General features: G+C 41.7%; 2 protein-coding genes across 13 annotated transcripts; both read left to right on the forward strand.

The window, feature by feature from the left end:
* On the forward strand, window positions 17699-66155 carry CD84 (CD84 molecule). Of its 11 annotated transcripts, none has more exons than XM_001928464.6 (8): window positions 17733-18179; window positions 33088-33429; window positions 40877-41128; window positions 41532-41651; window positions 42586-42618; window positions 43948-44045; window positions 44961-45023; window positions 47439-55346. In XM_001928464.6, the coding sequence occupies exons 1-8, from the start codon at window positions 18134-18136 to the stop codon at window positions 47499-47501; spliced, it is 1017 nt and encodes a 338-aa protein (XP_001928499.4). In that variant the 5' UTR covers window positions 17733-18133; the 3' UTR covers window positions 47502-55346. The 11 variants fall into 11 exon arrangements, 9 of the variants coding, with proteins under 9 accessions (XP_013852322.1, XP_001928499.4, XP_020945229.1 ...); XM_021089566.1 differs by lacking the exon at window positions 47439-55346 and adding an exon at window positions 56815-58640 and having other exon boundaries at window positions 17800-18179; XM_013996867.2 differs by lacking the exon at window positions 47439-55346 and adding an exon at window positions 64451-65963 and having other exon boundaries at window positions 17802-18179.
* Window positions 66271-89901, forward strand: SLAMF6 (SLAM family member 6). Of its 2 annotated transcripts, none has more exons than XM_021089571.1 (8): window positions 66271-66583; window positions 78279-78608; window positions 81893-82156; window positions 82630-82843; window positions 83350-83391; window positions 84696-84775; window positions 86919-86993; window positions 87339-88423. In XM_021089571.1, the coding sequence occupies exons 1-7, from the start codon at window positions 66535-66537 to the stop codon at window positions 86948-86950; spliced, it is 1011 nt and encodes a 336-aa protein (XP_020945230.1). In that variant the 5' UTR covers window positions 66271-66534; the 3' UTR covers window positions 86951-86993; window positions 87339-88423. The 2 variants fall into 2 exon arrangements, with proteins under 2 accessions (XP_020945230.1, XP_001928602.1); XM_001928567.4 differs by having other exon boundaries at window positions 66291-66583; window positions 82630-82743; window positions 87339-89901.

Consider the following 137284-nt stretch of genomic DNA (forward strand, 5'->3'; position numbering starts at 1 on the left):
TTTATACTCCTACTGACAGTACACTAGAGTTCCTCGTTTCCCCCTTCTTCAATAACACTTGATATCATCTAAGTTTTTTTCAATCAAGTATGTGATATAGTAGTTTTAATTTTCACTTCTCTCACACTTAATGAGGGATACTGCAACCCTTCACATGCTTGTTTGCTGTTCTACTTTCCATTTTTATGAATTGCCTATGCATATTATTGACTAATTTTCCCACTAGATATTCTATTCTATTCTGGATAATATGCAGGGTTTTCCTATGTATTTGGGACATTAGGTTTTAGTTGGTTACATACACCTCCTTTTAATAGTGTGTATTGATTGTATATTTCACTAAATATAAAACTTAATTTGATGTAGTCATAAATTTTTCACTCTATTACTTATATTTTTTATGCCTTGGTTTAAAAAGTTTCCTCACTCTTAAGGTTATAGATATATTCTTCTGTATCATCATCTAATAGGTTTAGTATGTCCAATTCATTTTTTCATAGATTCAGGTTCTCTGAATGAGAAAGCAAGAAATGAGAAATGAAATTATCTTTTCATCTACTGTGAAATCCTTTCCTCTATTTTCTTCAGAATATTAATAACAGTTATTTCAAAATCTTTAATCTGTATCTATAGATCTGCTTCTAATGTCTATTTTCTCTCTTGATTATCAATCATCTTTTTGTCTGCCTGGCATTTTTTAAATGTAATACTATAAATTATAAGTAAAAGAAATAAAGAAGCTTTAAATTATGGTATCTTTCATCAGAAATGGTTCCCTTTTCTTCTGTTAGACAAATAGGGTAAGAGGCTGATCACCTCAGTAAAATCCTAGAATTAGCTTGGTTGGGCTGGGTTTCAATTTTAACAAGATTTAATCTATTTCTGCTTTACCCTGTTCTTTGCTGTGGTTCTCATGGGTCTTTTCTTAAGGGACTGTCAGGTATCTATCACCTCAGATATGAAAGACAGTAGTAGATCTTGCTCTTCAAACTCCAACCCACACTGCTTCAAAATCTTGGCAGGACCATGAAGTATTTCACTCTCCTTTTAGAAGATGTCAGTCTAGCTCCCCACTGTCCTATGTACTCCTAAACCAAACAAATGTCTGATGAGAAAATCAGCCACATGTTAGAGCCTGCCTTAGGTATCCAATTTTCCCTCTAGACTTGCACAGTCCTTGATGTCCCTCCCTCCTCCAACCTAAACTAAGCTCAATATTTAGTTCATGAATAGAGTAAGCCAATCTTTATTTTAAAGTCCACTTTGTCTGATATGAGTACTGCTATTCCAACTTTCTTTTGATTTCCATTTCCATTGAATATCTTCTTCCATCCCCGCATCTTCAGTCTGTACGTGTCCCTCGATCTGAAGTAGGTATCTTGTAAACAGCATATATATATGGATCTTATTTTCATATCCACCCAGCCAGTCTATGTGTTTTGGTTGGAGCATTTCATCCATGTATACTCCAAGTAATTATTGATATATGTGTACTTATTGTCATTTTCTTAATTGTTTTGGATTTGTTGATGTTGGACTTTTTTCTTCCCTTTTTTTTTTCTCTTCTTTTATGATTTTATGATTTGTTGTAAAGGTGGTTTGGTGGTACTGAGTTCTTTTAGCTTTTGCTTATTTGCAAAGATTCTGATTTCTCCATTGTACCTGAATGAGAGCTTTGCTGACTAGAATATTCCTGGTTCTAAGTTACTCCCCTTCATCACCTTAAATATATCTTGCCACTCCTTCTAGCTTGTAGGGTTTTTGCTGAAGAATAAGCTATTATCCTTATGGGGGTCCCATTGTATATTATTTGTTGCTTTTCTCTTCTGGCTTTTTTTTTTTTTTTGTCTTTTCTAGGGCCACACCCATGACATATGGAGGTTCCCAGGCTAGGGGTTGAATTGGAGCTGTAGCCACCAGCCTACACCAGAGCCACAGCAATGGGGGATCCAAGCCACATCTGCAACCTACACCACAGCTCATAGCAACGCTGGATCCTTAACCCACTGAGTGAGGCCAGGGATTGAACCTGCAACCTCATGGTTCCCAGTTGGATTCGTTAACCACTGAGCCATGATGGGAACTCCTCTTTTGGCTTTTAATATTTTTATTTTTATTTAATTTTTGTCAGTTTGATTAGTATGAATCTCACTGTGTTTCTCCTTGGGTTTATCCTATATGAGATTCTCTATGCTTCCTCAACATGAGTCAGTGTTTCTTTTCCCATATTAGGACAATTTTCAGCTATAATGTCTTCAAATATTTTCTCTGGCACTTTCTCTATCTCTCTCTTTGCCTTTCTTGAACCCCTGTGATGCGAAAGTTGGTAATTTTAATGTTGTTCCAGAGGTCTCTTAGGTGCTCTTCAATTCTTTTCATTCTTTTTTTCTTTATTATTTTCTGTGGCAGTGATTTCCAACACTCTGTCTTCTACCTCACTTCCTTGTTCTTCTGCCTCTTTTATCTTGTTACTGATTCATTCTAGCATATTTGTCATTTCAGATATTATGCTATTCCTCTTAGTTTGCTTGTTCTTTAAATCTTCTTTTTGTTAAATATTTCTTATAACTTCTTTATATGTAACTCCATTCTTTTTCCAATATATTGCATTATCTTTACTATCATCACCCTGAATACATTTTCAGATAGATTCCCTATCTCTTCTTCTTTTAGTTGTTTTTGTGTGTTTTTATCTTGTCCTTTGTCTGAAAGCTATTTCTTTGTCATTCCATATTGTCTAACTGTTTATGTTCGTGGTCCCCTTGATAGCAGGTGTGTAGATGCAGCAGCTGATGCCAAGTCCTAGAGTTCTTGGGAGTGATGGAGGCTCACATGTACTCAGTACATGATGGGAACAGCAGTATCACACTACCTCTCCTGGAGCCAGGTGGTTGCTAAGGATGGGGTCCATGAGGGACGTGGCAGTGGTTCATGGTTTATGGGTCTGTTCTTGAAGCAGGGGGGTGGAAGCAACTACCACAGCCCTTCCTGTTACCAGGAAGCTCTCAGGACCATTCTGTGTAGCTAACAACATCAGCAGCTTCTCCCTTAGTCCCTCACTTTGCTAGGCAGCTCACTGGAGTTCTCCCTGTAAATAACATTGGTTTTATTGTTTTAAGCTAATCCTCTTACCTTCTCTTAAAATATTTTTTTTTAATTTCTAGGGCCACACCTGTGGCATATGGAAGTTTCCCAGCTAGGAGTCAAATTGGAGCTACAGCTGCTGACCCATGCCACAGGCACAGCAGTGTGGGACCTGAGCTGCATCTGCAACCTACACCATAGCTCACAGTAATGCCAGATCCTTAACTCACTGATCAAGGCCAGAGATCAAACCTGCATGCTCATGGATACTAATCAGTCTCATTACCATTGAGCCACAATGGGAACTCCCTCTTGAAATATTTTTTGAAAAAAATAGAGGAGATAAAGAATAAGAGAAGAGAGAAGAAAAAAATGAGTTTTATTTAAAAATTAAACCTCTCCCTATGCACTAAAGATATGGATTAGATGCTAATAATGGACTCTGAGCATTTGGGTAGAGGGGGACTTACTGCTCTCCTTATGTTTTTTTTCTCCAAATAACCGGAGATAGTGCTAGTAAGCTTTAGCTGTTTCAGGCTCTCTCTGACTAGCTGTTAAACACGAGCATTTTGCATTTCATTACCCCAATGTACATTTCCATATCTTTATATAAAAAGTGATTATTTCTCCAGTTTCAGCTTGCATGCTGAGAATATCAAAATTGGTGCAGAATTTATCACTCCCCTCCACTGATATTTATCCTGTTAGGTTACCCACAAGCTGTTGATATGTTTTTAAGCCAGTCAGAAAAACAATATCTATTAGATAAACAACCTCTGGGTACATGGCCCGACATACTAGAGAGCTGGGAGGATTTCATAAGAATGAAACACAGAATTTTAAAAATTTTTCTTGGAGACATTCAAGATTCAATTACAAAATGACACATTTCCACAGTAACATCTGCTTACCACAGCTTGATCCAGTCTTGGCTCAAATGCTTCTGTCTGTTGCAGGGTAATTATACTTGCTAAGAGGAGAATCCTTATGTTGAACTGAAGTCAACGGTCCTAGAACAAGATCCTTGGTGACTAGTCTTGCCTTATGAAGATGCCTTGGCACCATCATCCAAAAAACAGTGTTCCAAATATCTGGCCATGGTTACTACACTCTTTCACTTGCTGCCTTAACTCCATCCCCCTCACCATATTTTCTCTTTTCCAGGCTAGTCAACTCCAGTTCCTTCAACGATTTCTCATATAGAGGTGTTTGACATAGTCCCAGAAAAACACTCAGCACTCAATAAATGATAAATATGTCTTTTTTTTTTTTTTTACTGTTATCAGTGCCAGATATTTTACTATCAGTTGCTCTCTGGTGGACAGTTTCCTGATAACTAATGTTGTTCAAATGATATGCTATTTATTGTTCATTTCTTCATGATGACAATATTAAGAACTAACATTCATTGAAAGGTTAAAATGTGCCAAGTACTTGTTACGTGTTCACAGCATTCTCATTGAATTCTCAAAACAAACTTAAAGTACTATCATGGCTTGTCCTTATTTTACAAGTGAGCTACTGAAGGCTAATAAAAGACTCTTGGATATTAAAGCATATTACCAATGTTTAAAATTCAAGCAAAAACCTGAAGAGTATGGACATGGCTGAAAGCCATGTTTGGAAGACATTCCATAAGATGTCTATAAGGAATTCTTTCAGAGTATAACAAAAAGACAAAGAGATATTAATTCATCTAGGTGGAGGATAGCTTCAGGTATTTTAATAGGAATTTCAGGAATAAAAAGTAGAGAGAACAGAAAAGAAGTAATAATCAAGGAAACAGAAGAAAATTTCCTTTTGCTGAAGACTTGAAACATCAGATTGAAAATACAACCAGATGCTGGACAGGACTATATAAATAAAACACACCTGGACACCTCCTGATAAAATCTAGAAATTCAAAAATAAAGACAAAATCATAAATATTTCCAGACAGAGAAATTAAAGAATAAGAATAAAAATAGCACACTTTTCTTGTACACAAGTCTAAATGCTTAAAAACAAAACAAAACAAAACAAAACAAAACAAACAAACAAACAAAAACAGAGCCCATAGCCAGCTAAGTTATTCACACAGGAGAGCAAATGAAGACATCCATAAATATTTATGGACACAAAATATATACTTCTTGAGTACACTTTTTAAAATTTACTCAAGGGCAAAAACTTTTAAAAACAGATTAAAATAACAAAGATAGATTCAAATTAAAAAATAGGAAAATAGAATGTTTATATATATGTGTAACTGGGTCCCCATGCTATGCAGCAGGAAAAAAATTGTATTGGGGAAATAAAAATTTTTTTTAATTTTTAATTTTTAAAAAAAGAAAATGAAAAATAGGTTAAATAATAAACAGATCTGATTTTTAAAATGGCAGAAAAGATGAAGAGACATTTTTCCAAAGAAGATATACAGATAGCCGACAGGCATATAAAAAAATGCTCATCTCGCTGATTATCTGAGAAATGCAAATGAAACCACAATGAGATAGCACTTCATCCCCGTCAGAATGGCTGTCATCAAAAAAATCTACAAATTACTAATGCTGATAAGGATGTGAAGGAAAGGGAATGTTAATATACTGCTGGTGGGACAATAAATCAGTGTAGCTACTATGGAAAACAATATGGAGCTTCCTCAAAAAATTAAAAACAGGAGTTCCCGTCATGGCGCAGTGGTTAACGAATCCGACTAGGAACCATGAGGTTGAGGGTTCGATCCCTGCCCTTGCTCAGTGGGTTAACGATCCGGCGTTGCCGTGAGCTGTGGTATAGGTCGCAGATGCGGCTTGGATCCCGTGTTGCTGTGGCTCTGGCGTAGGCTGGCAGCTACAGCTCCAATTCGACTCCTAGCCTGGGAACCTCCATATGCCAAGGGAGCGGCCCAAGAAATGGCAAAAAGACAAAAAAAAAAAAATTAAAAACAGAACTACCATATTACCCAGGGATTTCACTCCTGGGTATATATCCAAAGAAAACAAAGACACTAATTTGAAAAGTTCCTTATTGTAAATAGTTCTATTATGAACATTGACTTCAAAGTTCATAATAGAACTATTTACAATAGCCAAGATACAGAAGTAATCTAAGTGTCCATCAACAGAAGAATGAATAAAGAGGATGTGGTACATATATACAATGGATTACTACTCAGTTGTAAAAAAAAATGAAAATTTGCTAATACAACAAGATGGGTGACCCTGGGGGGTATTATGCTAGTAAAATAAGCTAAAGAAAGAGAAATATTGAATGTTATCATTTGTATGTAGAATCTAAAAATTAAAATGAATGAATGAATATAGCAAAACAGAAACACACTCACAAGCATAGAGAACAGACTGGTAGATACCACAGGGAAGAGGGAAGTGGGAAGTGGTGGGATGCTAGTAGGGGATTGAGAGGTACAAATGTGGACAGACTACAGGGATATATTGTATAGCACAAGGATATACAACCATTATTTTAGGTGACTTTAAAAGGAGTATAATCTAGGAGTTCCTGTCATGGCTCAGCGGTAACAAAACCTGACTGGGATCCATGAGGATGCAGGTTTGATCCCTGGCCTCAGTCAATGGGTTAAGGATCTGGCATTGCTGTGAGCTATGGTGTAGGTTTCAGACGCGTCTCGGATCCTGTGTTGCTGTGGCTCTGGCATAGGCCGGTGGCTACAGCTCCAGTTCGACCCCTAGACTGAGAACATCCACGTGCCATGGGTGTGGCCCTAAAAAGACCAAAAAAAAAAAAAAAAGGAGTGTAATCCATAAAAACATTGAATCACTGTGTCTACACCTGAAACTAGTATGAAGGGTAGGTGTGTGTGTGAGTGTGTGTGAGAGTTAGGAGTTGAATCAGAGCTGCAGCTGCCAGCTTACACCACAGCCATAGCAACACCAGATCCAAGCCGCATCTGTGACCTACACTGCAGCTCATGGAAACACCAGATCCTTAACCCACTGAGCAGGGCCAGGCTGGAATCCACATCCTCATGGATAATAGTTGGGTTCCTTACTGTGAGCCCCAACAGGAACTCCTAGTGTGGTGTTTTAAATCACCTATATTTCAATTTAAAAATAGATTAATGATTTCCAAAAAGGGGATGAAATTATGGAACTCAAGACATACAGATGAACAAAGAAAACAATAATAGTAAATATCAATAACTGTTGACAATAAAATTGTTTATATACGTATTGCTAGGAGAGGAGTCTTAAACAGGAAACTATTTTTTTAAGTAATAAAGAAATAAAACTCTAGTTTATTTCACAAAATGAAGAGATTGAGAGAAATAAATGCTAACATTTCATCTTGCTGGGAGGTAGCTTTATCAACACTAATTAATTATCAACACTAATTAATTCTTATTAGTGATAGAAGACTATAAATTTGTATGTTTCTTAAAATGTTATGTGTATCAATAATAGAACAGACTAGTTTCAAGATTTAACCCAGTCTGTTAAGGCATTATCACTTATTGGTGGAAGAGAGAACTTGGCAGTGGAAAAACTGATTTGTGGTTAACCAATTTGTGGGTATATTGCTAGGTAGTACCACCAGATAGAAATTAGAAGAAAACACTGCAGTGAGTGAGACAAGAAACACCATCATTAGAATGTTAACTGGACAAGTTAATTGGGATGAAAAGAAACATAAGCATCTTCCAGACAAGTTATAATCATATTTCAAGAAATTTTGGATTTATGAATGTAAATGCTATGTTATTAGGTGCCTAAAGTTTTACAATCACTATATTTTAGGTAGATTGCATATGCATTTTATCATTATGCATTTTCTCATTCAAAGCACACACTGCAATGTGTTTATTGTACAAAGCTCACACCGAAAATGAAATTTAGGAATTATGCTGGAGGTTTGGTGACACCCACTGTCTTGACAATTTATGTTCGAGAACTTGGAATTAAATGATGCAATATTTACCTTTTCCCAAGGAGAGGTGAAACCAATCACTTAGAAAATCTAACAGCAATATTCAGAGCATGACATGTGGGGATATTCAGTCAAATCTGTATATTTAGGAGTTCCCATTGCAGCTTGGTGGTAACAAACCTGACAATATCCATGAGGATTCAGGTTTGACCCCTGGTCTCACCCACTGGGTTAAGGATCTGGCGCAAATGCCATGAGGTGTAGGTTGCCGACACAGATCAGATCCTGCGTGGTTGTGGCTGTGGTGTAGACTGGCAACTGCCACTCGGATTCGATCCCTAGCCTGAGAACTTCCATATGCCACAGGTGTGGCCCTGAAAAGCAAACAAACAAACAAACAAAACCCTGCACACTTAAACCAAAAATTAAAAATAATCTGAATTGAGTTTCAGATACTCAAATGACTCTATACTCAAGGGAACAGTTTGTAGGAGACTCCAAAACTTCTTTGCTTAAATATGTGAATATATGTTTTATCACATATGTATACATCATGAACCAATCACTACGCTCAGGATAATGAGCCGATCTATCACTGCCAAAAGATTTTTTGTGCCCTTTGTGATCCCACTCACCTGTCCTACACCCATCCCCACAAGCAGGTCCACTGATCTGCTTTCTATCCCTATAGATAAGTTTGCATTGGAGTTCCCGTCGTGGCGCAGTGGTTAACGAATCCGACTAGGAACCATGATACTGCGGGTTCGATCCTTGGCCTTGATCAGTGGGTTAAGGATCTGGCGTTGCCGTGAGCTGTGGTGTAGGTTGCAGACGTGGCTCTGGCGTAGGCTGGTGGCTACAGCTCCGATTCAACTCCTAGCCTGGGAACCTCCGTATGCCAAGAGAAGCGGCCCTAGAGAAAAAAAAAAAAAAATGCCCTGCTCTTGTTGCTGAAACTTGGCCTCTATCCACAGGTGCCAAATAGAAATGCGGAGGCAGAGTTTTGGGTGGAGGAGAATAAAAAGGTTTGCATTTTCTAAAAAATTTTATAACTGAAACAGAATATTTTGTATCTGACTTCCTTCACTTGGCATAATTATGCTAAGATTCATCTATGTAGTCATATTTCATTTGTACAAATGGTTGATTTCTTTTTACTGCTGAGTAGTATTCTATTCCGACTATAAACAAGTTGTTTATTCATTCACCTATTGATAGACATTTGGGTTGTTTCCAGTTTTGGGCTATTACAGATAAAATTGTAATGAACATTCATGTACAAGTCTTTGTACAGACATATATTTTCATTTTCTTTAGTAAATACCTAGAGGTGAAATAGCTGAGTTTTATGGTAGATGTAGTGTAACTTTTTAAGAACTGGTCACTGTTCTTTTCATTTTACCATTGTCTTAAGTCTATTCAGGCTGTTATAACAAAATACCATAAACAAAGTCACTTATAAACAATAGAAATTTATATCTCACAGTTTTGGAAGCTGGGAAGTCCAAGATCAAGGAGCCAACAGATATGGCGTCTGGTGAGGGCAAGATTACTGTGTCATAAATGGCTGTCTTTTTGCCATGTTCTCACATAAAAGAGAGGTGGAGGAAGACCTCTCTGACCTCTTTTATAAGGGCACTAATCCCTTTCATGAGGGCTCTAGCCTCAGAATCAAATCACTTTATTTATTTATTTATTTATTTATTTTTGTCTTTTTGCCTTTTCTAGGACTGCTCCCGAGGCATATGGAGGTTCCCAGGCTAGGGGTCGAATCGGAGCTGTAGCCACCGGCCTACGCCAGGGCCACAGCAACATGGGATCCGAGCCATGTTTGCAACCTACACCACAGCTCACAGCAATGCCGGATCCTTAAGCCACTGAGCAAGGCCAGGGATCAAACCTGTAACCTCATGGTTCCTAGTCGGATTCGTTAACCACTGCGCCACCAAGGGAACTCCTCAAATCACTTTCTATAGTTTCCACCTTCTAATAGCATCACACTGGGGGTTAAGTTTCAACATATGAATTTTAGGGGACACGAGCACTCAATTTATAGCCATCATTTTACATCCACACACACCAGCTGTGTATAAAAGTTCTTGTTCCTCCATATCCTTGCCAACATTTGGTACCGTGAGTGTATTCGTCAAGATTCTCCAGAGAAAGGGAATCAATGGATACATATCTATACAACTAGAATGAGGTTTAGATTTAGATTTATAGGAAATTGACTCAGATGAGTATGGAAACTGAAAAGTCCCATAGTCTGTTGTCTGCAAGCTGGAGAACCAGGAAAGTTGCTGATGTAAATTCCAGTCCGAGTCTAAAGGCCTAAGAACCCAGAACACTGATGGTGTAAATCCTAGTCCAGGGGCAGACCAGTCTCAGCTCAAGCAGTCTCTGCTGAGAGATCCACCCTGCCTCTGCCTTTTTGTTCCATTTAGGCCCTCAAAAGATTGGGTGATACCCACCCACACTGGGGAGAGCAATCTCCTTTACTCAGCCTACCAATTCATTTTATTATTAATATTATTATTATTATTATTATTATTACTACTACTACTATTATTTTGCTTTTTAGGGCTGCAATCATGGCATATGGAAGTTCCCAGGCTAGGCGTCGAATTGGAGCTGTAGCTGTCCACAGCCACAGCAACATGGGGTCTGAGCCATGTCTGCGAACTATACCACAGCTCACAGCGATGCCAGATCACCAACCCACTGAGCAAAGCTAGAGATCAAACCCACATATTCATGGGTACTAGTTGGATTTGTTTCTGCAGTGCCACAATGGGAACTCCCTAGCCTACCAATTCAAGTGCTAATCTCTTCTGGAAACATCCTCACAATACACGGAAATGATGTGCAACCAAATATCTGTGCATCCTGTGGCCCAGTCAAGTTGATAAAGTAACTTAAAATAACATGAAATTAACCATCACAGTGAGTCTTTTTAATCTTAGCCATCTTAAAGTATGTGTAAAGTCATCTCATTGCAGTTTTAATTTGATTTCCTGAATTATCAATGATATTGAGCATCTTTTCATTTGCCTAGTTGGCCAATTTATATCTTCTTTGGTGAAATGTCTGCTTAAACCCTTTGTCCATTTGTTTATTGGACTGTTTGTTTTCTTATTATTGAGTTTTGAAAGCTCTCTGTATATTCTGGATGTTAGTCCTCTATCAGTTATAAAATTTGCAAAAATTTTCTCCCAATTTGTGGCTTTTCTTTTCATTCTCCTAACAGCGTCTTTTGAAAAGCAGATGTACTTAATTTTTGTGAGGCCTAATTTGTCTATTTATTCTTGTATGGATTATGATTTTGATGGTGGGTCTAAAAAAACCTTCATCTACCACAAAATTACAAACATTTGACAAATATTTTCTCTCATGTATTCTTCTAGTTGTTTTATAATTTTAGGTTTTACCTTTATGTCATGGTCCATTTTGCATGGGTTTTTTAAAAAAATTGTATAAGACATGAATTAGAGCTCTTTTTCTCTTTTCTTATCTTTTTGGGGATTTTTGTTCTTTTTTCTCTTTCTTTTCTTTCTTTTGTCTCAAGCAATTTCATCACAAGCAGTTTCACTGCCAACTAATTGGCAGTAAGGCAATTTTGCCATAAAAGAAAATAACAAAAATAAAATAAAATAAGAAGCAGACATTAAAAGAGACATAATGAATCATGAAAATTACTAACAAAAATTTTAAAGATTTGATTGTGAAAAATAAAAATAAAAATATTTGAAAATATTTTAAATGTGTGTAGTAGCTATATTTGGGCATGTCTTAAGAGAAGGCAATGGTACTTCCTGTCTCAAAGTCAATCATTAAGAAGTCTGGATCCATCACAACATTGTACATGACTATACTTCAATAAAAATAAAAAATAAAAAAATAAAAAATTTTAAATTTCTAAAAATTAAAAAAGGAAACATGCTTAAAATGAAGTTAATGTGGCCTGAGCCAACATTAAACATTTTTTAAAAAGATATGTGCATCCAATGTGCATAGCAGCACTATCTATGTCAGCCAAGACATGGAAGCAACATTAATGTTCATTGACAGAGGAATGGATAAAGAAGATGTGATACACACACACACACACACACACACACAACATGGAATATTACTCAGCCTTTAAAAAGAATGAAATAATGCTATTTGCAGCAACATGGATGGGCCTAGAGATTCTTAGACTAAATGAAGTAAGTCAGAGAAAAAAAATCATATATCACTTATATGTGGAATCTAAAAAATGATACAAATGAACTTATTTATAAGACAGAATTTATTTATAAAACAGAAGCAGGGAGTTTCCATTATGGGGCAGTGGAAATGAATCCAACTAGTAACCATGAGGTTGCAGGTTCGATCCCTGGCCTCGCTCAGTGGGCTAAGGCTCTGGCATTGCTGTGAGCTGTGATGTAGATCACAGACACGGCTCCGATCTGATGTTGCTGTGGCTGTGGTGTAGGCTGGAGGCTACAGCTTTGATTAGACCCCCAGCCTGGGAACTTCCATATGCTGCAGGTGTGGCCCTAAAAGGCAAAAATTAAAATAAAATAAAATAAAACAGAAACAGACTCAGTCTTCAAAAACAAACTTATGGTTACCAAAGGGGAGAGGTCTTGTCGGGGGTCGGGGGGGAATAAATTAGGAGTTTTGGATTAATATATACACAGTACTATATATAAAATATATAATCAACAAGAACCTACTGTATAGCACAGGGAACTCTACTCAATACTCTATAATAATCTAAATGGGAAAAGAATCTGAAAAAGAATGGATATGTGTCTATGTATAACTGATCCAGTTTGCTGTACACCTGAAACTAACACATTATAAATCCACTATATTCCAATACAAAACAAAAATTTTTTTAAAAATTAATTCAATATCTAATGTTGGTTGTATGTTTTGTTTTTGTTTTTGTTTTTGTTTTTGTTTTGCTTTTGCTTTTGCTTTTTAGGACCACACTCACATATGGCACATGGAGTTTCCAAGGCTAGGGCTTGAATAGGAGCTACAGCTGCCAGCCTACACCACAGCCACAGCAACGCAGGATCCAAACCATGTCTGCGATCTACACCACAGCTCACGGCAACACCAGATCTTTAACCCACTGCACAAGACCAGGGATCAAACCCGCAACCTCATAGTTCCTAGTCAGATTCTTTTACCGCTGCACCACGATGGGAACTCCTGTATGTTCTTTATGATGTGAAAAAAAAAAAAAATCTATGAAACTCTTCAGATTTCCCTGGGAGTAAAACAAACAGAGGAGAGATGCTGTTGTTTCTTATTGATAGGGATAGAGCAGGATAATTAAACAGTTAGTTTAAAAACCCACTAGGGGATTAAAGACAGAAAAGAAATTTGAGGGAGTCTGAGACTGTCATTAAGACTTTGCAAGAAAAGAATCCAGTAACCTAGCAACAATCTACACTACCTTGAAAGAAGACCAGGTGCATCTAAGTGCCAGACACACTGAAGCCACAAACCCTGATCGTTAGAACATAAGACAATAGATACGGGATCTGAAAATTGTTATACGAAGTCAGGGGGTTAACAGTCCTTGAAGAACAGCATTTCTGCATGTAGCCCAGACAGAATTATAGGTGTAATGGGGAGGAAACTAGGTAAAAGAAACCTGAGATGAATTAGCGTATTTGAGTATAATTTACCACCCCTTTGCTAGTATACATATGATTTAAATAGCATGGAGGGTCCAAGGAGGAACTAATGTTATAAGCCTTGACATTTATCCCAAAATGAGGAGAAGGTGGACTTCTCCCCTTCCCGCCTTTTCTTTGATTATAAAAGGGTAGCACTCCTTGTTCTCTGGGCTGCTACATTCCTTTGCCAGCCTGCTTGTATCTCTCACAACATTATTATAGTATACTAATAAACTCACTTTCTGCCTGCCACTTTGCCTCCTGCTGAATTCGTTCTGCTAGGAGACAAAAGAAACTGAGCTTCAGTAAAGCTTGATATCAGTGAGCAGTTTTAATTAAAAGACAGTGGGTTTCAGTCCCCCCCTAAGTCAGGGATCGTGGGTTCAAGTCCCAGTCTGAGGTGCAGGTGGGTTCAAGTCCCAACTCATGCGTTCGAGTCCCAATCTGAGTTTTGGCTGAGCTCAAGTCCCACCAGAGAAGGAATGCTGTGTCTTTATCAATACATGGAAAGAACAAGTAGGACACATCTGGACCACGTTTAAAACTTGCATCGCATGCCCAGTCCTCAACTTTTATCAAATCATCTAAGCCAGATTCTGTGCCAAAGGACAAAATTCTACACGTTCTCCACTATCAAATAGAAAAATAATGTTCACCATTTTCAAGAAACTTACACCCATCAGTAATCACATTATTTAGTGGGGATAGGAGGAGCTTGAAACTTCTTTTGCCTCCAACTTCTAATATTGCATGATATATTTGGTAAAGATAGCACTAGAGAATGAGCTGCTTTATCTGAATTAGCAGAAGCATTGATAATTGCTACTCTCAAAATTACTAAGCACCCCTTTTATATTCGCCATAGCTCAGTAAACTCTTGAATTTGATTGGGGGAGGGATGGCTGTGCTCACTGAAGGACTGTTCAACTTTAGTTTTTGCCACCGGTTTTCTTGGATTGTATGGTAGTCATCAGAGTGATTACGAAGAACCAGGCTATAGCAGAGTCTACATGTCTGTAATTCTTATTTGCTAATATAATTATGGGATTTTTTATTACATGTACATGGAGAAACCTGTATACTAAATAAAACAAGTGACTTGTAATGTTAAAAAAAAAAAAAAAGCCTGCTGGTATTTGAGTGGGATTGGGTTGAATTTATAGATCAACCTGGAGAGAACTGATATTTTAACAATATTGAATCTTCCAACACAACACTAGGTATTCCTTTCCATTTATTTCTAGTTTCGAAGGTCTTTTCGTCAGATCCATAAAGATTTCATATTTTTGATCTTTCTGCTTCAGTTTGAATAGCTTTTGTCATCTTGAGAATTGGCCTGCTTTATATTATGCCATAGCTCTTTTGTATTGCTTTCATGGTTTTGTTTTGTTTTGTTTTGTTTTATTTGTCTTTTTGCCTCTTCTAGGGCCACTTCCTCGGCATATGGAGATTCCCAGCTAGGGGTCGAATCGGAGCTGTAGCTGCCAGCCCACGCCAGAGCCACAGCAACGTGGGATCCGAGCCGCGTCTGCAACCTACACCACAGCTCACAGCAATGCCGGATCCTTAACCCACTGAGCAAGGCCAGGGATCGAACCTGCAACCTCTGGTTCCTAGTTGGATTCATTAACCACTGTGCCACGACGGAACTCCTCTAGTTTCTTTCTAAAGTAATCTGCATTACTGTTCATACTGCTCTTACTTCCTTCAAAATTTTCATTACCTCCTTTTTGAGCTTGGAGTCTGTTAGACTGCAAAAGTATGTTTCATTGTTTGCTCCTTCAGGGGAATTCTCCTGTTTTTTTCATCGGGAATGGTTCTTGTGCTTCTTCATTTTGCTTACATTTATGTGTCTGTGTGTGTGTGTGTGTGTATTTTTTTTATTTGCCACCCCAAGGCATATAGAATTCCAGGCCAGGGATCAGATTCAAGCCACAGTCACAACCCAAGCCTCAACTGTGGCAACACCAGATCCTTAACCAACTGTTAATGCCGGGGATTGAACCTGCATCCCCAGTGCTCCCAAGGGTGCGCCCATCCAGTTGAGCAAGAACTCCTGCTTATATTTTTCTTATTTTCTGAAGCCTGAGTCTCAGCACCCAGTCCCCACTCAGGATGTGGTGTCCCAGACAGTGGTACTGACGGTCTCTGCGGCTCTCTCTCTATTTTGCCCTCCTCAGTCCAGCTGCTAGGCTTTTCTCGGAGGCTCTGAGGTTCCCCCTCCCTCCAGGCTGATCTGCTCAGTTAGGTGGTCTCCCAGGGTGCAGATTCCTTTCCTCTTTTACACTTCCCTTTCAGGAGTGCTCGTTCTATTCTAATTCCTTTTCTCTCTCTCTCTCTTCTCTCTCTTGTTTTTTCCTTTTGTTCTATCCAGTTATGCAGAGGGTTTCTTGCACTTTTTAGAGGTCTAAGATCTTCTGCCAGTGTTCAGTAGATGTTCCGTGTGAATGATTCTACATATAGATGGTTTTGTGTTTTTTTATGATTTTTATTTTTTTCTGATTTTGTGTTTTTTTATGATTTTTATTTTTTTCTGTTATAGTTTTTTCTGTTTTTTCTGTATATATAAATATACAGAATATATATTCTATATATAAATATAAAGAATATATATTCTGTATATATAAGTATACAGAATATATATATATATATATATATATATATTCTTTTCCTCACATTATCCTCCATCGCTTTCCATCACAAGTGACTAGATATAGTTCCCAGTCTATACAGGATCTCATTGCTTATCCACTCCAAATGCAATTGTGGGAGAAGGTGAGCCCCATGTCTTACTCCTCTGCCATCTTGATCATGCTCAGTCTTGTAAGAGTTTTAAATGCAAGAGAAGAAGGTATATTCCTTCTCCTACAGAGAATGAAGAAGAGAAAGAGAAGAACAAAGTCAGGTTTTCAGCAGCTCTTTCTTTCTTCTTTCTTCCTTCTCTGTACTACTAAGACAAGACAAATGTGTGGTTTGGGAGATGTATTAAGTACATAGTTCAGAAAGATATGCTTGTAAAAAATGTGAAAATATCATTTAATCTTGTGAAAAGAAATCATTACTTTGGAAATTTTTATTTTTATTTTAATCCTCCTTTGGTCTCAGCTTCCAGGTTCACTGTATCTACATAAAGGCACTCAAATCTTCAACACTGAATAAGCATATATAGAAAATAATGAGCAGGATTGTTCACTGAATGACTCCAGAAATCCAGGCTGCCAAGAAATGAACTAGTTGGCTGAGTACGCCTCTCAGTGGGAAAGGCTACACACAGTCCTGCTTCCCCAGGTCCCAGGGCCTATGTCCTCACCTTTCCCAGCACTCGCCCAAACAGCTGGTACAAGTTCTAACAGCTTAGCATCTGGGCCCAAATATTTATTCCCATTACCATTCCCCAACACTGCACACAAAGCCCTCACTATTCTTCTAAGAAGGATTGTGGGGGGGGGGGTGAGTTCTAATTGTGACTCAGCATTAACAAACCCGGCCTGTATCCATGAGGTTGCAGGTTCAATCACTGGCCTTGCTCAGTGGGTTAAGGATCTGGCATTACCGTGAGCTGAAGCATAGGTTCCATATGTGTCTTGGATCTGGCATTGCTGTGGCTGTGGCATAGGCAACAGCTGCAGCTCCGATTCGACCCCTAGGCTGGGAACCTCCATATGCCACAGGTACAGCCCTAAAAAGAAAAAAAAAAGGGATTGGGGGGGCCTCTATTATAGAACAGTTCTGTGTTACATCTAGCTCAAACATAATATAATTATATTAATTATATTATATACATAATTTATATAAATATACATAAATAACCATATATTATCTGATCATATGCATCATGTTACTATACATAATATGAATAATTACACAACTATATATAATTATGTAATAAAATTATATGTAATTATTATTACATATGACTATGCTTATTGAATATTAGTTACTACCACTTATTAAGCTTCTATAGTGTTAACACATTATTCCTATTCCCTAGTCTCTACCACGTTTCTCCTTATAAGGCAGACCTACACTTCAGACTGGCTCAGTTCTGTTGTCATTTCTTTCAGAAAGCCTCCCCACATCATCCTAGCCTGGGTTAGATGTCCACACTGCCCTCCCAGTTCCCCTTACTTTCTCTTTTGCAACACCCATCACACCCATTACCTGGAACTGCTGATCTCCCCAACAAGAATATGAGTTCCATGAAAGGAGGGAGATCAATTGCTTTGTCACTCTTGATAACGCCTGTGCCCAGAAGAGTGCCTGGCACCGAGTAGGCTTTCAATAAATATTTGTTGAATAATTAATTAATGCTGGGCACTTTATGCAATAGGGAAGAATAAGTTAACGCACCCTTCACCAGTTAAGTCATACTTCCTTTCTTCGTCGTGGGTTTAAAACCCACAAGAAAATTGAAGTGAAACAGACGTTTTCTGCTGGAAGAGTGCTATACTTATCTTCAGCAGCTTATACCCTGGAAGAAGATGGCTCATCACCACACATGGATCTTGCTTCTTTGCCTTCAAACCCGTGAGTTCTGACCCTTGCTGGTCCCCTCTTAATTTTCTGTGAAGTTTTAGAAATTGTTGTTAAGGAAGACATTGAAATGCCCTTTTGATGGCTTAACAGAAACACCCTGGGTCTCAAAAGGAATTCAGCTGACTGGGAAGACTTATGGTTCAAACCTATGTCTCAGGCTTTAGAGTTTATATTTCTGAATTTTGACTGGACTCGGTCTCTAAAGGTCTGAGGTAAACACTACTGCTCAGAAGAGTCGGCACACAGTAGACCTGCCCAGAAAACCAACAAATAAATAGGTAATCCAAAACCTTGAAAAACTTAAAAGCAGTTTCTTTTTGGCATTAGAATGTGTTCTATACATTTTAACAGATACACCCTTCTCAATTATATTTCATTACTCCAGCAGATTAGAGTGATGCATGACTATAATTGTCATCGTAAAACTTCACTTCCATAAGTTCCTTTTATTTTCAAAGCACATTCAGAGCTGTTTCTGTTTCTGTCCTCCAAAGGCTCTAAAACAAATGGAAGAGGTTATTATTCCTGTTTTACAGATAAGTTAGTCCTCAAAAAAGAAACGGGGAAATAGAACTAAGAATTCTGTTTTTCTTACAGCTTCCCAGCAAAGTATATTCAAACAAATATTGGTGTTTGTTAGTACAGAGAAAACTGCAACATTAACACAGCTCAGGAAGTGTTTTGTCACTGCATGTGTTATTTCAATGAATCCAAACAAATGTCTTATTTATGTAAAAATTGTTTGGCATTTCTAAATCTACTTACATTGTCTCTTACCAGCTCTGGAAATGCACTAGCAAATTCCTAGTATGAATTAGAAGACAGATAATCTAGTGGGTTGGGATTTCCTGAAAAGATAGTACCCCGGGGCTATAGTCTCTCTGGTTCCCTTGACCGTTTAAAGCTATGGCTCCTTTAATGTAAGTTTCATAGAGATTGTAACCACTAGGCAGGTCAAGTTTTTGGGGCCTATGATAGTCATCCTGATAGTCTACATTTTACAAGTAGAAAATGCAAGTAGATGGGGGAAGAAGAACCTGATTGGAAATCTAGGGATGTTCTCAATCTTCCCAAAAAAGGCTAGGCAGGGTAGCATTTGATACCATTTTATTTGCAAAGCATTCTTCAATTTATATGCCTACATTCTTATGTGATACATATTAGTATTTTTAAGATTTTTATCTTTTTCTATTATAGATTTACAATGTTCTGATTCTGATTTACAATGTTCTATTAATTTATGATACATATTAGAATCATTGAAATAAGCAAGATAGATAATACTAATCCCATTGCATACAAGGAAAGTATAATATTAGATTAAGGCTAAACAATTCACCTGAAATTTCACAACCTGAAATTGGCAGAGCTAGAAACAGACATGTATTCTTCTAACTCCAAGGCTATATTTTTTTGTGTCCATACTTTTCTGACCTCTTCACTCATTTAATTTTCAAATCCTTAATGCTCTTCAAAGAGCCAACACATGCTACAACAAAAGGCAGCTCTTAGATACACCTGCCTCCTCTACTGAAACTGAAATCAAAATTGTCAAGTCAATTAGTGAATCACTCATCTATTAACTTTAGGATATTGGGAAAGTTATATAAACTCCACCTGTTGTCAGGAAGGGAGAAATTTCCCCCTTTTTTTCCCTCTTGAATTCTTGAGATTGGACTAATAATAAATTTTAATAATAAAATTGACACAAAGCAGATTACAGGAGAGAAGAAACAAATTTTAATTTGTGTACACATGAAATGGGACCGAAGAAGTGGCCAAAGCAAGGGTCTTTTATACTTTTTTTAGACAGAGAAACAATACATCTGTGAAGAATCAAAAGGACAAAGAAACTTAGGCTTTGGGTGCTCAATTAGTGAGAATCTAAATAGAGTTGAGCTTGGAGTAGCAAACTAAATTAACAAGGTTTGTTTATATAAGCTTCTTGCCTCCAATTCTATCGCCCTCTAGTGATAAGGGTGTCCTCATACCTCCAAAGGCAGGAAATGTTCCTTTCATGTGAGAGGTTTATTTTCTGCTTTCAGGGGGACAAAGAAGAGTCAGAGTTTTCCTCTTGCTTTGGTTGCTTCTCAAGCAACTTCAAAATCGTCAATATGCTATTGTGGCATATTTTGAGGTGGCCCCAGCACTGTTATTTAGACTTCAAAATGGGGAAACTATTAGTACAATAGGATTGTTTTGAGAATCCAAGTGGTAAATCATGTACAGCTCTTGGCATGGTACCTGAATACAGTAAGTGATTAGCGAATATTAGCTAATGCTGTTGATTTTCACCCTTGCTTTTCATGTGGTATAGGAAGAGCCAGGGCTCCCTTGCAGCAAGATCTTGGGCAAGACTCCTCTGTTTAGGATGACCCAAGCTACATGAGCAGGAGAAAAGATGGTGGGGGTTTGAACTTAGATGTGTGATTTGGGGATTCTGAAAGAGGAAACCAAGGATGAAATATTCATTTTGTCCAGGACCCATAAATGAGGGGTAAGGACTTGTTTTTATAGCAGTAAACCCAGAAGTACTCCCATATGCCTTTTGCCTTTGCCGAATGGATCTGTTTGCCTCCTAAAGATTATTGCACAAGCATTTCCTGGGTGCAAAAATGTACCCTAAATCCCTCTTGCCATTATTCCTGGCAAAGGTGGTCCCTGATATTTAACCCTGGGCTTAGATGTTCACACTGAATTTACACACTTCCCTGGAATTCAGAGCAGTTGAAGCAGCTGAGATGCAGTAGGAAAAGGAAGTTGGAAATCCACATTTTTTTCCCATTGAAATCACTGAAATAAGAGGAATCTGAGTTGCAGGCTCATGACCATTCCACATTGGAAAAGTTTTCTCTAAGAATCGAGACTCACAGTCTTATGTTCTGATCTCATTTGTCTCATAATGAGCAAGGAACACTGTGACTCTGACTGGCCCTCCAAATGTTCTACTAGCTGCCTATGCTTTGGGGGAGAACTACTTTTGCTCTATGTCAAACATCTACAAAACCAACCTCTACCCCAACTACGTGAAAACCACCGTATCCTGCGCCTTCACCCTCAGCCTGATCCCCTTATTAATATTTATTCACACAGGCCAAGAAATAATTATTTCAAACTGACACTGAATAACCCTACAAACCGTAGAACTTTCCCTTAGCTTCAAAATAGACTATTTCTCAGTAATATTTACTCCCGTAGCACTATTCGTCACATGATCAATTATAGAATTCTCCATATGATACATACACTCAGACCCCTTCATCAATCGATTCTTTAAATACCTATTACTATTCTTAATTACTATAATAATCCTCGTAACTGGTAACAATCTCTTTCAACTCTTCATCGGATGGGAAGGCGTAGGAATCATGTCGTTCTTGCTAACTCATTTCCCTCTACACGTTCTCTCTCACACTCTGATTCTTCCTTTTCTCCACCCCTTTCTTGCTTCACTTTCTTCAGCCCCTCACCTTGCTCCCTTCTCCTCTCTCCCATTAATAATTATCATAACTAACCATTTATGGAGCAATCACTGCATGTCTGGCTTTTCTCTAAGTAGTCTACATTTGCTGGCTTATTTAATCCTCACAACATCCTATGGGATGGGTACTATTAATATCTCAATTTTATATATGAAAGCATTGAAACACAGAAAAGTAGAGACCGTTTAGCCAGAAGGTGGAAGAAGTACGATTTGAACTCCAATATCTTTAGACTTAACCACTAAGCAGTGCTGGTTTTGTCCACTTTGATGCTGAAGTGGAATAAAATATTGTCCCTACTATTGATATTATCACATGCTTGGATTTATCATTAAAGATGTGGAGACCCACAAAGCTGCCAGAGTGCCTTCACAACAGGAGCCCAAAGGTCAGCACTAGGCCACTTGGACTACTCAAGTAGTTCCTAAATCAACCCTTTCTCCTCTTGAGCCTTAGAGAAGGACAGATGCATAGGTTTGGGTATAGCTAGACTCATCAATGTGGAAAGTGGAAAAGAAAGAGGCATGAGCATTCATTTGGCGGATCGATATTCGTGAAGCTATGTACTTGCATTTCCTTTGTTATACTCAATTCTTGACTCTACACTTATAGAGCAGAGTAGTGATAATTAAAAAAAAAAAAGGATGGTCAGTATCCTATCTCTGTTTTGAGAATTTGTGTATTCATGTGCGTTTTTGTTTTGCAGAAGTGAATTCAAGTCAACTCAAATCTCAATAAAGATGACATAAAGTAAAAAAAAAAAAAAAATGCCACTGAAAATAGCGTACTATTGTATGGGGGTGGTAGTTTTCTTTTTTAAAAACCTCATGACCAAGGACTTTCCATCCTCATGGATAATAATACAAAACTTCTGGCTGCCTACCTTTTGCTTCCTCTTTGTCTGCTACTTCCCTCCACTCAGAATAACTGGTTACAACCATGTCTCCTCTGGATGCCACAGGGTACAGCTACCTCTAGTTACCCTTCAGGTCTGCAATATTATGGAAGTCAGTGAGTGGAAGGAGAGGAAGAGGAGGCTAGCTAGTGCAAAAAAAAAAAACGGGGGTGGGGGGGACAAAAAAAACGAAGTTCCCACTGTGGCGCAGAGGAAACAAATCCAACTAGTATCTATGAGAATGCAGGTTCCATCCCTGGCCTCAATTAGTGGGTTAAGGATCCAGTGTTGCTGTGAGCTGTGGTGTAGGTGGCAGACACGGCTTGGATCTGGCCTTGCTGTGGCTGTAGCATAGGTCAGCAGCCATAGCTCTAAATTGATCCCTAGCCTGGGAACCTCTGTATGCGTTGGGTGCCACCCTAAAAAGCAAAAAAAAAGAAAAAAGAAAAAAGAAAAAAGAAAAAAAGTGCTCACTTGGAGTATTATAAAGAAGTGAGGGGATTTAAGTAGCTGTTATTTCCAATCCATGAATAGTTTCATTGTTGGCCTTCTCTAGCATGGCCCCAATATTCTTCTCTTCTCCCACGAAATGTCTGGATATTACTTCAGTTTCTGTGACAATGCTTTCTTGTTCTACATAACAAACACATATGGTGCCTAGTATATGCCAGGTACTTTTTTCTAAAAGATTTACAAATATTAACTCATTTAACTCTCATAACACTTATATGAAGCAAGTGCTACTATAATCCTATTAGCTTCAAGTTGAAGCTGATAAAACCAAGGCACAGAGAGGTGATTAACTCTCCCAAGGTCTTATGGCTAGAACCCTGCAGAGTCTGTCGGGGTCTTCATCACTAAGTCAGAGTGCCTGATATGGGGGTATACAGAGGATGCTCCTCATGGCAGGATTCCCGTTAGGGGCTCTAGGTTCTTCCCTGTTGCTATACACACTTGAGAGCACTCCCATATCATTTAATCCTCATAATTCCTCAAAGGGGTAGAAGAATTTGATTTAATTTACCAATGAGGAGTTCCCGTTGTGGCGCAGTGGTTAACGAATCCAACTAGGAACCATGAGGTTGCGGGTTCGGTCCCTGCCCTTGCTCAGTGGGTTAACGATCCAGCGTTGCTGTGAGCTGTGGTGTAGGTTGCAGACGCAGCTCGGATCCCGCGTTGCTGTGGCTCTGGCGTAGGCCGGTGGCTACAGCTCCGATTCGACCCCTAGCCTGGGAACCTCCATATGTTGCGGGAGCGGCCTAAGAAATAGCAAAAAGACAAAAAAAAAAAAAAAAAAGTCTAATTTACCAATGAGAATCCTGAGGTTTAGCAGATAAGTGACTTAGTCAAGATTATTTAGCCAGTTGGCAATAGAGATCCTTTACTAGACCATGTCTCTTGACCCCTAGTTCAGGACATTTTTACTAACCATGCTATGAATCTCCCCGCTGTGGACCTAGGCAAAATTTGCTCTTGTTGTTAACAACATGAAGTTAAAGTTAGCCAACTGCTCCTTCTTTTTAATCAGTTTATACCATGGATGCTCCATACCAAGTCCCAGAGACCAGTAGAGTTCCCTCTGTCCTCTTTCTCTTGCTCTGAGTTTTCTACCTTGCTTTTTTTTTTTTTTTTTTTTTTTTTTTTTTTTTTTTCCCACCTCTTTTTATGGCTGCACCTGTAGCATACGGAAGTTCTGAGAATGGCAGCTGAGGTCTACACCACAGCCACAGCAATAGCAGGTCTGAGCCGCATCTGTGACCCACACTGCAGCTTGCAGCAACCCTGGATACTTAACCCACTGAGTGAGGCCAGGGATCAAAAGCACATCCTCATGGACACCACATCGGGTTCTTAGGCTACTGAGAAACAGGAACTCCTGTACCTTGCTTTTTATTGCTAGAAAAGGGGTCATTGGGTCAGTAGCCAAAAAAATTTTTATTCTTTCAACAAATAATTGTTATGGAAATAGTAATGACCAAAACAAAGACTCTATTTGTGGGGGTGCAAGGCAGCGAAGGTAATAAGTACGTATGCACATACAATTCTTTAGTAAGCCTAATGCTATGAAGAAAAATAAAGGCAAAACAATAGGGAGTGATGGGGCGGAGATTGCTACTCACTCATGGTGATTAGGACAGCTCTCTGATGAGATGACATTGCAGCAGAATTCTGCAGAGAGGGGAATGTTAGAAATTGTGTTTCAAGAAAGGGGGAGAGCAAGTACAAAGTCTCTAAGGCAATAGCAAGTGTCTGGTTTGAAGAATGAGGAAGCCAGTGTGGTTGGGGTGAGTGGAGGAGAGAAGGGTAAATGCGAGAAGCAAGGGGAGAGCCAAATGGACAGGGTCCAATAGATAATGGCAAAGAATACATAAAGAGACTGGAGAGCCCCTCAAAACCCAAATATATGTTGCTTTTGTTTTTAATAGGAAAGCTAAGGTGAGCTATGAGGTTTCAGTCTTAATACCCTCTCTGTTGTCATCAATATTTAATATTTCAGAGTCTCTTTGGATTCCACCCCACACTCCTTTAGTAAGTGTCCCTCACTCAGCTCTGAAGAATTTCCCTCTATCCAGTTAAAGTCCTCTGACCCCATCAATATTTCTAACCCAGATGAAGTTTCTGACTCTTTTTTTTCTCCCAAATACATTTCTTATTCTCATGTTCCCTATTGCCCTCTTTCAGTTAGTGGGTTTTGGCAGCTACCTTATCATGAAATATACATTTGCAAACTCCACCCAAACACATGGGTTTATCTATGGTAACAGGAGTTATCACCTAATACATGGAAAAATATACTAGGCTGGAGAAGGGATCCAGCTGCCCTTCCAGGAGAAGAAACCCAGCTCCCATGACTAGTCTGTCCACTGTGCACTCTGTCCAGTCTGGTGTCACCTGCCCCTCAGATTCCCTCTTCACCAAAACTACCTATTTTTTTTTTTTCCATTCAGGACCACACCGCAGGGTTCCAGCCTTTTTTGCTTTGCTTCTCTTCCAGTATTGCCTTTCTCCTACCCTTCCCCCCTGTGGTCTGGCTATGAATCACACTCATGGGAAGATGCTATAAATGTGGAACATCATTTCTTCTCTGGACTCCCAAGGCTGCTCGGCAATTCCTTCATCCCCTAAACCAATCTCTTGTTAACTCCCCAGGGAGTTCCCTAGAGTAGTATTTCCTCAAAATGTTTACAGTCACCAAAGTAATAATAGCAATGACCATTTTTATGTGCCAGGCATTGTGCTAAGTGCTCTATCTTCATTAATTATCCACATTTTAGAAGTGAGGAACCTGAAAATCAGATAATTTCAATATTTTTTTCAAGATAATATATCCAGTTCAAATATACCAAGATTCAAAACCTGGGCCGCTAAACTTTATACATCCTAACTGGTCCCACACTTGCCTCATCTCACCTCCTACATTATGAGAAATGAAAGCCATCAAGCATGACTGTCTACTATTTTATCCTCTCTACTGCAAAATGTCCACTATGTGTTAAGCACCTTCCATGTGCCCTTACAACAATTTTATGAGGATAGCATTATTATATCCTATCCTATATTAAAGTAAGATGAGAACCTTGGTAAACATTAAGAATTAAACTTAAATACAAGCCTGCTTGGCTCAAACCTGTGTTTCTTCCACCTGACCAAGAGCAGTCTCTCTTCTCTCCCCACCCCCAACAATACTTCAAAATACCCTTATCCTTTCACTCATCCTTTCCTATTTACCTTCCACTTCAGATGAAGGCATGACTTTCCTTTGATAGAAAACTTGTACCATTCACTGCCCACCATTTCCCTTCCATCTTTTGTTCCACACAAGCACTAGTCACCTCTGTATCTCTCACGGTGATGGTGCTAGGGATTTGAGGGCAAGGTCCCTGGGTTAAAGTGATTCACAGGTTCCAGAACCAGGCACATAGATTCTTGACTACCAGCCAGGGTCAGCAAGTACTATGAGAGAGAAAGACAGAAGTCTGTGAGTAGGAGCACCTAATTTAAGGCAGGCATGACCATGGAACTCCCTATCTTCTCTCCCTTCCTACCACCCTTCCCCAACAGTATCTGCTATTTTAAAACAAAATCAAATAAGTTAGTTTACTTGACCTTCTAGCTGTGGTTCTATTTTACAGCCTTTCTTTCACTGTCAAGGTTCTTCACTTCCTTACCACCTATTCTATCTTTAATCCTCTACATTCTGGCCTCTATTTAAATCATTTTATCTTGCACGACATTCTCAAAGGCTATCAATAACTTCCCAGTGGTCAAATCTAGGGGCCACTTTTGATGTTTATCTCAAGTGAAGATGCTGAATCATTAGACATCAGTGACAGCCCCTTCTTAAGATTCTTTCTCCTTTTGGGTTCCGTGATATGTCCACGCTTGGTGCCTCTCCTGCCACTCTGGCCACTTGGTCTATTCAGTTTCTTCTGATGGTGCCTTTTCTAGACCTATGAGCATAGTTCATAAGGCTCAGCCTTGGACTTCAGCCAATTCCTTCTCTTCTTCAATCACCTCCTCATCATAGATGATTCCTAAGCCACTTGGATTTCAGTTTGATGGCAACTTAGAGACTCAAAAATAAGGGTGGCTTAAAGAAGTTTATTTCCTGCTCGTGTAAAATGACCTGTGTTGGTAGTTCCATTGGTAGAATAGTCCACAGGGTCATCAGGGATCCACATTTTTTCAATCTTCCTACTCCAAAATTCTCAGTATTTGGCTTCCTCTTCTTGATTTAAAATGTCTGAGACCCAGCTGTCATGGTATTCCAGCCTGTAAAAAGCAAGGGAAAGATGTAGAAAGTAAATTACCCTGTTTTTAAAGATATAAAAGTCAATAAAACACTTCCACCTTTATCCCATTGACCTGAACTTAGTCACATGACCAAGCTGAGATGACAGAAGGCTGGGCAGTATAGTCTTTATTCTGGCCATATGCCCTGCCAAAAATTACAGATTCTGTTACTAAGAATGGAGGAGATAGCAAATATTGGAAAACAACTAGCAGATTCTGCCAAAGCCCCCCAAACAATGCTTCAAACCCATTATCTTTCCTTACTTTTGATCTTTCCACTGCTTACTCAGATGGTCCACCATCATCTCACATTCAACATTTCTAACTCTAAATCTATCTTCTCTTTTTGACCTCTTTCCAGCAAAAACTTTGTTTTCCAGTAGCTATTAGTTTTCTCATTGACATGAAATTGGTGCTCAGAATATATTGTTGAATGGTTGAATTTTATTAGATGCCTCTTTATTCCTCATCTTTCTTTGTGCTATCTCTCAAATTCAGCCCTTCCTTTCCATCTCATTATCATCCGCTGGCTTATGTTCAGATGGTTATAATAGCCTCCAAAATGGTCTCTCAAGCCCAGCTCCTTGTTCCTCTCGTTCTTCCTACATTTCATTATCATATTATTTGACCTTAAAATATCATTTTAATCTTTTTTGGGTGGTGCCACACCCATGGCATATGGAAGTTCTCAGGCTAGGGGTCCAATTGGAGCTGTAGCTGCCAACCTACACCACAGCCACAGCAACGTGGGATCCACGTCTATACCACAGTTCATAGCAACATCAGGAAGGCCAGGAATTGAACCCAAGTCCTCATGGATATTAGTCAGGTTCATTACCACTGAACCATGACAGGAACTTCCATTTTAATCTTCAGTCTCGAAAACTGTTAATAGCTCCCCTCTGCCTGTGGTTTAGATTTCAAGCATAAGGCTGTCTCAAATATAAATCTAATTTATATCTCCAGCCTTATCTCTCTCTACTCTGTTATGCAAGTGTATTCTTATTCAACCTATGTCCCACATTCTCCTGCTTCTAAACTTTTATTCAGACCTAAGGACCCAAGACACCCATCCTTTCCCTTTCTATCCAGTAAAATTCTGCTCACTCTTCAAGGTCCTTCTCAAATTCTGTTTTCTCTAGGAAGATTTCTCTAACCACTGAAGCTCAAAGTGGACTCTCCCTTCTTTGCATTCCTACTGAACTTTACTCTACCTACCATTCACTTGAATATATATCCTTTACCATCTCATATTGCAAAGGAAAGTTATATGTGTCTTATTTCCCTAAGCTCATAAAGAGGAGTCCTAGTACCTATGTCTTCAGCCCAAAATTTCTGAAAAAGACAGGGAATTTGTCTTGGTCATAGACTTGCGTAGTGCTTTTCATAGTAAGTCCTTAAGACATTTTTGTACCACAAGTTCTCTCTGAAATTGGGTTTTCTTAAGGTCTCCTTCAACAATAGCATAATGTTTGTGTCCTCTCAGCACCTAGAAAAATATAGGAGTTGGTTGATATGGAGATTCTTTAAAAAAAATTAAAAGAAAAAAAAAAGAAAAAAAAACCCTGAAGTTAAAAGAAGAATAAAGTCCACCAAGTAAAATGACATCAAAAACTATCTGGAAGAGTTCCCATCATGGCGCAGTGGAAACGAAGGCGATTTGGAACCATGAGGTTGCTGGTTCGATCCCTGGTCTCACTCAGTGGGTTAAGGATCCGGTTTTTCCATGAGCTGTGGAGGAGGTCGCAGACGCGGCTCAGATCTGATGTTGCTGTGGCTGTGGTATAGGCCAGCGGCTACAGCTCAGATTCGATCCCTAGCCTGGGACCCTCCATATGCCTCAAGTGTAGCCCTAAAAAGATAAAAAGACAAAAACAAACAAACAATCTCTGGGATTTAATTGAATTAGCCCTTAATAGTGGCTCCTTACATATTCTTCAGTATGGCCCTGGTATCACCAAAGTCATGATAGAGGTGGACTAGAGAAGCCCTAAAAGGCATGTATTAATTATTAAGATGAGGAGGAGGAGGAGTTCCCATTGTGGCTTAGAGGTTATGAACCTGACTAGTATCCATGAGGATGCAGATTCGATCCCTGGCCTTGCTCAGAGGGTTAAGGACACATGCGTTGCCATGATGGTGCGGGCAGCGGCAGCTCGGATTTGACCCCCTAGCCTGGGAACTTCCATATGACACAAAAAAGGATGAGGAGGGGGAGGAGAATCATTGCCATTAATAACTTCAGAAATAACTAACATTTATTTTGCCTTGATGATTAACAAAGCATTTCCACTCATATTATACCCAATTTTCTAATCACTAATTAGGGAAATTTCATAGTTATTATTTCCATTCTATGATGAAGGTACTGAGACTTAGAAAAGTCTTGTGCCTTTATTAAGGTTCCCCAGCTCATAAGGAGGAGTCCTAGTACCTGTGTCTTCAACCACCTTATCTTTCCGCTACACACTATGGTTTTGCAGCTCTCTCTCTCTCAGACCTCAGTTGGAGTGTTCAAAGGTGCATATTACGCCTGTGCAAGCCCTCTGTCTCTTCTCAGCACACCCAGAATTCTCACCAACACCACAGCACAAAATAGCAGCAGGGCTTCCCCTAGTTTTGCCTATCTGCCACCAGCACTGCCTCACCCTTTGATACCCCAGCAACACTTCCTGAATGACTTGCTACAAGGAAAAAAGACTTACTTGAAAAACAGCACTGCACACCAACCATTTTGTTACTGCCCTCCTATTAAGGTCTCTGCCTTAGCGAGCAGCCCACCACTTCCTGGGATTTGATGAGAGAAACCACCAGAGTTATGAGTCTATGGAACCCACACCCTTTCCATCTTCCCACACTGACTCCAAAGAACAGAATGGAAATTAGGCATGAGGGTCTGACGTTAAAAAAAAAAAAAAAAAAAAAAAAAAAAAGCCTCATGAGACACGGAAGATCTGGCATCCTTTGCAGAACCCAGTACAACATGAAAATATGAGAGCCCTTGTTCAAATAACATTAAGAAATTCAAAGTGACTCCTCAGCGTTAAATCAAGTTCAGGTCCTTCTGAGCTCAAGGCTCTGTACCATGGTGCAAGTCACATGTCCAGTCTGGGACATCCAAGGATCCAGGCTTGGACAATCCAAGTGCCCCTCTACCAGACCTCATCAGCCCGGTGGAAGAGTTTATCTGGGGAGAATTAATGTTCCAGGAATTTCTGATTCCTGCCACCAAAGTCAAGCTTAGTCTCTCCTTCCATTCCCCCAGTGCTTTGTTCCTTTTGCTTTTACCATTTAGCACCTGTCACATTGCGTTGTTGTTTACTGTATAAAAGTGTCTTATTCTCTGGACTATGAGCTCCTCAGGGCTGCCACCATGTCCTATTCATCCCAGAGTTCCTAACACAGCATCTGGCACTTAGTATTTATTGAACTTTTGTAAATAAGGGTCCTTAGGCTCCCCTTCCCTAGGCCTCTTACTTACTGTATTTAGCTCACCCCAACTAAATCGCCAGTCCTTGCCTGAGATATTCCTCCAAAGGGAAAATCTTGAATATTTTAAAAGAAAGAGGTGTGTATTAATAGTCCCTGGTCATCCAGGAGTTACTGGGCTGGAGGGCAAGAGTGGCCATAGTGAGACGGCACCATCAGGTAAGAAATCCCTTTGCTTTTCTGACACTTCGAAATGACCTTTATTCTTGCCCTGCCAAGCCCTGGATAAACTTTAGGGTCAACCAAAACCCACTTATGTGCTTTGAGGGGCTTACATGCAGCCTGGTCCCATTATTATTTACAGCTGAAGCCCTTACTGATTGGTCAGTGTCCGTGACTCTTGTTTCTTAAATATTTTGACTATCATACATGCTGGCTCAAAACACTATTTCACACTAAATAGGGCTCAGTGAGAATAACAGAGTAATGAAAGAAGAGGATGAAGAGATGCTAACACCTTATATTTGCATCGCCTCTCATTTTACACCTTGTGTATTAAATCAATTTACCTTTGTAAGATGATAGAAGAAAATAAACCTTTCATTTTTTTCCCCATGTTAGATTTTAAAAGCACAGCCTTCAGCTTTTGCCAAAAAAAATTCCTGAATTCCCAGAACAAATCAAATTCCCTTCCAAAATTTTCTCTCAAAGTGCCACAATACTTATACAATTCATAGTTATCTAATCAACATTGTTCTCTTCCTTTAACTGCTTTGTCCTAGAGAGCAGGAACTATCTCTGATTTTACTCACCATTGTACCCCAGCTCCTTACATCATGCTTAACAGAGTGGATGCTCAAAAACCATTTGTATTATAATTAAACTAATAGATACCTGCCATGGTATCTGGAACAAAGCTGACCTTGAATAAATACATCCACTTATTCATAAATGTTCAAATTAAGAAATAAACTTGGGGAGTTCCCGTGGTGGCGCAGTGGTTAACGAATCCGACTAGGAACCATGAGGTTGCGGGTTTGGTCCCTGCCCTTGCTCAGTGGGTTAACGATCCGGCGTTGCCATGAGCTGTGGTGTAGGCTGCAGACGCGGCTCAGATTCCGCGTAGCTGTGGCTCTGGCTCCGATTAGACCCCTAGCCTGGGAACCTCCATATGCTGCAAGAAATAGCAACAAGACAAAAAAAAAAAAAAAGAAAGAAATAAACTTGGCTTGGAGTTCCCCGTGTGGTGCAGTGGTTAATGAATTCAACTGGGAACCGTGAGGTTTCGGGTTCGATCCCTGGCCTTGCTCAGTGGGTTAAGGATCTGGTGCTGCCTTGAGCTGTGGTGTGGGTCACAGACGCGGCTCGGATCCCGCATTGCTGTGGCTGTGGTGTAGGCCGGTGGCTACAGCTCCGATTTGACCCCTAGCCTGGGAACCTCCATATGCTGTGGGAGTGGCTCAAGAAAAGGCAAAAAAAGACAAAAAAAAAAAAAAAAAAAAAAAAAAGAACAGGCATAAAAATAAACTTGGCTTACTTCAGAAGCTGCTCCAAGAGATCCTAGGCAACACATAAGTGAATTCCATTTATTAATTCTTCCCACGAACATTTATTTAGCACCCATTGTGTGTCAAGCACTTGTCTAAAGATTGGGGATATAGCAGTGAACAAAAAAGACTCCCCCAAATCACCAGTTCAGGGAGATTTTTTTCATTTTTTCAAGTTTTATTGAAGAGTAATTGATATGCATTGTTGTGATAATTTCTGCCATACGAAAAAGTGATATAGTTATACACATACACACACCCATTCTTTTAACTTAGAGGACATTTATTCCAGAACCTCTAGAGTGTTCTCTGCCTATACCTTCTAGGAATAGAGGCATAAACGTACCTTTCTTTTTGCAAAGATCGCAGTAGCCATCAGAGGCGCTCGTCTCAGCTCATCCACCACTTGGCAATTGATCTTGGGAAAGAAAGAATATTTAATATCTCAGACCTTGTGGAGATTTTTGGCCTTCATCTCTCAAATTCCATTAGGCCCTCAGTCTATACATCAAGATAAATATGTTTTAATGGAATGGATCGCTTAAAATTCACTGGGAAACTTAGTTTTTGAATGAGAATCTTTTAGAAAATTTAGCCACCAGAACATATTAAATCTATCTAGAGCAAAATGCTTAAAAAAAAGAGAGAGCTCCCCAAGAAATTGGATGAGCTCCTCCTTGGATAAACTCAGGCCTGGGGAAACAGGGAAGTCAAAAAATGCAACAGGTTATGATTTTCTATTTATGTCCTAGGTCTGGGAGCAGTTGGAAGCAACACAGACATCACTATGGTAAATGGGATTCTGGGGGAGTCAGTGACTTTCTCCTTAAGTATCCTCAAATCAGAAGAAGTTAAAAGTATTTCCTGGAATTCCAAAACATCTGTCGCTGTTGTAGTACCAGGAAACTCAGGAACAACGATTACTGTAACCCACCAAAATTACTATGACCGACTAAATGTCTCAGGTCTGAACTACAACCTGGAGCTCAGAAATCTGAGGATGGAAGATTCAGGGATCTACAAAGCTGACATTACTGTAAAGAGCCTTGAAAAAGTCACCACCATCACTAAGTGCTACGACCTTCAAGTCTATCGTAAGTTGTGGGAAGACAGAGGGCTCTTTTTATTTTTTTACTCTGTGATTTGCTATCTAAAGAACACCACTCTTTCTGACAACTGGGTTCCCTAATCTTTGTGTACTCATAAATACTTACATGAATATATCAATACTTATAAAGAGAATGTGGCTTTGCTTGCTTTCAGCTATATACGTTTCTCGTGGGCCTTGTTTTTCTTTCCCATAAAATGTGAATAATCATACTATTTACTTCCCATAGTAATTGCGAGGCTCAAGTAAGACTGTGTGTTAAAACCCTTTTAATTTTGATATAATTATAGATGCATAGAAAGATTTAAAGAAATGTATAGAGAGGGGCTGTGTGCATTTCACCCAGCCTCTCCCGATGGTAGCATCTTACATAACTATAGCACGATATCAAAAGCAGGAAGTCAGCATTGGTACAATGTATAGAACTTAGATTTCACCGGTTATATAGGCGCTCATTTATATGTATGCGTGTAGCTCCGTACAACTTATTCACATACATAGCTTCACGTAACCACTGCCATAAGCAAGATACTTAACTATATCTTAATCTCACGAGATTCCTTCATCCTTTCACAGTCACTCATTACCACCGCCTTTCCCCCCCCCCCAAACTCCTGGAAGACAGTCATCCATTCTTCATATCTAAAATTACATTATTTCACCTATATCACATACATAGATAGCCTCATGCAGTATGCATGCTCTAGAGATTGGCTTTTTTCAACAGCATCATTTTTTTGTTCTCAAAATTATTAAAACATCAATAGGTTATATATTTTTATTGCTAGATAGTATTTCATGGTATGGATGAACTCCTTTGTTTAACCATTCACTTACTGAGGGAGATTTTAGTTGTTTCTAGTTCGGGGGCTATTACAAATAAACTGCTCTGAACATTTGTGTATAAGTTTCTGCATGAAATAAGCTTTTGTTTCTTTAAGATAAATGCCCAAGAATGAAATCATTTGGTAAGTCCATTTTTCTTTTTTTAAAATTTTTGTGCTGATAAAATATACATAACAAACCATTAGCACGTTAATCATCTTGAAGTATAAAGTTCAGCGACATTAAGTACATTCACATTGTTGTGCGATTATCACCACTCCTCAACTTCAGAACTTTTTTTTCCCTTTTAAGTAGATTCTATTTTTTAGAGCAGCTCAAGGTTTATAAAAAAAACAGAGTAGAAAATACGGGAGTTCCCACATGTGCCCTGCCCCCACAACATGCACAAACTCCTCCATCATCTACATCCCCCACCAGAAGGATACATTTATTACAATTGGTAAGGTACACTGGTACCTCATTATCATCCAATGTCCATCGTGGGCATTAGGGTTCGTTCCTGGTGTTTTATATTCTACGGGTAATGACAAATATATGATGACATTTATCCACTATTATAGTATCATTCAGAAGAGTTTCACTGCCCTAAAAATCCCCTGTGTTCTGCTTTTTCATCTGCTGCCCCTCCTCCCACCCCAACTGCTGGCAATCTTTTTATTGCCTCCATAGTTTTGTCTTTTTCATAATGTCCTGTAGCTGGAATCACACAGTATGTAACTGTTTCAGGTTGGCTTCCTCCACTTGGTAATATGCATTTAAGTTCCCTTCATGTCTTTTCATGGCTTGAGAGCTCTCTCCAGGACCTTTAAAAGTCATGTTTAGCTTTAAGAGTATTATGTTTACATTCCCACTAAAAAAAAAAAAAAAAAAAAAAAAAAAAAAAGTATGAATAATCCGGTATCTCCATATCCTCACCAGCATTTGATGTTATCACTATTCTTTTGGCCATTCCGAGAAAGTGCAGTAATATTTCATTTTGTTTTTAATTTTAATTTCTCCAGTATCTAATGCAAAATATTTTTAAGAGTTAAAATATTAGTACTATTATCATCATTAAAACCGCCACAGTTCACTGGGAGATGTGCATTGTGTGTTATGCAGGGATCTTCAAAATGTGGTCTGTGCACTGGCAACATCGGCAGCACCTGGGAATTTATTGGAAATGCTTATTCTCAGGCCCCCATCCTTACCTTTGGTGGGGAAGCCCAGGGATCTGTGTTCTAACATTCTCTCTGAACCATTCCTATGTATTCTTAAGTTTGAGAAGTGCTAATCTAGAACTGCCCAGTCCAATATGGTAGGCACTAGCCATGTGTAGCGCTTAAATATTTGAAATATGGTGAGTACAAATTGAGATGTGCTATGGGTGTAAAATATAGGTTATATTTCAAAGTCTCAGCACCAAAAAAGTAACCCATTAATTATTTTTATATTGGTTACAGGTTAAGGTAACATTTTAGATATACTGAGTTAAATAAAATACTTTATTACATCACCTGTTTATTTCCACTTTTTTTTTCTTTCTTTCTTTCTTTTTTTTGTCTTTTTCGAGCTGTACCTGTGGCATATGGAAGTTCCCAGGCTAGGGGTTGAATCGGAGCTACAGCTGCTGGCCTACACCACAGCCACAACAACACAGGATCCGAGCTGCATCTGTGACCTACACCACAGCTCACAGCAACACCAGATCCTTAATCCACTGGGCACACATCCTCATGATACTAGTCGGGTTGGTTTTCACTGAACCACAGTGGGAACCCCCTATTTTTACTATTTTTAACGTGGCTATTAGAAAATTAAAATCACATAAGTGATTCACGTTTTATTCTGGCAATGATTTCTAGCATGGAGAATATTTGAGCTATGTCTCAAGGTTTTGACCATCCATCTGCCCCACAGCGGAAAAACAGAAAAATGTGACTGTTAGATACAATTCAGATATACAGCTAATCTACTCAAATTCAAGCTCCATAAATGTAGAGACTTGTATATGGAATTTGTCACTATAGACTCAACACGCACCTTTGCAAGTACCTCAGCAAACACCTTTGCAGCACCCACTTTGCCAGGCACATAGTAGGAGCTGCAAGGGTATTTGTTGAATAAAAGAATGAATTGATCATAATCTCAGGGGCCTAATACAGTGCCTAAAAATTGTAAATGCTCAATGAATATAGCATAAATGAATCAGGCTGTATCTGGCTGGAAGGCATACCAAAAGAGCATTAATGTTGGAATTAGAACTCTTGCCAGCTGTGTGACCTTGGACAAGTCATTTACCTTCTCTGGCCCTAAATTTCCTTATCTATAAAATGTAAATTGTTATAGGTGGGGTTAAATGAGGTAGTGTTAGTTGAGCTCCTAGTACAGTGCATGTCTTAAAGTAGATGCTCAATAACTAGCAGTCATTATTTTTTTAACCCTTAGGCCCCTTGTAAATTCTAGTTATGAAAGATTACCTAGATGAAGAAGGCTCTTAATTGGGCATAAGTGACAGAGTCAAAGAACCATAGCCAAGTGTAAACAGTTCAGAAAATATCTGACTCATTCAAGCACTTTGAGAAATTAAAGAGGGCATTCAATTTTACGATGTTTGTTTTCATTCCTTTATATGTTTAGTTGTACCCATTCAATCTTTAAGAGGTGTTATTCCATCTGTAATTACAGCAGAACTACTGTAAAATCTTAGAGAAAGCCCACACAACAAAATCTGTACTTTGGGGATATTTACCTGAGAAAAGAGAAAGAAGCTGATATTTATAGAACACTACCTATGTATCTAGCATTCTACCACCTAATTTTCTTAAATATATAAAGGTTATGCACATTTAGGCAATATGCACAAACAAAGCAACACATAATACAATGAAATACAATGCTCCCTTCTCAGAGGCAACCACTATTGCCAGTTTATTCTGTCTCTTCAATAGGAAAATAAAGTATATATTAGCATAGATAGATAGACTGATGATTATGATTGATGATAGATAGATAGATAGATAGATAGATAGATAGATAGATAGATAATAGATAGATAGAGGAGTGGTCCTTATATATACCAGCTCATTTAATCCTCACAACCATCTTAGCTGGAGAAATTGTTGTCCTCATGTCATGACTGAGGGAACTAAAGCTACATGAAGCTGTGTACCTTTTGCACCTTTCCATAGTTACAGTACAGTGGAGCCTGGATTCTGACTGGGTCTCCAATGGCCTCCACACTCTTGGGAAGGTGAAGGCCTGTCAGCCCAACTCTGACCTCTACCCCTCAGCTTTGCATGGGTAACATCTCTGTTGCTGCTGAGAAAAATGAAATGGGAGCCTTCCCTTTATCATTATCCCCCACCATGACACCCACAAAAAAAAAAAAGTCTTTTTAAAAATAAATGAACAACAAACTGAGACTTAAATATTCTTATAAATCAAGTGTCTGAAGAAACACAATTTGGTTCGCTTTTCGCTATACATGTCTGAATCTATCACTGTCTGTATCTGTCACTGTCACAGCTAATCAAGGTCTTCACCCCAAACACATCTAGAAATTAGTTTGCCAAGTCATCACTAATTCTGACCTGGAATGTTTCTGTGTAAGAGACTCTTAGGACCCAAATTTCTCATTAGGTTCGAAAATTTTAGAGCCCTTGCTTCCCACGTTCTACTCCCTCGCAGGTACAGACAAAGGGGATAGAGATAGAGATAGAGATATATTGTCTTGGGTGGCATATGGAAGTTCCCAGGCTAGGGGTTGAATCAGAGCTGCAGCTGCTGGCCTACACCACAGCCACAGAAACACAGGATCCCAGATGCATCTGAGACCTACACCGCAGCTCATGGCAATGCTGGATCCTTTAACCCACTGAGTAGGGACAGGGATCAAACCTGCATCCTCATGGACTCTAGTCAGGTTTGTTACCACTGGGAACTCCAAGGGTTCCTATATTTACACTGCTGAATTCATCGCCTTTAGAGACCCTGCATTAATTAGAAAGTTAGGTTCCTTCCTTTGATCCCTCCCTCACAGAGCAATAGTGGGAGGAACAAACCATGTCACAGCAGCTTTGCCAAGAGTGAACTAAACTTAACTCGGAAGGTGGTTCTTTTCCTATCTCCTGGTAAAAATCTTTCCTTCTCCAGCTTCAGATCTAGCTATTCCCTCAACTTATATATAATTGTTTTTTGGTAAATTTTACTACCTACAACTTCTATAGTTTACATTTTGATTGCTTTAGTAAAAATATTTTTTAAAGTAAACCTTTAGGGAGTTCCCGTCATGGCGCAGAGGAAACAAATCGGACTAGGAACCATGAGGTTGCAGGTTCCATCCCTGGCTGCGCTCAGTTGATTAAGGATCTGGTGTTGCTGTGAGCTGTGGTGTAGGTCACAGACGCAGCTCAGATCTGGCATTGCTGTGGCTCTGGTGTAGGCTGGCAGCTATAGCTCTGGTTTGACCCCTAGCCTGGGAACCTCCATATGCCTCAAGTGCGGCCCTAAAAAAAATTTTTTAATTTTTTTTAATTTAAAAAAATAAACTTTTAAAGAGGTTTTAACTTTTCACCTTGAGCACGTTAACACAAAACAAGCCAGAAAACTTAAAGAAAAGACACATTCACTAGAAAACAGAGCCCCTCAAAAAGGTTTAAAGATTGTTCATTGCAGTAATATGCTGATAAATGTTCAACTGTTCAACTGGTTTTTTGGGGGTTTTTTGTTTTGTTTTGTTTAACTTTATGGCTGCACCCAAAGCACATGGAAGTTCCCGAGTCAGGCACTGAATCCGAGTCACAGTCACCTACGCCATAGCTGCAGCAACTCTGGATCCTTTAACCCACTGCACTGGGCTGGGGTTCAGACCCTCACCTCCACCTCGACGCAGGCTGCTGCAGTCGGATTCTTAACCCACTGTACCACAGCAGGAACTCCTCAACTAGTTCTTAATGATGTGTGTGCGCATGTGTACACATTATAAATTTTATTGACATAAAGATGATGTGGCACACAATTGCACAAGTGATAATAAACAATAGTCTTTATTGTAAATTCCATTTGTTCTCACAGAATGAGCCAACTGTTCTGACTGAATGCTTTCACTGGTTTTTGCTGAGCATTTATGTCCCTAGCCAGTGTATGGTTACGACTGATGAATGAACCAACATAAGGAATGGATAAATGCAACCAATGTGAATATTGATTAACATTTTCATTTAAGTTCACTAATTAGAAAAAAGTGATTCAATGAAGATATGTATATTGGAATTTCATTTCTTCATCCATGATGTGAGCAACTCCTTTGCTGAACTGGATAATGATTTTCAAACACTGGAAGAATATTTCTGATTTTTCTGTGTGCTAGTCCCAATGTAATGGCTACAGACAGGATGCACTGTTTAGTTTAATCTGCTTTAGTACCCTTTCCTCCACTGTTTTCTTTTTTGTTGTTGTTGGTGGTGGTGGTGGTGGTGTTTTCTGGGTTTATTCCTCCTTGTTCCTTGTTCCAAGTAAACGTAGGCCTATTTCACTCCACATCCATGGCCTGCACACTTTCTTCCACCAGCTCCAGGGTCAGCGGCATCACTGTCTGGGACAGGACAGCTGTGGTCCCAGGGGCAAAGCGATACTGGCTGGATCTGTTGTTCTCTCCTCCCTTAGCTCCAAATGGTCCTCTCTGAGTTTTGACCTCTCCATGCAGTCCAAGCTTTGGCATTGACAGTGGTCTGTTGGAATTGCACTTCTCCACCCTCACCCCACTGGCTCCTCCTTCTGCACTCAGTCATCACCTCCAAAATGCTTTTCCTGACCTCCTGATTAGGCCAGGGTATCTCTGCGTTTCCTCAGCTCTCCAGCTTCCCACCAATGCACTGCGGAGTGGGGGACAGGTGTCGCTCACCGTCATGTTCGGCTGGAACCAATCTAGCACTGCCAGGGCGCATCTTGGCCCGAGCCTAGGGCCATGAAGGGCAGACAGCTGTAGGACCCATGGGGGTGCACGCTGTAGAGCTGCGGTCCTGTGAAGTCTACACCGCCCACGATCAGCGACCCGCCCACCATCAGCGACCCGCCCACCATCAGCGACGCGACGCGCCCACGTGGCCGTGGTGCCATTTCCGCAAGTGGGCGCAGTCAGCCAAACAAACCAGGACCCAAGTCCTTCCCCTCCACGTCACGGTCCCTGCACCCGAGCCCCACCCCTTCTCGTGGTCAAGAGCCCCGTGACTGACCTCCTCCACTGTTTTCTTAAGTCTGGAGCAGAAACTAAGCAGTAAATCATGCCCTAGTTTGTTGCATTTGCCAATTTCTCTGGTGTAAATACTCCCACCCTGGCCGATTTTAAGACCCACAGTGTTGGAAAGACTTTGTACATCATTACAAAGGATGTACACAGTAGACAGAAATAACCTCTAGAGCACAGACAATAGTAAAGTGTCCCCCCAAATTAGAAAATGATTAGTTTTGAGTCTCTATTGCCATTGTGTTTTAATATACTTTATTTCATTGTAAGTTTTTCACAACATCATGAAAATTTTCCACACGTGGTTACAGGCCAGCTCCAGCTTTAGCTTACCCCTTGTCCATGTATGTTCCCCTCACAGGTCGGCTTGGGAAGCCAAAAATTACTCGGAGTTTAATGACATCTATGAATGGCACCTGTAATGTCACACTGACATGCTCTGTGGAGAAAGAAGAAAAGAATGTGACATACAGTTGGAGTCACCTGGGCAGAGAGGGCAATGTCCTTCAAATCTTCCAGACCCCTGACAACCAACACCTGACTTACACATGTACAGCCTGGAACCCTGTCAGCAACAATTCTGACTCCATCTCTGCCCAGCAGCTCTGTGCAGGTAACCAGCTGTGTCCATCTCTCCCAGAGCCTCAGAAATCACCCTGACCCACTGCAAGGCTTGAATCTGGGCCTTGTTCTCCAGAGGAAGGTGTCTCCCTTATGCCAGGCTTGAACCCGGGGTGGGGGTGGGAGGGCTTCTCCTCCTGAAAGCTCTGGAAAAGAGTTCAAAGCCTTCTGGGTAATGCCAGGCATTCCAGGGTGTTCTAAGGCAGCCCCCTGCTCGACTCCCTGATTCGGTTTCTGATCTTATTTTTAAGAGCAGAAAGCACAATTTCCTCGGTGTATTGGCACACCCCTGGAGGGCACCCAGTATGGATAGTGACCCTGAGTGTGGACAAGCTTGCCCAGCCTCATGGGCCTCTTCCCTGTGAGTCACATTTCATTGCATCTTCTATTTCCAGACATCGCAGTGGGCCTCCAGACTCGCCACCCTGGGCTGCTGAGTGGGCTGGCTGTGCTCTCTGTGTTTATAATCATCATACCTTCAGTGATTTTGTGTCTTATGTACAAGAGAGGACAAGGTAGGATCTTCTCAGAAGGTAAAAAGTGGAAAGGCACCTTCCTTCTTCCTGGGACTGAAGTCATTTATCCAAGGTGGGTGGGCTGGAAATGTCCTTTGTTTCAGGGAATCAGCCTTCCTAACAGTCCCCACCGCACCACCTCACCATCTCCCAGAGAGATGGCCCTGGGGTCTGTATAATGTTACACTGAATGGTCTTCAAAATCTATTGCTGGGGGATTTCCTCCTGTGGCTCAGCAGGTTAAAGACCTGACGTGTTCTCCCAGATGATGCAGGTTTGATCCCTGGCCCTGTTCAGTGGGTTAAGGATCCAGCGTTGCCCCAAGCTGCGGCATAGGTGGCAGATATGGCTCAAATCCAGTGTTGGCGTGGCTGTGGAATAGGCCTCAGCTGCAGCTCCAATTTGATTCCTACCCTGGCACCTTTCATATGCCGCAGATGCGGCCATACAAAGGAAAAAGGAGGGAAAAAAACAGTGAAATTTGTTACTGGGATCACCAGCATATGGTGGGTCCAGAACTAGGGTTGAAGTTTAGCCCTAACAAGATGTGCTTCATTGGGCATGCGTGTTTACCTCTCTGACTCAGTGTTCTCACATGGGAAATGAGGTTTGGACTGGAAGGTCTCCAGGGTCACTTACAATTCCATTGCATGTTGACCTATGGAATGTCATTAAGGGAGATACACGAAATTTGTATTCCATGGTTTTTATTAGATCTCTCTGTATCCCTCTGGATCCTCCTGCAATTGGAACCATTCTCAATTCAGAAAACCTGATCCTGGGCCCCAGAGGATCATTATACTCTCCTCTCCATCCTCACCCTGTATCCACCCAAAGTCTTCCTTTCCCACCAGTTATGATAACAAGCCTGGGTGGAGAAAGGCTCTCCCTCTGATTCCATGTTTCTGACTCTCCTTTGGGTCTGATTCCTCAGGTTCCTACTTGAAGACCTTCAGTAAGAACCCTGGTAAGTTCTCAGCCACGTGTTTCCCTGGATGACAGTTGGAAGTGATGTGTTCACAGCAGAGTGGTTAAGCCTAAGCTTGTACTTAGCAGACAGTCTGGGGTGAATGTCCCAGCTTGACCACTTATCAATTACCAGTTATTTTATAACTGTAAGTGTCCATTTTCTCAGTTGTAGAATATGTATAAAAATAGGGTGTGCTGCAGGTGCTTCTTAAATGGATTCAGTGGAATTAAAGATATAAAATATTTGGCCCACTGCCTAGTATGTTGTAAGTACTCAGTAAATGTTAGATGCTATGCTTATAATCGATGGACCTGGGCTGGGCACAGAGGAGGCATTCTGGGGAAAGGGAAGTAGCCAGAAGCATAGCTCAAGTGGCCTCCTGATGGGGAGAGGTCACATAGCCTGCTCAGGCCATGGGTGACCTGCCAGACTCCTAAAAGAGGCATCTGTCTCCAATCCCTCACAGCCTCTTGGGAAGCAAGAGGGGCTAAGTTTTCATCTGCCAATGAGATGAGAGAGAGCACAGGGTCCAGCTCACTCACCCAATCTGAGGCAGGGGCTGGGACAGGACTAAAGTCTGAAACATGGGACCGGTGTAATATCACACAGCTCAGACCTGTTATCTGTGCCTATGTCAGTGCCCTGGAATATGAAGGCCCTGAATTCTGGCTCTTTTCAAGCTGACCCTGAAATGTTCTATGTTAAGAGCAAAGAAAAGCAGTACACTGGGAGCAGTGCCTCTACCAGGCCACGAATTCTTAAAAGTAGAGATTTACCTCTTTTGCCAGCTTCTCTGGGACCTCACACGGAGCCTGGCACCTATAGAGAGCTTAACCAATGTTTGACTGTGTGACTCAATCAAGCAACAGCTGTTTGTGGAGCATCTATGACATGTCTAACATTGAAGTGGTAAAAGAAATGCATGCACCAGAGGAAACCAACACAGTGTATAACTATGGAGAATCAATCTAGTTGATAAACTAGACAACTAGCCATGTAAGGCCTAAGCGATGCTAAGGGCCAGAGACTCCAAGTAAGACCCTGGGTGGAAGAGCTACACTGTGTGTCCACACAGGGATTGGGGAGAACTTCTTGACCCTAATGTGGACTCTGGAGCAGAAGAGAATCCCCAGCGAGCTCGGATGAGGCCAGAGCCATCCATCCCTAGAAAAGAGACAGTCAAGGATCCAAGCATCCAGCTCAAGAGAATGAGAGTCATTTAACCTTCGAGGGTTTGATTTCTTCATCTGAAAAAGGGAACATTAGCTCTTCACTAAAAATTCGGCCAACTTTCCCATACTGTGGTTCTGTTTGTTTGTGACACAGATGCTGACTCAAAGAAAACAATATACACATACATTACAGCTGCGAAAGATGCCCAGACAGCAGAGTACAGAATCTACGATGAAATCCCCCAGTCCAAGGTGAGATGACCTTTCCCCTCTCCCAGGTCTTGGGCAGCAGGCCTCTGCCCACTGTTGCTTAGACAGCAGCCACAGCCAGAGCCTGGAGGGGCCAGACCAGGAAATGCCATGTCAGAGACATGATGCCATGAGCCTTCTATAAGGACAGAAATGTGTCATCCATGGCAGCCTTTCGAGGCTGAGGCCCTAAGCTTCCTCACAGGGGCCTGGCTCCGGGTTAGATGATAATCATGACTAAGCATAAAACACCCTCTGTGGGGGTCCTGCAACAAAGGAACCCCTAATGTGAGGTGTGGGTAGTTATGTGGCCACTGACATGTGAACATGTTGCTGGGGGGGTTCCAAAGGCACAGAATGGAGAGAGGTCCCCTTGCACTTGACCTCTTGATCTGGCTGCAGCAGCAGTTTGCTTTCCTTAGACTGATTCACTCTCTCCTATAGCCTCCCCTCCTGCCTGCCTTTTACCTGCCTGCCCCCCACCCCTAGCCCATCTCCACCCTGAATCAGGCTGCCCCATGGGTATCACCTCCCTCTGTGCCTCCACCAGGCTGCTCTCCGGAAGTCTCCAAGGAGTGAAGGGGAAACTAAGGTCTGCCTGGTCAATCTCACCCTATGCTTGGACTGATGGTCAGCTGGGTCTGTAGAGCCCATGGAAAACTAAAATTCTGACCAAGCGAGACTCAGTCTGAACCACACAGACCCCTCCTCTTGGCTCCTGAGGTTTTTGCCCAACTGCTACCCACCTGACCCCAATCCTCTCCCAAGCTGGATGGAACCAGGGCTGAGGCTGGGAGAGGAAGCCACCTCATGAACCTGGGACCAGGGAAGGGTGATGGGCAGGGGCAGAAGTAGGGAGAGGGGCTCTCAAGACTTTGCCTGGGCTTCCTCGCTAAGGGGAACATGGGTGTTTTACAGGTGCCCCCCACCAAGGAGGAGCCAGTGAACACGATTTATTCCATAGTGCAGTATTCTGATAAGGTAAAGCCTTCTGACTTTTTACCCCTGTTGTCCTATCTGTTCCAGCCCTTCTGCTGTACCTTGTCATTCCAACCAGGAGCCAGCTGGTTCCCTTGGGATTCTCTGTTTCTTGGAATTCGTTGCTGGGGGCCTTAGTCTACTTCCACACAGGCACAGAGCCCTGCTCCCAGGTCCATGGCCATCCACAAACTGGTCTTCTTGATGCTGATTCCATCCTTAATATGCAAGAGTCCCAGTGTGGAAACTCCAGCCTCTCTAACATCCAGGGCCATTGCTAGCACTCACGGTTTGGAAATTGGAAGGCAGACGCCCCCCACCCCTCACCCTGCACAGACACAGGCTCATACCAGGTACACAGATTGGCAAGTAGAACACAGGCTTTTTTTTTTTTTTTTTTTTTTTTGCTTTTTAGAGCCACACTTGTAGCATATGGAGCTTCCTGGCCTACACCACAGCTGCAGCAACACAGGATCTGAGCCAAGTCTGCAAACTACACCACAGCTCACGGCAATGCCGGATCTTTAGCCCACGGAGTAAGCTCAGAGGTCAAACTGAAATCATGGATACTACTCAGGCTTTTTACTGCTGAGCCACAAGGGGAACTTCCACAGGCTGAATTTCATTTCCCATTTGTTCCCTCACGGTAGGCGCCCTGCAGAAGCATCTGCAGTGCTCCAGTGACACAGTTCCCTGTGCCTTTTGTTCTTCTCTCACATATGCAGAGAGGGAAGGGAAATACTGACCTTTGACAGGAATTTCAGTTTGGGGAATCTGATGAGGGGTTGTCACTGCCTGAGGGTCCTCGTTTCTGCTACCGTCAGGACAGGTGAACCCAACACTTTGTAAGTCAGTGTTCCAGTTTAATCATTGAGCTGATAGGCAAGAAGCTAATCATGAAAGATAGATTTGAACCCAGAAGCCTCGGGGAAAGAAACAAAAATGATAACAAACAAATAATGGGAGTAAATGGGATATTGAAATGCAAAGGAATCCATGGATATCAATGAACAGTCGATTGTTTTTGGAGGGGTTTTTTTTGTTTTTGTTTTTGTTTTTCTTTTAGGGTGGCACCCACAGCATATGGAGGTTCCCAGGCAAGGGGTCTAATCAGAGCTAGAGCTGCCGGCCTACCCCACAGCCACAGCAACATGGGATCTGAGCCGGGTCTGTGACCTACACCACAGCTCACTGCAACGCCAGATCCTTAACCCACTGAGCAAGGGCAGGGATTGAACCGGCAACCTCATGGTTCCTGGTCAGATTCGTCTCCACTGCTCCACAACGGGAACTCTATGAAGAGCCAATTCTGTGAGGCATCTACAAGTTGGAGGAGTAGGAAGGTTGTAAAGGAACACAATGCACAGGTCAGTTTAAATGTAAAGCTAAGCCAAGTGTCCTGGAGAACAAGAGAGAAGGACCTTGTCTTCCTCAGTGATCAGGAGATGGAAGGAGGGAGGAGGAAAAGAAGGAGGCAAGTGAGGAAAGAAGGGGAGGAAAGCGGAAGAAGCAGCAGGAAGTGAGGAGCCAGGATATGAAGGAGAGCAGGAGGTAACAGAAAAGGAGATACAACTGCAAAGGACTGGATTTGAAGGTTGAGTCAGGGAGTCCTGGATGGGGACATCTCAGAGCAGATCCTCTGGACAAGTTGAGTCACAGTTTTTAATTTGGTTAGTATATGATTTAAAACCTAAGACTCCAAGTTCCTGTTGTGGCGCAGTGGAAATGAATCCAACTAGTAACCATGAGGTCCCAGTAGGTTCGATCCCTGGCCTCACTCAGTGGGTTAAGGATCTGGCGTTGCCATGAGCTATGGTGTAGGTTGCAGATGCAGCTAGGATCCTGTGTGGCTGTGGCTGTGGCGTAGGCTGCTCGCTGTAGCTCTGATTCGACCCCTAGCCTGGGAACCTCCATATGCCATGGGTGCGGCTCTAAAAAGCAAAGCATAAATAAATAAATAAATAAAACCTAAGACCCCTCCAGCCAGTGGGAGGGCTGTCTGCAGTACTCTAAGTAACCAAAGCACATGACACTAGTGAGGTGACTCACCACTATGTATGGGCCACAGAGCTGTTACTAGGGTACCAAAGGAACAGAGACTCAGCTGGGATCAAAGAAGGCGGGTGGCGTGAGCCTGGATGTTGCCTCCAGCCTATAGTCAAAATCAGTGCAAAGACCCCATTCCCTCCTGTTGCTTTCTCCTGGGCTAAGAGGTTGATCGCCCAAGGGCTTCCAAATGGAACGGAGGTGAGGGAGTCAGCAAAGGGCAAGACCCCGCTGCCCTAGATTACCCAGCACCAGGAAGATCTGAGGCATCCCCTTGTGTCATTAGCATAACTCTCCTGGGTGCCTCGTGGGCCTGGAATTCCCTGGTAGCACCTTTCATTTTAACATGGCCTCCTTCTCCCTTTTGTGCAGACAGAGAAAAGCACACAGGACAGCAAACCTTCTGGGACTTCAAGCTACGAAATTGTGATCTAGGCTTCCAGGCAGCATTCTCCCCTTGGAAACTAAGCTATGATCAGAGGTACCGGTAGATGGCCCAGACCCAGAGGTTCTCTGCCCACATCTTCCCTGGAGATCGCAAATCACCAGATCTCAACACATAAGCAAAGAAGGAGACACTGTGTGGTTGGGCCTAGCTTGTGCCTAGATAGAAAAATGAACATGTGCTCTTTCTGAAATGACTCTTTTCCAGATGAACGACAAGGCAGGTCCCTTGGCATTTCCTAATCTTCTTCAAATCACAGCACATGGAGAAAAAATAGTAGTATTTTTCTGGCACTATTGGGTATATAATCAAGGCGGCTCATATCTGGAGACTGTGTATGGCTGGAGTCTGCATATGACTGGAAGTGATGACTCTTCCCAGCAAACCCGTGTATGGAAGACCAAGGCTTTGCACGCCTTATTATGCCATGGATCCTCTGCTCACACTCAATATATGTGAGGAGCCCTGGTGCATGTCCTCCCCCAGTCTACACAGCACCTCAGGCAAATGCAGCCCCTAACCCAAGCACCTGGCTTGGTATGTAGAGTGTGGACTGCATTTCAGCCTCTATTTGTTCCTTTGCCTGGAAACTTTTGTGCAGAGTACAACTGGCCAAACCAGCCCAAACACACATGATCATGTGGCGTGGCAGGCCATCACGTTGTGGCTCTCAGCAGTGTAGACATACTCTCCAAAGGGATGTTAGAAAATGCTCTTTCTATAGGGACTAGACCACTGGGGCATTTTCTCCAGGCTGCACTTCAGAAACCTCGTAAGATTTTTTTTTCTGGCCAAGATTTCCTTCTATATCCTTCTGCATTGATTAATTTTATATGTCACCTTAAATATGCCATGGGGTCCCTGGGTATTTGGTTAAATGTTATTCGTGTGAGTGTGAGGGTGCTTCTGGATGAGATTAATATTTAAAATTGGTAGACTGAGGAAAGCAGATTAATCCTCCCCTCCAATGTGGGTGGGCATCATCATATCAATTGAAAACCCAAATGGAACAAAAAGGCAGAGTGAGGAAGAATTCACTCTGTCTGCTTGACTGTCTTTGAGCTGGGACATCAGTCTTCTATTGCCTTTGGACTTGGACTTGGACTTGGACTGGAAAGTACCATCAGCTCTCCTGGTTCTCAGGCCTTTGGACTCAGGCCAGAACTACATTATCACCTCTCCAGCTTGCTGACTACCAATCTTGAGATTTCTCAATCTCCATAACCACATGAATCAGTGGTTTTATAGCTATATCCTCTTGGCTCCCGTTTCTAGCAGAATGAGGCTAATGCACATTCTAAACAGCCTTATCAAGAAGAAGAAGCCAGGATTGCCCTTTGTGGCCCAGTGGAAAGGAATCTGACTAGTATCCATGAGGATGTGGGTTCAATCCCTGGCCTCAATCAGTGGGTTAAGGATCCAGCGTTGTCGTGAGCTGTGGTGTCAGTTGCAGACACAGCTTAGATCCCACATTGCTATGGCTGTGTGCTGTGGCCCGCAGCTGTAGCTCTGGTTTGACCCCTAGGCTGGGAACTTCCATATGCCTCGAATGTGGCCCTAAAAAGCAAAAAAAAAAGGAAGAAGAAGAAGCAGTCATACCCCCAATCTCCAAAAAGAATTGCTCAGCTACATTTCTGGCACTTTTGGGGAACCCAACTATCAAAATAAGAGACCTTGAAGGAAGCAGTCATTCTCCAGAGGTAATCTGAGAGATGATGGAATAGAGATAAACCTGGGTTCCCCCCAGTTCCTAAACTTCAGACCAGAGAGTCATGAAGTTTAAGCTAAGGTTAGTGACCTCCACTCCTCCTGCCAGCACTATGGCCCCCACTTCTCCTGCCAGCACTATGATCTCCTGTGACTGAGCGGAATATTCAAGTAAGCCTTTGAAAAACCATTTCCCTTATGTGTTGGCAAACATAACCAGCTAAATCCTAAACCCCATGAACAATCCCAGGCTAGACAGCAGAAATAAACTGCATTTAGGAAGAAAGAAAATGTTAGTAGCAGTCAATGGGTCCATAGAACCGTTTAGCCCCAATTATCATTAGCACTGTTTTGGAGGTTGCAAGGTCTCCAAACTATAAGATAATCATGTCTGCCCTGGTCTAACTACAGCATAGACACTACAGCTAAATCCTAAACTACAGGCTGCAAGGAGTGGCATGAGCTAGCATAGCCAGAGAACACCTTATGAAGGCAGTGTAGCTGAAGCTGGCCCTTAAAGGGTGGGTGGGATTCAGCAGAGAATGAAGACAGAGGGCATCCAAGTGAGGAAAGCATGAAAGAAAGGACTGGATCTGTGTGGTGTATTTTGGGCATCTCCCCCAGACACACCGTGCATGTTCAATCTCACTTGCCTATGCGTGGCATAGTCCTCAGCTAGAATGTGTGCCCCTATCCCCTGTCCATTTACACATCCTTCAATAGCCAGCTCAAACATCACCTCCTATATGAAGCTTTCCTTGTTATCACTAGTCAAATTAATTGTGTCTCTTTTTGCACTCCTTATCCCACCCCTTTGGTCCTTCTATCACTAAAATGTATTTCATTCTTCCTTATGGAATACAGTAGATATAGTAACAATAATTATTTGTTTCCCTCTATGTTGTCCCAAGGTCCATGACATCATGATCATTAAAAAGTGATCATGAGAGGTTATATAGTTTTAATGCATCTCCACATCTACCACCAGCCCACATAGTGCCTTGTATCCTGCTTGTAAGCTATGACTGCTATTGAATAGAGTTGAAAATGACCAGCCAACTCAAAAGGAAAGTACATATTGCACAAATTGATGGATAGAAGCCAATCGATAAGCATAGTGGAAGCAAATTTTGGTAGGCTTTAAATATCAGGATGCAAACATCAGAAGACTCTGTTGTCTGTTCCCAGTACAAATGCATCTTGGAGGGAGAAGACTTTCAGAGTCAGAAAGACCAACTACTATGTCAACTGACGCAATGATCCAAGTGTGGGGAGGTGAAAGGCAGTCACCCTACGGAAGAACATGAAGGAAGAAATAAATAGACTTGGTCCTAAAGGACAAAAATATTCCAAAGTCACACGGAATAGGCTGAGCTTCTCCTGAAATAAAAGTACTCCTCATCTTTACATGAGTTAAGGAAATCACTCCTGAACATTTTCATTCTGTAAACTACTGCCCCTGACTCTCCCTCATGTACTTACTCAGTCTAGTTCTTAGTATCCTAATGCCCCAGTGGATAGTGGGAGAAGGGAAAGGAGAAAGGAAGGAAGGGAGGGAGGGAGGGACCAAAGGCTAGAGTTCCTTAGGTCTTCCAGGAGAACAAACCAGGGATGGAATTCCAGGAATTCTTTAGGTGGCCTTGGGGACTCGGGAGCACCGTGCTTGATTCTTTCCTATGACTGTTCTAATTTATGAAGACATTAAGCTACTCGCCCCATTCCAAAGGACTCAGTTCTCAGATTCTCCTTCTGTAAAATGAGTGTGATCTTATTTCCCCCTTCCCACCTTTCCAGAAAAACTAGATTATGACCAATAGATCTATAAAACAAAGTATTCTTTCAATGGAACAGGATCTTTTATCAGACCAAGATGTGCCAGATTTATTTTTAATGTGCACTGAAATTGAAATCTCAGGGGCAGGGCCCTCTAGCGGAAAGCAGCAGTAAGACAGGACATTCCCTCTGCAAGTCAGTGTGGGCTTTCCCAGGGAGCTGAGAAAATAAGGAACATTGCAGTTAACGCCTCTCAGAAAAAGAAAGTGAAGCTGATTTAAAATGAGATAATTCTTACAGCTGTATAACTCTGAACTGCACAGCCCATGAGAGAAGAGCTTGGCTTGGCCACGTCTGAAAAGTGGGCACAGGAAGGAGCTTGGCTGGTCCAGGCTATGTCACAGAGAGCACTTCTCACATTCCGCCTGAAATTGGCCAGACTGTATTTTCTTCAAGATCCATGACTTTCCTTCTGTTTGACTTTTCCCTGAATTCCTCTTGATTTGTAAAATTTTCTTGTGTGTAATTAGTGACAGTCCCTACTGGCTATAAAATGAAGCTTGAAGGACACAATAAGAAGTGGCCACAAATGTGGGCTCTAATGATAGAATACCTGGGTCTGAATCCTGGTTTCTTAATTAAGTGACCTCAGGAAAGTTGTTTTAACTTCTTTGTGCCTCAGTTTTCCTGTCTATAAAATGGGGATAATACTGGCTTTTACCTCCCAGGGTTGAATGGGAATTCAACGAGGTGTTCTGTGCCTGCACAGAGTAAAGCCCTGGATCATTGTATTAGCTGTATTAGCCTTATAAGATGATAAACTAAAATTATGAAATAAGGGGAGTTCCCATCGTGGCTCAGTGGAAATGAATCTGACTAGCATCCATGAGGACGCAGGTTCAATTCCTGGCCTCACTCCAGGGGTTAAGCATCTGGCGTTGCCATGAGCTATCCTGTAGGTCACAGACATGGCTCAGATCTGACGTTGCTGTGGCTGTGGCATTGGTCAGCAGCTGTAGCTCCAGTTTGACCCCTAGCCTGGGAACCTCCATATGCCGTGGGTGCAACCTCCCCAAAAGACCCCAAAAAATTATGAAATAGGGTTTTGCAAGAGAAATATATCTAATACTGTGCTAAATAAATGTCTGTCAAACTTTTAACTCTCAATCCTCCTTAGTCAATGTCTGTCTCTACTATTTCACTTACCATACAACACCCTAATTACCTGTCTCCTCAACTAATAAGACCACAGGGGCTATGTCTGAATAATAATAATGGAAATAAAGAGCTACTTGAGGGCAGGGAGCTTTTAATAGTTCATCGAGGGCTTCCTGTGTATACCAACTGCTACACGAGATGTATCGAGTATGCTATTCTTCCAGTTTACATTAAGGCTGAAGGAATAAATACCTTAGCAAAATCAGGAAGCTTGGGAAGACAAGATATGAACTCGGGACTTCTTGTAATCAAGGACCATATGTTTGTACACTTCCAGGCTGTCTCCCTTTACCTGCTCTGGATTCCCAACACCTGGCACTTTGCTCCAGATATAGCACACACCTTTGCTTGGCACATGATGGGTAGCCCACAAATACTCGTTGAATGAATATGTACCTATAATAATATTTTAAAGACACTAAGAGAGCTCCAAGTCAACATATTCGTATATTAATTCCATTGTTCTCTGGATAACCACTCACCTTTCCTATTGGAAATATCCATGAAAGAAGCTTGGATAGAGCTCTCTGTCTGCATTTGGGGCAGAGCTGCTTTCCTAGAAAACTAGGGATCCAGGTCTTAAGCATTTCTGGTGAGTTGCTACGAAATGAGAGAAACGCAGTATCAATTTCCATATTGCTATCACAAGAATAACAGGAGCAGAAGAGGTGAGAAGTGGGGAGCTGTGCTGTGCTAGTTCATGGGTAAGAAACAGTTGCACCCTTTTAGATTTTAATGATCGCCTTTCCAACTGTTGAGAGCCCTTGATGGTGGTTCCGGTTATATTAAAGTGTTAATAGGTTTTGACAAAGGACCATTTTAGTAAAAGTCCTGAGGTTCTGACTTGAGAAAACAACGACTAGTACATTCTCTAGAGACTAGCAGGCTTTGACAAATTTATTTGGAGAACAGATGAAGGAACTATCCCCTCTTTGGAAGATAATTATTAACTCTTGCTGGTTGATTGCTCAGGCAGTTTTGAATAGCCCTACACAGATCTCTGGGTTTAGGTTCATCAACTCTGGGACCCAAAAGTGGCCATCTCCTTTGCAAGTGAGAAATAGAGATTTTTCATATGAGGTCTTATTGTAGGTAAATAATTACATAAATTATCTGTCAGAGAATTTTTTAAAATACCCATAATCTCAATCATTTCATTTGTACCCTATATGTCCAACTGTTTATGGGATCATTTCTGCATAGATGTCAGACGTCACCTTAAATTCGGCGTGCCCAAATTTGAACTCACAAGTCTTTCCTTGACCTCCCTGACTTGCTTTTCTGTCTGTGTCCGCTGTGCTAGTTAAAGACCCACCATGATCTTCTTTGTTTGTTTGTTCATATAATGATTTTTATTTTCTTCCATTATAGCTGGTTTACAGTGTTCTATTTTCCACTGTATAGCATGGTGGCCCAGTTACACATACATGTATACATTCTTTTTTCTCACATTATTATGCTCCATCATAAGTGACCAGACATAGTTCCCAGTGCTACACAGCAGGATCTCATTGCTAATCCATTCCAAAGGCAATAGCCTGCATCTATCAACCCCAAGCACCCCATCCACCCCACTCTCTCCCACTCCCATTTGGCAACCACAAGTCTATTCTCCAAGTACATGATTTTCTTTTCTGGACCCACCATAATCATAATAGCCAATCCTTATTGACTGCTTCCTATGTGCCATTCCTTTACCTGACATTTTCTATGTACTCATTCATTTTAAAAAGCCCATAATGGGGTTCCTGTTGTGGTTCAGCAGTAATGAACCCAACTAGTATCCATGAGGAGATGGTTCAATGCCTGGCCCCGCTCATTGGGTTAAGGATCCGGTGTTGCCATGAAGTGCGGTGTAGGTCACAGACGTGGCTCAGATCTGGCGTTGCCCTGGCTGTGGTGTAGGACGGCAGCTGCAGGTCTGATTCAACTCCTAGACTGGGGACCTCCATATGCTATGGGTGCGGCCCTAAAAAAGAAAACAAAAAATTTTTTAATAAGTAAATAAAAAATAGAAAAAGAAACTGAGTCACAGAATGACTAAATAACTCATACAAATAAATATTTAAAATAGGAATCAATTCCTAACCTTCCAACTCCAGGGGCTGTATCCTGAACTGCTATTCTTCACCACTTCACCAATCAGCAGTTACCCAAAGCAGAGAACTCTTTTATCCTTGAGTCTTCTTTCTTTTTTCCCATCACCTCAACCCCCTGCTGCATCTAGTCAGTTATTAGGCCCTGTCAATTCCAACTCTTCTACATGGCTCCTCTCAACCACATCCTCTCAATCTGTCTAATTCTCAAACACACACTCCCTCTCCACGCCCACTATCCCAGTTCATTCCTTTATCATTTATTCCCTTGGCTGCTGTCACATAAACAGCAGTCTTTCTAAAACATGGAACTTAACACTTCTTTTTCCTACTGAAAATTGTTTCCTGTGGAACCAGACTCCTTAGTAATCTGACCCATCAGATTTTCCAGCCCCCCTCCTCCTGCCTCTTCCCCAGGCTCCAGACACATAAAAATACTGTGAGTCCGTGAATTCATCAAATCCTTTCCCACTCCCATGCCTTTGCCCATGATCTATCCTCCACTTGAAATGCTTTTCTCTCTGTTCCATCTCTGGCTCTTTCATATCTCAAGGATCAAACCAAGTATCCCCTCTTTGCATAGCCTTCCAAAACCTCCCACTCAAAGCTAAATACGTAGCTCCCTATTTGTGCTCCTACAACATCCAGTACAGAAGTGCATAACAGTAGCTTTTATCATATTCTATGATAATTATATAGCTGTGGTATTTTCTCAACTGTCTCCCCAACTAGCCAATAAGTTGTTTTGGCTAGAAGACTTTCTCCTCGTCTCTGTGTCCACAGTACCTAATGAACCTAACATCCTCAAAAAATTGGATGAGCTCATTAATTAATACAAAGATGAGGACTATGCTCACTAGTATCAAATGCTGCTAATCCTCTTTCAGAAGCTAGTTGCCATGCTTGTAATGGTATTTTATTCTTTCTGTTATTTCATACATTTGTAAATTTCCATTAATAAAGTGTTGTCCACATCTTGTATGAAGTGAGGCTGTAGGCTCCATTTGAGTAAGTAAACACACAAAAAAATTTGGTAATGCATCTATTCTTCTTGTGTCTGTTTTTTCAAGAAAAGAAGAGATAAAATAAGTAGCTGAAACCTCAAAGGCTCTAGCAACAATATGACAAAGGCTCTGTGTTACTGAAAACTCAGAACCTGAGGAGACACAAAGGCACTGTAGGATTGAGGGTAGTGAGGTGGCGAATGGGGAAAAGGAAGTCAGCTGTGAGAGAGATGACCATGATGCTGAGAGAGGATGAAGCTGGAGACAGAGAGGACCAATATCAGAAACAAGAAACCAAAGCAGCAGCACAGAGGCTTAGGGCTAGAGGGAGAGCAGGGAGTTCTGCCTTGATCATCTTGTTTTTTTTGAGGTCCATCTCCCTCCAGGACAAGAGCTTTGAATTGTTCATCTTTCCACTCCCAGCACTCATCACAAAACCCACTGCCCAGTAGAGCTTTATAAATATTTGTTGAACTGAACTCAGATTGGGACCCTGACATCAAGAGTAGAAAAGGAGGAGTTTCTGTCTTTGTGCAGTGAGTTAGAAATCCAACTGCAGCATTTGGGGTTGCTGCAGAGGTGCAGGTTCAATCCCCAGCATGGCACAGTGGGTTAAGGATCCGGCTTTGCCACAGCTGTGGCATAGGTCGCAGCCATGGCTGAGATTCGATCCCTGGCCTGGGAGCTTCCATATGCTACAGGTGCAGCCATAGAACGACAAAAAAAAAAGTAGAAAAGGAGTCCTGGAAACCACTTTCAGGGTCTGTTTCTAAGGAATTGCAGAATAGAAATTGTCTGGATCACTCACAGTGCCACTTGGAGGAAAGGTATAAAAATACTAAGTTTTTCAGTGAAAAACTGAAGGTGTGGTTCCCTTAGAACTATTGGTACAGGGCCTCAGGATGTTATGTAAAACTGAAGAAGTGACTTGCTAAGAGGCAGTATGTGAGATAGCAAATAAAATATGAAACCACTTCCTTTACACTCTGCTCATCAAAACCACCTCAGATCCTCTACTCTGAGCAACTCTGCAAATGTGCTTTGGCTCCCAGTTCCTTTACTTGTTGCGCCAACCTTGAACTACTAACCAGAAGAATTTCAGAGGCTTTGTATAGCAACTCTGTAAACAGATACAGGAACTACTTAAGAAGTTGGTTTTTTTTTTTAATTTTTTATGATCTTTTTCCAGTGCCCTCTGAGATTCTGGCTAATCTACACATTACCCTTAAGACTCTCCCTTTGCCTGAAATACTTTGCCTCCCTCCCCTTACATCCACTACCGCTAATATACAACTTCACTTAGTTAACGCCTACTCATCCTTCAGGGCTCAGCTCAAATGTCCCTTTCAGCAGGGAGGTCTTCCTATTCCTCAGACCATGTCTCATGCTCATTTTCACTCTTACTGTGAAATCTCATACATCTCTTTCCACCATATCAGTTTTCAATTTTGTGTTTAAATATTTCTCCTTGTGATCATTTGATAATGTCTCTCTTTCCCCACTAGACAGTGAGCTCCATCAGGACACAGATAACATCTGATTTTGCTCATCAATTTGTATCCACAGTGTCTGATCCTGCAAGTTACAGAAGAAGTTGTCAATGTATAATATTTTTATTAATTAATGAAGATGCAATTATTGGTACAGCCTTTAACTGCCTTACCTTACCTGGAGTGTGACAATCCTTTGGCACTTATCTCAATGACAAAGCTATTTACTCCTAAGTATATTCCCTTAATAAATTTCCAGTCTTTGGATAGAAATGCAGTAGAAAAATATTGGCTTTACTTCCTGTGTAGAATAATAGAGTTAGAAAACAGAAAAGAATTAGCATCACCAATGTAGGCCTAAGACTTCTATCTTTTGAAAACTGTGCTTACAAGTTTGGCCCTTGGCTGGTGTCTGGGAAGTTGGATTTTGGAAGAGTTCTACCATTCCCTGATAAGAGGGATTCACTGAGGTTAAACTGTTTGTACAACAATTTATTTTATGCGAACACGGGCTTTCCTTCTGGAATTCTAAAATTTTATACATGCTAGGCAGACAGTGCCTACATTACTGGGTATTAATTTAAAAACCCTAGAATCCTAGGTTCAGGGAAGCTTCCCTAGTAGAAAACATCTCACATGTGTTATCATCACATGTCACTAGAGGAATTAAGCCCATCCTGTGTGACGTCACTGGGAGAAGACTCTTGGAAGCTTGTACCTTGGTTCCTTCTAGACACCACTCTATGTACCATCTTCTTTTACTGATTTTGCTTTGCATCGATTCACTGTAACTCATAGCCATGAGTATAACCATATGCTGAGTCCTATAAATCCTCGAATGTTTTTACAATCTATCCAACTTTTCTTCTTTCATCTATCAGTAGCTCCAGAAGTCTAAGCCATTCTCATCTCTTACCTGGACAACAGCATTTTACCTCCTGAAGTCACACTATTCCTGGTGTCCAATCTGTTCCCCACACCACAGCCAGAGTGATCTTTCCAAAACACAAACATGACAATGCCTTCTGGTGGCAGGAAGAACCAATGGATTGCTCTGATGTACAACTTCGTATCTACAATAGTTCCTAAGTTGAAAATTTATAACTAGAAGAATTTATCTGGAAAAAACGGAAAACATATTCAATTATCTAATTCTAGGTAAAGGTAGAAAAAGATACCAAGCCTAGATGGTCTTATGAGCTAGTTATACCATCTCAAATGAAAGGATAATTTTTATGTAATTTTAACTATTCCAAAGCATAGAAAATAGTGGAAAACTTCAAAATTCATTGAATTCTATTAATGTAACGCTCCAAACTGGATGAGGATGATTCCTCTAAAAAAATAAATATAGACCAGAGACCAGCAAACCATATCCTGTGGACAAATCTTGCCTGCCAAGTCTTTTTACATAGCTCTTGGGTAAGAATAGTTCTTACAGTTCTAAAAGGTTGGAAAAAAATCAAAAGAAAAATAATATTTGGTGATGTGAAAGTTATATGAACTTCTATACATATGTATATATGTGTGTGTGTGTATGTATATATATATACTTTGCTTTTTAGGGCTGCACTTGCAGCATGTGAAAGTTCCCAGGCTAGGGGTCAGATTGGAGCTGCAGCTGCCAGCCTACATCACAGCAATGCAGGATCTGAGCCATGTCTTCCACCTATACCACAGCTCATCACAGCAAAGCCAGATCCTTAACCCACTGAGCAAGGCCAGGGATTGAACTTGCGTCCTCATGGATACTAGTTGGGTTCATAACCCACTGAGCCACATCGCGAAAACCCTCAAATTTCAATGTCAATAAATAAAATTTTACCGGCCCTCTCCCAACATTCATTCATTTGCTTTTGTGTGTGTGTGTGTCTTTTTAGGGCCATACCCGTGGCATAAGGAGGTTTCCAGGCTAGAGGGTGAATTGGAGCTAGAGCTACTGGCCTACACCATAGCCACAGCAACACAAGATCCAAACCACATCTGCAACCTATACCACAGCTCACAGCCATGCCAGATCCTTAACCCACTGAGTGAGGCCAGAGATGGAACCTGCATTCTCATGGATGCTAGTCAGATTCATTTCCACTGAGCCGTGATGGGAACTCCCACTTACATATTGACTATGGCTGCTTTCATGCTATAAAAACAAAGTTGAGGAGTTCCCGTCATGGTGCAGTGGTTAACGAATCTGACTAGGAACCATGAGGTTGCGGGTTCCGTCCCTGCCCTTGTTCAGTGGGTTAACGATCCGGCGTTGCCGTGAGCTGTGGTGTAGGTTGCAGACACAGCTCCGATCCCTCATTGCTGTGGCTCTGGCGTAGGCCAGGGGCTACAGCTCTGATTAGACCCCTAGCCTGGGAACCTCCATATGCCATGGGAACAGCCCAAAGAAATAGCAAAAAGACAAAAAAACAAAAACAAAAAACAAACAAAAAAACAAAGTTGAGTAGTTGCACAAAGTTGAGTATGTCCCACAAAGTCTAAAACATTCACTACCTTGACCTTTATAGAAAAAAATTGCTAACTCCTGATATAGACCAGTTAAACGTTAAAAAAAAAAATCTTGATTTAAAATTTAGTAAATTGAACCAAGCAATGAATTAATAGGAAAAATGCAACCAAGTAAGATTTATCTCCAAAATGCAAGGATGATTTATCTTTAAGAAGTCTCTTATTGTAATGTTTTGTTTAAACACACTTAAGGGGATAAAAGAATCATCTTGACCAACTCCAAAAAAAATATTTGATTAAATTCAGGAGTGCCCGTCGTGGCACAGTGGTTAACGAATCCGACTAGGAACCATGAGGTTGCGGGTTCGATCCCTGCCCTTGCTCAGTGGGTTAATGATCCAGCGTTGCCATGAGCTGTGGTGTAGGTGGCAGACACGGCTCAGATCCTGCATTGCTGTGGCTCTGACATAGGCTGGCAGCCACAGCTCTGATTAGACCCCTAGCCTGGGAACCTCCATATGCTGCGGGAGTGGCCCAAGAAATGGCAAAAAGAACAAATAAATAAATAAATAAATAAATAAATTCAACTCTGAGTGGTCAAAACAATCTTGGGAAAAAACAAAGTTAGAGGACTCATACTTTCTGATTTCAAAACTTACTACAAAACTACAATAATCAAAATAGTGTGGCCAGGGCATTAGATAGACATAGAGACCAGTGAAATAAATCAGAGAGCCCAGATATAATACCTCAAATATATGGTCAAATGATTTTTGACAAGGATGCCAAAAACACTTGAGAGGACAGTCTTTTCAACAAGTGGTGCTGGGAACACTAGATATCCACATGCAAAAGAATAATGGTGAACCTTGCCTTAAACAATGTACAAAAATTAACTCAAATGTGGAATTCCCTTTGTGGTTCATCGGCTAATGAACTCAACTAGGATCCATGAGGATACAGGTCCAATCCCTGGCCTTGCTTAGTGGGTTAAAGGATCTGGTGTTGCTGTGAGCTGTGGTGTAGGTCTTAGATGTGGCTTGGATCCCATATTTCTGTGGCTGTGGTGTAGGCCATCAGCTGCAGCTCCAATTTGACCCCTAGCCTTGGAACTTCCATATGCTGCCAGTGTGACCCTGAAAAAAAAAATTGAAGTTCATATAACTTTCATATCATCAAACATTATTCTTCTTTTGAGCATGTATCAAAAAGATAAATATAAAAGCTAAGACTACAAAACTCCTACAAGAAAACACAGGGGGAAATCTTCATAACACTGGATTTGACAATGATTTCTTGAATCTGACACCGAAAGCAGAGGCAACAACAAAAAAAAAAAAACAAACAAACAGATAAACCACCTTCATCAAAACTAAAAACTTTTGAACATTAAAAGACACTCTTGGAGTTCCCATCTCTGCCAGGAAGCAGGTTGGATCCCCAGCCCGGCACAGTGGATTAAAGGATCTAGTTGCTGCAGCTACAATGTAGGTTGCAACTGTGGCTCAGATCTGATCCCTGGCTTGAGAACTCCATGTGCTGTGGGGTGGCGAGAAAGAAAGAGAGAGAGAGAGAGAAAGGAAGGAAGGAAGGAAGGAAGGAAGAAAGAAAGAAAGAAAGAAAGAAAGAAAGAAAGAAAGAAAGAAAGAAAGAAAGAAAGAAAGAAAGAAAGAAAGAAAGAAAGAAAGGAGGAAGGAAGAAAAATAAAGGATACTCTCAAGTAACAAAGCCCCCAAGTGGGAGAAAATATTTGAAAATCATATATCTGATAAGTGATTAATATCTAGAATATATAAAGAACTCCTATAACTCAATAATAAAAACAAAAATTTAAAGGTATAGACATTTCTCCAAAGAAGAATTGCAAATGGGCAATAAGCACAGGAAAAGATATTCAACATTACTAATCATTAAAGAAATGCAGAAATGCAGATCAAAACCACAATGAGATACTACTTAATATCCATTAGGATGGCTATTAAAAAAATAAATAAACAAGAAACATTGGCAAGGATGTGGAAAAATCATAACTCTTATGCATTGCTAATGTGAATGTAATATGTTTCAGCCATTATGGAAACAGTTTGACAGTTTCTCAAAAAGCTAAACATAGAGTTACTATATGATCCAGTAATTCCATTCCTGGGGATATATCCAAAGGCACTGAAGCAGATATATATATTCCAGTGTTCACAGCAGCATTATTCACAGTACAGGTTTCCCCTTGCTATCCAAAAGTAGAGAATTCTGGAGTTCCCATTGTGGCACAGCAGAAATGAATCCAACTATTAATCATGAGGTTGTGGGTTCAATCCCTGGCTTCACTCAGTGGGTTAAGGATCTAGCATTGCCGTGAGCTAGCTGTGGTATAGGATGCAGATGCGGCTCAGATCCCACATTGCTGTGGCTGTGGTGTAGGCCAGTGGCTACAGCTCCGATTAAACCCTGGGAACCTCCATATGCTTCAGGTGCAGTCCCTAAAAAAGTAGAGCGTTCCTATGAAAGCTTTTATAAGCGGAGAAGGCATAAAGCAAAGAAGCAATTCCTTAGAATACATCTTGCTAACAGATGCACAAAATGAATCAAGATAGAGCATAGATGTTCACAGAAACAATTCAAAACTGCAGTGCCTTGATATTGAGATACCAAGTGTAGTTCTAGGGGAAGAAGCTTGGCAGTGTCATTCTCACTGCTTAGGGTAGGTGTTGCTTCTGTAGAAGCTCCCGAAAAACAAAAGTTGTAAACAAAACAAAAACAAAAAGCTTTCGCTTTTTGCCTGTACTCATAAATGCGAAAATCCTCTTTGAACTACTTTCAGTTAACAAAAACAGGTAATAATGCAGATCTTTCGTAAAAGTGAAATGACATAAAGTGAACTTTCAAAAAGCAGAGATATCCATATGAAAAATGTCCATAAGCAGATGAATGAATGAAGAAGAGGTAGTGTGTACAAACAATGGAATGTTATTCAGCCATTAAAAAGCAGAACGAAATTCTGATACATACTACAACATGGATAAATCTTGAAGACATCATGCTATGTGAAATAAGCCAGACACAAAAGTGCAAACATTGTATGAGTCTACTTATATGAGGTATCCAGGAAAAAGAAATTCATAGAAAGTAGATTAGAGGTTAGTAGATTGGCGGTTACTAGGGGCTGAGGGACAGGGTAAAACAGGGGGTCACACTGATTAATGGTTACAGAGATTCAGTTAGAAGTAACCAAAGTTCTCCACTCAATTCCAGTGTTGGGGGCAGGAGTGCGTTTCACATCAGTAAGGAACTCCAACACCCATGAGTAGCCTATATTACAACTCAATTCAGACACTCTCTATGTGGAGACAGCATCAATTTCCACAAGTTAAGGAGTTAGGAGTTGTTGCCAAACCAAACCTGAGTCCATTCACTCATGCACAGTAGTGCCAATCTACCGACACGTGAGCTGTGGTGAAGGAAAGTGTAGGGTTTATTGTAGCTGCCAAACAAGGAGAGCAGGCGGCTGATGCTCAGAAAAGCTGAACTTCCTCCAGGGCTCTCAGGGAAGCATTTCCTTTTTTTTTTTTTTTTTTTTTTTTTTTTTTTGTCTTTTTGCCATTTCTTGGGCCGCTCCCGAGGCACGTGGAGGTTCCCAGGTCCAATTGGAGCTGTAGCCACCAGCCTGAGGAAGAGCCACAGCAACGTGGGATCTGAGCCACGTCTGCCACCTACACCACAGCTCACAGCAACGCCAGATCCTTAACCCACTGAGCAAGGCCAGGGATCGAACCTGCAACCTTATGGTTCCTAGTGGGATTCGTTAACCACTGCGCCAAGACGCCAAGACGGGAACTCCAGGGAAGCATTTCTAAAGGCAAAGTGAAGGAGGGGAGTCGCAGGGTGCGTGATCAGCTCATGCACAATTCTCTGATTGGTTGATGGTGAGGTGAGAGGGCGGTGTCACAGGGGTTAACATCATCAAGCCTCAGGCTCCAGCCAGCCTGGGGGCTATGTGTTCATGGTCATCAAGTTGTTAACTTCTTCTCTTTGGTGGGGGTTTTAGTATCTGTAAAACAACTCAGGAATGTGCATCAGACCCTGTATCTATGTCCTTCAGGGAGTAACTCAAGATTCTGTGACTATGTGGCTCATTTACTGTTTGAATTGTTACCAGTTCTCCTGACCCAACTGTTATGTTTTGTTACTACTTGTTTACGTCATTTCACACATTAATTCTTGAGCTAGGCTTTTGGGACTCCAGGGAGGCCTGGGAAACTAAAGCTTCTCTGCAAAACAGAGGCAGGCAGAGTACATTGCAGGGGTGGGGGGTGGGGGTCTGTCCTGGGAAGGCCCCATAAGGTCCTGCTCAGTTATAGGTTCAGTCCCCAGTCCACTTAACCATCAGTTCAGATGAGAGGTTCCAACAAAGTCTTCCTCAGGTTCAATTAACTTGCTAAAGTGGATCACAGAACTCAGAGAAACATTTTACTTACTATAATACCGGTTTATTATGAAAGTATACAACTGGAGTTCCCGCTGTGGCACAGCGGAAGTGAATCTGATTAGGAACCATGAGGTTGAGGGTTCGATCCCTGGCCTCACTCAGTGGGTTAAGGATCTGGTGTTGCCATGATTTGTGGTGTAGGTCGCAGATGCGGCTCAGATCTGGCGTTGCTGTGGCTGTGGTGTAGGCCGGCAGCTACGGCTCAGATCAGACCCTTAGCCTGGGAACCTCCATATGCCACGGATGCGGCCTTAAAAAGACAAAAAGACAATAAATAAATAAAGTGTACCATTCAATGGCTTTAGGAGTTCCCATCGTGGCTCAGTGGTTAACAAATCCGACTAGGAACCATGAGGTTGAGGGTTCGATCCCTGGTCTTGCTCCGTGGGTTAAGGATCTGGCGTTGCTGTGAGCTGTGATGTAGGTTACAGATGCGGCTCAGATCCCTCGTTGCTGTGGCTCTGGCATAGGCCAGCGGCTAGAGCTCTGATTCGACCCCTAGCCTGGGAACCTCCATATGCCGCGGGAAGTGGCCCTAGAAAAGGCAAAAAGACAAAAAAAAAAAAAAGGAAGTACACAACTTAGAAACATCCAGATAGAAGAGATGCATGGGTAGGTATGGATAAAGGGCAAGGAGGGAACCACTATTCCCAAATCTCCACATACTCACCAACACAGAAGCTCTCTGAACCTGTCCTTTTGGGTTTTTTACAGAGGCTTCATTCCGTCAGTATAATGGATGAAATCTTTGGCCACTGGCGACTGATTCAACCTGAAGCCTCCTTGGAGGTCAGGAGCTGGGACTGAAAATTCCAACCCGCTAATTGGCTAGTTCCCCTAGCAGCCAACAGCCACCCTTAGATGCAGTCCAAATATCACCTCATTAACATAAACGCATGTGTATTGGAAAGGTGTTTGTTAGGAATAAAAGACACCCACTTCACCTTTACGGCTCTGTAGAGATTTCAGAAACTCAGGACAAGGGACCAAACAGTAAAACAAAAGATATTTGCGTTGCTCTGATGCCTCAGGAAATTTTCCAAGGGTTTCAAGAGCCTTGAGCCAGGAGCTGCAGACAAAAGCCAAATATATATAAGAAATCTGAGTAACCAAAATACATATTTCTTTTTTTTTTTTTTTTTTTTTTTTTTTAAGGCCGCACCCACAGCATATGGAAATTCCCAAGTGAGGGGTTGAATTGGAGCTGTAGCTGCCAACCTATGCCACAGCCACAGCAGCACGGGATCCAGGCCGAATCTGCGAACTACACCACAGCTCACAGCAACTCTGGATCCTTAACTCACTGAGCAATTCCAGGGACCAAATCCACATTCTCATAGATGCTAGTTGGATTCTTTTTCACTGCCCCAGAACAGGAACTCCCAAATATATATTTCTTATAAATCACAATGTCAAAGGTAATTAAATGTTTTGGAAATATATAATGCTGGTGCTTGCACAGCATTGTAAATGTATTTAATACCATGGAATTGACAGTTAAAACAATAAATTTTAGGTTACATAACCACAATATGTAATTTGGGTTTTGGGGTTGTTCTTGTTGTTTGCTTGGGGCTACACTTGTGGCATATGGAAGTTCTCAGGCTAGGGGTCTATACCCCAGCTTGCGGCAGCACTGGATCCCTATCCCACTGAGTGAAGCAAGGGATCAAATGTGCATCTTCATGGATACTAGTTGGGTTCTTAACCCACTGAGCCAAAATGGGAACTGCTAATTTCAGTTATTTTATCACAATAAAAGATATACAAAAAGGAAAAAAGTAAACATTTCAATTCACATTGCACACAAGATTTTTGTACTTTGTGGCAGAATAATAACTCAGGTAGTCGGTGTAGGAGCATGGGCTGTGATGCAATCTTTGATATGGCTATTGATTAATATTTGTGGCTTAAGGCTCCAGGGAGTAAGATCCCCACAGGCCTTGTTTACTACAGGGAGTGTACTTACACCCAGATGGACATTAATCCCTAATCCCCTGTGACTCAGTTTAGGGAAGAAAAGGACAAAGAAACTATGAGACATTTATGGGACATTTCCACCCCTAAGACCCCATTGGACAAGGACTGATATAGGTAGTTGGGCAAGGTCAACGGGAAAAAACCATATTTTTATGGACCCCACATTGGTACCCCCCCCATCTTCAAGGAACACAAACCCCTAAAAGAAAATAGAGAGGAGTTCCCATCGTGGCGCAGTGGTTAACGAATCCGACTAGGAACCATGAGGTTGCGGATTCGGTCCCTGCCCTTGCTCAGTGGGTTAACGATCCGGGGTTGCCATGAGCTGTGGTGTAGGTTGCTGCGTTGCTGTGGCTCTGGTGTAGGCTGGCAGCTGCAGCTCCGGTTAGACCCCTAGCCTGGGAACCTCCATATGCCACGGGAGCGGCCCAAGAAATGGCAAAAAAGACAAAAAAAAGAAAAGAAAGAAAAGAAAATAGAGAGTTGCGGGGCTCTTCTCCCCACTCCCAGCAGTCCTGGGAGCTATTTGCTTTCCTGTAATAAAGACTTTGCTTGCCTGCTGCCTGTGTTATTTGCGAAGTTCATTCTTCGGCTGCATGAACAAGAACCCGGATTCCGGTAACATCTTTCTGGCATCATTTTGCTCATAAAAAATAGATTAATAATAAAGTAAAACTATGACTGTTAGTATGAAGATGTTGCCACGCCTCTGAGAAGAAGGAGGAAGTGTCAGAAAAAAAGCAGTTTCAGTTTATGAGAAATTGGCAAGAACATTGACTGCCTTGAGGTCTCCAGCACCAATCTCCACTGCTAAGAGCATGATCTGGCTGTTCCAGTCTCTCACCCTTGTCTTCTGCCTTGACCCAGGTAAATGCTGAAGGGGACCCAGGTAGTCATAAATGAGTCCTGGTTTTGTGCAGCTTGCTTAATCTAAATCACCTCTGTATGGGTGTCTGTCTATCTCTCTGCCAAGGGATCTGGTGGGGCTCACAGTGGTGCCTGATGACCTGCCATTGCCTTGCAATTTGAAAACTTAAAGCCTGAAATGGTTCAGAGTTAACAACTTTACTTGTGTCTATATTTAAGGGAATTATCTGCCGGGATATGGGAAATGAGTTTTCTGAAACATGTTGAGTTTATGATAAACATATTGCATAAAGAACAAGGATTAAGAAAAGATTAAGATTAAGGATTACGAAGGAAACCCTCTCAGCAAATTAGCTACTATCTTACTGTGTGATCTCTGGTAGGTTACAAGTTCCTCCTGAGCCTCATGATCTTAATCATACTGAAGATTGCACTGAGAAAAAAATATTGAAAATCTATAGTTCAGCTTAGCCAAAATTTCTGTGCCAAACTGAAGTACTATAAATAGTCCTTTCAGATTTGCTTATTGCAGAAAAAAAAAAAATGTTCTCCAACTCTCCTTTCCTCTGATGCAAATCTGGATCTAGCTGGTTCAGCATACTTAATTTGACAGACAGAAAGGAATTCTCTGAGCCTTCCTGCTTTCCATTCCCTGCTATCCACTACATGAAGCATGAAGGTTCATGTCATGTTTGGGGAACCACAGGTGGTCTACTGGGGCCCAAATATAGGATTTAGGGACAGATGGGGCAGGTGATGAGACAGGAAAGCTAGCCCAAAATTAGCTCAGTGTATCAGATAAAAATAGTTAATATTCATTGAGGGCTTATAGTGTTCCAGGCACTGGGTTATCTGTACATGCATAGTATACATAAGCCTTATGACAGTTCTGCGAGTCTATAGTATTATTATCCCCATATTATTATTATGTACTATTATACACTGTTACTATAGTTTTAAAAACTTACCCCAATTTCATTAGCCAGTAGGTGGCAAGCTCTTGAGAAACAATGGCAGCTAGACAAACATGGCAGCAGCACAAGAGAAAGAAAGACAGAAGCAAGGTCACCATAGATGTAGAACTAACTAGATAAACTGGCAATGGGACTGAAAAGTAAAGAGAATTCATTAAATCATCCAATAAATAGGAGTTTCTGTTGTGGCTCAGTGGGTTAAGAACCCAACTAATATCCGTGAGAATCCAGATTGATCCTTGGCCTCACTCAGAGGGTTAAGGATCCGGTGGGGCTGCAAGCTGCGGTGTAGGTCATAGATGTGGCTCAGATCCTGTGTTGCTGTGGCTGTGGTATAGGTCTGCAGCTGTAGCTCTGATATGACCCCTAGTGTGGAAACTTCCATATGCTGTAGGTATGACCCTAAAAATGAAAGAAAGAAAGAAAGAAAGAAAGAAAGAAAGAAAGAAAGAAAGAAAGAAAGAAAGAAAGAAAGAAAGAAAGAAAGAGAGAGAGAAAGAGAGAAAGAAAGAAGGAGAGAAAGAAAGAGAGAGAGAGAGAGGGAGGGAGGGAGGGAGGAAGGAAGGAAGGAAGGAAGGGGAAGGGAAGGGAAGGGAAGGGAAGGGAGGAAGGAAGGAAGGAAGGAAAGAAGGGAAGGAAGGAAGAAAGAAAGAAAGTAAGGAAGGGAGAGAAAAAGAAAGAAAGAAAAAGATTATCCAATAAATATTCTTTGAGCACCTACTGGATGCCTGGCACTGTTCTGGTTTCTGGGGCTACGCCATGAACAAAGTAGGCAAAAATTCCTGCCCTCATGGAGTTAACATTTTAGCAGAGGAGACAAACTATAAACAAGATAAATAAGTAAAATCACATATTGGATAGTGATAAATGATAAGAAGGGAATAAATCAAGTGGGAAAAGGATATGAAACATTTCGGGGGGAAGGCAAGTGAGATTTCAGACAGGGTAGCAAAAAAAGTTTACAAAGTTGGAGGGAGGCGGGAGCAGCCATGAAGAGGAAGGTGATTTTAATTTTGGACCAACCAATTTTAAGATGTTAGTGTGATATCCATGAGAAGATTTCCTGAAAGCAGCCAGAAATCTAGGACTAAAAGAAGAGCCGGGCTGGAAGCTTAGAAATCACAGCATAGAAAGTGAAGCTAAGGAGAATAATGGAAGGAGGACAGAAACTTGGGAAATATGTATAAGATGCAGAAAGAGGAAGAATTGATTTATATATATATATATATACACACACACACACACACACATATACACACACACACATATATGTTGCTATATATTCAGGAGTTCCCATTGTGGTTCAGCCGTAACTAACCCAACTAGTATCCAGGAGGACGTGGGTTCAATCCCTGGCCTTGTTCAGTGGATTAAGAATCCCACTGAGTGCTATGAGTTGCCACAAGCGTAGGTTGCAGATGCGGCTTGCAACCTGGCATTGCTGAGGCTGTGGCATGGGCTGGCCCTAACCTGGGAACATTCATATGCTGTGGGTGCAGCCCTAAAAAGACAAAAAAAAAAAATTTTCATCTATATATTCCAGAACCTCTCCCTGGTCTAGGAGCAGAGACTCATGTCTTTGTCTCTTTGCAAAACTGAACCCATCTCTAAAATTAAATGTTATTGGGGAATCTTGATATAATGCTGATTCTGGAATGGAGACAAAGAATCTGCATTTAGGAGTTCCCGTCGTGGCGCAGTGGTTAACGAATCCGACTAGGAACCATGAGGTTGCGGGTTCGATCCCTGCCCTTGCTCAGTGGGTCAAGTTTCCGGCGTTGCCGTGAGCTGTGGTGTAGGTCGCAGACGCGGCTTGGATCCTGCGTTGCTGTGGCTCTGGCGTAGGCTGGCAGCTACAGCTCCGATTCGACCCCTAGCCCAGGAACCTCCATATGCCGCAGGAGCGGCCCAAGAAATGGCAAAAAGACAAAAAAAAAAAAAAAATCTACATTTAAAATAAGCTACCAGGTAACCCTAATGTTGCTCCATGAACCACATACATGAGACAGTCATATTCGACTTGGAAGGAGGAAGAAATAAGAACTAACTCTTGAGACGCAGATGCAAGTATTCTGATGCCCAAGGGAGAACAGGGGTAGGAAATATATGTTCAGCCAATACATGGGGGCCAACCAAATGATTCTGAGGTTTTTAGTCAAAAAGTTGCAGGCTTTTCTGCTAAGAGATTGCAACCCAATAATTCCACTTCCCCCGAGCCGTGTTATCTACTTCTCACCAACCACCCACACCTTCAAATGTTTATGGTTGCTCGCCACAGGTAGAGAGGTGTTTTATTTTTTTATTTTTTATTATTTTTTTTTTTTGGTCTTTTTTGCCATTTTCTTGGGCCGCTCCCGCAGCATATGGAGGTTCCCAGGCTAGGGGTTGAATCGGAGCTGCAGCCACCAGCCTACGCCAGAGCCACAGCAACGCGGGATCCGAGCCGCGTCTGCAACCTACACCACAGCTCACGGCAACGCCGGATCGTCAACCCACTGACGAGGCCAGGGATCGAACCCGCCACCCCATGGTTCCTAGTCGGGTTTGTTAACCACTGCGCCACGACGGGAACTCCAGAGAGGTGTTTTACATTTTGTCATTACCCTCAAGGACAGCTGTGTCTTTCCACTTCTCAGAATCTGCAGTCTGTCCCCACTGGACCACCAGCCTTCCATGCATTCCAGTTTTCAGTCTCTGACTCCAGATCTAGCCTCAGTTGTGTTACCATACACAATGAGAATTTTTGCCTTTTTTTTATTAAGGTGAAATTCACAAAACATAAAAGTAATTTTAAAGTGTGCAGTTCAGTGACATTTAGTAAATTCACAAAGTTGGGCAACCATCACTTTTCTTACTCCACATTTCATTACCCCCAAAAGAATTTCACCACCTGTACCCATTAAGCAAACACTTCTCATGTCTTCTCTTTCTATCCACTTGTAAACACCAATCTGCTTTCTGTCTCCATGGGTTTACCTATTCTGGAGATTTCATATGAATGAAATCATGCAATATGTGACTTTTTATGTCTGACTTCTTTAATTTAGTACAATGTTTTCAAGGTCCATTCATGCTGTATCATGTATCAATACTTCATTCTTTTTATTGCTGAATAATATTCGACCATGGGTATATACCATATTTTATTTATCCACTCATTTATTGATGGGCATTTATGTTGTTTCCACCTTGACTCTTGAGTTTAGTACCTCTATGAACCTTCTGTACAAGTATGTATTGGTGTACCTATTTTCAATTCTTCTAGGTATACACCCAAGAATGAAACAGCTGCATCATATGATAACACAATTTTTTGAGGAATCACTAAACAGTTTCCTACAGTGGCTATACCAGTTTATATTCCAACCAGCAATGTATAAGAATTCTAATTCTCCACATCCTTACCAATGTTTATTTTTTTTATTATATTAATTCCCACTCTAGTAGATGGTTGTGATTCTGATTTGCATTTCCCTAGCAACTAATGATATTGAGCATATGGGCTAATGATATTTCATGTGTTTATTGGCCACTCGTATGTTTTCTTTGGAGAAATATCTTTTCAATTCCTTTGCCCCTCTTTGTTGGAATATTTGTCTTTTGGTTTTGAGATGTAAGAGCTCTTTACTTTGAATCATAAATCCTTATCAGATAAATAATTTATGAATATTTTCTCCTATTCTGTGTTTTCTTTTCATTATGGTGATAATGTCCTTTGATGCACAAAAGTTTTTTTAATTATGGTGAAGTTAAATTTATTTTTTTTCTATATCTCCTGCTTTTGGTGTCATATCTAAAAATCCATTCCTAAATCCAATCTGATAAAGATTTACCTCTGTTTCCTTATAAAAAAATTTTATATTTTTTTTTTGCTTTTATAACTAAGCTATTAAAGTTTTTGAAATAATTTTTGCATAGGTGTGAGATAGGTGTTCAGATTCATTCTTTTGCTTACAGACATTGTGTTGTCCCATCACCATTTGTTGAAGGAGTCATTCTTTCCCCATGGAATGATCTTGGCACGCTTTTCAAAAATTAATTGTCATAAATGTATGATGGACTCTCAACTCAATTCCATATAGACATCTATATGCATATCTTGATGCCAATACACTAACATGTGATTACTGCAGCTATCTAAATTTCAAAATCGGGACATGCGAATTCTCCAATTTGGTTTTCTTTTCTTTTTTTTTTTTTTTTTTTTTGCTTTTTAGGGCTGCATGTGCAGCATATGGAAGTTCCCAGGCGAGGCGCATCTGCAACCTACACCACAGCTCATGGCAACACTGGATCCTTAACCCACTAAGCGAGGCCAGGGATGAAACTGCGTCCTCATGAATACCAGTTGGGTTCATTATCACTGAGCCCCAACGGGAACTCCCAATTTTGTTTTTCTTTTTCAATATTGTTTTGGCTAGTTGTGAGTCCCTTACAAATTCAAATGAACTTGAGGATTGGCTTTTTTATTTGTGTAAATAAGTCGTGAAAGTCATTGGAATTTTGATAAAGATTGAATAGAATCTATAACTTGCTTTGAGTAGTACTGCCAAATAGTTTACCTTAAAACTGAGTCTTACAATCTATGAACATAAAATGTCTTTCCATTTATTTAGATATTTTTTAATTTCTTGTGGAAATGTTTCATTGTTTTCAGTGTATAAGACTTGAATCTCTTTGGTTAAATTATTTGTAGATATTTAATTTTTTTGACACTATTGTATATGGAATTGCTTTCTTAGTTTCCTTTTCAGATTGTTCAGTGCTAGTGAAAATGCAACAATGTTGTATTTTCGTAAATCGATCTTCTATTCCATAACATTGCTTAATTTGTTAGCTCTGATGACTTTTATGTGGATTCTTTATGATTTTCTACTTATGAATCATGTCATCTGTGAATATGAATAGTTTCACTTCCTTTTCAATTAAGATAACTTTTATTCTTTTTCTTGACTAATTGCTGTAACTAAAACTTACAGTATATTGTTAAATAGAAGTGATGGCATGGTTATCTTGTTCCTGGCCTTAGGTGAAAGGCTTTCAGCCATTCATTCTTTTTTTTTTTTTTCTTTTTTACTTATATCTTAACTGTATTTTTTTATTTTCCCAGTTTACTGAAAACGATCTTTTCTGACATTTATCCATTTGGGGAATTTTAGTTATCTCAAAGTACACAAAAATTACCTATATTTGCCCATAAACTAAGCACTGATAAAAAGAATACTTAACATAGCAATATTTAAGCATTCCAACATAAAAGAACTTTTTCCAACCTATAATTTTTTTTCCACCTTAGCTAATCTATAGTCAACCTTTGGATATATATATATGCAGATGCATCCCTCAAACTGACCATAAGATGAATCAACACACAAATTCCTTCGTCGTGGATAGAACTCAAGTTCCAGAGGCAAAGTGGTTCAAATGGGAACAAAGGAGCTGACTTCCTTACAAAACAAACTAGACAGATGCAAACTAAGGAGTAGTAAGGAGGCTAATGATTAACCCACAAATCTTTCTCTTTCCGATCAAGGAGCGCACACGCGTGCACTGCGAGCGTGAACTGACTTCTTTCTCCTCAGGCCCTGGCGTCAGGAGGCAGTTCCTACTTTCAGCCATTCTTTTTTTTCTTGGTCTTTTTGCCTTTTCTAGGGCTGCTCCCGAGGCATATGGAGGTTTCCAGGCTAGGGGTCGAATCAGAGCTGTAGCTGCTGGCCTACACCGGAGCCACAGCAATGCGGGATCCAAGCTGCATCTGTGACCTACATCACAGCTCACGGCAAGACCAGATCCTAAACCCACGGAGCGAAGCCAGGGATCGAACCCACAATGTCATGGTTCCTAGTCGGATTCGTTAATCACTGAGCCACGACAGGAACTCCTCAGCCATTCATTCTTGAGTAGAATGTTAGTTGTGGATTTTTCAGATGATTTTTATCAAACTGAGGATTTCCCTTCTATTCCTAGATTCTTAAGTATAGAAGCATGTTGGATTTTGTTAAATGCTTTTTTTCTTTGTCACCTGAGATGATCGTGTATCTTTTTTTCCTTAATTCTACTAACGTATTGCATTAATTAATTTTCATATGTTGAGTCACTCTTCCATTCCTAAAATAAATTCCAATTATCCATGGTGTATAATCTTTTTAATATGTTGCTGGATTCATTTTATTACTGTTTTGTTGAGGATTTTTTCATCAATATTCATAGAGATAGTGGTCCATAGTTGGAGGGGGTATGTGTATGTGTGTGTATGATATCTTTGGCTGTGTTATCAGGGTAATACCGGCTTCATCAGATGAATTAGCAAGTGTTTTCTGGAGTTCCCACTGCGGCTCAGTGATAATGAATCTGACTGTTATCCATGGACCCCGGTTCAGTCCCTGGCCTCATTCAGTGGGTTAAGGATCCAGTGTTGCCTTGAGCTGTGGCATAGGCCAGCAGCTGTGGCTCCAATTTGACCCCTAGCCTGGGAACTTCCATATGCCGCAGGTGGGGTCCTAAAAAAATTAAAAAATAAATAAGATAAAATTTAAAAAATTTTTAAAAAGAGAGAAAGTGTTTTCTCCTCTCCTACTTTTTGGGAGGAGTTTGAGAAGTATTGATGTTAATTATTCTTTAACTATTTGGTAGAATTCACCAGTGAAGTCATCAGGTCCTGGGCTTTTCTTTGTCAGGTTTTTTATTACTGATACAATTTCTTTACTTGTCATAGGTCCTCTTAGATTTTTTATTTCTTCATAAGTCAGTCTTAGTAATCCATTTCTAGGAATTTGTCTTTTTCATCTAGGTTATCTAATTTGTTGTTATACAGTTATTCATAGTATTTTCTTATGACTGATTTTTATTTCTATAAGATCTGCAGTAATGTCTACTCTTTCTCATTTTTAAAATTTGAGTCTTCTCTATTTTTTCTTAATTAATTTAGTTAACCGTATGTCAATCTTTCTGATCTTTTCAAAGAACCAATTTCCCCTATAAGCACAGTGTTGACTGCATCCTGTAAGTTTTGGTATGCTGTAGTTTCATTTTCACTCCTCCTACTCAAGATCTTACCCTATGTATCTCTTCCTCTCTCTACTAAATCTCTTGAGAAATCAGGCCCTACTCTTCTTCTGAACTCGTTTCATGCTGAGCTGAAGCAGCCACTATATCCCTCTTCCCTATAGAAAAGTCTAAGCCAGTCCCCTAGGTTAGATATCCCAAAGTTTCTCTGACATTTCCCTCCTTTTCATGATCAGTTCAGTCTTACCCGCTATCTTTATTCCTTCCCATTTCTCAAAAATATTCCATGTTTCTTAATACCGTCCCAAAAAAAAATGGTTCAGGTAATCTTTCAAGACAATTTACATTCTGGAGTTCCCATTATGGCTCAGTGGTTAACAAATCTGACTAGCATCCATGAGGACGCAGGTTCGATCCCTGGCTTTGCTCAGTGGATTAAGGATCCGGTGTTGCCGTGAGCCGTGGTGTATGTCACAGACCCAGCTCAGATCTTGTGTTGCTGTGGCTGTGGCATAGGCCAGCAGCTACAGCTCCAATTCAAACCCTAGCCTGGCAATCTCCATATGCCATGGGTGCATCCCTAAAAAGCCAAAAAAAAAAAAAAAAGGACAATTTTACATTCTAATCTCAGCCTACTTAGTATTCCCTGAATTCCCTGGGCCAGGTTATGGGGGCATAAAGCACTAATTAATGTATTACTCATGTTCTCAGAGTGACTGAGCCATGCAAACAAACACACTCCAAATTTCTGCTGAGTCAACATCTTCACCAGAGCACAGGCAGGACTGCAGCACCACCCCCATGCTCCAGGTGGTCCTCACTGACTTAGAAAGGATACTTCTCCTAGGCCCCCATATCAGCTTTCTGTTGCAGTCATTTGGGTGTCCTCCCAATTCTTAATCTCCTCTTCTGGTTCTAGTTGTGCAAATCTGCTGTCAGTGGAACTACTTAGAGGAGACCTCAATGCCCTGCAGAGAACAACAATATTCAAGCCAAGGATGCTGACCCAGGACATTCCCAAAGCATCAGTGCTGGTTCCAGGCAGAGTAGAGAAAAGGGCCTTTTTGTACTTTCTGGGTCACACCACATCATCTGGGTCCCAAAGCAGCTCTCTAAGAGGAAATATTTATGCTGCAGACCTTACAGAGACAAAAAAGTGAGTCACTCAGACACCTGGGGGAAGAGCAATCCAGGCAGAAGGAATTACAAGTGTACAACCCTGATCTGTTCCAGGAATAGCCAGGCCAGCAGGGTGTGAGCAAAGTGAACAACGGGGGGAGTTATAGGATGTTAAGTCAAAGAGTGAAAAATGACCTTTTGGTCCTTATAGGTCATTATAGTTATGTTGTTTTGTTTTTTGTTATTATTTTATCCCCATTTAGTCTGACAAATATAACATGCAAAGAGAAAACTGTACAAATCCTAAGTGTCAGGTCAAAGAATGAACACATGTTAAGAAATGGCACATTATCAGCAGCCCAGAATACCTGTTTATGCTCCCTCCTACCCCCATCCCTCCCTCCTTCTCAAAGGTAACTCTATCCCAACTTTTAAAAGAATAGATTTGTTGGAGTTCCCATTGTGGCTCAGCAGTAATGAATCCAACTAGTATCCATGAGGACACGGGTTCTATCCCCGGCCTCGCTCAGCGGATTAAGGATCCAGCAGTGGAGTGAACTGTGGTATAGGTCACAGACGCAGCTTGGGCCCTGAATTCCTGTGGCTGTGGTGTAGGCTGGCAGCTGCAGCTCTGATTCTGACCCCTAGCCTAGGAACTTCCATATGCCATGGGTGCAGCGCTAAAAAGACCAAAATAATAATAATAATAATAATAATAATAATTTGTTTTGGAGTTCCCATTGCGGCTCAGCAAGTTAAGGACCCAGCTTTATCTCTGTGATGATGTAGGTTCAATTCCTGGCCTCACTCAGTGGGTTAAGGGTCTGGCATTGCAAGCTGTGGCATAGTTTGCAGCTGAAGCTCTGATTCAACTCCTAGCCTGGGAATTTCCATATGCCGCAGGTGTAGCCCCAAGAAGGAGAAAAAATAAAATAAGTACATAGATTTGTTTTGCCTGGTTTTTAGCTTTCAATAAATGGAAACTCACCATTGTATTCTATTTGTATTTGGGGTTTTTTTCACTCAAGATTTTGCTTGTGATACTCACCCATGTGACTCCAAGAGGGACAAAGGAGCAAAATGACAAATAATAGCATGTTAAAATGCTGATGGGAAAGGTGTAGTAAGAGGGGGCATTGACGGCCCTGCTCATGTGATGAGCATGCTTATGACCATCTGAGAAAGAGAGGAAGTGTGAACTCACCCAGGAGATGGGTGTCAAGATCCCAAGAGACAGTTCCTCCTCTGCTCAGATCCCCTCCTTTGAACTAGAAGATCATGAGAATGTTGAAGTTGTGGTAATGGTTACTTATACACTGATTCACTCAAACATTTCTAGATCCTACTTGGTGTCAGGAACAGTGCTGAGATATAAAGATAATTAGGGCATGGTCAGCTGGACAAACTAGTAAACAGAGCACCACAAAATACTGTAATAAGTGCTAGGAATCTGGCAAATGATGCTAAGGAAGTATCTTCTTTAAGAATGATTGTGGAGTTCCCACTGTGGCACAATGGGATCAGTGGCATCTCTGCATCGATGGGATGCAGATTCGATCCCTGGCCCAGCACACTGGGTTGAGGATCCAGTGTTGCTGCAGCTGCAGCGCAGGTTGCAACTGCGACTCGGATCTCATCCCTGGCTAGGGAACTCCATATGCCTCTGGGTGGCAACGAAAAAAAAAAAAAAAAGAAGAAGAAGAATTGTGATTATTTCACTTTTTTTTGCTCATACTTTAACAGCTCTGTGATCTGCTCATGAGAGTACAGCCATTATATGTTATTACTTTTATATTTATCAGGTTTTATCCCCTCAGTTACTAGACTATTATCTTTTGCAACAAAAGAGATATCTTCTTGTATCATGAAAAGAGCACAAATTAGTTAGCATCAAAGTAGTTGGGTCTGAATCCTGACTGTTATTCTTTAGCTGTGTAACCCTGGGGAAATTAGTTAACTTCTCTGTGCCTCAGTTCCTTGTCTATAAATAGACAATAATATTCATCATACCTGCTTCACAGAATTGTCAACATCAAATGAAATAACATATAAGAAGAACAGTAAATTCCTACAACCCTACTATGCTGAACACAGTAGGTATTTAGAAAATGTCGAGCTTTAATCCTCTAATCCTACAACCTCTAATCCTACAACCCTACTATGCTGAACACAGTAGGTATTTAGAAAATGTCGAGCTTTAATTATATTTCATCAGCAAAGACTTGTGGGTTTTGGAGTCCGTGCCAGGGAGTTGATGTGGTTGTTCTTCTCCATCTCATGCACCCATAACTCAGAAACTGGGGTTGGACAGTGTGGCCATGACCTAGGAGTGACCAACAAGTGTGGGAAGGTAGATCGGCCAGGATCACCTGGACCAACTACCCAATAGCCAAGAGTGGTAGACATTTGTCAGACTCTGTGATTGTCCATTTCAACATGTCCATTTCAACACTTCTCCTAACTCTTTCCCTCTTCCTCACATCCCTGGACTTCTGTATCAGAGAGCTCCGACGGATTGGCAGAATAAGGAGAAAGGGTGGGGGGTGGGCAGGAGATGGGCAGGGAAAGTTATAGGAGTTTCCTTTCTGTGCTTGCAGGAAATACAGTTTCACAAACCAGCTCAACCCCACTGATTGTGAACGGGACCCTGGGGGAGTCAGTAACTCTACCCCTGAAGTTCCCTGAAGAAGAGAAGATCATGTCCATCACCTGGCTTCACGATGGAAAATCTATCATCTTCATACGGCCAAATAAGGCACAAAGTCCACTAATACACGTAACTGATCCAAAACAGAGCAATCGATTGAACGTCACCAAGTCCTACTCTCTGCAACTCAGCAACCTGACGATGGCAGACACAGGATCTTACACCGCCCAGATAACCACAACCTCCGTAGTGTTTTACAGTTATTATCTGAGGATCTTCAGTGAGTCAAAGCTTGGGGTTTAATTATGTATGGACTAAAAAAACAATACATTTCAATCCTATATGACTGCAGGTGTACACTATAGCCTAGTGGTAAAAAGCATGGCATTTGGAGTTAGTTCGAGGTCTAGCAGGAAACTAGTTCAATGGTATTGCACAGCAGTTAGTGACAGAGCTGAGATTAGAACCTAAGTCTTGTGATTCCTAGACCCCGGGATCCACCACACTTGAGACAATTTTCTTCTGCCGCTATTTAGAAGACCAAGCACGACTTCTGCAACAACCACACTCCTGAGGTTCATTGCCAATGCCTTCTCATGGCCTTTTAGGGTACCACTCCTTCAAAGACACACACACAAAGAGATGTGTAAGCTACACCAACATATTTTACAATATTGCAAAGGAATTTTTAGATATAAATTATATAGATTTTTTAACACATTGACCAGGCAAAGGATGGCAACGATTTGATCTTTTAGGCCAATATCAATTAATTGGGTGTAACTGCCTAGGGTTCAGTGTTAAGAAGGAAGTTAGAGTCATGTTACGTTTATTCACTGAGTCAACAATATTTGTTAACCACAGACACTGTTTTAGGCACTGAAATACATCAGTGAGCAAAGATCCTTGCCCTCATGGAGCTGACATTCTGGGTGGGGAAAATGGGGACAATAATAAACAATAGACATAATATATAAACAAATGACACAGTACGTAAGCCATTAGTGCTATGAAGAAAAGAGATTAGAACAGCATGGGGGGAGTTCCCTTTGCGGCTCAGTGGAAACAAACCCAACTAGTATCTGCGAGGATGCAGGTTTGATCCCTCCCTCACTCTGTGGGTTAAGGATCCAGCATTGCTGTGAGCTGTGGTGTAGGTCCCAGATGTGGCTCAGATCTGGTGTTGCTGTGGCATAGGCATAAGCAGCAGCTGTACCTCCAAATTCGACCCCTAGCCTGGGAACTTTCATATACCACAACCGTGGCCCTATTAAAAGAAAAAAAAAAAAAAAAAAAAAAAGACCAGCATAAGGAATATGGAGCATCAGGAGTGCCAGAGAGCAGAGGTCAATTTTAAATGGAATGGTCATAATAGGCTTCATTGAGAAGATGACATTTGAGCCAAGACTCTTTTACCTGTTAGAAGTAAAAGTGAGCCATGCAGACATCTGGATGAAAAACCATCCAGCACAGGCACTCCCGTGCATCTGGCAGCCTCAAGGAACATCAAGGAGATTAATTACTAAGGAGCAGAGTGAGGAGGACAGTTGACAGGAAATGAGATCAGTCAGGAAGCAAGGGGCCATGTCACATAAGGCCCTGAGAGCCATCACCAGGACTTTGGCTTATGCCCCTGGTGACTGGAGGGTTTTGCAGAGAAGTAATACAATTTGACTTACTTGTTTAAATGATACCTTTGGTTGTTCTGTTGACAGCAGGCCTCAAGGGACAGTGGAAGCCACTGCCAAGTTCTGTTGTGGCTCAGCAGTAATGAGCCCAATTAGTATCCATGTGGATTCAGGTTCAATCCCTGGCCTCGCTCAGTAAGTTAAAGATCCAGCACTGCTGTGAGCTGTGGTGTAGGTTGCGGATGCATCTCGGTTCTCGCATTGCTGTAGCTGTGGCATAGGCCAGCAGCTGCAGCTCTGATTCGATCCCTAGCCTGGGAACTTCCATATGCCACACACGTGACCCTAAAAAGCAAAAAAAAAAAAAAAAGACTGGAAGCGATGGACCAATTAGGAAGCCTTTGCAATAATCCAAGCAAGAGATAATGCTGGTTTAGACCACAGGACAGCAGTGGAGGTGGTGAGAAGTGGTTGAATTCTGGATATATTTTAGAGGTAAAGCCAGTAAGATTTCCTGATGTGGGAATATGAGATGAAAAGATGAGTCAGGAGTGCCTCCAGGGCTTTTGGCTGGGGCAAGTATGCAGTTGTCAACTAAGATGGAATTCAGAAGCTGCAGATTGAAAAGGTCTTGGAGAGGAAAACAGGAGTCCTTGTGAACACGTTGAGTTGAAGATACACATGGAAGATATACATATCCAAATGGAAATGTCAAGTAGGTAATTATATATTCATCAAGTGGAGAAAAGAATCAAGATAAATTTTTGAGATCAGCAATGAACATTGGTTGAAGAAGATGTAATATTCATGCCAAATATTTGCCATTGCCATGCTATGAGCTGTCTCATTTAACCCTTATACTTACCCCAGAAGGAGATATTATCGCCCAGTTTTACAAATGAAGAAGTTGAGGCACAGAGAGATTACAATTTGTCCATAGTTGTGTAGCCAATAAATGACAAAGCCACAATTCTAACCCAGGTCTTCCTAACTCCAAATCCAATGCTCTTGCCATTACATAAAAATTCTTTTCTAGCACCACCTCTACTCAGCTAAGCTTATAGCATTAGTCAGTCCCTTCTAATCAGATGGTTGGAGTCATTGTGTTCTCTATTGGGTCAGCTTAATTTCAACCCTCAGGCTAAGTCTAGGTCAGTGGTCTTTTCTGTACTGTTTCTATGTCCCCATTGATTCAGAGCTGCTGAGACGTTACAAGGTAATACTTTCTGGTCTCTGCTTTCAGAAATTTCTGCTTCATATGTACTCTAAAATGCTCAAATATATTGCATTTCTCTGTACCACAGAATTGCTTGCTTGCTTTCTCAATTTCTTCACTTCTTCTTTCCTAATTCTTTAGTTTTCAACATTTCTTTTCCTGACTTGCTGACACTCTGCGTTAAGGTCTCTTTGTCATCATTTGAGAACCAGAATTTCCATAGATGTGTGGGAAATAGAGTTCCCCAAGGAAGTTAAGCTTCTGTCTTCTACCCCAGCTATGAATTCCGATGATGGAAGAAACAGGGCTCTTGTGCCTGGGCTTCGGGTTTCTGACCAGGCTAAGGTAGGGCTGGCCCTTAGCTTAGTCTCCAAATGTTCTTTACACAATAGGCAGTGAACTAGGGCTAGAAAGGACCCTGAGAATAAACTGGAGTTCAAAAATTTTTAATGATCAGCCCCAAATCACCCAACTAGTTGGTGTCAACTCCAGTCTTTCCCTTCCCACTTCTCCCACTGGCTACTCTGTCTCATACTGATGTCCCTCATCATTTGGTCACCCCTGACCTCAGTCCCACCCATTAGGCAGCACACACAGGCTTATTTATAGAGCACAGAGCAGTGTGAGGGGGAATACAGAAACAATGACGTGAGGGATACTATTCGCAGAGGGCTGAGCCAGGCCATCTGTCCTAAATCCAGGCCCCTTCTCTGCACACAGGACGGCTGGGGAACCTTCAGGTTGTCACTCTCACTGAAAGGTCTAGGAATGAGACCTGTGTGATCCACCTGACCTGCTCCGTGGAGGATCCAAATGATAACGTCTCATTCAGCTGGCAGGTCTCAGGAAGCATGCTTCCAAGTGAAGCAAACCTCACTGTCTCCTGGGACCCCAAGAATTTCAGAGACGAGACCTACATGTGCATAGCTGAGAATCCTGTCAGCAATGCCTCCTCCTCTGTCTCTGTCCAGAGCCTCTGCAAAGGTAACCGTCTGTCTCAGGTCTCTCGCAGCATCTTGAACAGCTGTGGGTGCTGTATCCCTTGCGCTCTCCAAGATTCCCAAAATAGCTGCCCAAAGGGAGGCAGCCAAGGGATGCTGGGAGAGGACAGACACCCTCGGGAGCTCTGTGCCTCCCACTCCCCACCCAGAGGTTCGTCCTTCCCTCCCTCTCCACCAACCCTTTTTCCAGCCCACTCAGAGCCCTTGGGAAAGCAAGATTGCTTCCTCCACCCCACCCCACCCCCAGCTCTACCAGGCTTCTCTCGGCCCTGTCTGGCACATGGGACTCCCTCTCTCAGAAAGCCTGCCCAGACCCCCAGGCCCTCCAGGTATTGACGAACCCACTCAGTCCCCAAAGGTGGCCTAGAAGACTTAGTGCAGTCAAGGCTCTAAGGAAAACACTTGGCCTCATTCGATGTGTCTCAAGTACAATTTCTTTTTTTTTTTTCTTTTCAGGTGTTATTAATGCAAAAAATGTACACCTGGACACCAGATGGATTATAATGGTGGTTCCTTTGATATGTATAGTCATCTTTGCCTGCTTGTGTGTTCGGAGGAAAAAATTAGCAGGTTTCCTTTCTTCCTACTTGCTTCTTCTCCAAGATTCCAGAGACGTAGAGTCTGGGGCCTCCATAAGATGCTGTCTGGGAGTTCCCATCATGACTCAGCGGTAACGAACCTGACTAGGATCCATGAGGATTCGGGTTCGATCCCTGACCTCTCTCAGTGGATTAAGAATCCAGTGTTGCCGTGAGCTTTGGTGTAGGTCGCAGACGCAGCTCGGATTCCACGTTGCTGTGGCTGTGGCATAGGCCGGTGGCTGCAGCTCCAATTCACCCCCTAGCCTGGGAACTTCCATATGCAGCAGGCGTGGCCCCAAAAAAAAGACAAAAAAAAAAAATCTGTCTTGTGGAAGACAGATAAAGGGAAGGCGTATGCAAACCCTGGCTCAGCTAGTTCCCTGGGACCACACCTGGGTTGTGAATACACACATGATAATCTCCTAAGAAAGGCATCCTACTCTTAAATTCAGGACCCAGCCTCCGGGCCTGCCTGCCCTTCCCTTTGTGGTCCCTTTTCATGACATCCTCTAGAGTGACATCTATTTGGGGGTAGGGGGTAGAAGGCTTATCTCACAACATTCACAATTTCAATTTCCCTGATTTTATTTTTCAGATGTCTTTCATTTCCCTGCTCAGCAAACCCAAGGAGCTGGTGGTGAGCTTCCAGCCTCTGAACTCCCAATCGTAAAACAGATGGGAAGGCCCAAATGGAAAAGAACGGGGGCTGGTCAGAGGGTTAGATAATGAAAGAGGAGGGAGTCTGAACGTCATGACTCAGATGGACCAGAAGATACAAGGGGAGCTGACCCATAACTGTGCAAGTTTGTCCCCTGTGAGACCTACAGGGTCCCTTGCAAGAATGCAAAGTGGTCACTCATGCAATTTCTTAGAGTGGGATTAGGGTCATTCCCCACTCTGCTGATGGAGAGACTACATGCCAGTGACAGGGCTCATGGCCTGTCCATTACCAGCAGCAGATGCAGTGGAAAGACAGGATTAGAAGCATCAAAGGTCCAAAGACAAACAGCCTGACTCCATCCCTCTATTCAGCCAGGGCCTGGGCATTGAGTAGATATCATCAAAAGAGAAAGTATGATATAGAGACAGGAACATGGGCTCTGGTCACATTGGGATCAGTCTCAATTCATGGGTGAGAGATAGGTGACTTCAGGTACAGGGCATAAGGCTTGGAGTCAGAAGGCATGCATTCAAATTCCTGTCCCATCGCTTCCTGCGTGACTGCACCAAATCAGTAAAATTTTCTGAGCCTCTTTTTCCTCATCTCTAATATAATCAACCTAAGAAGCTACGAAAGCTATGAAAACTTTAATAGTTTTCTCTGTGTGAAACAATCTGGCTCCACTATGCTAGAGCAAGTTTCCCTAGCTCTTGTGTAGACAGTGCTATTTGGCCCCAGAATCTTCCCTTCCTATGAATCCAGAGGAAGCCTAAAGCTTTAGGGTACCTCAAGACCATGTGCCCCCCAAGAGATGAGGTTAGAAATAGATCACATGGCTGAGAGGGTTCTGGTTCAACCTGGAATTCCAAATACTGTCAAAAATAAATGAACCCCTGGAGTTCCTATTGCAGCACAGTGGAAATTAATCTAACTAGTATCCATGAGGACATGGGTTCAATCCCTGGCCTCGCCCAGTGGGTTAAGGATCTGGAGTTGCTGTGTGCTGTGGTGTAGGTCACAGATGTGGCTCAGATCCCACATTGCTATGGCTGTGGCATTAGGCCAATGGCTATAGCTCTGATTTGACCCCTAGCCTGGGAATTTCCCTATGCCATGGGTGCGGCCCTAAAAAGCAAATAAATACCTAAATGAACCCTAAGGAAGGGCAATGCCTTGAACAACTGCCTATTTGGGGTCAGAGAGTGGCCTGGAGTAGACAGGGCCTTGGGAGAATAGACCAGAGTCCTTCAACCACTGAATGTGCCTTCCTGTGTTAACAGCAGAGACCGTGAGGAACTTAGAATATGCTTCCTTCTCTTCTGGGAACACTGTCTATGCTCAGGTCACCCATGCAAATCAGGTGAGTACTTTTAGGTTTCTACTCCATCATGGTCATCATTTTTACAGTCATTATTCATGAACTTGTCACCACAATCATCTAAGTCCAAATGATGTTCACAACAGCAAACTTGAAGACAGCGACAAGAGCTACAGAGTTGTGTGTGGGATCTTTCTGGACCCCACTGTTCTCACCCCCGTGGAATGTTTACTCATGCTCTGCCTTACATCACTTAATCTACCTACTTAATGCATCAGTAAGTCTTGTCCCTTCAGCTTAATAAGGGAAAATTATATCTTCCTCCCTCTTCCTCAAAGTCTTAGTGTGATGCTCAGTAAATAGTTGCTGGGCAGATCAGATTTCAATTAAGTTTGAGAGCTCCCAGCAGGGGGGCTTCTCATCCTGGATATAGGGGAAATAGGGAAGCTCAGAAGAGTCTCTCAAGGGAGTTCCCGTCATGGCTCAGCAGCTAACAAACCCGACTAGGATCCATGAGGATGCAGGTTTGATCCCTGGCCTTGCTCAGTGGGTTAAGGATCCAGTGTTGCCATGAGCTATGGTGTAAGTCACAGACATGGCTCAGATCCTGCATTGCTGTGGCTGTGGTGTAGGCCAGCAGCTGCAGTTCAGATTCGACGCCCGGCCTGGGAACTTCCATATTCCTTGGGTTTGACCCTTAAAAAAAAAGACAAAAGGAAAAAAAAGAGTCTCTCAGAGGGAAAGAAGGCTAAAAATTTGCAATTCTTCTGTAGTAGAGGACCCTAAAGTCTTGAGTAACGCTCAACTCATCCCCTCCCCTCTAGCAACATAACAGGATGGTCTTGGTCAGTCATCTGGAACTCCTCATCGTGCATCAGTAATTCCCCCAACAACCCCAAAATAAAGCACCTGCAGGTGGTACATTTCTAAAGAACAGTACACATCCTGGGAGGTCAGTTTCCATGTCTTCAGAAAAATAAGTCATGAGAGCCCAGCATTCCTCAACTGCCAGAAGCACTCATCTGGCTAGAAATCTTGGATTCCACCAGCAAATCTCCCCTCCCCAGGTCCCTTGCAGGTATTTGCAAGGTAGGCTCCTTGAAGATAGCACATAAGAAAAGGTACTCTCACTTCATATATTTCAATTGCCTTTCCAATGTCCTCTTGAAGACCACATGAACCATTGTCAGGAAACCAAGGGACTAATCTCCAGCACATTTACTTGTTTTAAAGCAAAACATGATACTCTGGCGAGTTTCAGAGGTTTGAGGATACCCTAAATATTCCTTAATTCATTTTTTAAAATGCCAAAAACTATGGGCATGGGGGGGACTTCTGTTATTGCTGGACTTTTATTGTAAGGAGAGTCATTCTTAAAGTATTCCTACTCCACCAGTTCCCCATGCTTGAGGAGACCCCAATGACCTGATGACCAGATAATTAGAATCACAGGCAATATCTCCAGTTATAGGTAGCAAAGATCTGAGACAAAAGATGTCATACAATAACCAACTGGTGTGTGGATTAGTTCTTCAAAATGGAAGAAGGAGAGTAGAGTTGGACACGGGACAAGATGGTTTTCTTCCCTTCACACCACCTGCCAACAAGGTCACCCTTCTGCCTTTCTCTGGTTCTTGAGCCCACCAGTTGGCTGGAGTGTTGTGCTTCTGTTTGGGGCCCAGGAAAGGTGACTAATCCTTCACAGATAAAAGAGCTGGTGCTTGGTGTCCAGCTCCTCTTGCCAATCACTCCCTAGCCTCCCTCCTGAAGAACCTTTTTTTTTTTTTTTTTTTGTCTTTTGTCTTTTTTGTTGTTGTTGTTGTTGTTGTTGCTATTTCTTGGGCCGCTCCCGCGGCATATGGAGGTTCCCAGGCTAGGGGTTGAGTCGGAGCTGTAGCCACCGGCCTACGCCTGAGCCACAGCAACGTGGGATCCGAGCCGCGTCTGCAACCTACACCACAGCTCACGGCAACGCCGGATCGTTAACCCACTGAGCAAGGGCAGGGACCGAACCCGCAACCTCATGGTTCCTAGTCGGATTCGTTAATCACTGTGCCACGACGGGAACTCCTGTCCTGAAGAACCTTGACATCATTCCTCTTTTGTCACACTGCCTTTCCTGGGAATGTATGTACACAAGAGTCCATGTCTCTGTGTGAACCAAATGGGAATGATTGTTTTACAGGAAAGAGGAACCCTAACACCTTTGAAAAATAATGACTCCACCACAATTTACACTGAAGTTCATCAGTCTGGAGAGGTAAGCCCATGGTTTCCCCCCTTCTTACATTCTTACCTCTCTCTGCAGACCTTTGACTTAACAAATATAGGTATAAAAGTGTCGATTTACAGATGCACCAATACCAGCAGAACACCAAAAGTCTCAGGACATCCCCAAAATAAATCTGAGAAGCTGTCTTGTATTAGGATCACCACTTACAATTGAGTTTTTAACCTACTTGTTTTTTAAATTGAATCCTGCCTGTGCTTTCAACATCCCTATCTGCCTACTTATGCTCTCCAGACCTCCTCGATATCCATGAGGAGTGGCCTGAAGCACTGGTCCCTATTGACCTAGTTTATTTTTCTCCTTTTCCTATTACAGAAAGCCCTCTGAACCCAGGCCAGCTGCCCTCCACAATGTCACGTAAGGTGCTAAAAGGCCTCCAAAGAATTCAGGAACGACACATCTTCTCCTGATCCCATGAGAAAGGACAGAGCTTGGTCTCTGCCTGGCAGCAGAATTTGAATATCTAGGAGTATCGCTCCCACTCCTTCAGATTTGAACCTACTTACTGAGGTCAAATATGTAGGGAATAACATCATTTCCAGCATATGACCCAGATAACATTTTCTAATCTGCTCCAGGACATACAGCAGAAACCATGCCCAGATATTGACTTTCTCTTTGGTAACTCATCGAATGGAGTCACGATTGGCAGAGAGATTACAATTCAGAAGACAACCACCTCTGTCCTTTTAGAAAGCAGCAGGATTGTGATTCTCCTGGGAGAGAGTACTGTGTGTTGTTTACGTGTGTTTTCTCTGGAGTTAACCAGGCCCATGTTCAAATCCTCATACATCCTCGTGTGTCATTTACTAGACACGCCTCCTGGGACATGTTACTAACCTCTTGGAGCTCTGGTCTCCTAGACTGAAAAAGGAGGGTAGTAGTACATCAGCCCTGTTATTCACACCGGGAACCAAGGCTTCAACTTCTCTATAACCAAGCCCTTTGGACTCTACCTCCAACTAGTGGACCTCTCCACTTTTCTGCACATCTTCAACCAAGTTGTATATACAGGCAGCATCCTCACAACCTGGACTGCTACAATAAACGCCAAGCAACTCTCTACAACTTTTGCTCTTGGCTCCCTCCAATCAAGGCTCTACAATACAGCTAAAGTAATATTTTTAATATAAATCGGATCCTTGGAGTTCCTGTTGTGGCTCAGAGGTAATGAACCTGACTAGTATCCATGAGGACACGGGTTCAATCCCTGGCCCTGATCAGTGGGTCAGGGATCCAGTGCTACTGTGAGCTGTGGTGTAGGTTGCAGACGTGACTCAGATCCTGCATTGCTGTGGCATAGGCTGGCAGTCACAGCTCCAATTCAACCCCTGGCCTGGGAGATTTCATACACCGTGGGTGTGGCCCTAAAAAACAAAATTTAAAAAAAATTGAATCCTTCACTTGTCTGCTTAAAATTCTGCAAGACTTCCCAGTACACTCAGATTAAAACTTGAGTCTACATAGTTCTGGAGGGTCTAGCCCATCTATCTCCAGCCCCAGCTAGTATCACTCCCCCCACCCTGCTTTTGTTTGTTTGTTTGTTTGTTTGTTGTTTTAAGGGTTTTTTTTTGGGGGGGAGTTGTTTTTTGGACCATGCCTGGCATGGAAAAGATCCTGGGCCAGAGATCAAACCAGTGCCAAAACAGTGACCCAAGTTACAGCAGTGGCCAAGCTGGATCCTTAACCCAGGCCACAAGGAAACTCCACCCCCCACTATCCTTATTTAGACTCCCCAGTCTCCTTTCAGCTCCCCTATTAGAGGAAATATTTTGCTATGTTAGGGTTATTTACGTCTTCCTCAAGGCCCTTCTTTCTGCCTGTCCAGTTCCTATTCTTTAGGTCTCATCTTACATATGTCACCTTCTAAGAGAGACCTTCCTAGACCTCTCTATCTGAAATGACTTTATCGTATGTCATTAAATATTTATTTTTATTTGTTTAATGTCTCTTTCTCCTACTATACCGTAAGCTCTTTAGGAATAGAAAGCATGACAATTTTGTTTATCACTGTATCCCCAGCATCTAGCAGAGTATCTAACACATAGCGAATGTTCAGTAATTTTTTTTTTTTAATGGATACACCTTCGACATTTGGAAGTTCTTGGACCAGGGAGTGAATCTGAGCCACAGCTGGGGCAACACTGGATCCTTTAACCCACTGTGCCAGGCTGGGGATGGAACCCGAGCCCCCCTGCAACAACCTCAGCTGCTCGGATTCTTAAGCCACTGCACCACAGCAAGAACACCTCAGTAAATATTTTTGATAAACAAATAAATAAATAAAATGTGTGTGTAATGGAGGGTTTTTTTTTTCTTTTCTTTTTACAACCACACCAGCAACATAGGGAAGTTCCCAAGCTAAGGGTCACTGGATCCTCAACCCACTGAGTGAGGCCAGGGATCTAACCTGAATCCTCATGGACACTATGGTGGGTTCTTAACCTACTGAGCCACAACAGGAAGTCCTTGAGAGTTAAGTAAAACACTTGGAATTAAGTAAACACTTGGAGGAGTTCCCATCGTGGTGCAGCAGAAATGAATCCAACCAGTATACATGAGGATGCAGGTTGGATCCCTGGCCTCGCTCTGTGAGTCAGGGATCTGGTATTGCATTGAGCTGTGGTGTAGGTTGCAGACATGGCTTGGATCCACATGGCTTTGGCGTAGGCGGGCAGCTACAGCTCCGATTCGACCCCTATCCTGGGAACCTCCTGATGCCTCAGGTGTGGCCCTAAGAATAAGAAGAAAAAAGGAAAGTAAAGAACTTGGACCCCTTAGCACAGTGCTTAGCACGTGAAAGAGCTCAGTGAATGTTAGCCATCATTGTTGTTGTGTTCTCGTTGTTGTTATTATTATTAAATTATATTCTCTTGAACTGACAGAATCTTCTCACATGCCTTCGATACAATAAAAAAGGGAAAAATACACATTATCTGTGTATCCCACTTCCACATTATGTCCTACCTTTCTCTGCTCAAATTTTCTAATTCCATTCTTTTACCACATGTGAAAAATAATCTTCCTTTTCCCCTGGAATGAAGTCTCTGATTTTTTTGGGGGGGGGGCTTGAAGTATTTTTTTTAATTTAAAAAACCACTTTGTTGAGGAATAGTTGATGTACAAAAAGCTGTACATCCTCAAGCATGCCACTTGAGTTTGGAGGTAAGTGTATGGTCGTGAAACTATGATCACGATCAATGCTTTAAACATATCCATCACCTCCAAAAGTTTCCTCCACCTTCTTCATTTTTTTGATTTTTAATTTTCTTGCATGACAAGAACACATAACAAAAGATCTACCCTCGTAAACTTTTAAGTATATAATACAGTATTATTAATTCTAGACACTATGCCTTGCCTAGCGTAAGATCGCGAGGGCTTATTCTTCTTGCATAACTGAAACTTCATATCCTTTGACCAACACCTTCCCTATTCCATCTTCCCTATTCCCCGTCCTCCTGTTCCTTGGTAACCACCTTTCTATTCTCTGCTTCTATATGTTTAACCATTTTAGATTCCTCATATAAACAGAATTATGCAGTTGGTCTTATGGGTCTGGATTATTTCTCCTAACATAATGTCCTCCTTGTTCATCTATGAATTTCATGTCCTTTTATATACTCAGAAGTGGAATTGCTGGATTATATGGTAGTTATATTTTTAATTTTTTTGTCTCTCTCTCTCTCTCTCTTTTTTTTTTTTTTGTTTTTTATTTTTGTTTTTTGTTTTTTTTTGTTTTTTTTTTTTTGTTTAGGATCACACCTGCTACACATGGAAGTTCCCAGGCTAGGGGTTGGGTCAGATCTGCAGCTGCCAGCCTACACCACAGCTACAGCAACACCAGATCAGAACCGTGTCTTCAACCTACATAGCAACACAAGGCAACGCCAGGGATCAAACACACATGCTCATGGATACTAGTCAGATTTGTTACTGCTGAGCCACAATGGGAACTCCAGTGTTTATCTTGTTAAAAAAGGTCCATACTTAGCACCTGGCTCACAGTGAGTAGTTAAGTGTTTACTGAATGAGTGAATAAATAACAGCTACTTAATAAATAAAATTATCTTTAAGATTAGTTGTTGAAGAGGTACTGTTTTCTAAATTAAAAATTATAATTTTGACCTTTTCAAACTACTTATTCTGTCCATTATCATAGCAGGCTCTTCTCCTGTACCCTTGAAAATATATGTTCTAAAATGTTTGATGTTAAAGTTACTTTTCCCTTTGCCTTAAATTGCCATGAAATCACCTTTGATTTGGATTATCAGGCCCTGAGAGGGGCTTCGATAGGTATATTTTCCTTTCCTTGGGTTATTAAAAGAATTAATCATATTCAGTCTACAGAAATGAATGAAGGAAGAGAGAAAAGTACAATTTAAGGTGATTATGGGACATCCAGGAAGCCTCCAGTCAGCAGAATCTAAGGAAACAATCCTATTTATGGGACAGGAATCCTAAGAGAAGCCAATTTAAGGAGAGGTTTAGAAGAGCCAGAAAGATGAGAAAGAAGACAAGGATGGTGCAACATAATGAAAGCTAAAGGAAGGAAAACTTTAAGAGGATTCTGAAATGTCAAGTTTGTTGCAAATACCAGAATGCAGAGTAAAGACCCCTGGATCCGGACATTGGTGCCTTTAAGACTTCAGCATCAGGGAGTTCCCATCGTGGCTCAGTGGAAACGAATCTGACTAGCATCCATGAGGACGCAGTTTCAATCCCTGGCCTCTCTCAGTGGGTCAAGGATCTGGCGTTGCTGTCAGCTGTGGTGTAGGTCACAGATGCAGCTCAGATCCTGCGTTGCTGTGGCTGTGATGTAGACCAGAAGCTACAGTTCCGATTCGACCCCTAGCATGGGAACCTCCATGTGCCTCAGGTGTGGCCCTAAAAGTGACAAAAAAAAAAAAAAGGAGAGAGAGATTTCAACATCAGAAGAGTGGTGGGGCTAGGTAGGAGGAAGTGAAAGCTTTGGGTGTAAGCCATTCATTCTAGAAGTCTGGTAGTAAAAGGTTGGGAGAGTGTCCCTGTCCTTCGTTCGTACAGGAAGTATCTTTAGCTTACCTCTGGAAAGAGGAAAGTCAAGGGGTAATATTTCCTCCCTCTCTAGGTAAGAAGTCTCTTCTCATCACCTTGAAATACAGGATGAGATGTCTGTCTAGTGGATCTGGAACCGGGTTTCCTTCTCTCTGTTCTGCATCCATCTACACAGTCTTCCCCATAGCAGTATATACACTGGATCCTGAGGGAACAGTTGAGTGGTTCTTTACTAAAAGCTTTAGGTGAATGTTCCAAAGCTACACAGGGTCCAAGCATTGGTTTGGGGGTGGGCTGGGGAGTGGGCAAGGGAGATAGGGCATTGTTATTTTGGTTCTAGCTAATTTGCTCCTTGGACCAACAAGAGGTGGGACAAAGCTTGAGGTGGGGCTTGAGCTATCAGTTGGAAACTTAAACATTTATAGGTATCAGGCAGATGTAATAAATGAATGAAGCAGGCAGGGCAGACCAGGGGATGAAGTGTAGGGTACAAGCTCCATTTAGAATAGGACAAATGCTGCTCAGAACAGGTAATTGCTACTCTGTATAAAAGTGGTCCCAGTGTGGTCAGATATATCGGGAAAACTTTTTTTTTTTTTTTTTTTGGTTGCTCCTGTGGCATGTGGAAATTCCTGGGTCAGAGATCAAAGCCAACCCAAGCTGCTGCAGTGACAATGCTGGACCCTTAACTCACTGCACCACATAGGATCTCCCCGGAAAACGTTTTTAAAGAAAAATAAAAATCAGGATCTCTAGGTGAATTGTCCCAATTGCTCATGTTACCGATTTTTTTTACAAAAAGCACCATGGAGGCCAAACCTCTGTATATAGGTTCCTGATCTCCAGCTGCCAGTTTGTGATTTCTGGTTTAGAATTTAAGAAACTATGTCAAGAGAATTCATTACAGGCCACTCGCCACCCCTGCAACACTGCCATCATGGTGTCCTTTCCTCAGGCACCTGCTGGACTGGGATCATTTTCTTCCCATCCTAATCTGCTGTCTCTGAGGGAAGCAGACGAATGGGCAAGGCTCCATGGATAAGAAAGGGAAGAAGATTGGAGCTTTTTCAACTTGAGTTTAGTTTCTCAAATCCATAAGGATGCTATCAGCTTTCTCTTAAAGTGCCTGAAGATGAACACACAACCTCACTGAGAAGGTTAATTTCCTCTTGAAGACTACCCCCTTGGAGAGTGCAAGAATGAATATTCCTCCTATTAAGGAGACTGGGAATCACTGCCTGAGTCTCAGCTTAGCCCAGTCAAATCAGTATTTCTGGGCACTGGTAGTCTTAAAATATCCTCAGGTGGTTTTAAAGAGCAGCCAAGGGGTTAAGAACAATTGGACAGGGCATTCCCATTGTGGTTCAGTGGGTTAAGAATCCAGCGTCTCTGTGAGGATTCAGGTTTGATCCCTGGCCTCTCTCAGTGGGTTAAGGATCCAGCATTGCTGCAATCTGCAGCATAGGTCTCAAATGCACTTGGATATAGTGTTAACGTGGCTGTGGTGTTGGCTGGGAGCTACAGCTCCAATTTGACCCCTAGCCTGGGAAATTCCATATATCACAGTTGCAGACCCAAAAAGAAAAAGAAAAAAAAAAAAGATAAACACAGACTTGGTCCTCAAAAACCATGGGAATAACAGACAATAAGCAACAACTGATTTACTTTGCTGTACACGTGAAATTAACACAACTTTATGTCAACTATATTCTGATAAAATTTTTTTAAAAAACAGACAATGAGCAAATACATAATAGATCCAAATAGGTAAACAGGAGAGTTGCTGCAGTGCAACAGGATAAGCAGCATCTTGGGAGTGCCAGGACACAGCTTTGATTCCCAGGCCAGGCGCAATGGGTTAAGGATCGAGTGTTGCCACAGCTGCAGTTTAGGTTGAAACTGTGGTTCAGATCTGATCCCTGGCCTGGGAACTCCATATGTCACAGGGCGGCCAAAAAAGAAAAAAAAAAAAAAATAGGTAAACACACATAAGTATATGATTACAACCTGTGACAAGTGCTTGGAAGGAGGACTTCAGAGATATTGACAGCATTTTCGAACATGCCAAGCTTGTACACCTCAGGGTCTTTACACTTGCTGTTCTCTCTTTGTAGAGATCTCTTCCCGAGGGTGCTTGTGTGCCTAGCTTCTTCTCATCATTCATATTTCAACTAAACTGCTCCCAGCCTCCCCACCACCATTTATAACATCATGTTATTCTTTATTTTCTTTTCTTTTCTTTTTCTGGTTTTTTTGTTTGGTTGGTTGGTTTTGGTTTTTTTGTTTGTTTGTTTTTGTCTTTTTGCCATTTCTTGGGCCGCTCTCGCGGCATATGGAGGTTCCCAGGCTAGGGGTCTAATCGGAGCTGTAGCCACTGGCCTACGCCAGAACCACAGCAACGCGGGATCCGAGCCACATCTGCGACCTACACCACAGCTCACGGCAACGCCGGGTCGTTAACCCACTGAGCAAGGGCAGGGATCGAACCCGCAACCTCATGGTTCCTAGTAGGATTCGTTAACCACTGCGCCACGACAGGAACTCCTTTATTTTCTTATAGTATGAGTCACTATTGGAAAACACATTATTTCCATACAAGTTTCTTAACTGGCTCCCCCACCAGATCCTGCATTCAATGAAGGTATGAATTTTGTCCTTTTTCTTTGCTGTACTCCTGTCACTCAGAATAGTGCCCGATACAAAACAGCTACTCTAAGTATTTGTTTGGTAAACTAGTGAAGGAACAATCAGAGAATAATGGAGAGAATCCTACCTCATTAGGGTTTTCAAGGAAGCCTTCTCTGAGGTAGTGATTTTTTTGTTTTGTTTTTCATTTTTTAACTTGCAAATAATAAAAATGCAACAAAAACTTATTATCTGCTTGGATACACAAAAAATGGAAGAATTCTCAATCATGAATATGCACTCTTTTGGGAAACCACATAACTGATATATCAAGGTAGTGGGTTGACATTCAACACCCATTCCGTCTTCCTTCTAGGTGTCTTCCTGTATTACAGAAATAGAGCATCTATGATAAACTATATTTTCTAAATATCCATAAGACTAGGGCAACACCTCTGTGTTTTTCTTCATCAATGTTTTGTTATACATATATAGGTTTGAAGGAGTCAAAGAATTCAATGTAATCAATGTTGACAATTCAGATATAGAATTCACAGCAGAGAAATATAATCCACAGGAATTGCTAACTTGACTACATTTGGAAGATGAAGAAAAGGAATATGACTATGATGAGTCAAATGTATCTTAGTGATTGAAATTCAAACATGAAGTGACAGAAGATAATTCAATCAAAATAATTTTTGAAGAAGAAGATAATTAATTCAGTCTTGAATGAAATTAAGCTGCTTAAAGCACATCCAAGTGCTATTCACCAGGTAGTCAGAAATACAAGACCAAGCAAGGGAGCATAGTAGGGGCTGAAGCTTCAGATTTGAGAGCCACATGCATTTGGGTGGCAGCTAAAGAAATGAGATTGGTGAGATCACCCAGGGTGTGGGGGTACAGTGAGAAGAAAAAATGACATATAGGGAGTAACCCCACTGAGAAGGAGATCAAGAGATGACAGCAAACGGAATTGACAGAAAGAAAGGAGAAACAAGAGATATCAAGGTCACACAATTTCAAGAAAAGAGAAGTTCAAGAATGTGGAAGTGATGATAAATTCTTCAGAAAACTTAAGGTAAATTTTTTGGTAAGTAGGAAGTCATGCATGACCATAAGACGAGCAATTTTAGCTTTGAATCGCATGTTGTAAGACTGTAACATCACTACTGCTGTTATAGTCACCTGTAGAGTCACTGCCCCTTCCTCCCTGAAGAGTTAGTTCCTGGCTGACTCATACATTCTTCAGTTCTACTACTTTCATAATTCCATCCATATAGATGGTCCTGGCATTAGCCTTGCTTTTCAGATCTTTGACCTCCCTTCCTCCAATTATTTTGTACTCACTTCTTTCACTCCTTTAGCCTTTCATTTGCACCATCCTAGTATTCTCCGTCTTTCTAGCTCCTCCTTACCTCTCCTTGGCTTGGCTTCTCTTATGATTCTTATCTCATAAATAGACTTATATCCCTAGATTCTACTGACTGGGTATTCCTTGTAGTCATACACTAGTACCAAAAGCTGCAATCCTTCTATTACTTAATTTCAAGCATTCCACTCTCTCTAATCACCACCTTCTATCTGTCCATTTCACTCACTCTTTTACCCCAACTCCAACAATCCTTTAACCTCACCCCCTGATCCACAGTCCATTGATTCAATCACTTTTCACTATCCCTCATGTCCCTCATGTTATCAATTTCCTACTTATCCAGTTTTGTTGTTGTTGTTGTTGTTGTTTAGGGCCATGCCCGCAGCATGTGGAGGTTCCCAGGCTAGAGGTCAAATCGGAGCTGCAGCCTCCGGCCTATACCACAGCCACAGCAGCATCAGATCCTTAATCCACTAAGTGAGACCAGGGATTGAACCTGTGTCCTCATGGATACTAGTCAGATTTGTTTCTGCTGAGCCACAAGGGGAACTCCCCTTTTACCCAGTTTAAATTTCATATTCAGTTATCATCTCCAGTTCTCCCCTTACACCTTCAACTTCCTTGTTCTGTTTTGTGTTGTACTTGCCTGGCCAAAAAAAAATCAGCACTAGTTAAATCCAATTCTTGGGCTCTTTCATGCTTGAATTTGCACAACTAAAGGTAGTGGAGAAAAGTATGCAACCTTGCTATGATTAGTCTCACTTGAGTTTAAAAACCCTGACTTCAATGCTGCCAGGCAGTTAATTTTATTTCCCTTGCTCATTCTCTTACTCCCCTAAACAACTGGAAGATGAGAGCAAGGAAATAATAGGAGGCACAAATCTTCCAGTTCTTCTTCACTTGTCCTCTCACTCTCATTTTCCTCATTAAGAAAAATAAAAAAAGAGTCCCCCTGTAGCTTAACCCTGTGGGTTAAGGGTCTGACATTGTCGCTACAGCAGTTTGGGTCACTGCTGTGGCAAGAGTTCAATCCTTGGCCCCAGAACTTCTGCATGCTCTGGGCACAGCAAAAAAAAAAAAAAGAAAGAAAGAAAGAAAAGAAACAATCTGAAGGGTTTTTCCATTTGCTACCACTGTAACATTTATTTACTTACCTACAACTGTACCCTACTCTATCTTCCCTCCTGTTGCTATAGATGAATTTAACTGTGTCTGGCAAGGGACTGTTCTGCTACTCATGAAATAGAACTCATATCCTCTCACCTACTCAAGGACAATGGTCCAGAAATTCTTCTCTCTCTCTTTCTGTTTTAATAAATCTAATTTCCACTGGATCATCCCATCAGATTACAAATGTGTTGTTATTATTCTAATAAACAAAACAAACTTCTCTTTATCCCACATCTCTTTCTAGCTACCTCTCCTTTTTACAGTGAAATTCCTATTTTTCTTGACCCATTGAAACACTCAGTCCTCAACTTTCTTGACCTATCAGCCACATTTGATGGTCATTCCCTCCTTTCTTCATGTAACATTTCTTCAATCATCTTCCAGGATACCATCCTCTCATGATTTTCTTCCCACCTACTAATCACCTCTCAGTCTCCCTTACTGGTTTGTTCTTATCTCTTTTCCCATTTAATACTAATCTCCCCAAAGCTGAGTTCCTAGAACATTTATCTTTTCTATTTATTTTCATTCCAGTGATGACTCACCTGTGGTCAGTAAATTTAAATGCCATCTACAGGAAGATGACTCCCAAATTAATATCTCTAATTCACTTAACTATTAAAATCCATCCTTTATCCAGCTGCTTGAAGACTTCCCACTTGAATGCCTGGTAGATAGCTCATATTTACTTGGTTCAGATCTGATCTCCTAATCTTCTCCCAACCTGATTTTCCCACAGTGTTCCCCATCTCAATAAATTGCAACTCCATCATTCCAGTTACTTGGGACAAAGAATCTTTGAATCCTTCTCATATCTCAGACTCACATCCAATCTGCCATTATATGCTATTGGTTCTCCCTTTAAAATAGATCTATAATCAGCTATTTCACTGCAGCTACCTAGTCCAGATCAAAAATATATGTCCTTTAAATTACTGCAATTACCTCCTTATCAGAGGCTACCAAACTTCCTATTTGGTTCTTTTCAATCTATTCTCAACACAGAACGATCCTTTTAAAATATAATTAAGGGAGTTCCCATCGTAGCACAGCAGAAACGAATCCAACTAGGAACCATGAGGTTTTGGGTTTGATCCCTTGCCTCACTCAGTGGGTTAAGGATCTGGAGTTGCAGTGAGCTGTGGTGTAGGTCGAAGATGCAGCTCATATCTGGCATTGCTGTGGCTGTGGCATAAGCCAGCAGCTGTAGCTCCAGTTAGACCCCTAGCCTGGGAACCTTCATATTCCACAAGTGAGGCCCTAAAAAAAAAAAAAAAAAAAAAACTTCAGGACACATCATCCTTCTGCTCAAACCCAATTGCCTTTTCATCTCATTCGCAGCAGAAGTTAGGGTCATTAAAATGGCCCATAAGGCTTTCAATGACCTGACCTTCCCTCACTCAATACTTTTCTGACCTCATTTTCTATTAATTTTCCCCTCTCTCTCAGTTGTTCTTTGAACATGCCAAGAACACTCCCATTTGGGGGACTTTACACTTGCTATGTCCACTCTCTAGGATGATATTCTTCCAGATTTTTACATGGCTCACTCCCTCACCTCCTTCTGGTCTTTGCTCAATTGTCACTTTCTTAGGTCTGAACAAAAGAGCATGGTTGAAGCTAGAGATACAGATTTGAGAACCATTTGCATCTGAGTGACAGCTGAAGTCATAGTATTGGTAAAGTCACCCAAGGAAAGTGTATATAGTGTAAAGAGAAGATGATTACCTACGGAGTTCTGAGTAACACTGCTGAGGAAGAGAATCCCACCTGAAGAAGAAAAAAGAATCAAAAAAAAAAAAAACTTTAGAAAAAACAAAATCCTTTTGTCACAAAATTCAAGGAAAGGGAGTGTTGCAAAAATTAGGAAACATGTAAATAAATTCTTTAGAAAACTATATAATATATGAGTTTGATGAGTAGGAAGTGAGGGACCTTAACAAGGATAGTTTGATTGACATAGTAGGGTTGAGGCTGGTAAGCAATAAGTTGGGAAATGACTGTAGGATATGAAAGTAGGGACTGAAATTGGGGACTACTCTTTTAAGACATTTGGTTCAGTAGAGAAAGAAAGGGTTTAGACATTACCTAGGGGCTAAATCCAGGTAGATGAGAAGGAAAGTTTTTGTTCTCTTGGGATTCCTGTTTTTTCAACCTTTGTGGTAAAGTTAAAAGGTGGGATTTGCCTGTATACTAAAAGACAGATGGTATGGAGTTCCCATTGTGGCTCGGTGGTTAACGAATCTGACTTCGAAACCATGAGGTTGCGGGTTCCATCCCTGGCCTTGCTCAGTGGGTTAAGGATCCAGTGTTGCCCTGAGCTGTGGTGTATGTCTCAGACTCAGAGCAGATCTGGCATTGTTGTGGCTCTGGCCGGAGGCTACATCTCCAGATTAGACCCCTAGCCTGGGAACCTCCATATGCCATGGGAGCAGCATAGAAAAGGCAAAAAATAAATAAATAAAATAAAAAATAAAAGACAGATGGTAAAAGAGGGAAAGGTGAAAGATTCAGTAGAGAGAGGAAAGGGATAATTGATACAGCAAAGTCCTTCAAAGAGGATTCAGTAGCATCCAACAAATGTTTATGGTGTACCTACTACCATGATGCCAAGTGTTGGAATATAAAATAAATGAAATGAACATCAAATAGGGTTATAGCCTAATGGATGTGGGTGAGCTTAAAACCACAGCTGTAGATTATGGTCTTAAAATGGAAGGGAAGTTAAAGAAAGGAGGAAAGGTTTAGTTATAGGAAATTGAAGAACTTTGTGTTTGATGGCCTCAATTTTCTCAGCAAACCAGAGACTGCTAGCTGTTGAGAGCAAAGGAAATATGAGAAGGGGACTTAAGAAAGATAGTACGGGTTAAAGATTCAATAATAATTAAAGGGACTAGAAGAGGAAGCTACTATAACCAAAATAAAAACAATTCTGAATACCTAAATAATATTAAATGCCCTTAATTTAATAGAAGCACTGTTCTCTATAACTCTGTGATTTTTATTCAATAACATTCAGCACTCAAATACAGAATGGATGGAAGAACTAGCAGATGGTTGTTGGCTTGTAGGGAAAGTAAAGAGGTAAGGTGTATTGCTCAGATCCAGAATATAGTCCAAGTTGTCAACTCAGTTTTTTCCATTCGAAACTCTCCTTTCCTTTGCTTATCTCTTACAGACAGTAAAAGCTAAACACTTAATTTTCCAGCTCCCCTGCAACTAGAGGAAGCCATGTGACATACTTCTGGTCAATGAGACGTAAGCTTAAGTCTGCAAATTATGCCTCTTCTATTTTTTCCTGCCTTCTGCCTAGAGCAAATCATGAGTTCCAGAGAAGCAGCAGCCATCTGGCAACCTTGAATCAACAAGTAATAAGAAAACATTAGCATAGTAAGAATGATAGAGCAGTAATGTAGAAAGAACTTGTGTTCCTGAGAGTATCACTGAGCTTATGCATCAGCTCTCAACTGTCTTGTCTCAGACTTCCTATTACATGAGGCAAATAAATACTTATTTATGCAAAACATGGTTTTTGTATTTTCTGGTGGTTTGCAACCAAATGGTTCATCAATGAAACAGAGGTCCAGCTTATGTAAGTATGTTAGTTACAGTGTTTCGGTTATAAAAAATAAAAAAAATTATGAAGTAGTATGGGGGGAGGAGGATTTATTGGCTCATATAGCTGAAACCCAAGATTTAGAACCGGCTGCAGGCCCAGGAGGATCCACAAATAATGCTCTAAGAACATTATCTCTCTCCATCTCTCAGCTCTGCTTGCCTCTGCTTGACTTCATTCTCTCCCAAATCTCTCCAAGTATGTGTAGCAGAACAAGCTCCAGCACCTCTACTTTTATATGTTCTTTAGATCTCACGACCCCATCAGCTGACCCTAACCACTTCTCTCATTGAGTACATATCAATCCTTATTGAAGTTTTCTTGGACAGCCTGGGACAGGGGCCCACACCTATTGTGAGGGTGGTTAGACCGCATGATCAACAGCCCTACCAATACCATGTAGAATGGAAGAAGAGCAGTTCCCAAAAGATATAGCTATTCCACATACAGAAAGGCAATAGGTCAACTGTGGTAGAAAACCAAGCGAGGCCAGAGAGAAGACAAATAAACTGAGAAAAAAAATGAGGGGGTCATTGGACTAGAGATATTAGTGAGACATAATTTATGTAGAGAAATGACACAAAAGCTAGTAAGATTAAAAGTTGTGGTAAAAAAAAAAAAAAGTTGTCATCAAATGGCAGGATATAGAAGTTTGACATTTCAGACAGATAGAACAATTCCAGATGGTAATTGGCAAGGTCAAGTTTGTGGAAAAGAAGAAACCAGTAAAAATAAAAACCTTAGTCAAGAAGATTAAAGTCCTAAATCAAGATTATCAAGGATAGATTTATATCAAGAATAGATTTTTTTTCTTTTTTTATTTATTTTTTTTCTTTTTTTCTTTTTAGGGCCGCACTGGCAGCATATGGAAGTTCCCAGGCTAGGGGTCCAATCAGAGCTACAGCTGCCAGCCTACACAACAGCCACAGCAACATGGGATCTGAGCTGAACACCACAGCTCACAACAACGCCAGATCCTTAACCCACTGAGTGAGGCCAGGTATCAAACTTGCAACCTCATGGTTCCTAGTCGGATTCATTTCTGCTTCTCAAAGACAGGAACTCCCAAAAGCGAGTCTTATAGAGCTTTAGAAGAAGCAATTGGACAACAGGAAATGACTGGCTAGGAAGATGGGAATTCCCTTTTCAGTCTAGAAGTTCCTAGTTTCTCGAGTAAGTATAAACAAGCAGGGCCCTGTGAGGCTCCCGGGCACATGAGCCTTTCTGTGTCCTCCATTTCTTGCTTTTAGGGAATAAGCCTCAGCCTCCACAACCTTCCCTGAGTTCCAAAGGGCAGTTGCTAATCAGGGAAGGGAGGGGATGCAGAGACCAGGGAGGAGCAGTCAAAAGACCATAGTGCAGCCTTGCGGCAGGGTCCTGGTTCCTCCTCAAGGAATATACACAACAATATCTTTGAGCCTTTCTGCAGAACCAAAACCCCCAATAAAGGGAAGAAAGACTTGATGAAGAATTCTTCAATGGGAAGAAGGAGGACCATCAGAACCAGTCCTGGGAGCCACTAAACACCAGCTTTGAAATACAATGCAAGCTTGCCTCCTACCCTGATCTTTATCTGTGGCCTTATTTTCCACTCCCCAAACTATGAAACCACCTCCTAATCCCTTCCAAAGGGGGCACAGTCTTTATGGCATTAAAGACCGCTGTAGCCGCCTTTGCCTGGGAACGCAATAAAGCGATCTTTTTCTCCTTTACCCAAAACTCTTGTCTCCATACTTCTATTCAACAATGGCAGACAGAGGCCACATTTCAGCAACATAAGGTGAACTGGCCAAAGCAAAGTTGGCATATTGTGATTGGTGGATGACATGTGTTTCCTACCAAGTGCACTCTGATTTAGGCTTAGATTTGTGATGAGGGCCAGGTCACTGGGCAGCCTCCATTTTGTGGGTCCCATTATGTAAACTAACTTTATCGGTACTGACAGGTTCCTAGGAGGATGGAGACAGACCCCCAAAACCCAAATGTGGCTGTTCACCTTGGAGACCTGCTGTGGACACCCTTTCCCAGAATGGGGAGGCTCCAACTGAACAGCAAGAAACAGTGGCCTGTGGAAAACAACTGCCTGCATAGATTAACCTCCTACAAGGATTAACTCCCCCTACCCCTTCCTTGATCTTCGCCTCCTCCTCCTTCGTCCTTTCTGCCAACCAATTCCAGCCACAGATTCCCACTACAGATCCTTTATAAGCCTAGCACATCCTCATAGGCAGAGCTGGTGCCATCTTGAGCTCAGCCCATGCCCCTCTGAAGCCTTAATAAATCTCTTTTGCTTTACTATCTTGGCCTTATGTGTTCCTCCCTCGGCAAACCTAACAGGTATATGTTGCCATGCCATCCCTACTGCCAAGAGAACAATGGAAATGGAAAAATAACCCCTCTTGGAGTTCCTGTCATGGTTCATCAGAAAACGAATTCAACTAACATCTGTGAGGATGCAGGTTCAATCCCTGGCTTCGCTCGGTGGGTTAAGGATCCCCCATTGCCATGAGCTCTGGTGTAGGTTGAGGACAGGGCTTGGATCTGGCATTGCTATGCTGTGGCGTAAGCCAGAGGCTACAGCCCCAATTCAACCCCTAAACTGGGAAGCTTCATATGCAGTGGGTGCAGCCCTAAAAAGACAAAATAAAAAATAAAAAAAAAGAAGAAAGAAAAATAACCCCTCTGAATTACAAAAACTCTTCATATCTAATAGCCAAAGGAAATAATCAAGTCTTGTCTCTTTGTATCACCTAAATTGTCTTCTTTAATCACTATTTAACAAACTTGAAGATTTGAGGGAAAAGGCAGGAATAGAAAACATTAAAATTGAGTTATTTAAATCATTGTTCTCAAAGTCCCATGGTCATTCCTGCATAGAGAGTTTCTAATTGGGTATCTTTTGGGGTGGGGAGGGTGATTCTGGCATGTACCCTTCCTGAGAACCCATTCTCATTCTCTCTCTCCTCTTCCTCTCAAAGTTTCAGGGCCCCCAGAGCTAGTGGAACATCAGAGCTGCATGGAGGTTCACATCAGTCCAGCATTAAAAATTTCAGGAATTTTGCAAGCCTGTTGTTAAACACAACCAGTATTAAAAAACTAAATTATGGGAGTTCCCTGGTGGCCCAGCAGGTTAAGGATGTGGCATTATCCCTGCAGTGGCTTGGGTCACTGCTGTGGCACAGGTTCAATCCCCTGCCCAGGAACTTCAGCACGCTATGGGCAGAGCCAAAAAAAAAACCCAAAAAACAAAAAAACAAACAAAAAAACTATATTATATAAGCTTATTTTTAAATTACATTTTTAAAAGCTAATAAGTACTTATTCTTTAAACCAAGTAGGATCCTGTGGGGCTCCTGGGTACAAAAGCCCTCCTGTGCTCCCCATTTTAGTTTGTAGGAAATAGGCCTCCATTCAGCCTCCATGACCTTCCCTGAGTTACAAAGAGCAGGTTCAAACAGTGGCTAATTAGGGAAGGGAAAGGATACAGAAACAAGGGAGGAACAATCAACAATGTAGTCAAAAAACGCAGCTTTGGGGCAGAGTCCCGGTTTCTCCTCAAGGAATATGCATAACAATATCTTTGAGTTCTGCAAAACTAAAACCCCCTACAAGTGGAAGATGTTAGCTACTTGATGACTCATTCCAGGACCACCAGAATCAGTCCCAGGACCACTAAACACCATCTTTGAAGAAGAATGAAAGCTTGCATCTACCCTGATCCTTATCTGAAGCCCTATTTCCCACTCCCCCAAACTATGAAGACACCTCCTATGATCTCCCAAAGAAGGGCACTGTCTTTAGGGCATTAGCCTACTGTGGCCTGCTTTACCTGACAAAGCAATAAAGCAATTTTTTTCTTCTTTGCCCAGAATGCCATCTCCACATTTCTATTGGGCATCAGTTGACAGAGATCAAGTTTCCACAACTTCCTAATTATTACTCTATGCTCTTAGACTGTTTACATCTATTGTACCTGCAGAGTGGAAACACTCTATAATGGTACACATCGTTATGCAAATGTTACCACAGAATGGGCGAGTGCTACAAATCAGGGTTTTGAGGGGGTTTTGTTTGTTTGTTGCTATATTTATTAGAGAGGTGGTTTGGTTTTTTGTTTTTTCTTTTTCCACCACCTCGGAGGCATATGGAAGTTCCTGGGCCAGGGATCAAATCTGACCTTCCCCACAGCTGCAGCAACTAGCTGGACTCTTAACCCACTGAGCCAGGATAGGGATCAAACCAGCACCTCCACAGAGACAGGCTGGATCATTATCCCACTGTACGACAGTGGGAACTCCAAGAGAGGTGGTTTTTAGACATATATTAGCACACCGTTTGCCTTCCCCCAAGGGAAAAACAGAAATACACCTGTTACTCTGTTATAAAGACTAATTTGAACTCTGTTGAAGTAGTTTCCTTTTCAGAACAGGATCAGAACAGGATCTGAACAAAAGAGGCTTGTTGAAGAGCTTTTCTAAAGCCATCACTTCTCAGAAGGATTGTACCAGGCCCATAAAATTTGCAACAGCTGCTTTTTTTTTTTTTTAAGCAATTTATTTACAAATCTTTGACTAGTCCTGTTTTCTTCACTAGCAAATACTTAACCCAAGTATTCAATATTAAGATGCTTAAGCAAAGTCAGAGTGAAAGAAGAGGGCAAGGAAGTTTGTCATGACTTCTTCGGAAAAAGTGAATTTGCCTCACAGGAGGAAGTTAGGAGAGTTTGAGTTAATGAGGGAAAAATCCTAAAAACAAAGCTAATGGAAATGCTTCTTTCTGTGAGAGGAATGATCAAAGCAAAGGGAGCGCCCCCTTCTCTGGTTTATGAGTCATTTCCTATTTTATTTCTTCCTGTTTGTCCTCGGTTTTTCCACAAGTAATAGTTGAGCCTGTACCTTTCACCCTCACCCCCTCCCCTTCCAGGTTATGGTTACCGAAGCCCTTGGTGTTGGGTGAATACACTGGGGAACCTGAGGCACTTTGATGTTGAAAGCTGTTAGGGAATCGGAAATGGCTTCTAAATTTGCAAACTTTCCAGTCACTGCAAGCCTATCTGACTAAGCTGTAAATTCAAGCTCCAGACCTAGCCCTGGTCTGAAGGCTTCCTTCCTTGCTTGGTTGCTTTCTTTTTCTTCCCTCCTTTTCCTTCCTTTCCTCTTTCCTTTCTTCTCTTTGTCTTTCTCTGTCTCCCTTTCTTCCTTTGGATCTCTTCGCCCTCTGTCTTTCTTTCTTTTTTTCTTTGGTGTCACTCTCAGTAATTTACAGGTACTGTCATTGGAGCAGGCTATCCCAAAGAAAGGAAATCAGGTTCTGAGTGTAGGGTTTTGTGACTCATAACTGAACTACAGTTACTCCACCAGAGGCATGATAAAGAGACGGATAAAAGCAAGGAGCCAAACAGTGCTCCTTTGAAAGGGGAACCATAAAAATAAAAGCTCTTAGCCTTGTTTATATTTTCTAAATAATGTCAGAGTACCTACATGGAAGATAACAACAGCTCAACTCTATGAGGCTACTTTCTTCTGAAGTGTTCATTCAAGCAGCTCGGAAGAGCATGGGCTTTGTCGTAAGTCAGCCCTGAAAGTGGTCCTGACCCCTCCTTGATGGCAGTTTGACCTGTGCCTTAATGGCACTACCATTCTGATTGGCCATGGACTGTGCTACACCAGTTGCTAAACTTTTTAAGTCGCTACTGATTAGATTAAATAGTGTGTATAAAGATCTTATCAAAGTCAGCCTGGATGATCAGTAAATTTTTGCCCTAACAATTCTTTTTCTATCCACCAACCCCAAACCTCCTCACCAACACCAACTAGGAAGCAGTAAAAAACATAAAATAAAATGATTACTTTGATGTTCCCAGGCTTACATAAAGGAAAACTTAGACACAAAAGTAAATGTACTAAAAACACCACAGTGAGTCAGAGATACCAGCACTTGATCAAGGTTCCTCATACCTGATTCAGAGCATTAACCACAAGGCTCTAGGACTCCCAGGTCATCAATTAACAGTTTTAAAGTGAAAAAAAAGCATAAACTTTGAAGTCAGAAAGATGTGGGTTCAGATTCTCTCCCTGCCACTTATTATCTATATGATCTCAAACAAGTCGCATAACCTTTCTAAACCTGTTTCCTGATGTGTAAAATGGGATTAATACACCTAAATATTTAAGTAGGATAACGCACGTGTAAAAGAAGCATAAAATAGTATTCTTCCTTTGTTAGTTTGGGCTAAGTCTACAAAATCAAAAGTAAAACAGTAGATGCTGGAGTTCCTGTTGTGGCTCAGTGGTAACAAACCTGACTAGTATCCATGAGGATGTGGGTTTGATCCCTGGTCTTGCTCAGTGGGTTAAAGATCTGACATTTCAGTGGGCTGCAGTGTAGGTTGCAGGTGCATCTCAGCTCTGGCATTGCTGTGGCTGTGGCATAGCCCAGCAGCTGCAACTCTGATTCGACCCCTAGCCTGGGAACTTCCATATGCCTCAGGTGCACCCTGAAAAAGACCAAAAAAAAAGCAGATGCTAAGTTTTCCTCACATTACAAAGCTTGCCACTTTTCCAGGAATTTACAAAAGAGATGACCAAAAGCTGGTTTTAGCACATCTTCTGTATCATGAGTTCAAGTTGAAGAGAAGGGGAAACACAGAATTTCTTTCAAAACATGTGGGAATGCTAGTTCTACACGGCATGGGGGAGGAGGACTTCCCTTTACCTTAAGCCAACTGTATGTCCTTCAATAGACTCATAAGGGGCAGATCATTCAGAGTGACCTGTGTCTGCTGGAGTTTGAGGTTTATAAGGAAATGTGAAGAGAGGTTGTGGATAGATGGGCCTGAGGCCAGAGCAGAGAAAAAAGAAGGGTGATCATCCATGAAGGACTACAAATAAGAGTACTTTCTCATACCAGACACAGGCTTTCTAAAATGAGGTTGACCTGGAGCCAATTTGAAAGCTCAGGACTCCATAGATGTCCCCTATTATTGATTGCAGAAATCTCACTCCTGAATATTGATGTTAAAAACCAGGCAATGAGATAAGCATCATCCACATGACAGGAATTGAAGTTAAAGATTCCCAGTAATGAAATATTTGAAGAACCTACAGTATCCCATGGGGGGGGGGAGCCAATAATATTAATCTGCCCCATTCAGGTTGCAGGGTATATAAGATGGGCTCAAATCTCCATTACACATCCTTTGGCAAGCCAATACATGTTCTCATGGTCACCTCTGGCTCAAAATTCTTGCTTCTGCTAAATTAGTTCAGTTTATGGATACTTTGTATGTTTCCCTATTCCTTATGACCTTAAGCCCAGAGAAGGCCTAGGATCCTTTCCAAAATTTCCACCTAAAAACCTCCATTTACATAAAGCTTCTGCATGGGAAGAACATTTTAATTGTACTGAAGGTTTATGGAAGCAACCTTCAGTACAATTGGTTTACACTGAAGCAACACAAAGGGTCAACTATTATTTGTATCTTCCCAGTAAGCATTTATATTCCATTCTTCTGGTAATAGACCCTTCCCCTTTAGGCAAAAATGTAGTCACATAACTAGTATAGGACAGTCATAGTGTCCTATGTCACTGGCAGTGATGATTTGATCCAAGGAGTGGACATGTAATCCAAGCAAGGCTAATTAGAACAGGTCTCAGGGATTTTTACATCCATACTGGGACCCAAGAAAACCTCTCTTTCTGTGGTCACTGAGCTGGGTCTGGCAATAACCGATGTTTCCTATCACATGGCAAAGTCCTGTCTGCAGTAGAGAAGAGAAAATGCAGCATGGAAAGAGTCCAGCAGAGATGAGTAAGACAGAAGTTGTGAAAGAAATGATCAGCAAACTTGATGACATAGTAATAAAACACATCCAAACTGAAGAATAGAGGGAAAAATGCTTTTAAAAAAAGACAAGGGAGTTAACTTCATGGCTCAGTGTTTAACGAACCCAACCAGTAACCATGAGGTTGCAGGTTAGATGCCTGGACTTGCTCAGTGGGTTCAGGATCTGGCATTGCTGTGAACTGTGGTGTAGGTCACAGACGCAGCTCAGATCCCATGTTGCTGTGGCTGTGGTGTAGGCTGGCAGCTACAGCTCTGATTTGACCCCTAGCCTGGGAACTTCCATATGCCATGGGAGCGGCCCTTAAAAAAAGACAAAAAAAAAAAAGAGACAAGGACTGTCTCAGTGAAGTATGATACTGTTAATTAGAATAACATAAATGTAGTCAGAGACCTGAGAAGTGGGGGGCAGAGAAATATTTCAAGGAATAATGGCCAAAAATATTCCAAATCTGGTAAAACTATAAACTCACATATCCAAGAAGCTCAGTCAACCCCAAGCAAGATACACATAAAAACCATACCAAATAATATCATGACCAAACTGTTAAAAACCTGTGATATGAGAAAAAAAAATCTTCAAAACAACAAAGGGGAAAAGGAGCATTACATACAGGGGAAGAAAGATAAGAATTACTGCAGACTTGCGGTAAAAAAATTTTTTTCAAACCAGCAGACAAACAATATCTTTAAAGTGTTGAAAGAAAAAACACTAAATCTAGAATTCTATCCAGAGAAAATAACTTTTAGAAAAGAAGGCAAAACAAAGACTTTTTAAGAATAAAAAGATGGAAAAATTATTGATCTGAAGAGCTACACTGCAGGAAATTTAAAAGAAGTTTTTAAAGCTAAAATGAAAAGATTTCAGGAGTTCCCATCATGGTGCAGTAGAAATGAATGTGACTAGGAAACATGAGGTTGTAGGTTCAATCCCTGGCCTCTCTCAGTGGGTTAAGGATCTGGTGTTGTGGTCACAGACATGGCTCAGATCTGATGTAGCTGTGGCTGTGGCATAGGACAGCAGCTACAGCTCCAATTTGACCCCTAGCCTGGGAACCTCCATATGCCACAAGTGCAGCCCTAAAAAGCCAAAAAAAAAAAAAAAAGATTTCGAATGAAAACTTGAGTATATACTAAAGAATAAAAAGGACTGGTTCTAATATCACCTAACAAAGCTCAAAGGAAGCCTCAAGAAGTTCCCACTGTGGCTCAGTGGTAATAAACCTGACTAGTATGCATGAAGATTTGGGTTTGATCCTTTGCCCCACTCAGTGGGTTAAGGATCCAGTGTTGCCAGGAGCTGTGGTGTAGGTCACAGATGAGGCTCAGATCTGGAGTTGCTATGGCTGTGGCTGATTCAGTCCCTAGCCTGGAAACTTTCATATGCCATGGGAGCAGCCCTAAAAAACAAACAAACAAAAACAGCAAGCCTCAAAAACATCAGTTCCCAAGTAAATCAACTGCATACATAACTCAGAACTATTCAAAAGAATACAAAAAACTCCAATAACCTAAAATTCACAATATCTGGTCTTCGATTAAGAAAATATCAGACAGGAGTTCCCGTCGTGGTGCAGTGGTTAACGAATCCGACTAGGAACCATGAGGTTGCGGGTTCGGTCCCTGCCCTTGCTCAGTGGGTTAACGATCCGGCGTTGCCGTGAGCTGTGGTGTAGGTTGCAGACGCGGCTCGGATCCCGCGTTGCTGTGGCTCTGGCGTAGGCCGGTGGCTACAGCTCCGATTCAACCCCTAGCCTGGGAACCTCCATATGCCACGGGAGCGGCCCAAGAAATAGCAACAACAACAACAACAACAAAAGACAAAAAGACAGACAAAAGAAAAAAAAAAAAAAAGAAAGAAAGAAAAGAAAAAAAAAGAAAATATCAGACATGCAAAGAATCAGGGTCATATGACCCACTGTGAGGACAAAAACAAATAAACAGAACCAAAAAAATGACACATATGATAAAAATAATAGAAAGGGACATTTAAACAGCTGTTACAAATATATCCTATTACGTCTAAGAAGGTAGAAGAAAGCATGAGCATATTAAGAAGAGACATGGAAGATATAAAATAGGTCCAAATTTAACTTCTAGAGATGAAAAATGCAATGTCTGATATGAAAAATGCACTGGATGAAATTAAGAACTTATTAAACTCCACATTAAGAAAAAAATTAGTGAGGAGTTTCCGTTGTGGCTCAGTAGTAACGAACCCAACTAGTATTCCTGAAGACGCAGGTTTGATCTCTGGCCTTGCTCAGTGGGTTAAGAATCTGGCTTTGCCATGAGCTCTTGTGTAGGTTACAAATGTGGCTTGGATCCTGTGTTGCTGTGGCTATGGTGTAGGCCAGCAGCTACAGCTCCAATTCAATCCCTGGCTGGGAACTTCCATATACTATGGGTGTGGCCCTAAAAAAAAAAAAAAAAAGAATAGTGAACTTAAAAGCATAGAGACAGAAACTACCCAAAGTGAAGCATAGAAGAAAGACAAAAAACAAAATAACCAAGAATTATTGACCTTTAAGGCAACTTCAAATCAACCAACATACATACAACTTGAGTCCAGGAAAAGGGGAGGGGCAAAAGTTTGAAGAATTAACAAACTTTTCAAGTTTGATGAAATTATAAACCAATAGATCCAAGTTCATTAAATTCCAACTAGTAGAAACTTAAGAAAACAAGGTACATCACAATCAAGTTGCTTAAAGCCAGTGATAAAGAGAAGCTTGGAAGCAGCCAAAGGAAAAAAGACATATTATATACAGAGGAATATATGTAAGAATGACAGCAGACTTCTCATTGGAAACAATGCAAGACAGAAGACAGTGGAGCAACATCTTGAGTGTAATGGACAAAAACTGTCAACCTAGAATTAATTCTATACCCAGTGAAAACAGCCTTCAAAAAAAGCTGAAATTAGGACTTTTTCAGGCATACAAAAGCTGAAAGAAATCACCAGCATATCAGCACTACTAGAAACATTAAAGGAAGCCTTTTAGGAAGAATGAAAATGATACCAAACAGTTTAATTAGAGGAGGTAGCACAGCTACCATTCATCCCCTTTCTTTATCCCTCTACTTAGGTGCTCCAGGTAGGGACTCTAGAGATGCCTAAAGATGCCTCAGAACCCCTCAAGTGATCTGTAAGTGGCTTTCTAGTTCTCAACATTTAAAATGACTTGATTCTGTGTTGTGTGTTTTCGCATGGGCATTTGGCCTATAGCAGAATGAACAGCCATCAAATAAATGTTAGTGAATGAGATACATTTTTGTGATGCAGAGTCAGAAATTAACAATGAGATTGTCATCCAAAATAATCCTTTTTTCAGTATTAGCAACATATACCAAGTACTGTTTTGATCATCAGCAATCAGGGGTTTGGCAGAAGAAGTACAAAAAGGAAGAATTTGTGCTAGAATTGAGAGTCAGAAAAAAACAATAGTAAAAATCATGGTGTATATTAGCTAAAACATACTGAATCTGACTGTAAAGAAACTGAGTGCTAATCTACAGATTCCGTGCAATCCCTATCAAATTACCAATGGCATTTTTCACAGAATTGGAACCAAAAAAAATGTTTAATTTGTATGGAAACATGAAAGACCCAGAATAGTCAAAAACGATCTTGATAAAGAAGAACAAAGCTGGAGGAATAACACTCTCTGCTTCAAACTATACTACAAAGCTACAGTAATCAAAACAGTATGTTACCAATGCAAAAACAGACATATAAATAAATGGAACAGAATAAAAAGCCCAGACATAAACACACACACTTACGGTCAATTAATCTATGGCAAAGGAAGCAAGAATATAAAATGGATGGAGTTCCCACTGTGGTGCAATGGGTTAAGAATCCTATTACAATGGCTTGGGTTGCTGTGGAGCTGGAGGTTCAATCCCTGGCCCAGTGCAGTAGGGTAAAGGATCTGGCATTGCTGCAGCTGCTGCATAATTCACAGCTGTGGCTCAGATTCAATCCCTGGGCCCAGGAATTTCTATATGCCACAGGTGCAGCCATAAAAATAAAATTTAAAAATGTAAAGAATATACATTGGAGAAAAGACAGTGTCTTCAATAAGTGATGCTGGGACAACTACTCAGCTATATGTAAAAGAAAGAAATTAGAACTTTCTCTAACACCATATACAAAAATAAACTCAAAATGGATTGATAACCTAAATGTTAGACCAGATACTAGGAAAACACAGGAAGAACACTCTTGAACATAAATTGTAACAATGTTCTTTGGACCCATCTCCTATAATAATGGGAAAAAAATTAACAAATGGGACCTAGTTAAAATCTTTTGCACAGCAAAGGGAATCATAAACAAAATGAAAAGACAACTTACAGAATGGGAGAAAATATTTGTGAAAGATGCTACTGACAAAGGATTAATTTCCAAAACATACAAACGGCTCATACAGCTTAATAAAATAAAAATAAAAAATAAACCATCAAAAAATGGGCAGAAGACCTAAATAGGCATTTCTCCAAAGAAGACATACCAATGGCCAACAAGAACATGAAAAGATACTCAACATCACTAATTGTTAGAAAAATGCAAATCAAAACTACAGTGAGGTATTATTCACACAGTATCATTCTGACACTTCAGAATGGTCATCATCAAAAAATTTCCAAATAATAAATGCTAGAGAAGCTGTGGAGAAGAGGGAACCCACCTACACTATTGATGGAAAAGTAAATTGGTGCAGCCACTATGGAAAACAGCATGAAGTTTCCCTCGAAAAACAAAAATAGGAGTTCCCATCCTGGCACAGTAGAAACGAATCCGACTAGGGACCATGAGGTTGCGGGTTCAATCCCTGGCCTCGCTCAGTGGGTTAAGGATCCAGCGTTGCTGTGAGCTGTGGTGTAGTTCGCAGACGTGGCTCGGATTTGGCATTACTGTGGCTCTGGCGTAGGCCTGCAACTACAGCTCTGATTAGACCTCTAGCCTGGAAACCTCCATATGCCGTGGGTGCGGTCCTCAAAAAGACAAAAGACAAAAAGAAAAAAAAACTAAAAATAGACTTACCATATGATCTAGCAATCCCACTCCTGGAGACACGTTTGGAGAAAATCATAATTCAAAAATACACATGTGCCTCAATGTTCAGAGCAGCACAATTTACAACAGCCAAGACGTGGAAGTGACCTAAATATCCATCAACAAATGGCTGCATAAAGATGTCTGGATAAAGAAGATTCCACACAATGGAATATTATTCAGCCACTAAAAAGTAATGAAATAATGCCATTTGCAGCAATATGGATAGACCTAGAGATTATCATACTAAGTGAAGTAAGACAGAGACGAATATCAATTAGTATTGCTTATATGTGGAATCTAAAAAAAGAATCCAAATGAACTTGTTTACAAAACAGAAACAGGCTCACAGACATAGAAAACAAACTTATGGTTACCAAAAGGGAAAAAGGGGAGAGGGATAAATTAGGAATTTGGGATCAACAGATACATACTACAATATACAAAATAGGTAAACAGCAAGGACATACTGTATAGCACAGGAAACAATGCAAATCTTGTAATAAGCTATAATGGAAAGGAATCTGAAATTATGTATTTAACTGCATCACTTTGCTGTACACCTTAAACATTGTAAATCAACTATACTGCAATTAAAAATTACATTAAAAATAAAAAGAAACAGAGTGCTCAATAGACTCTACAACTAATTACATAAGCTTGAGACCCACTCTTCTCTTCTGGATCTCAGTTTCTTCATATTTAAAATCGGGATTTGGGGCTCTATGACTCTAAAAATCCTTCCAATTCTAACAGCCTGTGAATCTATGAGTGGAACTGAATTCAGACTAACCTCATCCTGTCTGTGACTATCTGGGCCTTCTCAATCTGACTAGTATCAGCAGGGAAATTCCCACAACCCCAAAATAGCCATTATTTTTGTAATTCAAAAATCAAACTTCAACAACCTAGACAGTCCTTGAGGGCACTATACTGAATGAAATAAATTGGACAGAGAAAGACAAATCTGTATGATCTCACTTATATGTAAAATCTAAGCCGTCCTCCCTTCCCCCAGAATATACAAGCTTATGGATACAAACAACAGATTAATGGTTGCCATTTGTGGGGAGGTGAGTGCAAAATGAGTGAAGGTGGTTAAAAAATAAAAACTTCCAGTTATAAAATGAATGTCATAAGGGAAGCAATATAGAGCATGGCGGCTATAATTAATAAGACTGGACAGCATATTTGAAAGTTGCTAAAAGAGTAGTTCTTAAAAGTTCTTATCACAAGAAAAAGTTTATAACTATGTAAAGTGACAGATGTTAACTAGACATATTGTAGTGATTATTTCACAATATACACCATTACTGAATCATTATTCTGCATAGGGAAAACAAATATAATGTCATATGTCAATTATATCTCAGGTAAAAATTAAAATTAATAATTGATAAGTTTGAAAATCTTTTCAAAATTTATATGTCATGTAATATCCTTGAAAAGGCAAAATGATAGGGACAGAGAACAGATCAGTGGTTGCCAGAGTCCACGGGAGGGAGACAGGCTGCCTACAAATGGGCAGCACAAGGGGATTTTTAATGTGCGATGGAACCGTTCCATATCTTGATTGTGCTGGTGGTTATATGACTATATGCATTCGAGAAAACCCACAGGAGTATATATCACAAAAACGAATTTTACTGTGTATAAATTTAAAACTAAATAATTTTTAGAAGAATGAGTCAATGGCTTCAGTGGTGATTCACACTCATTTTTAAGTTTACATCACTTTAACATGGTCTAGATAACGTTCTAGGCTTAGATTTAACTTCTTTTTTAACTATCTAGTCCCTCGAAAAATCCCAATTCTTAGCATATACATTTTTTTTTTTTTTTTTTGGAGAGTTAAGTTTTACTGGGGGCAAAACTAGGACTTTAGCCTGAGAGACAGCATCTCAGGCAGCCCTGAGAAAGCGCTCTGAGGCAGCGAGGGAGGAGCTGGGATATACAGGAGTTATTGGCAACAAAGGCCAGGGAGCAGGAACAAAAGAGGTCTGGGCTCACTGAAATCATTCTTCTGATATGCACCTCCGCTGTCAGGGCCAGTAGCCTCAGTTTTCACAGCCTGCAGGACTCACGGGCTTTCATCCTTGGAGGTGACTGCATTCACAAAGGATTGAGACATCCTTTGTGAGGCAGGATTGGAAGACAGGCTGGAACAGCAGAATGTTCATAGGGCATGTCTGGGGTAGAGGATGAGGAGGAACAAAGTAAAAAGTGAGGTGGCACCAATGGAAAAGTCCAGGGGACCTTTTAAAACCATTCAAGGCAAAAGTCAACCTAGTCAAGAGGAACGGTCAGTAAAGTAGATCAAAAACGCTACTGCATAATTTAAAATGAAATGAAAGCTAAGAATACTTACATTTGGGTATATGACCCCCTCCCATGAATTCCCTCACTTTTCACGAAGTGGGTAATAACTTGCGTGACTGGTCCTTGTGTACTGCTTTGAATGCGTAAAAGGCGGGTGGAGAGGTCGTGATCCTACCAACCACCTAGGGATGCTACAAGAGCTGGATGCCTGGGAAATTATAAAACCACCAGGGCTGGCTTCTTCAGCTTGTGGCCTCTGTAGTCACACAGGGCAGCACAGCCAGAAGCCCCCTGCTTTTGGTTTTTAATGCTTTGTTATTTCTGTCCAGAAATTCCTTTTTTTTTTTTTTTTTTGGGCGGGGAGGGGGGTGGTATTTTTAGGGCTGCACCCACGGCATATGAAGGTTCCCAGGCTAGGGGTCAAATCAGAGCTATAGCTGCTGGCCTATACCACAGCCACAGCAATGCCAGATCCAATCTGCGTCTGCCACCTACACCGCAGCTCACGGCAACTCCAGATCCTTATCCCACTGAGTAAGGCCAGGGCTCAAACCTGCATCCTCATGGATGCTAGTCAAATTCGTTTCTGCTAAGCCATGATGGGAACTCCCAGCAATTCTTAATAATTTTTTTAACAAGTGGCCAAGTTTTCATCTTGCATCAGGCCATGCAAATTATATAGCTGGTCCTGAAACCCACCCACACCGGGCGGGGGGTGGGGGGAGGAAGATAGTAATAACCACACATCACATTCACACAGCCCTTTAAGATTTCAAAGTCCTTTTGCACATCTTGCTTCCAAAACCCTCACAATGTCTCTTTTAAGAAGGCAGGGGTGGGTGGGGGGAAAGATGAGGAATAGTTGTAGTTTGTCCAAGGGCACAGAATCAGGGATTTTCAGAAGACATTTTATCAACTGTGTGGTTTAATCTTTCCCTGTCCATTTAGCAAATAAAAAGATCAGGTTCAGGAGTTCCAACTGTGGTGCAGTGGGTTAAGAATCTGACTGAAGCGGCTCATGTCACTGCAGATGATCGGGTTCAATCCCTGGCCCAGTGCAGTGGGTTAAAGGATCTGGTGTTGTCGAAGAAGTGGCTCAGACTCAGTCCCTCGCCTGGGAACTTCTATATGCCATGGGTGTAGCCCCAAAAAAAATCAGCTTCGGGGAAGTTAAAAGACTTGTCCAAGGTCACACAACACGTGTAATTCCAGGAAGCAAGGCTTCTTTTTTTACCACAATATTTTTGCCACTATACACTGTTGTCTCTGTGGACTGTGAGCACTGTGAGGGCTGGAATTAATTATGTGTTTGTAAGATCAGAGAGAGTACCCATTGAGTGTTTATATAACAGGCTCCATTTTAAAAATACTTCATTGCTTATATTTGGAATATCTCCTTTGAACTTCCTAACGAGTTTATAACATAAATGAGGTATTTTTATCCTCCTGTGCAAGTGAAGGAAACAATTTCACAAAGCTACATGTGCAGTTCCCATCATGGCTCAGTGGTTAACAAACTCGACTAGGACCCATGAGGATGCAGGTTCGATCCTTGTGTGCCCTGATGAGAATTAATAGACCAAGATATTGCAAACTGAAAGATAACATCTTTAGAAATCACTTACTGACCCAGCACTGGTCATGAGCACTTACTTATGAACATGTTATAAAGGTAGAAAGGTACACATGGTCACTAAAGCATAAAAAGGGGAAAATATTTCACATGAATAAATTCAACCCAAGTATTTACCAAACTCCCCATTCTTTCTTCTGAAGCCTAATGGTAGGAAAACGTGTACAATACCACTGAGCACCTCTGGACCCAGGAAGCAAACCAGCCATGCCTAATCATTCCTCAAGCCTTCTTTGTTCATGTTGCCAGGTGATGGGCTACAGAAGCTTGGTACCACCTAGCAGCCAAAGATGATCTTGGGAGTTCCTGTCGTGGCACAGCAGAAATGAATCTGACTAGGAACCATGAGATTGCAGGTTCTATCCCTGGCCTTGCTCAGTGGGTCAAGGATCTAGCACTGCCGTGAGCTGTGGTGTAGGTCACAGATGCGGCTCGGATCCCGAGTTGCTGTGGCTCTGGCGTAGGCCAGTGGCTACCGCTGCAATTCGACCCCTAGCCTGGGAACCTCCATATGCTGCGGGAGCGGCCCAAGAAATGATAAAAAAAAAAAAAAAAAAAAAAAAAAAGACCAAACAAACTTTTTTTTTTTTTTTTTTTTTTTTGCTTTTTAGGGCCAAACCCATGGCATATGGAAGCTCCCAGTCTAGGGGTCATATCAGAACTGCAGCTGCCGGCCTACACCACAGCCACAGCAACTCGAGATCCGAACCATGTCTGCAACCTACACCAGAGCTCACAGCAACCCCAGATCCTTAACTTACTGAGCGAGGCAAGGGATCAAACTCACATCCTCATGGATACAAGTCAGGTTTGTATCCTGCTGAGCCAGGAACTCCCCAAATGAACCATTTTATAACAACCAAAACAGAAAGTCAGAAAAGAACTTGAGAAATGTTGATTTGTCCAGAAGTAAGAAACCCCTGTTTTTACAATTAATGAAGTACTCAGAAGCATAGCCAGAGTCGGTCTAAATGTCAGTTTTGAGAACAGTACCCACTCTGAAGATGAAAGTTTTGCCACCTGAGCAGAACTTGCAGAAAGAAGCAAACAAAAAGACTCTAAACTTACAAGGAGCATAGACCACAAAACCAGAGGCCAATACTTATTTCTCTCATCTACAAGTAGCTCTCTCACCTCAATTTTACACTTCTTCTTAATTCCATGTAGTTTTTGTAAATGAAAACCACACTGTATCCCCTTCTACTCTCACACTCCTCTCACACAATACCTCACTTCTGCAGTTCCTGTCGTGGCTCAATAGAAACTAACCTGACTAGCATCCATTAAGGAGGCATGTTCAATCCGTGGCCTCACTCAATGGGTTAAGGATCCGGATTTGCCCTGAGCTGTGGTGTAGGTCGCAGATGTGCCTTGAATCTGACGTTGCTGTGGCTGTGGCATGCGCCGACAGCTACAGCTCCAATTAGACCCCTAGCCTGGGAACCTCCATATGCCCTGGGAAGCAGCCCTAGAAAAGGCCAAAAAAAAAAAAAAGCAGGTGGCTACAGTTCTGATTCAGCCCCGAGCCTGGATCTCCATATGCCACAAGTAAAGCCCTAAAAAGCAAAAAAAAAAAAAAAAAAAAAAAAAACCACTTCACTTCTGATACTAGATGTGTGGGTTCCACCATGACACTGGCTGGGTGTCCTGCAATCAATCCAGTTCTGACACACTCTCCCTAAAGTTAGCCTTAGATGCCACAAATTAAAGGCTCAGTCCCCAGAGACTACCCCCACCTCAGATGCCAGTCACAAGTCTCAGGTTATCACCTGTACTTCTGAGCAATCAACTATATGCCAAGGTTCCCACGACTACTTCCTTGGGTTCACTAACTTGCTAAAATTTCTCACAGAACTCAGAGAAATACATTAATTGGTTTATTACATAATAAAGGATATGAGAAATTCCCTGGTGCCACAGTGGGTTAAGGATTCAGAGCTGTCACCCCTGTGGCGAGGGTCACTGCTGCAGCAAGGGTTCAGACCCTGGCCTGGGAACTTCCACATGCCATGGGCATGGCCAGAAAAAAGGACGCTTATCTAAAATACACAAAGAACTATTTTACCAAAAAAACTCAACAACAATAAAACAAACAATTCGGGAGTTCCTGTAGTGGCTCAGTGGTTAACAAATCCGACTAGAAATCATGAGGTCATGGGTTTAATCCCTGGCCTCACTCAGTGGGTTAAAGATCTGGCGTTGCCGTGAGCTGTGGTGTAGGTCACAGACTCAGCTCGGATCCTGAGTTGCTGTGGTTCTGGCGTAGGCCCAGTGGCTACAGCTCCGATTAGACTTCTAGCCTGGGAACCTCCACATGCTGCAGGTGCAGCCCTGGAAAAGAAAAAAAAAATTTTTAATTAAAAATAAAAATTAAAAATAGGGAGTTTCTATGGCGGTTCAGCAGAAATGAACCCAACTAGTATCCCTGAGGATGAAGGTTTGATCCCTGGCCACGCTCAGTAGGTTAAGGATCCGGTGTTGCTCTGAGCTGTGATATAGATCGCAGATGTGGCTTGGATCCTGAGTTGCTGTGGCTGTGGTATAGGCTGGCAGCTACAGCTCCAATTTGACCCTTAGCCTGGGAACTTCCACATGCTGCAACTGCAGCCCTAAAATCAAAAAATTAAAAATTAAATAAATTTTTAAAAATAAAAAATAAAGATCATTACAAATGACACAGATGAATGGCCAGATGAAGAGGTACAGAGGGTGAGGTCTAGGAGAGTTGTTTTTGCTTTTGAGGGCTGCACCCATGGCATATGGAGGTTCCCAGACTAGGGGTCTAATTGGAGCTAAATATGGTGGCCTACACCACAGCTCACAGCAACGCTAGATCCTTAACCCACTGAGTGAGGCCAGGGATCAAACCTGCAACCTCATGGTTCCTAGTCAGATTCGTTTCTACTGTGCCACGATGGGAATTCCTAGGAGAGTCTTGAAGACAGGAATTTCTGACCTCGCGGAGTTGAGGTGGCCCATTCTCCTCATATGTGGATGTGTTCACCAACCCAGAAGCTCTCCAAACTCCATACTTTGGGGATTTTTTTGGAGCATTATGACATAGGCATGAGCAATCATTTAACTCCATTTCAATCACCTGTCCCTTGGCTGGAGGTTCGAGTATGGGGCAGAAAATTCCAAATTTCTAATCATGGCTCGCTGGTTCTTATGATCACCCCCCATCTAGGGGCCCACCAAGAGTAACCTCATTAAAAGAAAAACACAGCTATCACCCAGAAAATTCCAAGGGATTTAGGAACCTTGCATTAGGACCAAGAGTCAAACCAAATATTAGAACAAAACATGCTCCTACTGTGCTTATTGCTTAGGAAATTATAAGGATTTCAAAAGCCCTATGACAGGAACCAGGAGCAATATATATACATATACATATATAATTTCACAACTTAGTGTGACATTCATATTATTTGATAGTCAAAACAGTACTTTAAGTGACGATTTTTGTTTTGTTTTGTTTATTTTTTTTTTTGTTTTTGTTTTTTTTTTTTGTCTTTTGTTGTTGTTGTTGTTGCTATTTCTTGGGCCGCTCCCGCGGCATATGGAGGTTCCCAGGCTAGGGGTTGAATTGGAGCTGTAGCCACCGGCCTACGCCAGAGACACAGCAAGGCGGGATCCGAGCCGCGTCTGCAACCTACACCACAGCTCACGGCAACACCGGATCGTTAACCCACTGAGCAAGGGCAGGGACCGAACCCGCAACCTCATGGTTCCTAGTCGGATTGGTTAACCACTGCGCCACGACGGGAACTCCTGTTTTGTTTATTTTTTAAGGGCTGCCCCCACAGCATATGGAGGTTCCCAGGCTAGGGGTCCAATCAGAGCCATAGCCGCTGGCCTATGCTGCAGCCACAGCAACGCAGGATCCGAGATGCATCTGTGACCTAGACCACAGCTCAGAGCAATGCCAGATCCTTAATGCACTGAGCAAGGCCAGGGATGGAACCTGCATCCTCGTGGATACTAGTCAGATTGGTTTCCACTGAGCCACAACGGAAACTCCCATAAGCGACAATATTTATTTAAACCTTTCAAACTTTCACTTATAAGACAAAATCTTGTCATGTTTATTTTACAAAGAATACATTGACTTATTTATCATCTTAATATGAATCTTATGCTTATATGCTTACATGTAGACAAAAATACGCTTATATGAAGATAAGAAGATAGAGGTTAAAAATAGACATGAGCCCTTGTGGTGGCTAGGTACTAAATTTTTATTTCTTGCAGCAGTCTTGGCAGCATCTCAGATAGCTCTGAGAAACCACTCTAAAGAGGTAGAGGGGAAAGTCAATATATGTGTGATTTCGGTGAAGGAGGAACGTATATGCAATCAAGCACACTTTTGCAGAAAGTTGCTGCTAGTTTCATGAAGGGGAATACTAGTCACAAGGAGCAGATGTTGCCATGAAGGATTTTAGTGCTTTTCTAGATATGAGGAGATGCAAGAATCTGACGCATAAAATCTTCTCTTGAAAATATCTATCTGGGGAGTTCCCGTCGTGGCACAGTGGTTAATGAATCCGACTAGGAACCATGAGGTTGCGGGTTCGATCCCTGGCCTTGCTCAGTGGGTTAATGATCCAGCGTTGCCGTGAGCTGTGGTGTAGGTCACAGACTCAGCTCGGATCCTCGGATCCCGCGTTGCTGTGGCTCTGGCGTAGGCTGGCAGCTACAGCTCCAATTAGACCCCTAGCCTGGGAACTTCCCATATGCCGCGGGAGCGGCCCAAGAAATGGCAAAAAGACAAAAGAAAGAAAGAAAGAAAGAAAATATCTATCTGAAGACCTGTTCTGCCAATTTTCCAAGAGCACAGGGCGCCTCACTCCTGATCTCCACCTTGAATTCTCAGGGGAGGTTAAAGTGAGCAGCTGCATTTAATCCTTGTAGAGGCAGGTGGCAAGGGCCAATCTCCAGCTGAAAGTATCATGAAACTGCCCATCATGAACTGGGTGTTCTCTGAACCACCAAGTATACAACATGATGGAATATACCGACCTGGCCCGAAGAGGTGCGGTACGCACACATGAGCTGCATAAGCAGGTAGGCGTAGCAACTGCTCCAAATGCCTTTCCATCTCTCCCCTCACCCTAGCGCAAGCCTGGTGGTGAGCTCCCTGGAGAAAGAGAAGGTATGGGCACACTGTGCCAGCTCCAAACAAAAGAAAGTGGCTCAGTGGTGGCTTCACAGTCAATGAAAGAAAGTCTCTCCAGGAGGCAGAAATTCAGGTGGCCTCACCAGCTGTCCACTTTGGAGGGAGATGACACATGAGAAACATCTAACTGGTTGGACTGTTCAGACCAACTTGGTCAGACTCTTCAAAGAAAGACAAAATTTGAAGATGTGTGAAAAGGAAGTCTGAGAGAGACCTGTGTGAAGTGGCCAGAATGTGAAGGCATTTGCATCTCATGTAAATGTCCTTTAAAATACTGGGGTTTCCCAAAAAACACATGAAAAGATTTTCAACATTGCTAATTATTAAATAAATGTGAATCAAAACTACAATGAGGTTATCACCTCACACCAGACAAAATGGCCATCATCAAAAGTCTACAAACAATAAATGCTGGAGAAGGTGTGGAGAAAAGCGAACCTTCCTACACTGCTGGTGGGAATGTAAATTGGTGCAGTCCCTATGGAAAACAGTATGGCAGTTCCTCAAAAAACTAAAAATAGAACTACCATGTGATCCAGCAATCCCACTCCCGGGCATCTATCCAGAGAAAACTCTAATTCAAAAAAATACATGCACCCCCAGTGTTCATAGCAATACTATTTACAATAGCCAAGACTTGGAAGCAATCTAAATGTCCATCAACAGATGAATGAATAAAGAAAATGTGTTACAGATATACAACGAAATATTACTCAGCCATAAAAAAGAATGAAATAATGCCATTTTCAGCAACATGGATGGACCTAGAGATTCTCATACGAAGTGAAGTCAAAGAAAGACAAACATATGATATCACTTACACGTGGAATCAAAAAAAAAAAAAGGATATAGGAGTTCGAGTTGTGGCGCAGTGGAAACGAATCCGGCTAGGATCCAGGAGGATTCCAGTTGGATCCCTGGCCTCCATCAGTGGGTTAAGGATCTGGCGTTGCCGTGAGCTGTGGTGTAGGTCGAAGATACAGCTCGGATCTGGCATTGCTGTGGCTGTGGCATAGGCCAGCAGCTATAGCTCCGATTCAACCCCTAGCCTGGGAACCTCCAAATGCCACACGTGTGGCCCTAAAACGTCACCAAAAAAAAAGGCAGGGGATGTAAATGAACTTATTTAAAACCAGAAACATACTTCTAAAATAAACTTATGGTTACCAAAGGGGACAGGTGAAGGGGATGGATGGATCGAGGGTTTGGGACGGGCATTGGTATGCCATTGTATATGGAATGGATGGTCAACAGGGACCTGCTGTATAGCACAGGGAACCCTACCCAATATTCTGTGATAACCTATATGGAAAAAGAATGTGAAAAAGAATGGATACGTGTTATGTGTATAACTGAATCGCTTTGTTGTACAGCAGAAATTATCACAACATTGTGAATCAACTATATTTCAACATAACTGAAAAAAAAACTGCGTTTCCCAAGCTCTGGGTTCCTCAACTATGACACAAACCTTCTGTTCACAGAGCATTTTCCTGGGCTTCTCTGCATCATCCAGTGGGACTTGGGGACAAGGAAAATGGATGAAAACATGAAGCTCTTGTGCCTGCTGGGCTGTGAGCAATGAAGTCCTTTGTTTCCAGTCCTGTAGTCCTGTGCCTTCTTCAGCATCTGTGGAACAGTGGCAGGCAAACTTGTTAGCTTGCGAGTAGGATAAAATCTCAGCTCCTTCAGACAATACCAAGTATGGGCGAGAATGTGGAGAAATTGAAATTCTCATACATTGCTCATGGGAATGTAAAACGGTACGTACACCTTGATAAATCGTTGCTCAGTTTCTTAAAAAGTTACCCATAAATGTATCATATGACCAAATAATTCCACTCCTAGGAATCTCTCCAAAAGAAATGAACACCTATGCCCATACATTATAGTCGAAACTAGAAAAAATGCACATATCCATAAACTGGGGAATTAATAAGCAAAATGTGCTATCTCCATATCATAACTTTTTTTTTAATCTCGGCTCCTTCAAAAAAAGAAAAAAAAGGAACTCCCATCATGGCTCAGTGGTTAACGAACCCGACTAACATTCATGAGGACTCGGGTTGGATCCCTGGCCCTGCTCAGTGGGTTAAGGATCCGGCATTGCCATGAGCTGTGGTGTAGGTTGCAGACGAGGCTCGGATCTGGCGTTGCTGAGGCTGTTGCGTGGGCCAGAAGCTATAGCTCTGATTCGACCCCTAGCCTGGGAACCTCCATATGCCACGGGTGCGGCCCTAAAAAGACAAAAGACAAAAATAAATAAAAAATAAATAAAAATCTCAGATCCTTCATAATTGTTAACAGTTTTGGCAATGAGGATGTAATGCTGAGAGACTTGGTTTTCTGGCAGAGAAGAGTAAAGGGGCTTTTTGTGTTTGGGAGATAAGAGAGACTCCCCACTGTAGTTCCCGTTGTGGGGCAGTGGTTAACAAATCTGACTAGGAAATATGATGTTGCAGGTTCGATCCCTGGCCTTGCTCAGTGGGTTGAGGATCCGGCGTTGCTGTGAGCTGTGGTGTAGGTCACAGACGAGGCTCGGATCCCCCGACGCTGTGGCTCTGGTGTAGGCCGGCAGCTACAACTCCGATTGGATCCCCAGCCTGGGAACCTCCATATGCTGGGAGCGGCCCAAGAAATGGCAAAACGACAAAAAAAAAAAAAAAAAAAAAAAAAAAAAGAGAGAGAGAGAGAAAGAGAGAGAGATTCCCCATGATTCATCAGGAAGAGCTCTCATCCAAGTAGAGGGCAAGAGCTGAGGAATAAGGGGTCCTCCCACCAATTCCACCTGTTCGTGCAGCTGAGAGGTGAGAGTTAAGATTGAGGGAAGCTGTTCAAATGGTGTTTGGCTGTTCATTTTTCCGCTGAGGGAGAGGAGGAAGAGATGTTATTGCCACAATGCCACAGCAAGCTCCACAAGTACTAGTCATAAGACAAGAAGGCAGTGATTCTTTAGACAAGATATCCCCTAAGTTAAAATTAGGAAATAGAGGAGTTTCCGTTGTGGCACAATGGAAACAAATCTGGCCAGGACCCATGAGGTTGCAGGTTCGACTCCTGACCTTGTTCAGTGAGTTAAGGATCCGGCGTTGCCATCAGCTGTGGTGTAGTTCGCAGACGTGGCTCGAATCTGACGTTGCTGTGGCTCTGGCATAGGCCGGTGGCTACAGCTCCCATGAGACCCCTAGCCTGGGAACCTCCATATGTTGCGGGTGCAGCCCTAAAAAGGACAAAAGAGAAGAAAAAAAAATTAGGAAATAGAGCTTTGGGTAGACCAAAATCAGAAGTTTGGTTAACCCAAGCCTGGGCCCATCACATGAAATGGAAAGTAAGCGCAAAACCTCTCCTACTGACACAGAACTACTCTCAAGATTCTGGTTAAGTCATCACCCCCGGTTCCACAGAGAAACGCTATCCTTGTCTTCCAAAGCTGTTACAAGTTGAGCTACTTTATATTAGCTGTTTACAGAAAGCCTCTCTAGGAGATGACAGTTGGCTGACATTTGAATGACAAGAGCCTGATAAGAGAAGGTCAAGTGGGCAGCATTGCAGACAGAGGATACCTAAGGCAAAGACCCTTCCCTGAAAATGAGCAAAATGTGTTCCCGGACTCTGGGGAATGAGAAAAAGAGAGGAGTCATGCATAAGGCCTATGCTTTTTAGCTTGAGCAAGTAAGTGGATGGTAATGCTGTTTAATGAAACATGGTCACCAGAAAAGAAGCAGACTTGAGTAGGGAATCTGTTCTAGAGTTCTGGGGAGAAGCGAGAGCAAGAAAGAGTTGAGTGTGGAGTTCCTGTTGAGGTACAGTGGAAACAATCCAACTAGGAACCATGAGGTTGAGGGTGCAATCTCTGGCCTCTTTCAGTGGGTTAGGGATCTGACATTGCTGTGAGCTGTGGTGTAGGCTGCAGACCCGGCTCAATCCCACGTTGCTCTGGCTGTGGCATAGGCCGGCAGCTGTAGCTCCGATTCGACCCCTAGCCTGGGAACCTCCACATGCTGCAGGTGCAGCCCTAAAAAGAAAAAAAAGAAAAAAATGGCATATACCTGACACTTACTATATGTGTTAGGTGCTTATGATGTGCCAGGCATTATCTAAGCAGTTTATGAATATTTTCTTAGTTATACTCTCAACATCCATATAAAGTTAGCACTGTATTCTTACCTTCATTTCAAAGATGAAGAAACAGGGAGTTCCCTGGTGACTCAGTGGGTTAAGGATCCAGCATTGTCACTGCTGTGGCAGTGTCAATCCCTGGCCCAGGAACTTCCACACGCTGTGGATGCAGCCAAAAAAAAAAAAAAAAATGGTTTTTTTTGGCCGCCCCACAGCATATGGAGTTCCCAAGTCAGGGATCAGATCTGAGCCACAGTTGCAACCTACACCACAGCTGCAGCCATGCCAGATCCTTAACCCACTGTGCTGGGCTGGGGGTCGAACCTGCATTGTGGTGCTGCAGAGATGCCACCGATCCGATTGAGCCACAGTGAGAGCTCCCCAAATGGTTTTTTAATTAAAAGAATAAACAGGGAGTTCCCCTCGTGGCTCAGTGGTTAACAAATCCGACTAGGAACCATGAGGTTGCAGGTTTGATCCCTGGCCTCGCTTAGTAGGTTAAGGATCCGGGATTGCCATGAGTTGTGGTGTAGGTTGCAGACATGGCTTGGATCCGGAGTTGCTGTGGCTGTGGCGTAGGCCGGCAGCTACAGCTCCGATTGGACCCCTAACCTGGAACCTCCATATGCCTTGGGAGCGGCCCTAGAAAAGGCAAAAAGACAAAAAAATAAAAATAAATAAATAAACAAAAACTAAGAAACAAAGAAAATTCTCCCAAGGTCAGTAGCTTATGGAGGTAAAGTCAGAAGAAAAACCCAGGCAGACTGAATCCAAGAGGCCAAGTGCGATACCACTATGATATATTATCTGGTGTTCAGTGGTATTTAAAGCTGTGAAACCAGATCATTCAGGGACAGAGTATAGGTAAAGAGAAAAGGGCACTGAAGTGCTGTGACATTTAGTCATGTCCTTTCAGAATTTATAATTTCCTCTGTCTGGTTCTGTCCTTACCAGACAGGATACTAATTTATCAATTTATCTGTTTCATCAGGAACCACCTGCACAGATGACCAACCCAGTTCCTAAACTAGACCTACCAGCTCTTATAAATTAATAAAGTAGAATTCTTACTTATAACTATCTGTATGGTTGGTTTGATTCCATTATTTCCCTTTGATTAATTGGTAAGAATAGAATGTCTGGACAAGTGCTAAAACCCTAAAGCACCCAGCAGGCTTTCCGGAGCATCTCTTTAGCCACAATATGTGTCATTCCGGGAATTCTGGAAAGTAGAGTTTCCATATAACATATAAAAATTCAAAGAAAATAAAATTCTGAATTGAAAATACTAAACTCAGGATTTTGCTCACAGTGCACCCGGTTTCAGTCACTATTTATAAGCTTTGTCAAGACCTTGACCTCAGAAGGAACCATGGCAGCTGAGGAACATCAAGTACCAGGTGAGGACTCTGTGGTCTAAATATGAGGGGTTTTTCTTTTTTTAATATTTTCTTAGAATTTTTTTAAAAGTACAGGTGATTTACCATGTCCCTTCAATTTCTGCTGTGTAGCAAAGTGGCTCAGTCAGACACATGAACATTCTTTTTGTTCATCGTCTCTTCCATCATGTTCTAACACACGAGATTGGATGTGGTTCCCTGTGCTGTACAGTCGGATCCCGTTGCTTACCCACTCCAAATGCAACTGTTTGCATCTTAAATATAAGGGGTTTCATGGAATTTCCATCATGGCTCAGTGGTTAACAAATCCGACTAGGAACCATGAGGTTGCAGGTTCGATCCCTGGCCTTGCCCAGTGGGTTAAGGATCCGGCATTGCTGTGAGCTGTGGTGTAGGTCACAGACTCCACTCGGATCTGGTGTTGCTGTGGCTCTGGCTTAGGCCGGTGGCCACAGCTCCGATTAGACCCCTAGCCTGGGAACCTCCATATGCCTCAGGAGCGGCCCTGGAAAAAAGGCAAAAAGACAAAAAAAAAAAGAAACCCCTCATATATATACATACATATATATAATATATATATTTATGGAGGTTCCCGGGCTAGGGGTCTAATCGGAGCTGTGGCCGCCAGCCTACGCCAAAGCCATAGCAATGCGGGATCCAAGCCGCATCTACGACCTACACCACAGCTCATGGCAATGCCAGATCCTTAACCCACTGAGCAAGGCCAGGGATCGAACCTGCAACCTCATGGTTCCTAGTCGGATTCGTTAACCACTGGGCCACGACGGGAACTCCTATGAGGGGCTTCTAAAATGTCTCTCTTTTCTTTAGTTTTGAACAATTGGTATATAAATCTATAGCAGCAGGGCACCTCAGATTCTCCAGTTCTCTCTCCCTCAATGAAAAAAGAAAAGATAAATGTACACCAATATTCATAGCAGCATTATTCACAATAGCCAGCATATGGAAGCAACCTAAACGTCCACCAACAGGGATGTGGATAGTGAAGATCTGGTGTATTATAAATATATAATAATCTATAATCTATAAAAGTCACTGTATTGTACACCTGAAACTAATGTAATATTGTAAAGCAACTACAATTAAAAAAGAAAAAGAGGAGTTCCCATTGTGGCTCAGCGGGCTAAGAACCCAATGTAGTCTCCAAAAGGTTTGATCCCTGGCCACACTCAGTGGGTTAAAGATCTGGTGTTGCCACAAGTTGCAGCATAGTTTGCAGATGTGGCTCGGATCTGGCATAGCTGTGGCTGTGGCGTAGACCAGCAGCTGCAGCTCCAATTCAACCCCTAGCCTGGAAACTTTCATATATCACAGGTGTGGCCCTAAAAAGAAAAAAGAAAGAAAGAAAAGTTTGTGCCTCACGTTTTGAAGCAGAAGTTCTTCCACTGACCTGTAATGGCTTTTTTTTTTTTTTTTTTTTTCAAGGGAAATTTCCCTGATTTTTTCTCTTGGTTAGGTTGCTATTGGAAAGTCCATTATTCTTTTATTACATCCATCACATTTGAAATTATGTGACCAATATATGAGAATAAAGACTGTATCTGTATGATTCATTGCCACAGCATCAATACCTACCATAGTTCTTAGCATATAGAAGATGCTCAACGAATATCTGTTCAGGAGTTCCCATTGTGGCTCAGAGGGTAAGAACCCAACACAGTGTCTGCAAGGATGCAAGTTTGATCCCTGGCCTCCCTCAGCGGGTTAAGGATCCAGCATTGGTCGCATATATAGCTCAGATCTGGTGTTGCCATGGCTGTGGCATAGGCCAGCAACTGTAGCTCTGATTCAACCCGTTCCCTGGGAACTTCCATATGTGGCAGGTGAGGAGCTAAAAAAAAAAAAAAAAAAAAAAAAAAAAAAAAAAAAAAATTTGTTGAATGACTGACTGAGTGGAAAAGCCTGGACACAGATAAGGCAGCTTCCAGCAACATCAACTGCATGATCCTCATGCTCTTAAAGTTTGCAAACTCATCACAAAGGCTTTCACAAAGAAACTTGAGAAGGCGTTTCTAAATCATTAGTATATGGTAATAGTTTACGTTCATTCTATGCCCATAGCAATTAATATAAGCATTGAAATGTATTAAGAAAACTTATGTAACTCTCCAAACTTGCTAAAACTCTTGAATTTCCTCCATTCTGTCAATCGTGTCAGCAAGAAATTTGATCAAAATATAATTTATAATGTTATCTGCTCCTTTAATTTCTGTGGCCTCTAGTGATTAAGTCTCATGAGCTTGGCTCTTTTTTATGTCATGATAAATGTCTCTCTGAGCCCGTTAAGAGATCCAATGAGTTGTTTTGCATAAAATCTATACAAAAAGCCATCTCACTACATATCATTTAAGAGTCTCATAAATGATAATTTTTTTAATTTTTGTTATAGTTGATTTACAGTGTTCTTTCAATTTCTGCTGTACAGCAAAATGACCCAGTTATATATTTATATTTGTTCTTTTTTTCACATTATCCTCCATCATGTTCTGTCACAAGTGATTAGATATGGTTCCCTGTGCCATAGAGCAGGAGCTCATCACTTATCCACTCCAAATACAATAGTTTGCATCTACTAAGCCCAAATTCCCTGTCCCTCCCACTCCCTCCCCCCTCTCCCTAGGCAACCACAAGTTTGTTCTCTATGTCTGTGAATCAGTGTTCTGTTTTGTAGATAGGTTCATTTGTGCCATATATTAGATTCCAGATATAAGTGATATCAAATGGCATTCGTCTTTCTCCTTCTGACTTACTTCACTTAGTATGAAAAAAATCCATGTTGCTGGACTTTTTGTTCTTTTTTATGGCTGAGTAGTATTCCATTGTGTGTATGTACCACATCTTCTTAACCCATTCATCTTTCATTGGACATTTAGGTTGTTTCCATGTCTGGGCTATAGTGAATAGCGCTGCAGTGAACATAGGGGTGCATGTATCTTTCTGAATTAGAGTTTTCTCTGGATGTATGCCCAGGAGTGGGATTGCTGGATCTTATGGTAATTCTGTATTTAGTTTTCTGAGGTACCTCCATACTTTTTTCCAAGGTGGTTGTACCAATTTACATCCCCACCAACAGTGTAGGAGGGTTCCCTTTCCTCCACACTCTCTCCAGCATTTATTATTTGTAGACTTACTAATGATGGCCGTTCTGACTGTTGTAAGGTGATAAACGATAATTTGATAGAGATGCTGCAATTCTATAACACAAGCAAGGATGACTTTACCAAACTATTTATTATACTCATGAAATTTAGATTTTGACGAATCTCCTGGATCAAGTATCTTAATGCTAAGTAAGACACGTTTAGGCCCCTCAAGCTGTCATAGGACTACAAAGCTTCTTTTAGGATCTTGCTACTGAAAATAAATCTGCAGGACTTACATCAGTATTACCTGGCACTGTGGACTGAATTGTGTTCTCCCCAAAACTGATATGTTGAAGCCCTGACTCCCAGTGTGATGGTTTTGGAGCTGGGGACTTTGGGAGGTAGTTAGGTTCAGATGAGGTCTTGAGCGTAAAGCCTCCATGATGAGACTACTGCCCGTCTAGGAGAAGAAAGAGGCCAGAGGTCGCTTGCATTCTTTCCACCAAGCCAGGAAGCCAGCTCTCACCAGAATCCGACTACACGAGCACCCTGCCGTCAGACTTTCAGCCTTCCGAACTTTGAGAAAATAAATTTCTTTTGCTTAAGCCACCTGGTCTATAGAAATTTTTATGGCAACCTGAGCTAAAATACCCAGGAGCTTGATAGAACTGCTGAATTTCAGAACCTGTCTCAGACCTGTTGAAACAAAACCTGCACTTTTGGAGTTCTTGTCATGGTGCAGTGGTGAACGAATCCGACTAGGAACCATGAGGCTCTGGGTTCGGTCCCTGGCCTTGCTCAGTGGGTTAAGGATCTGGCGTTGCCGTGAGCTGTGGTGTAGGTCACAGATGTGGCTCTGGCGTAGGCCAGCAGCAGCAGCTCTGATTAGACCCCTAGCCTGGGAATCTCCATATGCCGTGGGAGCAGCCCTAGAAAAGGCAAAAAGGCAAAAAAAAAAACAAAAAAAACTGCACTTTTATAAAATCTTCAGGTGATTTTCATGCTCGCTACACAGCACAATTAAAGTTTGAGAAGCTCTATTTTAGGGACCTCCTTCAAGATAGAATAAAAACCACCTGAATACATCAATCTCTGGAAGCAGGTTCCCTGATGTGAAATTCTTCAATAGGCTCCCAATCAGAAGTACCCAACGGCTGACAAGTCCTTGAAAAGTGTCAGCTTTCCCTGCTTCCTCTTCTTCTTCTTTTAGGGCCACACCCATGGCACATGGAGGTTCCCAGACTAGGGGTCAAATAGGAGCTGTACCCACTGGCCTACACCAGAGCTCATAGCAACACCAGATCCTTAACCCACTGACCAGAGCCAGGGACTGAACCTGCATCCTCATGGATACTAGTCAGATTCGTTTCTGCTGAGCCACGATGGAAATTCCTCCCTGCTTCCTTTCTAACTGGATTTTATCTCTGAGGCCAGAGGTACCATGTTAGGATGTAGGTCAATAGGCAGCAAACAAGCAGATTCTCAACAACGGCTTTTTCAGCTTTATTAAGGCAAAACTGACCAATAAAATGTGATAGCGTTAAAGTGGACAACGTGATTTGATATATGTCTACTTTGTGAAGTGATTACCACAGTCAGGTTAGCACACCCATCACCTCACATGGGTACCATTTTTTCTACGTGTGTGATGATAATACGTAAGGTCTACTCTCTTCATGAGTTTCAAGTACCCAACACAGTATTATTAACTATAGTCACCACGATGGACCTTAGACCCCCAGAGCTTACTGATCTCCTAAGGGAAGGTTCATACCCTTCCACAACAGTCCTTTACTGCGGTAAAAACGATCCCAGTCAACTTACCCTAAAGTGAGACATTCATACACGAAAAAGAACAAATATTAATAGGAACTTAAAAGGAGCAAAAACCACAACTAAGTTAAAGCGCTATGGACCCATGCCCATTTTCAGCTGTCCCTCTGTTGATGGATCACCAGACCTTCCTCTTCCATTGGCTTTATCAGATTTCTAAATTCAAGGTGACACACTTTAAGGAATCCAGAGAAAATAACATCCAATTTCACTTTTTTCCCCAGAACCACCTATATTACCACTTTTATTATAAGAGGGAAGTAATAAATTATTACTCAATTACAAGATTGAGCGGAAGGCACAGAAGGTAGTCCCTTCTCCTTCTCTTGGGCACACTTAACCCATGCAGCTGCTCCACCTAGGGCAAATATGTGGTTAAAAGTGAAAGCGGATTTTTTTTTTTTTTTTTTTTTTTGGTGTGCCTTTTTTTAAGCCACCCCTGGTACTTACTTATCTTTTAGCTGGAAGTTCATACCTTTGGTGCACTTTTAGGTTCACAGCAAAATTGAGCGGAAGGCACAGAAAGTTCCCATATGTATCCTCCCAACCCCCACTCATGTATAGCCTCCCCCACTACCAACACACACACACACACACACACACACACCCGCCCAGCGAAGTGTTTCATCTGCTACAATCAAAGAAACTGCATCGACCGCCCAAAGCCCATAGTTTACATTAGGTTTTATTCTCAGTGTTGTATATTCAATAGGTTCATACAAATTTATAAAGACATGTATCCACCATAACAGTCTCCTACAGAGTATTCTCGTGCCCTCAAAAATCCACTTTCGGAAGTTCCCATTGAGGTGCAGCAGAAGCAAATCCCACTAGGATGCAGGTTGGATCTCTGGCCTTGCTCAGTGGCTGGGGATCCTGCATGGCTATGGCTGTGGTGTAGGCCAGCAGCTGTAGCTCTGATTTAACCCCTAGCTTGGGAACGTTCATGTACTGTGGGTACAGCCCTAAAAAAGTCACACCAAAAAAAAAAAATCCGCTTTCACTTTTAACCACATATTTGCCCTAGGTGGAGCAGCCGCATGGGTTAAGTGTGCCCAAGAAAAGGAGAAGGGACAGGACACAACTGAAGATCTCATACTCCTAACTCCACCAACATGTTCCTGCCCTAACAGGATATCAGAGAGTAACGTTGTCTCTTTTTGAGGAGTAACCTCAAACCGTTCGCCCAACATGCTCAGCACACTCACCAAATGTTGCCTTCAGTCTTTCTCTTGCCAATGACCTAGGAAGTAGTCTACTTTCTTGGTTGCCTACCACAGGTGACAAAATAATATTTCCCAATTTTACTAGCCCAAGTGCCTTGAATTCCTAGAAAACAGGGGTAATGTTTTCTCTATTTTTGGTGTCTGCCTGCATAATACAGTTAAGTGTCCCCCTGAAATTTGCTGGGATGAAATGAAAGGTCAATGCCTTGCCCATCTTTCCCAAATCTAAATCAGCACCTTCTCCCACTTTTTTTCCCCATCCATATTGAGTTTGGTATTTGTGATGAGCTTCTAGGATGACGTGTCAAGAAATGGACCCACTTCTGAGCCTACAGAGAAACTGGCGTGCTGCGCAGGGATGACAGTTTCCCAAGATCTTTCCTCACCGTGGATGGTCCTGTACTATCTCTTTAGCATCTTCCATGACCGCTTGTCCACTGATGCTGTAATGGTTTTCCAAAGGCTAACTTCCTCCCATCTCAGCCTTCCCGTTGGAAGAGTATTTCTATCACCAGCTTAAACTAACAAATGAAAAGCCAGGGGCAATTTTAAGCAGCTGATTTTCAGTTCTGCAGCAGCGTTTAAATGGATCAAACAAGAAAAATTCATACGGACTCACTAAGACCTGGGTCTAAAAGTTCTTCTGGCTCCTCACCCCAGAGCCCTAACCCTTGGTTCCCCTCCACTCCCACCCTGGCTTCATTTTCATTTCAAAGGCAAAGGCTTGAAAATCACCTCTGAGCAGCTACGCTATGTCCCAGTCCAGATCCTGACTGTCAGCCAAGCCAAGTCCCTATCTTCAGTGATAGGTGCGCTAATTCCAGGAAAAATGTGACATTTCACCTAGGTCACAAATACCCTCTGTTACATGACAAATGGGTGGGATTATCACCTTTGCTTTAAGCAAACTCCAGGAGAAGAGGAGCAAGTCCATGAGGTTAAATACTCCTCCAGGGTCCACAAAAGTGGGCTCGGTTAGGCCAGAAATATATCCACTGTCTTTTTTTTAAGGGCCGCACCTGCAGCATATGGAAGTTCCCAGGTTAGGGTTTCAAACAGCTGCTGGCTTACACCACAGCCACAGCAACACATCTGAGCCACATCTGCGACCTACACCGCAGCTTGTGGCAACACCAGATACTTAACCTACTGAGCAAGGCCAGGGATGGAACCCACATCCTCATGGACACCATGTTGGGTTCTTAACCTGCTTCTGGGGGACCTCCTACATCCACTACCTTTACCAACCAAAGCACTCTAGTCCCAGGCTGGAATGTCATAGGCACTGAACAGACTTGCTCAAATGTACTTAAGAACAAGAATAATTTCATAGGCATGGTAGCAAAGAACTTTGGCCTCAGTATTCAAAAGCTGGCTTTGGGTGAAATGAAAACAGCAAGTGGAATTAAAGGCCTAGTCACAGAAAGGACAACGCTATGACCATGTGGGATGTAGTTCCAAGGGAAATCCTTTTAACTCATTTTCACATGAGAAAGACCTGAGTGCAATTTTAAAGGGAGAAGAAGTGGGAGTTCCCGCTGTGGCACAGTGTATTCATGATCCAGCTTGGCCTTCTCAATTCAATCCCCAGCCCCACATGGTGGATAATCAACCCTCAGCCAGGGAACTTCCACATGCTGCAATGTGACCGCAAAAAGAAAATAAATAAAAATACAGGGAGAAGTATATGATCCCTTACATATGCCCCTATTGAATCATTTGTTCGTTTTTGTCTTTTTAGGGCCGCACCCATGGTATGTATGTATGTATTTTGTCTTTTTTGGGCTGCACCCATGGCATATGGAGGCTCCCAGGCTAGGGGTCCAATCAGAGCTCCTGCTGCTGGCCTACACCACAGCCAAACCAACTCGGGATCCGAGCCTCACCTGCAGCCTCCACCACAGCTCATGGCAAGGCCAGATCTTTAACCCACTGAGTGATGCGAAGGATCAAACCTATGTCCTCATGGATACTAATCAGATTCACTTCTGCTGCACCACTGCCTTTCAATCTAGTTCTTAACTGAGCACCGACTATATGTGAGGAACTGGTACAGATGTTAGGAATACTTAGGCGAGCAGAATACAGCCTGTCTCAAGGAGACACTGTTACCTCCTGATTCTTAAACTGCTTAAATTTCTTGAAGGAAGGGTCTCTGAGCTCCTTGGGATCCTCCCCGGGCTGACCTGTGCTCTGCCTGTGAACTAGCCACACAGCCTGGCATTGGGTTATCTGACCTGTCACCTCCTTGTGGACTGGATCTTCCTCCAGGACAAGGGCAAGACTCTGGTCTTTGCATCCTCAGAGCCAGACGAAGTGTGGGGTAGGGGAGAGGAGGACCAAATTCAGTAAATGGGTTGAATTCACACAAGAAAGTTTTTTTTTTTTAACCTTAGAAAGTGGTTTGCATGCTAAGCATTTTTCCCGAAATCACAGAGAAGCTTGGGTCTGGGTAGAGCCTAGACCTGATTCCAGGGCTTGATTACAAACTCAGTGCCAACCGAACATTTCCATTTTTAGTAGACTACTGCTAGAATATTCTTTTGTGCAATGTCTGAAAGATTAGGGAGATAATGACAGAAATAAGAAGATACTTAGAAACACCATATCTTTCAGGAATTTTTTCCTAATAAAATGTGATGAGCTGTCACTATCGAGTGAAATCATTGACCATTCTCTGAAATTCCTATGAATCTACCTAGAAAGGAATCTTTTCTTCTTCC

Source organism: Sus scrofa, chromosome 4 (assembly GCF_000003025.6).
Source record: "Sus scrofa isolate TJ Tabasco breed Duroc chromosome 4, Sscrofa11.1, whole genome shotgun sequence".
Classification (NCBI taxonomy): Eukaryota; Metazoa; Chordata; class Mammalia; order Artiodactyla; family Suidae; genus Sus; species Sus scrofa.

Excerpts from the sequence above, each read along its gene's own strand:
- SLAMF6 (XM_021089571.1), top strand. The coding sequence starts at position 66,535 with ATGATCTGGCTGTTCCAGTCTCTCACCCTTGTCTTCTGCCTTGACCCA. Across the intron at positions 78,609-81,892 it reads TTATTATCTGAGGATCTTCA|GACGGCTGGGGAACCTTCAG; the intron begins GTGAGTCAAAGC and ends CTCTGCACACAG. Across the intron at positions 84,776-86,918 it reads AGGTCACCCATGCAAATCAG|GAAAGAGGAACCCTAACACC; the intron begins GTGAGTACTTTT and ends ATTGTTTTACAG.
- CD84 (XM_021089566.1), top strand. The coding sequence starts at position 18,134 with ATGGCTCATCACCACACATGGATCTTGCTTCTTTGCCTTCAAACCC. Across the intron at positions 33,430-40,876 it reads CTACGACCTTCAAGTCTATC|GTCGGCTTGGGAAGCCAAAA; the intron begins GTAAGTTGTGGG and ends TTCCCCTCACAG. Across the intron at positions 42,619-43,947 it reads GACCTTCAGTAAGAACCCTG|ATGCTGACTCAAAGAAAACA; the intron begins GTAAGTTCTCAG and ends TTTGTGACACAG.